This window comes from Kogia breviceps, chromosome 6 (genome assembly GCF_026419965.1).
Source record: "Kogia breviceps isolate mKogBre1 chromosome 6, mKogBre1 haplotype 1, whole genome shotgun sequence".
NCBI lineage: Eukaryota > Metazoa > Chordata > Mammalia > Artiodactyla > Physeteridae > Kogia > Kogia breviceps.
This window is the reverse complement of record NC_081315.1, coordinates 81,865,962-82,010,140: the sequence shown is the minus strand read 5'-3', so window position 1 is coordinate 82,010,140 and position 144,179 is coordinate 81,865,962. Positions and strand designations below refer to the sequence as shown.

At 37.5% G+C, this 144,179-nt stretch overlaps 2 protein-coding genes across 8 annotated transcripts; both read left to right on the top strand.

Annotated features, from left to right (window-relative positions):
- The first annotated feature begins 22,377 nt into the window (after positions 1–22,377).
- Positions 22,378–45,393, top strand: TMEM33 (transmembrane protein 33). 2 transcript variants are annotated; one of them, XM_059065847.2, is made up of 8 exons: positions 22,378–22,504; positions 22,673–22,744; positions 26,076–26,170; positions 26,734–26,921; positions 29,955–30,022; positions 30,661–30,794; positions 35,412–35,495; positions 39,661–45,393. In XM_059065847.2, exons 2-8 carry the CDS (start codon positions 22,700–22,702, stop codon positions 39,788–39,790), a joined length of 744 nt encoding a protein of 247 aa, XP_058921830.1. In that variant the 5' UTR covers positions 22,378–22,504; positions 22,673–22,699; the 3' UTR covers positions 39,791–45,393. The 2 variants fall into 2 exon arrangements, with proteins under 2 accessions (XP_058921830.1, XP_066892260.1); XM_067036159.1 differs by having other exon boundaries at positions 22,384–22,479.
- A 16,772-nt stretch (positions 45,394–62,165) lies between these two features.
- On the top strand, positions 62,166–137,823 carry SLC30A9 (solute carrier family 30 member 9). Of its 6 annotated transcripts, XM_067036154.1 has the most exons (20): positions 62,192–62,434; positions 73,197–73,349; positions 74,091–74,125; positions 74,352–74,404; positions 86,719–86,781; positions 89,208–89,307; positions 90,979–91,071; positions 91,441–91,523; positions 99,062–99,120; positions 102,401–102,468; positions 104,766–104,868; positions 113,307–113,362; positions 115,706–115,841; positions 117,499–117,538; positions 118,695–118,766; positions 119,360–119,467; positions 122,186–122,351; positions 127,019–127,148; positions 128,988–129,101; positions 136,348–137,823. In XM_067036154.1, exons 4-20 carry the CDS (start codon positions 74,383–74,385, stop codon positions 136,390–136,392), a joined length of 1,458 nt encoding a protein of 485 aa, XP_066892255.1. In that variant the 5' UTR covers positions 62,192–62,434; positions 73,197–73,349; positions 74,091–74,125; positions 74,352–74,382; the 3' UTR covers positions 136,393–137,823. The 6 variants fall into 6 exon arrangements, with proteins under 6 accessions (XP_058921827.1, XP_066892251.1, XP_066892253.1 ...); XM_067036150.1 differs by lacking the exon at positions 74,352–74,404 and having other exon boundaries at positions 62,169–62,434; positions 74,091–74,114; XM_059065844.2 differs by lacking the exons at positions 74,091–74,125; positions 74,352–74,404 and having other exon boundaries at positions 62,166–62,434.
- The last annotated feature ends 6,356 nt before the right edge of the window (positions 137,824–144,179 follow it).

Genomic DNA, 144,179 nt, shown 5'->3' with positions numbered 1-144,179 from the left:
CTGGGACTTCCCTGGTAGCGTAGTGGTTAAGACTCTGTGCTCCCAATGCAGGGGGCCGGGGTTCACTCCCTGGTCAGGGAACTAGATCCCACATGCATGCTGCAACAAGGCACAACTAAGGACCCTCCCTGCTGCAACCAAGACCTGGTGCAACCAAGACCTGGTGCAACAAAATAAATAAATTTTTTTTGTTGTTTTGCGGTACGTGGGCCTCTCACTGTTGTGGTCTCTCTCGCTGCGAAGCACAGGCTCCGGACGCGCAGGCTCAGCGGCCATGGCTCAAGGGCCCAGCCACTCCGCAGCACGTGGGATCCTCCCGGACCGGGGCACAAACCCATGTCCCCTGCATCGGCAGGCAGACTCCCAACCACTGCACCACCAGGGAAGCCCAGTAAATAAATATTTTTTTAAAAGGGAATTCCCTGGCAGTCCAGTGTTTAGGACTCGGCCCTGTCATTGCCAGGGGAAGTAAGATCTCACAAGATGTGCGCCGTGACCAAAATAAATAAATAAAATGGATAAAAGGTCTTTTCATGTATAAGTGAGGTGTCCTTGGAGGACTTCCAGACAGAACTGGTGAACATATTAAAAACAAGAGTTTTAGGATACATGTGATACCTGTGCATAGAATAAAATTCTGGGACTATCTCTAGATAGGTTATGGTAGCTTTTTTTTTTTTTTTTTTCGGCCACTCCACGTGGCTCTCAAGATCTCAGTTCCCCAACCAGGGACTGAACCTGGGCCATGGCACTGAAAGCCCAGAATCCTAACCACTAGGCCACCAGGGAACTCCCTATGGTAGCTTTCAATAATTATTATTATTGCTTATCTATTATGCTGAAATTTTTGCAAACAAAATGTATCTCTTTTGTAGATTACTTTCAGAAACATGCTAATTGTTGTACATCTAAAAAGAAATGCATGGGTTTCTCCCAAAATATTAGGTAGTGCCGGTGGAAAACTGAACTGGGACATGTACCCAGAAATAGCAGTGTGTGGGAAGATCCAGACCAAAGACTTAGAATCTGCCCCTCATTTACAGAAGTGGAAACCATTGCCTTGTTAAGGCAATGCTCTCAGGTTTCAGCCTCCTGTGGCAGCTCAGCTAGAATACAGGGGCATTATTAGACTCAGGAGATACTGCTAAACCAGCTTGGGGCCAGAGTAAGCCAATATGATTGACTCTTCCCTAGCTTACTGTGGGACAAGGTGAGACTATGGATCACAGGAATTTATCCGTGGCATAACACGTAATAGTTATAGGTTTCCTTTTTCTTTAATAAAATTTCATTTTGCAGGAAGAGATGTTCTTATTAGTCTACAAGCTGTGCAAAACAATGGATTTCCCAGGTTTGGTTAACAGCCTAGAAGGGTAACCTGGAACCCTTGAAGTAGGGATGTCTTGGATTTAATTAACCATTTTCTGGTTTGTCCTCTCTCCCATGCATGCATTTGGCTTGTCTTTGGGCTTTTTGTTTTTTAAATTTATTTATTTTTGACTGCATTGGGTCTTTGTTGCTGCATGTGAGCTTTCTCTAGTTACGGTGAGCCAGAGCTACTCATCGTTGCAGTGCGTGGGCTTCTCATTGCGGTGGCTTCTCTTGTTGCGGAGCACAGGCTCTAGGAGTGTGGGCTTCAGTTGTTGTGGCATGCGGGCTCAGTAGTTGTAGCACATGGGCTCTAGAGCACAGGCTCAGTAGTTGTGTCACATGGGCTTAGTTGCTCCACGGCTTGTAGGATCTTCCCAGACCAGGGCTCGAACCTGTGTCCCCTGCATTGGCAGGCGGATTCTTAACCACTGAGCCACCAGGGAAGCCCTGTCTTTTGGGCTTTAATTCTTGCTCTTCTTTTACACATATTCCACACATTAGCCAATGAACTACCACTAGTTCCTGTGCATGCTCACAATATGCCCTCAGCCTGGAATGCCCACCTACCCAATCTCTGTAAGTTCAAATCTAAATATCTCTCAAGTGCTTGCTCAAATGTCGTCCATGAAATCCTCCCTGAGCTGTCATTCCTATGAAACTTCCAAAAGCACTCGATTGGTAATTTTTTATAGTGCATGTTCCTTTCTTATTTGCATTAGTTTCTGTATCACACATTGCCTACTAAAAACAAAGTTTAGCGTTTTTTGTTACCCCCTCAATACCTAATTCTGTAAATAGATTAGGTGCTCAACAAATAACCTTTAAGGCTCAAAGGCCTAAGTGTAAGAGCTAAAATTATAAAACTCTTAGAAAACATAGGGGGAAAGCTTCATGACATTGGATTTGGTAATGGTTTCTTAGATATGACATCAAAAGCACACGTAACAAAAAAAAAAAAAAAAAAAAAAAAAAAAAAAAAAAAAGCACACGTAACAAAAGAAAAAATAGATAAATTGGACTTCATTAAAATTAAAAACTTTTGTGCATCAAAGGATACTCTATCAACAGAGTGAAAATGCAACCCACTGAATGGGAGAAAAATGTTTGCAAATCATATATCTAATAAGAGATTAATATGTAGGGTATATAAAAAAAACTCTGACAACTCAAAAATAAAAAAATCAAACAACCGAATTTTAAAAATGGACAAAGAACTTATATATTAATTTGCCAGAGCTGCCATAACAAATACCACAGGCTAGGTAGCTTAAACAACAGAAATTTATTTTCTCACAGTGCTGGAGGCTGGAAGTCCAGGATCAAGGTGTCTGCAGTTTTGGTTTCTCCCAAGGCCTCTCTCTTTGGTTTGCAGATGGCACCTCCTCCCTGTGTTCTTTTCTCTGTGCACAAACATCCCTGATATCTACCTGGTGTCTTCAAATCTCCTCTTCTTATAAGGATACCAGTCAGATTGGATTAGGGCCCACTCTAATGGCTTCGTTTTAACTTAGTTACCTTTTTAAAGGTTCTATTTACAAATACAGTCACATTCTTAGGAGCTGAGGGTTAGGGTTTCGACATATGAATTTTTTTTTTTTGGTGGGGAGGACACACTTCAGGCCATAACAGACTTGACTAGACCTTTTCCAAAGAAGATATATAAATGGCCAATAAGCACATGAAAAGATGCTTGACACCACTAATCATTAAGAAAATGTAAATCAAAGCCAAAATGAGATACCACTTCACATCCGTTAGGATGTTTACTATTAAAAACAAAACAAAACAGAAAACAACAAGTGTTGGAAAGGATAGGGAGAAATTGGAACCCATATGCACTGCTGGTGGGAATGAAAAATGGTGCAGCCACTATTGAAAATAGTATGACATTTCCTCAAAAAATTAAAAATAGAATTACCGTATAATCCTACAATTTCATTTCCGGGTATATATCTGAAAGAATTAAAAGCAGGGACTCAAACAGATATTTGTACACCACTGTTCATGGTGGTGTCATTCACCATAGCCAAAGGATTGACACAACCCAAATGTCCACTGATGGGTGAATAGATAAAATGGGGTATATATGTACAATGCAATATATAGCCTTAAAAAGGAATGAAATTCTGATACATGCTACAATATGGATGAAACTTGAAGCATTATGCTAAATGAAACATACCAGATACAAAAGGACAAATAGTGTATTATTCCTTTTATTTTTTTAATTAATTTTGGGGGGGGAATCCATATTTTTTCATTGTTGTTTTACAATGTTGTATTAGTTTCTGCTGTACAGCAAAGTGAATCAGTTACACATATAAATATATCCACTCTTTTTTAGATTCCTTTCCCATTTAGGTGACCACAGAGCACTGAGTAGAGTTCCCTGTGCTATACAGTAGGTTCTCATTAGTTACCTATTTTATATATAGTAGTGTATATATGTCAGTCCCAATCTCCCAATTCATCTCACCCTCCTCCCCCTTGGTAACTATAAGTTTGTTTTCTACATCTCTGACTCTATTTCTGTTTTGCAAATAAGTTCATCTGTACCATTTCTCTAGATTCCACATATAAGCGATGTTATATGATATTTGTCTTTCTCTTTCTGACTTAATCACTCTGTATGACAATCTCTAGGTCCATCCGTGTCCCTGTAAATGGCATTATTTCATTCCTTTTTATTGCTGAGTAATATTCCATTGTAAATATGTACCGCATAGTCTTTATCCATTCCTCTGTCAATGGACATTTAGGTTGCTTCCATGTCCTGGCTATTGTAAATAGTGCTGCAATGAACATTGGGGTGCATGCATCTTTTCAAATTATGGTTTTATCTGGATATATGCCCTGGAGTGGGATTGCTAGATTATATGGTAGCTCTACTTTTAGTTTTTTAAGGAACCTCCATACTGTTCTACATAGTGGCTGTACCAATAGGATTCCTTTTATATAAGGTACATAGAATAGTCAAATTCATAGAGACAGAAAGAAGAATGATGGTTGCCAGTGGCTGAGGAGGAGTAATAGGGAGTTATTGTTTAGTGGGTACAGAGTTTCAGTTTGGGAAGGTGAAGAATTTCTGGAGATGGATGGTGGTAATGGTTACACAACAATGTGAATGTATTTAATGTCACTGAAATGTACACTTAAAAATGGTAAATTTGGGATTTCCCTGGTGGTACAGTGGTTAAGAATCTGCCTGCCAATGCAGGGGACATGGGGTCAAGCCCTGATCCGGGAAGATCCCACATGCCACAGAGCAACTAAGCCCGTGTGCCACAACTACTGAGCCTGAGCTCTAGAGGCTATGAGCCACAACTAATGAACCCACGTGCCACAACTACTGAAGCCCACACACCTAGAGCCTGTGCTCCTCAGCAAGAGAAGCCACTGCAACGAGAAGCCCGTGCACCACAACAAAGAGTAGCCACTGCTTGCTGCAACTAGAGAAAGCCCGTGCCCAGCAACAAAGACCGAACGCAGCCAAAAAAAATAGATAAATAAATAAATTTATTTTTTAAACATGGTAAATTTTATGTCATGTATATTTTACTATAGTAAAAAATTTTTTTTTGATTAGAGAGAATCATGAAGACAGGGCCTTGGATAGAGCCTCTCTGATTCACACCCCTCACCTTCAGGGGGAGTAAACTTGAGCAATCTTTAAAAACCAGGATTTATCTGGTTCATGAAAATTGCCAGGTGAGCATCTGTTGCCTTTGTTAACCCAGGATATTCTTCTAGAGAGCTAACTTGAATTCTTCACAAATAGTTTCGTTTATTTCCTCTTTCCTTTTCATTCTTTTCAAAAGGTATTTACTGAGGACCTCTCCTGTGTATGGCACTATTTGGGAGATACTGAGAAAGAATGGCAGTATAGATAGTAAATACACAGACTCTGGATTTAAATGCCAGTCTTGCCCCCCCCATTATCTAATGGGCACATTACTGTGGGTACCTCAGTTCCCACATCCATAAAATGGGCACAATAATACTACCTATTTCATAGGGTTTGTGCTGAATATCTTCTGTTTGTCCCTTCAGATCCACTCTCTACCTTTCTCTGCTCAGTTCTTAGCCCTGGGAAGCTGATTACATGAGCTGCATCAATGATCACCCTTGCTCTTTAGCTTCAATTTGGATTTGGGCAATGCGGATCCCTGGTAGGAGATCAGAGGGAGGTAGGAACAGAGTTGTTTTGTTTTGTTTTGTTTTGTTTTGTTTTTAATCCCTGGCTTTCTCCCTGTGGGGTTGCTGCAGAACGGCTGCCTTTGAGACCAAAGGTTATAGCTGCTGCGAAGACAGCCCTCTCCACGTGGCTTTCTTTTCCTGAGCTTCCATAAACGTTTCCTCCCTTTACAATGTCAAGTCTAAGAGTAGGAGTGGTCATGTTCATATTAACTAGCTACCACAGAGGACATGAGTGCCGAGAGGGGCAGTGCCTTTTGAGTAACTCAACACAGTGTTCTGATTCTTCATCATTAGCAGCCAGATCCCAGAGGGCATTGAATATGCCATAATAAATAGTTTGAAGACGACCCAGCCAGCCCTAGAATGAAAGCTTTAAGAGGACAGGGCCCTCATCTCTTTTATTAACTATCCTCTCTCCAATGTCTGGTACCTAGTTAGTGATCCTTCAATATTTAATGAATAAGTGAATGAATATTGAAAAAACAGCTCTGAATAAAATGGAAGGAACTAGTGCTTAAAACTGACTTCCATTTTATTTTTGTATTATATGCTCAGTGCCTACTTTTACAAGCTGCTCTCACTAAGCTTATGGTCAGTGATCAATATATGTCTATTGTTATACAATATGGGTAACAATGATACTGATGTCAAGGAGAAGGAGAATTTCTTATTGTCTTTAAAACTGTAGTTGAATTCATGGACAAATAGTCTAGTGATTGTCATTGAGTTTTAAAGGTTTTTTTATTTTTTGGCTGCATTGGGTCTTCGTTGCTGCACGGGGGCTTTCTCTAGTTGCGGTGAGTGGGGTCTACTCTTCATTGCGGTGTGTGGACTCCTCGTTGCGGTGGCTTCTCTTGTTGCAGAGCACGGGCTCTAGGTGCTCGGGCTTCAGTAGTTGTGACACACAGGCTTAGTAGTTATGGCTCAGAGCCTCTAGAGCGCAGGCTCAGTAGTTGTGGCGCCTGGGCTTAGTTGCTTCGCGGCATGTGGGATCTTCCCGACCAGGGCTCGAACCCATGTCCCCCGCATTGGCAGGCAGATTCTTAACCACTGTCCCACCAGGAAAGTCTCTGTTTGTTTGTTTTGTTTTTAAGGTTCTATTGCAGAATTTTTTCAATAAAAAAGATCTGAACTTTATATTTTGAAAATGTTAACTACAGAATTTTGTTCTTCTTATATGAACTATTTAATTACCAAGCAGTAATAAAAAATGAATAAATATCTTTTAAGCCACCATAACAGTCAAATCCCTATTATAGCCATAAAGATAACAAATATAACAATAGTACTTAAACTATGTACTGGTGAAATACTATGTAGCCAATAAAACTTAAGTAACAATGACATAGAATTGCTTATTGTATTATGTGAAAAGAGTAATATAAAAAAATTTTTATATGAGAAAGAGAAAATTTTTCTCTTACAATGTAAAAGAAAAGTCCAACAAACACTTAGGCATTAATAAAAGCTAATGGTTGTCTGGATGGTTGTACTGTAAATAACTTTTCCTCTTACTTTAAAATTTGTTTTCCAAATTTTCTAATATAAGCATATATTATTTTCATAATAAAAAATATTAAAGCATAGTAAGTCTATCATCTAAAATACAAATTATTTTCATTTCTAATGGAGAGAAGATATGCAAATTAAAAAGAAATAAAAATTATTCCTTTCGACTCTGATCAAAAGGATAAATACACTTAAATACCATTTAGAACACAAACTGACTTTTTCAGGTTTCTAACAAGCCTACAAATTCCATTATGTGATACTCATTTTACTATTATTATTATCATCATAATTTATTACTCATTTTTATTTTACTGAAATTTTGTTATAATCAAAGCACAGATGGGTAGTACAAGCTCCGGACGTGCAGGCTCAGCTGCCATGGCTCACGGGCCCAGCCGCTCCGCAGCACGTGGGATCTTCCCGGACCGGGGCACGAACCCGCGTCCCCTGCCTCGGCAGGCGGACTCTCAACCACTGCGCCACCAGGGAAGCCCAACAATCTTAATCTATAGAACTACTGTCCATTTCTGTGTCTAAGTAGCAAATGAAAAGGATTTGGATTGGTAATGTCAGCCTAAAACAATAAAACAGCCAGTTATTTGACCAGCAAAACAGGTTTATGCAAGAGCAGCAAAGAATTGTTATTTAGGACATGCAACTATGGTGAACTACATGCAAGCCCTTTAAAACAAACGAGCGTAAACTCATAGAAGGGGAAGTTAGGAGGAGCTGTTATAAACAAAAAGTACATTGCAGGAATTTGGGAGTTCGAGGTATAGTGGCCTTTCATTGGCTGAGTTGTGACAGTCCGTCACTGGATGAGCTCTTGCCAGGCAAGGAGAATATCTTTCTTCTTCTGGCTGATGGTGGTAAAGCAGTGTCACTTTCTGCTGGAGATGCGAAGTACATCTCTTCCTATTGGGATCAGTATTGATGTTGAGTGGTGTGTGCATGAGAGCTCCCCCTTCTGGCCTCCTGACTCCATTTTAGTGAGCTTTCCCTTTATTAATTTTCACACTAATAAGGATATGTCGAGTTTATTGTCTCATATTTTCCTTGTTTCTTCTAGACTACTGGAAATTTTTTTTTTTTTTTTTTTTTTTTTTTTTTTTTTTTTTGGTGGTACACGGGCCTGTCACTGTTGTGGCCTCTCCTGTTGCAGAGCACAGGCTCCAGACGCGCAGGCTCAGTGGCCATGGCTCACAGGCCCAGCCTCTCCACAGCATGTGGGATCTTCCCGGACCGGGGCACGAACCCGTGTCCCCTGCATCGGCAGGCAGACTCTCAACCACTGCACCACCAGGGAAGCCCAACTGGAAATTTTGATCTATTGGGATGTTGTGTTTCAATAGGTAGGGTAAAGTAAGTTACTCTGTCAGGATGAGTTTAGGTGCCTGAGATGAAAGAAAATACAGCTAGGGTAATTGCTACTCATCAGAACAGAGAACTCTCCGACATCCTTGTGAAGAGTAACTGGACTTTACGCTTTTACCCAGAAACGTTTAAATTTTTCATTTAATCTTAGCGAAACACTATTTGTTGGTCAATGACTAGAGGTAGGGTGATAGCTAATTGTCAGCTTTAAGATATGGATTTTAAAACTTCTGGGATCCAGCTAGAGTAATGAACAGATGATTTGAAACAATTCCCTTGAATTGACTGTTATACAAACGTGAGTTTCTTTCAGCATTAAAATAAATATGATCTTATTTTGTGCCTCAAAAAAACCAAAAAAACGTGAGTTTCACACGTGGGGGGAAGTAACCTGATCTTTGACTTTCAACCAGTAGGCAGTACAGTCCCAGCCAGGTCCATCTCCTGCCCATGTTGAAATTATAAGATAGAAGAGGTGGTGGATTTCCTCATTTTCTGAAGCCCTAGAACACATCTCTAGTGTGTATATATATGATCAGGCCACCCAAGATGGCTGTTCTCTTGCTCTCTGTCCATCCCCTGCTTAAACAATGCCTGCTTCACCCTACTCACCTGACTGACCTTCCTACGTACTTGCCCCAGGCCCCAGCTAAAGATTGTTCTAACTTTAGCCACCAAGATAGCATATCAAAGGGGTGGTGAGGGGCGTACCCCTCTGCTAGTTTCCCTGGTAACTGATGAGCCAACTTGATGTCAGCTCCCCCATAACTGGTAACCCCCAATCCTCTCCATGGTACCCACCTCCACCACCCCCCCGTCCCCACCTCCACCTTCCCGGAACAAACACTACTGCCAGGTCCTGCCCATCGTCCACGGTAGGGGTGTCGCTCCAGGACCTTACTTCAGATGTGTAAATTCCCCTGTCCATTAAACCACTGAAGTCTCTGTTGCTGACTATATGCTCTTCCTTCTGTCTTAAAGCTGGGCAAGTGCAGGGTTTCCGAGCCTGCGGGGTGTAGCCCAACATATATATATATATATATATATTTTTTTTTTTTTTTTTTTCTATCTCTAGTAGCTAAGTGTCTGATATATTTTCAAAACAAGGTAAAACTATGACATACTATAAATGTATAATATTTATAAAATAAGAAATTATCTGTAAACATATGTCAAAGATTTTCTGTAGCTCATTAAGTGATGAGACAACCGGGAAATTTCTTAAAAGTGGTTTAAAGGAGAAGTCAAATTTATATGGAGGAAAGAAATGTTGAATGAATTTACAAATGGAAGCAAAACTGGATTTTTCTACAGGAGTGGATGGGTAGAGAAGTCAATCCCATCTCCATTCAGGCAGAATCTTTTACATGTCTGAGGATGTGAAAGGCAGAATAGTGCTTGCCTCCCCCTACCTCCAAGATGTCCACATTCTCATCCTTAGAACCTGTAAATAGGTTAGGTTACATGGTAAAGGGGAATTAAGTTTGCAGATAGAATTAAGATGGCTAATCAGCTGACCTTAGTACAGAGAGAGTATCCTGGCTTATCCAGGTGAGCCCAGTGTAATCACAAGGGTCCTTAAAAGTGGAATAGGATAAGCAAAACAGTCAGTGGGTTCTGTTAACCACAGAAGGATGGTCAGAAAGATGCAACATTGCTGGCTTTGAAGATGGGAAAAGGGGTTCAAGAAGCCAGGAATGGAGTAGCCTGTAAAAGCTAGAAAAGGCAAGGAAATGAATTTCCCCCTACAGTCTCCAATAAAGGAAGAGAGTCCTGCAGATACCTTGATTTTAGCCCAGGGAGACCTGTGTGGGACTTCTGACCTCCAGAACTGTAAGATGGTAAATTTGTGCTATTTTAAGGCATCGAATTAGTGGTAATTTCTTTAAGTGGTAATAGAAAACTAAAATAATAAACACTGCTGATTAATTACAGAGATTAAAAATAGCTTAGTCAAGGACAAAGGCAGGTGCATGCTCGCACACACACACACACAAATTAAGACCTCACACTATAACTGCAGAGCTTATGGAGCTTACTTTGGGGCAGCAAGTAAAAGTAGGACTGTATTCCTAATGAGATGAGTGACTCAGCACTTAGCAATTGCAAAAATGCTCTATCCAACCACAGGATCATTAATCACTGATGGAAGCAGAAATGAGCAAATTGATGACTTGATGGTTCAGTAGAATTCCCCTTGAAAACTGGGAAGAGCCAAATCATCAATAACTCTGGAATCAATTCTTGCTCCATCAGCCAATTTCTAGCCAAGTGGAGTAATGGCCTCTTGGTAGCCAACTGCTTCAGCTACAGGGTTTGTGTTACAGCAGAATTTTCTTTCTTTCAATTAAAATAAGCTGGGTAAAACTTAGAACTTGACTCTCATCTTACGGAAACTCTTATCAAGTAGAAACTGATGGACAGGCACTGAAAAAAAAAGCAAAAATATAAAAAGCATGAGCTAAAAAAATGATGATTGAAGTGGAATTATTTTTTTTTTGCTTTCCTGGCATTCATACCTCATTCTTTTCATAGCAACACACTCAGAGTTTCAGATGAGGCTGATGCCACACATATTCCTCTTACTACTCCATTTAAACAAATGTGGGTGAATGACCAAAGCCTGGCCCTTCTGTATCACTGATTGGCTTAAGAATTTATAGAACCAGACTTGACCCACTGAGAATCAAGCTTGGACCATTATTTGAAAGTACCAGGCAAGAAGCACCTTCTATGGGCTGGTCTTGCTAACCGGGTGGAATGTGAATTGGAGTTAAGGGAGGATCAGCTTGACAATGAAGTCAACTCAGAGGTAAGCAGAAACCAGAACACAGATTCCTTTGATATCATTTGTACTCTTAGGTCCAGTCATGCCTGTTACAAGATCATTTAACTCTGGTCTCTTCGAAGTAGCCAATTATCAATATTTTGTCCCTTTTCCCCCTTAAGTCCATTTGGGCTTAATTTCTGTTACTTGCAATCAAGAGAGTCCTGACTAAGATGACCATGTAGATTTGGGAAGTTATCTCACTACTGTTAAAAGATAAACTGAGGTATATTAAAAATGTTAGAGTTTATTTCAGCAAAAATCAATTCTAATCCAGCACTGCCAAACCAGAAGTACTTAGAAGCTCCACTGACAGGAACTAGGGGAAAGACTTTTATAGAAGAAGGGCAGAAGCAAAGCAAGGAAACTATTTGATTGGCTACAGCTTAAATGTTTGCCTTATTTGGAAAAGCCTAGTTGGCTGTTTGCAATTGGTTGTCCCTAGGTTTTGATTTCTTAACCTTGAGGTATGAACAGGCTTAGGTTTTGGTTTGCTTAGCAGGCTGATAAGATATTAGAACCACCTTGGTCTAATGGCCTCCTTATTTAATTAACACTACCAAACAGATGAATCGAAGAAGAAAGTAAAGAAATACACTAGGAAAAAAAGACAAATTCCAATTGTAAAAAAACAAAAACAAAGAAGGGGGTTCAATATCATTCATACGTTAAACATAACACAAATCACAAAACTATTCACAACACTTCCCACAGAAGAGAAATGATAGATGTCATGGCATTCAATAGTCAACATTAACAGCGAAAGCTCTTACAGAACCAAATGTCTTGGCAAAGTGGTTTCAATTTCTCCCACTATGACCTCAGCATATTTTATGCTGTCCCTAAATTTCCTAAAACACTGTCCTGGGATCCATATCAGCATCTATAGTTTTGTTTGAAGTCTGGGGGAATGACACAGAAATGGAGAAAATACAGTCTGAGAGGCTTAAGCTCCAGGGAAAGACAATAGAAAAAGAAAATCTGTCACTAAAAGTGAGCACCATTTGTAAGAATGGTAGTTATCCCCTTATTTTTATCCATTCAAAAGAAATTATTTCTTCTTTGAAATCTTTCTAGAGCCTCCATTGTAGGCTGTACATGTAGATGTAGATCTGTGGTCCTTTTTAGTGTATTTTCAGCACATCTGAGAATGCAGAAGAGGCAAAGAGAATGAAATCAAAATAACTCAATTGTTAGAATAATATGATTAAGTTGATTCAGTCAGGAAAACAAAGTCAAACTATTAAAAAGAGTTTTGATGGGGAATATCATCTTTCATAAATCAGCAAGATTTGGAAAGCAACCTGGTTTGTGCCCCCTTTTCATTTATCTTAATTTAGCAGCTTCATGGAGACAGGCCTGGCAGTTTCTAGTTCGGCTTGGGGTCTAAGGTTGTGGGACAGATTGTTCCTCCATCCATCCCCCATGTATTCACTTAGTATTTTGATTCAGCTTTGAAAGGGAAAGGAAATTTTTCAACTCATAACAAAGGACTAGTATCAAAACATAATTTTAACATTTAAACATAAATTTTTAAAACTCCAAGAAATGATAATGGATAATAATAAAAGACAAACAACACAATAGAAAGAGAGGCAAAAGAAGAGAAAACCTGAATGGCCAATAAAGTTGTGAAAAGATGCTCAACCTCATTGCTACTTAGGAAAATGCAAATTAAAACAACAATATGCCATTTCATACACATAAGATTGGTGAGAACTAAAAATAACAAGTGTTGGCAGGGATTAGGGATATTCTTATACACTAAGTACAACCACTCAGAGGAGTAAATTTGCAATTATTTTTATATGCAAGGTTGAAGATACCTTATGGCTTACCCATTCCACTTCAAATATTTACTCTAGATAAACGCTCAGGCAAAGCTGTTCACTGCAGAATTGATTTTTAAAGGGGAAAAACTAAGTGTTCATCACTGAGATTAATTTTGGTAATTAATAAATACTATAGGATATAGTAATTATCACTAGAATAAGTAAACTAAGTCTAGGTGCACTAACGTGGATACATCTTAAGCAAAATGTTGACTGAAAAAAAGTAGGTTTCCAAGAGGATACATGAAGTATGGTACCATCTATTAAAAGTGTAGAAGGATACAAAACTGTACTGTGTTTTATTCTCCATGTACCTAGGTAATAAATACATTTGCAAGACAACTATAAAAACATGAACAGAGGGCTTCCCTGGTGGCGCAGTGGTTGAGAGTCCGCCTGCCGATGCAGGGGACACGGGTTCGTGCCCCGGTCCGGGAAGATCCCACATGTCGCGGAGTGGCTGGGCCCGTGAGCCATGGCCGCTGAGCCTGTGCGTCCCGAGCCTGCGCTCCGCAAAGGGAGAGGCCACAACAGTGAGAGGACCGTGTACCACAAAAAAAAAAAAAAACCATGAACAGAAAGAATATAGTATGTTCAGTGAAGAGGTAGCTCCAGATAGTTAGGATAATGGAATGGGGATGGGTTTCAACTGTATATGTATTGTTTTATAAAAAAGAAACAATATAAAGTAAATATGGCAAATGATTAACTTCTGTGACACATGTACCCCTGAGAGTACAAAAAGGTTTTCTAAAAGATATACCGGCACTGATACTTTTAATGGAATGGACCAAACCATAACTTCCATGTATTTGTTTTCCTAAAAGTTATCTTTCTAAGAACTTGTCACACCGGTTCTTTCTGACCTTTTCACATTTTGAAAGGCATCTTACTCAATCTTCTGAGTCTCAGTAGCTGTCAAATTTTCTAGAGCACTGAACAAAGGGACAATTTAAAATATCAGGTTAGATATTGAGAAAAAATTTGACTCAGTAACCACGTAAATAAATCCTTTTGCAATCTGGGTGACTTTTGCATGGGAGGAAAAAAATCTTTTCCCTCCACCCTTTCTAGTTTCATTGGCTGGGGTCCTATAAATTAGACAAAAAAGAGTAACAAGAAAAACAAACTGAAGTTTATTAACATGATTCATACACATGGGAGTAACTCAAAGGGGTGGTTAGAACTTGGGCTTATGTAGCATCTCAACAAAAGAGAAGTGACAAAATAAAGGAAAAGGACTTTTGAGTTTCTAGGGTGGCAAATTGTGGGAAGGCAAATATATAGGGGAACTAATGGAAAATAAGGGCTAGTTAGTAAAATTGGTTATGTACAATAGATTGCTTTGGTGCCATGTCTGGGCTGGTAGCTTTTGTCCTTCCTGGTAGAGAGAGGAGGGGGAAGAACTTTACACATTTATGTGCTGTTTTTAGGCAAAGGGAGGAGAGGGCAGAGAGCTTGTACCTACTGCTTCTCAATTGCATTCAGCTTAAAATAACCCTTAGAGCAAAGTGGCATATTCTGCTGCTGTTCACTTTCAATTACTTGTTTTCAATACCAGTGGAGGACCAAATTGAGTTGTCAGTTGATTGATCGTTATATACAATACCTGATAATAAATTACTGTATGATTTTTGGCATATTAAAACTCAGAAGTCATTATATTGCTATAACAAAATCCCTTCTGTTCTCTTCTAAACTTTTTTTTTTTTAATTTTTGGCTGCATTTGGTCTTCATCATTGCGCGCGCCTTCTCCAGTTGCGGCGAGTGGGGGCCACTCTTCGCTGCAGTGCACAGGCCTCCCATTGTGGTGACCCCTCCCGTTGTAAAGCATGGGCTCTAGTTGCACGGGCCTCAGTAGTTGTGGCGCATAGGCTCAGCACTCATGGCGCACCGGCTCAGTTGCTCCGCGGCATGTGGGATCTTCTGGGACCAGGACTCAAACCCATGTCCTCTGCATTGGCAGGTGGACTCTTAACAACTGTGCAACCAGGGAAGTCCCTTCTAAACTTTTTAATATGGAAAATCTGAACACAGAGATGAAATCAGAGAATAAGAATGAATACTCATATCTTCCACCTTGATTGAACAATTGTTAACATTTTCCTACATTTGTTTTTGTTCTATCCGTCAATCAATCTACCTAGTTTTTTTTTTTCTGAAAATTTTGAATACAAGTTGCAGACATCCAGAAACTTTACCTGTAAATCACACACCCCTCAAAAATAATTAACAATAATCACATAATGTCATCTAATATCCATTTCATAATCAAATGTCTATCATTGTCCCCAAATTTCTTTTATTGTTAGTTCCCAATCTAGAATCTAGACAATCAAACCACATACTTGGCTATTATGACTTTGTACATGCTTTTAATTTGGAATAACTCTCCCACCTTTTATAATGATACTTACTTTTAAAAAAAGTTTTATTGGAGTATAGTTGATTTACAATGTTGTGTTAGTTTCTGCTGTACAGCAAAGTGAATCGGTTACACATTATACATATATCTACTCTTTTTTAGATTCTTTTCCCATATAGGCCATTACAGAGTATTGAGTAGACCTCCCTGTGCTATACAGTAGATGCTTATCTATTTTATTTATAGTAGTCCGTATATGTCAATCCCAATCTCCCAATTTATCCCTCCCACTCTTTCCCCTCTGGTAACCATAAGTTTGTTTTCTACATCTGTGACTCGATTTCTGTTTTGTAAATAAGTTCATTTGTACCATTTTTTTAGATTCCACATATAAGCAATATCATATGATATTTGTCTTTCTCTGTCTGACTTACTTCACTCAATATGATAATCTCTAGGTCTATCCATGTTGCTGCAAATGGCATTATTTTGTTCTTTTTTATGGCTGAGTAATATTCCATTGTACCTATGTACCACATCTTCTTTATCCATTCCTCTGTTGATGGACATTTAGGTTGCTTCCTGATACTTTCTTTTGGAAGGGTCCAGGCCAGTTATTCTGTAGAAGGTACTTCATTTTGATTTTTGTCTCATGGTGTTGTTTAACTTGTTACTCTCTTTACATTTTCTGTAAACTGAAAGTTAGGTCTAGATGGGCTGTATTTGATTTGGAGTAGATAATCTGTCAAGAATTTCTTTAGAGAATGTTGAGAATATTATGTCACATCAGGAGACAGTGTCAAGATAACCCACTACATTCATGGTGCTAAATTTAATCTCTTGATTAAGGTTTAACTGCCATGTTGCTCCATGGAAAAGATTCAGTTTTTTTTTTAACTAAGGAAAATTCTAATACCTAAAGAAAATGGGAGGAGAGGGCTGAGGGAATGTTATAAACAAAGATACATAGTGGTATGTAGGACCCAGCTCATATTGTTTTGCAAAAGCTGACTGTCAAGTTCTAAGAACTAGTGAGCTGGTTGCTATGCACAGCTGTTATTAAAATTTTTTATTGTATACATTTACAATAAGTTATATTAAAAATAGATACTATTCAAAACTCAGTTCCTAATTATTTTTACTACATCACTATATATATACCATTATCAATGTTAGATATTTTATTTATTTCTATAGTATCTACACAATGGAAATATTATATAATGAGGTGTAATGCTCATCTCTTCCCAACTACATGTTCAGTGACACTATGTTGACAGTTTAAAATTGATCATGGTGGGAGCGTTTACACCATGGAAATATTAGCAAACACCATAAATCAGGGGTTGATTTATTGTTTTGTTAATAGTCTAGATTTAAAAGTGATGAAGAGAAAGTTAATAATATAGATTAAACTTAAAAGTGTGTTATGTGTGTAGCTGTTACATTGTGAATAGCATTAAAAAACTGAGTAAGCAGTCTTCCAATATTCAGAAACTATTATTCAAGTCAGCAAAGAAGCTGATCACATCATTGTTGAAAGAGTAAAGTTTCAATGTATGTCACTTTCATCTTACTGCTTAAAAAAATATCAAGCAACATTCATGGAACTACACTGGTTCATCAATTGCAACCATATGTTGCTATGTATACAAGAGTTCAGCAAAAATCAACAGTATTCTGTGAGAATCAATTGGCTATACGGAATTTACAATAGAAGACACTTATATTTTAGTATTTTTGTAATAAGACGATCCTTTAAATCAGTAAAACATATATATGGACGGAACTGTGTCCCTCCAAAATTCATATGTTGAAGCCCTAACCCATAATGTGACTATATTTGGAGATAGGATTTTTAGGAGGTAATTAAGGGTAAATGAGGTAAGGAGGGTGGACCCCTAGTTTGATGGGACAGGATGGCCTTATTAAAAAAGGAAGAGATCTCCCTCTCTCTCTGTTTCTCCCTCCCTCCCTCTCCCCCTCTCCTTACACATGCACCCACCTGGAAGGCCATGTGAGCACATAGTGAAAGGGCAGCCACCTACCAGTTAAGAGAAGAGGCCTCAGAATGAATCCTACCGGCCAGCACCTTGATGTCGGACTTATCAGAAATAAATTTCTGTAGTTTAAGCCACCCAGCCTGATGTTTTGTTATGGCAGATCAAGCTTAGAGACACACACATATATACACACACACACATACACATGCACTCCTGGTAGGTACACAAATAATTATAAGAAATGTTAGAGAGTGATAACAATAGGGATGGAATAGTATAGTTATACAGGTAGTTGTAGAAGTCCCAGTAGGGGATTATAGATAGGGAAACCTAGGGAACTTTGGGAGACCACTGTAAGTTAATAATCGTTCAAGAAACATTGTGGGGACTTGCCTGGTGGCACAGTGGTTAAGAATCCGCCTGCCATGACATAAATCACAGCAAGATCCTTTTTGACCCACCTCCTAGAGAAATGGAAATAAAAACAAAAATAAACAAATGGGACCTAATGAAACTTAAGAGCTTTTGCACAGCAAAGGAAACCATAAACAAGACGAAAAGACAACCCTCAGAATGGGAGAAAATATTTGCAAATGAAGCAACTGACAAAGGATTAATCTCCAAAATCTACAAGCAGCTCATGCAGCTCAATAACCAAAAAACAGGGGCTTCCCTGGTGGCACGATGGTTAAGAATCTGCCTGCCCAGGTTCGACCCCTGGTCCAGGAAGATCCCACATGCCGCGGGGCAACTAAGCCCATGCGCCACAACTACTGAACCTGCGCTCTAGAGCCCGCGAGCCACAACTACTGAGCCCACGTGCCACAACTACTGAATCCTGTGCGCCTATAGCCCGTGCTCCACAACAAAAGACACCGCAATGAGAGCCCGTGCACCGCAACGAAGAGTAGCCCCCACTCACCACAACTAGGGAAATCCCGCGTGCAGCAATGAATACCCAATGCAGCCAAAAATAAATTTTAAAAATTAAATTAAAAAATAATAATAAATAACAAAAAAACCAACAACCCAATCCAAAAATGGGCAGAGGACCTAAATAGACGTTTCTCCAAAGAACATATACAGATTGCCAACAAACACATGAACGAATGCTCAACATCATTAATCATTAAAGAAATGCAAATCAAAACTACAATGAGGGCTTCCCTGGTGGCGCAGTGGTTGAGAGTCCGCCTGCCGATGCAGGGGACGTGGGTTCGTGCCCCGGTCCAGGAGGATCCCACATGCTGCGGAACGGCTGGGCCCGTGAGCCATGGCCACTGAGCCTGCGCGTCCGGAGCCTGTGCTCCGCAATGGGAGAGGCCACAGCAGTGAGAGGCCCAAGTACTGAAAACAAACAAACAAACAAAAAAACTACAATGAGATATCATCTCACACTAGTCAGAATGGCCATCATCAAAAAATCTAGAAACAATAAATGCTGGAGAGGGTGTGGAGAAAAGGGAACACTCTTGCACTATTGGTGGGAATGTAAATTGATACAGCCACTATGGAGAACAGTATGGAGGTTCCTTAAAAAACTACAAATAGAACTACCATACGACCCAGCAATCCCACTACTGGGCACATACCCTGAGAAAACCATAATTCAAAAAGAGTCATGTACCACAATGTTCATTGCAGCTCTATTTACAATAGCCAGAACATGGAAGCAACCTAAATGTCCATCAACAGATGAATGGATAAAGAAGAAGTGGCACATATATACAATGGAATATTACTCAACCATAAAAAGAAAAGAAATTGAGTTACTTGTAGTGAGGTGGATGGACCTAGAGTCTGTCAAACAGAGTGAAGTAACTCAGAAAGAGAAAAACAAACACTGTATGCTAACACATATATATGGAATCTAAGGGGAAAAAAAAGGTCATGAAGAACCTAGGGGTAAGACGGGAATAAAGAAAGACCTGCTAAAGCATGGACTTGAGGATATGGGGAGGGGGAAGGGTAAGCTGTGACAAAGTGAGAGGGTGGCATGGACATATATACACTACCAAACGTAAAATAGATAGCTAGTGGGAAGCAGCCGCATAGCATAGGAAGATCAGCTAGGTGGTTTGTGACCACCTAGAGGGGTGGGATAGTGAGGGTGGGAGGGAGTGAGACGCAAGAGGGAGGAGAGATGGCAACATATGTATATGTATAACTGATTCACTTTGTTATAAAGCAGAAACTAACACACCATTGTAAAGCAATTATACTCCAATAAAGATGTTAAAAAAAAAAAAAAGAATCCGCCTGCCAATGCAGGGGACAGGGGTTCGAGCCCTGATCTGGGAAGATCCCACATGCCGCGGAGCAACTAAGCCTGTGCGCTACAACTACTGAGCCCATGTGCCACAACTACTGAAGCCCATGTGCCTAGAGCTCATGCTCCACAACAGGATAGGCCACTGCAATGAGAAGCCCACGCACCACAATGAAGAGTGGCCCCCGCTCGCTACAGCTAGAGAAAGCCCGTGCACAACAACAAAGACCCAATGCTGACAAAAATAAATAAATAAAATAAATTTTTTTTTTTTAAAAAGAAAGAAACGTTGTGGAACGAAGCAGGCTTGCTTAAATATAAAGCAGGAGATATGCCCCAGGTCATTAAGTGAAAGAAAAATGTTACCACCCTTCTGCTGATTTGAATAAATTCTTATGACAGTCCTAGTTTGACCTCATAGGGTCAGACACTCTCCTGCTCCATAAGAAGGAGGAACTACTGATGTAAACCTGACGGCTACTCGAAGAATGAGGAAGAAGGGGATCTTTTTTTCCTCCTCCACTTTCCTTTCATTATAAAAATGTAGCCCACTTAATCCTTGGGGCAGAGCCCCCTCGCCTACCTGCTTGCATCTCTCACAAACGTCCTATATTAATAAAGCTACTTCTTGCCTATTACTTTGCCTCTCGATGAATTCCTTCTGCGCTGAGACACAAAGAACATGAGCCTCAGTAAGTCCAGACATGAGTTGACTGATTCCAATTAAAAATCTGTGGGTTCAAGTCCCATTCTGGGTTTAGGCTGTGTTCCAGTCCCGGCACATGGGTTCAAGTCCCAATCAGAGGTGAACGGTTTTAATAAGTGCTATAAAAATATGAAGTAAATGATATGTGAGGAGTGCAGAAGACGTGGCATTTTACCTTAGATGGGTAATCCATGCTGAAGATCCTGAGGACTTGAACTTGGGCAGTGGCCTTAGAAAAACAGAAGTCTACTGTAGTTTCTTTTTTTAAAAAAATATTTATTTATTTATCTTTGGCTGCATCGGGTCTTTGCTGCTGTGCACGGGCTTTCTCTAGTTGCGGCGAGCAGGGGCTACTCTTCACTGCGGTCTGTGGGCTTCTAATTGCGGTGGCTTCTCTTGTTGCTGAGCACGGGCTTTAGGCGCGCAAGCTTCAGTAGTTGCGGCACACAGGCTCAGTAGTTGTGGCTCGTGGGCTCTAGAGCGCAGGTTCAATAGTTGTGGTGCACGGGCTTAATTGCTCCGTGGCATGTGGTATGTGGTATCTTCTCAGACCAGGGCTTGAACCCATGTCCCCTGCATTGGCAGGCAGATTCTTAACCACTGCGCCACCCGGGAAGCCCCTACTGTGATTTCAAGATGGCAACATTTGACTTGTCAGCTACAGCAGACTAGCTCCTAAACTACTCATGGCTACTGGTGAAAATCTACACATCTAAGAGAAGTCAGAATATTACAGAGTCATGGTTTTCAAGTGCAATACCAGCTGCCTATATATCTCTAGTCAGCTTCCTCCCCCCAAACCCCTCAGATTTTATTCTCAGTGTCCTGCTCTTCTAAGTCTTCCTTCTCTACAGCTCTTCTCTAGGTCTCAAGAGATGACCTTCCTTCTCCAGCCATATCTAGTCAGTCACCAAATCTTGGATGGCCTCTCCAAGTCATCTTTCTTCTTCGCTTAACCCATAACACTGCCTGGTTCAGAATCCCATCACTTCTCTGCTATATATATGCAATGGCCTCCCTATTAAGCACCAGGCTTTTGATTTGCCTCTCTGATCATCCTCTTTTCCTGTTTCCAGAGTGATCTTTTTATGTCTCACAATGTCACACTTCTTAAAATTGTACCATGGTTCTCTGGATTTCGGGTCAAGTCTAGATCCTCTCTTTAGCACACCTGCTGGCCTCTCTAACCCACATCTTGCACAATGCACATCCTCCCCCGAACACACACACACACACACACACACACACACACACACACACCTCCCACGCCCATCCCTGCCTCCACTGGCATGTTCATTGTGGTTATATTGAACAAGTTCTCTGTCCTGTTGCTTCACGTGCTTTCTGTTGCCGTCTGCAATCCCCACCCCCATGTAGCTACCTTCTCCTTGAACTACCTCAAAACCTAGGGCCAGAATTAGATTTTCCAGGAACCCTTCCCAGACCCCTCTGATTAGGGCCTCCTGTGATTAACTCGGCCCCTCCGCATAGGACACAAGCAGTGTGCCGTGATTTCACGCAGTCTGTGTCACAACCATCTTTTTATCCTCCTTGCCAAGTATGGAGCCTGTCACACAGCAGGCCTCAGGAAGTGCTTGCTGAAAGAACTAATGTTAGAAATATCACCACAGGGCCTCTTGAGCCCCTGGAACAAAACAGCAAAGAAGACATTTCTGAGGCTTCTATATCAGGGAGTAGAGAGCCTTCGTGGTTTGCCATTGGGCAAGGAGGACAATCTTTGAGCTGTGACGATGAGACAAAAGCTGCTTGGCCAGCCCCGCTTCTTAGCTTACAGAGCAACTGGCGTGCACGACACGGGAAGCCGAAGCCAGAAAAACGACACTTCCCATCATGCCTCAGGGCACCGCTACGGGTTTCCCCTCTGCGTCACCGCCTCTTCCCTACGGAAGTGAAGGGAGCACTTCCGGGTTCGGCAATAACCTGGAGCCGGCGGCCTTAGCTCGGCCTCGTTGGGCCTTGTTCCGAAGTTCAGCCTTCGCTCCGCTCTTTCTAGAAACCCAGGTTTGCTCTTGGCGGTGCCGGACAGGTATTTCCCGGCCGCTGCGGGTACCCGCGGGAGAGTCCGCTGCACTGAAGCGGCGAGTCGTCTGCTCTGTGGAGGCTCGGAAGCTCCCTCCGGGAGCAGGAAAGCCAGTTCCTGGAGTCGCGGCCCCGGTGCTGACCTTCCATCGCTCTTTTCCCTTTCCGATTGCAGCGTCCCAGACGCGTGTGTGAGACCCCCATGGCGGATACGGCCCCGAACGGCCCCCAGGGGGCGGGTGCAGTGGTAAGTGAGCAGGCAGGGCCGTGTGGCTTGATCTGCAAGTTAGGAAGGAGCCGGAAGTGTTGGAAGTCGGGTCCGAGGCGTTGCAGAGGCTCCTTGCTTTCAGGACTGGGATTACTGGTGCGGGTGGGGGTGGGGAGAGGGCCGATCGTGAGCGAAGACGTTAGAGGGAGCTACAGGTTTCTGTTTCTGAAGTGACACCGGGGCGGCCTGGAGCAGGTGGCCCTTATCTGCATGCCCACCTGTATGCCGCGGAGATTAGGCCTTCTTGCTTCTTCCCACCCCTCGGTCCCTGTCCTGTGTCCTAGGGTTGAAGATGCCACCTGAGATCGAGGCGTGATACACGCCTTGTTCCGCACACGCGTGTTGGCCCAGAACCGTTCTGCCCGTTTTTAAGCAGAAAGGGGAGCGGTCGTTTTCTTTTCCTTTCGTCGTTTTATGAAGAGAAATGTTATTATGCTTTTGTAACTTTTTTATTTTTAAGATGCAGGTCTGCTGCTTACTAGTTTCTTGTACCAGAAGCATAATTGTCCTCTAATTTTAAACACTAAGTATGTGAACTGAGCCGAGTGACGTTTTTCTTTTCAAACATTTGCAACGTCTCTTTATATGCTCACTTTTTCTTTTTTTCTTCCCTTAATTTTGCTGAACCATTTGAGAGTTGCTTACATCATGATCATTAACCCATAAGTGCTTCAGTATTCTTCTACGTGACCACAGTGCAGTTATCACAGCAATTTTTGCAGTTAAATTTGGGAAATTTAACGTTGATACGTGTTATCAACCAAATACACAATTTATATTCAGATTTCCTCAATTGTCCTTTAAAGCTGCTTCCTCCTTATCCAGACTCATTCAGAAAGTGTGCATTGCGTTTCCTGGCCTTTGGTCCCTTTTAGTCTGGAACAGTTCCCTTGTCCTCCCCCTCCCATTTTTGTCTTTCGAGAGTTGAGACCTGTTGTTTTGCAGAACGCTTCTCAAATTGGAGTTGTCTGATTCCTGCCCCCCCCACACACACAGATGACTGGATTCAGGTTACACATTTTGGTAGGATTATTAAATAAGTGATATTCCGTTCTTCTCAGGGCATTATATATATATCAGGAAACATTTTATGTTGATATATCTCATCATTGGAGATAAGTTTGATCGTTTGGTTAAGGTGGTGTCCACCAGAGTCTCTATTGTAAAGATAACTTGTTTCCCTTTGTAAATAAAAGTGTTCTATGTCATGATACTTTAAGATTGTGTGAATAATTTTTGACCTCAATAGTTTTTTCACCCAAAGATACATTATATTTTTTGCCTGAATTATTTGTAACATGGTCAGTCAATTCACTCTTAAAATGTAAACCAAAACACTTTTTTAAACTCTTTTTTAATTGTGTAGTAAAATGCACATGCATAAAAGTGTACAAGATGAAATGCACAGTTCAGTGATTTATCACCAAATGAACACTGTAAACAAATAGGTTTTAAAGAAAATGTTCTAAAATTAAATTTCAAACTATCATGTAGAATCTGAATATTTGTAGAGAAATTGAGCACTATAAGCATTGACTACTGGTGATCATTTAAATTTAGAAGAGTAACAGTAGTAGGATTGGGTAGAATAAAGTAGAGGCATATACCTGAAATTACCTGCATACTGTTAGAAAGAATGCAATAAAGTTAAATAAAAAGCATCCTTGAATTTTAAAAGATACTTGCATTTTTCCCCAAAGCTTTTTTTATATCTTCTTTCAAATGATAAATAAGTCAGATTGCTTTGAGCAGTGTTTTAGACTCCTGGTTAAGACCTATTAGTGAGATTTGAAATCCTTTTCATGGAAACACTGTTTATAAAACATTAAATAGAATACAAAATACCAAAATTTATCATACATAGTAAAGATAAATATTGTTTTTGTGAGATTGTTTATTTTATATACTCACATATGTCTGTATTGGGTCTTGATGTAAAAATTGTTTGTGTAGGTTCTATCAAAAAATGTAAAAGCCACTTTAGAATTTGACACAATACAGTTTGAATGAGAAAACCAATTTTAAGTTTTGCATTCATGATGATGGAGACATCTGTTGGCAAAATGAAGCAAAAGAAAAGATAGAATGAGGAAAAAATGGAGAAGAAAGTGATGTATAGAAGTTTAATCCAGGGCCGCAGAAATCAGGCTAAGGCTTGTCAGGGAGCTTCAAGAGGATGAAGAAAGTCATAAAATCGGAGGTGTGAATAATGGGACAATGTCAGGTGCCATTAATACCTGAAAGCCATATTTTGAGCCCCTACAGTATGCCAGGCCTTTGTGTGTACGTTGGCAAATCATCCAGAGGCTAAGTGACTATTAACCACGGTTTTACATTTCTTCTTTGTAAGGTTGATTTAGTCCAAACTGGCTTTGTGTGATGCCTTTTTACTCAGACCTGAGACTTCCCTGTTTGAATTTGAGATTTTTTTCTAAGAATAGGCATTATGGTTCTCTTGAGAGCAATTAGTTCTTATTTAATGTTCTTTTAAAGTAGGTGAAGCCAGTATTACAAGTGTTGAAGGAATAGACAATTGTAGTTAAATTTTTCTTGCGTAATTAGTCTTTTTTTTTTTAATGTCAACTGGTTTCTTTCTATTTAAGTACTTCCTATGCTTTCCATATCAAAACTATAAGGAGGGGACTTCCCTGGTGGCAGTGGTTCAGAATCTGCCTGCCAGTGCAGGGGACACAGGTTCGAGCCCTGGTCCGGGAAAATCCCACATGCTGCGGAGCAAATAAGCTGGTGCACCACAACTACTGAACCTGCGCTCTAGAGCCCGCGAGCCACAACTCCTGAGCCCGAGTGCCACAACTACTGAAGCCCGCATGCCTAGAGCCCATGCTTCGCAGCAAAGAAGCCACCGCAAACAAACAAACTTGTTTTTAAAAAAAAAAAAAACTGTAGGGAGTTTGGCATTGTTACTGAGCATATACATGAAACAGTTGTCCTAAGAGTTTACACTTAATGATCTTAAAAAATCAATTGCTACAGGGGCATTGAGACTTTTTTTTTTTTTGCGGTACGCGGGCCTCTCACTGTTGTGGCTTCTCCCGTTGCGGAGCGCAGGCTCCGGATGCGCAGGCTCAGCGGCCATGGCTCACGGGCCCAGCCTCTCCGCGGCATGTGGGATCTTCCCGGGCCGGGGCACGAACCCGTATCCCCTGCATCGGCAAAGTGGACTCTCAACCACTGCGCCACCAGGGAAGCCCTGAGACATTTTGAATAGGAATAAAACTACATAATATTCATCCTTAAAAACATAATTTGCAAGCTTAATTTACAACAGTATTTTTCTTTTTACATTCAGCAATTCTTGATGGCCAATAAACTGGACACGGCAATGTGGCTTTCTCGCTTGTTCACAGTTTACTGCTCTGCTTTGTTTGTTCTGCCTCTTCTTGGGTATGTATTATACATGTTTCTGCCTTTGGTATTCACTTGTTCACTTTTTCTGGAATACCTTTTAGGCGTCACACTTGTTAAACTGCAAGGGGTTCAAGGACAAATAAAACACAGGTCTCATCCTTAAGGCACTAGTATTCTAGTAATACCAACTGGAGGTATATTTTATATCATGTGCTTTGTGAAAAGTAACATCACATTGAAAATTGAGAGAAAATGGATGTGGGGATGAGATAAGTTCGTGTATTTTTTTGCATTTTTGATTGTTAAAAGGAAGAATGACTGCTTTATAAAATTCAGTTGGGTATTGTACATCAACTATGCTTCAATAGAAATAAATAAATAAAAATTCAGTTGGATATATATATATATATATATATATATATATATATATATATATAAAGTGATGCTTCTAAAAAGATATAGTAGGGTCAAGCAATTTTTTTTTTCTATTGACAAGTAATAGATTTAGGTATTGTGCAATTATGATGCAATTCACAAAGGAGGAAAAGACAGGGTAGTTGTTTATGTCTCCTGGTAACCTCTCCCCTGGTAATTTGCAGGTTGCATGAAGCAGCAAGCTTTTACCAACGTGCTTTGCTGGCAAATGCTCTGACTAGTGCTCTGAGGCTGCACCAAAGATTACCACACTTCCAGTTAAGCAGAGCATTCCTGGCCCAGGCTTTGTTAGAGGACAGCTGCCACTACCTGTTGTATTCACTCATCTTTGTCAATTCCTACCCTGTTACAAGTATCCTTTTGTACCTTTTTGACAGTGAAATTGCCTACTGAGTGTATAGGAGATCTCTTCTTATTTTTTTGCTACAGGAAGGATTCAGCAGTGAGGGTGGTCCTTGAAGCCTGGGTTGGTTGGTTTGTTGGCGCTTCATTTGAATGAAGATACATTAAGTGTAAGAATTTCTGACTCTGAAATGTCAAGTCCAAATTTTGAAGAGCTGATTGGGAATTTTAAACTTTGTCTCCTTGATCTTGCCTCTTGTAAGCTTCTTTATTAGCAATGGATATTTTAAAATTCAGATTCAAAGCACAAGCCTATGGAGTACTTATTTTAATATATGTTTCCTTCGTTTAATTCACTCATTCTTTGGGAAAATGCCCAGATGCCTTGCCTTAAGAAAAGAGGAATCCTCAGCTCTTTCTTTCAACTCCCAGTGAGCTAGAAACAAATGGAAATTAATCCAGAAATAACTTACTTAAGCTGAGAATGGGATAATTAATCAGTAAAATAAATAGAAATTAGTATTTGCTATGGATAGAGTAGAATATAAGGACACATGGATACTCTCTGGAGCCAATCGGTTGTCCACCCCCCACCCCTCCCCCCTCATGAATCATCCCTCAGGGAAGTATTCTGTACTTTCAGAAGTACTGTTCTTAAGTGTTCTTGAATATTTATGATACAACTGTACATAATGGAAAGCACAATAAAATATATCTCTAACAGTAAATACTGCCTATTTAAGATAATATTTTCTATGTTTATGAAGTATCAAATTTTAAATAGATTGTTTATAAGTTTTAAGGAAAAGAGAATAGGAGGAAATTGACATTTTTTTGAGCACCTATTTTGCCAGTATATACAGACTTGACATACTTGATCCTTGCAACACTGAAAAAAATGGTGAGCATTATACTATTGATAAGGCTACTGAGGCTCAAAGAGTTTAAAGTAACTTGCCTGGCATCACATTGGCAAGTGAGTAGTAATGTAGGTAAAACTCACTAGGTAATTGTTGTACTACAACTGTAAATGATAAGCACATTTGTTTGGCATATCATCGGGTTGACCTGCTTTTGTCAGCCACATTCATTGAGGTCCTTTATAATCACCAATATTAAAATTCTTGCTTTTCTGAAATATAATGGGAAATTATATAGAGGTTCATATTTCTGCCCTTACTAGCTTAAAATTTCTTTGAAAAGAAAAACAAATGATAGAAGCTGTTTTCTAGATAATTAATGTAGAGCAAATTGAATACATCAGTACTGACCTCTGGGACAGTTTTATTGAGTGAATCCTGAGACGGTGCCAAATGATTCATGACAGTGAAGACAACCTCTTTGCCTTTTCTATCCAATTAATTATTTGCTAGGCCATCTCTAGGGAATGTTAGAGTTAGGATTTAATGTTCTTTAAATTCTTATGGGGGGGGAGTATGCAATGGGAATAGCATAAACTATTAATTGGCAAGAAATACTAATCTGATTGCTAAAGTAGTTGGGTATTATGTTAATAAAGGTGATCCCAAAGTCATGTTCTGATCTTTGCTCTTAGAAAGGTGTTGTATTGTCCTTTTTCTATTGTACACTCTTCACCCCATGTGTTTTCTAAATAGTTTAAACGTAACAGTGAATGCTAAGGTTATGAATCTCTTATCAAGGATTTGTGAACTGTAGAATGTTAGAGATGTAAGACTCATTAGAAATCCCTAGGTTTGATCACTGCAAATTCATATGACAGAAGATGGAGCTTGGCCTAGGGAAATGAAGTTAGTGTCAGAGCCAGGAGTGAAACCCAGATATCTTGACTCTGAATTAAGGATTCTGTTAAAAGTGTAAAACTGTGTGTGTGTGTGTGTGTGTGTGTGTGTGTGTGTGTGTGTGTGTGTGTGTGTATGATCTCAGGAAATTGGCATTTTACTTAAATTTTATGAGTGGCACAGAAGAATTAGTGAGGATATTAATCGGAGAACATTTATATTAGAGAGTTAGGATTCTTATAATATTTGGCTATAGGTCAGTGTTTTACTAGCTACCTGGAACTTAGGAACCTTTGGGTCTTAAATGATGAGTTATGGTTATAATGAATTTTATACTCAGGTTATGCTGTAGTGGTCATTTCCCTCACACCAAGCTTTCATTTGGTGTAGAAAAATATAATGGTTTATTTCTTAGAAATTGCTACTAATTTTAGGGCAAGTATTTTTGCCCTTCATAATTAACTGTCTATATCATTTCATGGAAATAACTTGGGCAAGTGGGGTTTTTTTGTTATCAACCTAGCAGAAATTGGTGTAAAGTCTTTTGAGCAATTTCCATTTTTCAAAAAGCTGAATGAAAATTGTATATTTTATCTATGACATAAAGCCAAACAGTGAAACTCAAATATAAGGATTCTTTGCTCACGTCTGTAATTAAACTGATGAGACTCTCAATTGACTATATGCAAAACCAAATATACACTGTCTTTTTTATTTGTACAGAATGAGAACACATTAACTGTAAAAGCTTGATTGGAACAGTATCTCAAAATAATGGGGCCCTTGTAGGAAAGAAAGAATTAAGGATCTTTAGTTGAGGAAAATTTGAGAACTACTCTTTAAACCATTTACTCTATACTCTTTCCTAAGCAACTGAGTTGATGAAAGCAGTACAAAAGACTATTTTGGTATTTGAAGGCTAAGTTATTCTGTCCAGGATGACCATTGTAGGGTTAAAAGCTATATTACTTAACGCTTTGAGTTGGCCTAGATTTCAACTTGATTTAGCCAATGTTCGCAATATTTTATTCAATAGGAATAGATGAAAAAGCTTTTTTCACTATTCATAAAAAGAGCTATGAGGTTTAAAAAATGAAAGTTGACTTTCTTATTTACAGATTTAAAAAACCTTCATTTTATAAGGTGTATCAGTAGACCAAAAGCCATCACCGAACTCATTTTAGCAGATGCCATTTTAGATCTGTATATTTGAACATAATACATAGCCTGTGTTGCAAAGTGCTTGATGAATTTTTAATGTTTTCCTTAATTATTTTCTTCAGTGAGTATTTTCCCAGTCTTGTTATTTTCTTTACTTCATGCTGCCACATACACGAAAAAGGTCCTTGATGTAAGTAAAATTGTGCTGGCTTTGTTTTCTGTTTTTGACTCCTGGATTTACAGATAGTTGATACAAATTTGAGTTTTAAGACATTTGGGCATTTGTCACAAAAAGGTCCTATATTCTGTACAAGCTTGCTCTAAATTCGTGATTTGAAAGCTTTGGTATATTTTACTATTTAAGTTTCAATAAAATAGTACATTTTGTAGATAAGGGGTTGTATTTAAGTTCTTGGATCACAACAGTAATTGGACTCTGTAATTTCTACCTTTAATCAACTAAGGAGTCACAGATACTTTAACTGTATTTCTGGGTAGCCAGGTTTTGTTATGGTTGGAGAGAAATAACCACCACTTTTCTTAAAATAATCTAATCTTTCTTAAGGAAGATAAAGTGTCTATGAATGAAAAGGACTTTTATTGAACTTGTTTCTCTATTTAACTCTACAAATGTAGAAAATACAATAAAGCAGGAACATATGTTAACTTTTGTCCCTAAATAATTTGTAAATTTTTATATCATCATTTTCAAATAATTGTCTTTTGGTTGTATTGTGTATTGGATATGCAATTTATCTAAAGAAAGAAAATAATTGAGTGATCGAAAATGCTTTTGTTATTTCTAATGTTTGTTTTCTTATGTTTTAGGCAAAGGGTTCAAATAGTTTACCTCTGCTGAGATCTCTTTTGGATAAATTAAGCGCTAATCAACAGAATATTCTGAAATTCATTGCTTGTAATGAAATATTCTTGATGCCTGCTACAGTTTTTATGCTTTTTAGGTAAGAATAAAAATATATTTATTTTAGGAGGCTGGTGTCTAAGTGAACATAATAAACATCAACTCAAATTTTATCTTGCTTACATCTATTGAAGTACGTACTGAGATTCAGAGCTTAGATGGATCTTAGCAATCATCTTTTCACATGATAGTAGAGAACCTGAGAGTATAGTAAACTCCTGAGTTTACTGTGATAAACCTAGGCATTTGTCTTCTTTATTATTCCTTGTGATTTATCATTTAACATTTTGAAAATTAATTTCAGAATAACTACTTTTGAAAGAATCTTAGGAAGGCTAGTTTAGTCCATTCTAACATTATTGAGATGATTTTTCCCATACTAGAGAAAAATCTGAAAAATAAAGGTCTGGTATTATTAGTTGCTCACTGCCACCTCCGTAGTTTGTTTGTATGTTAATTATAGAAGGAATGCATGAATAAAGAAAGCCTTCCTTTTAAAAATAGAACATTAGGATAGTATTGACCTCTCTATCTGTATTCTTACATTTAAGTTTTAAAACCACATTTCTGCCCAGATTATTGCTTTTTCAATTTTCAGTTTCTCAAGTAATAGGACATTACAAATAAAAGCTAAAATACCATTTGACTGTGAATCCTAGTTAGATTCTGTCCTTTCCTTCCCAGAGCTAAGGAGTTTGATATGGGTACATGTCTGTAGTTCTTTTAAAGTACTTACACAGATGGAGAGAAAATATATATTATTATTTTATGCGTGCGGGGCTTTGTTTAGTTTTTTGGGGTTTTTAAAATAAATTTATTTTATTTGTGGCTGTATTGGGTCTTTGTTGCTGCGCGTGGGCTTTCTCTAGTTGAGATGAGTGGGGACCACTCTGTTGCGGTGTGCTGGCTTCTCATTACGGTGGCTTCTTTTGTTGCAGAGCATGGGCTCTAGGTGTGCAGGCTTCAGTAGTTGCAGCACGTGGGCTCAGTAGTTGTGGCACAGAGGCTTAGTTGCTCCGTGGCATGTGGGATCTTCCTGGACCAGGGCTCATACCCATGTCCCCTGCATTGGCAGGTGGATTCTTAAGCACTGTGCCACCTGGGAAGTCCCTTTGTTTAGTTTTTATTTTACATCAAAGGCATCAATTGTCTGCATCTTGCTTTTTTCGTTCATACAGTATGTTTTCGTGACCTATTTATATGACATTCATATTTCTGGTTTGTTTCATTTAATGGCTGTATAGTGTTCCATCATATTATTATGCTATATTTTATTACCCATTCCCCTGTTGATGGCCATTTGTTTCCAAATTTTTACTTTTCCACATGTTGATGCAGTAAACATTTTTTTTACCTGTCTGCTTATACTTTTGTGCGAGTCTGTACTTTTGCTGAGTCTAAGCTAGGTGCATTTTATATTTAATAGACCATACCAAATTGTCCTCTAATAGGTCTGTATTACCTGTTTTCCATAATTTCATTAATTTGTAACAAACTTGTTTTTGTCTATGAAATATTTCATTTTAATGTTCATTGCCTTGGTTAACTAGTAAGGTTTTTATATACCTGACAGTTATTCCTTTCTTTAGCAGTCTTTCTTTAAGCTGGTAATAGAGTTTTCTAGATTTCCTCATAAATGCATCTGTGCCATTCTTATAAGTAATACCTTCCTCTGAAAACTCCAGGATCACCACATGTTGCTTAAGTTGTGGGGGTCCAAACTAGATAATATAATCTAAATAGGGTCCTGGAATGAATGATACAATGGGAAGACTTCTTATTGGGTGTTTGGGAGCTGGATTCTGGTTAATTTGACCACTAACTTAGCCTTTTGAGCCTTGATTTTCTACACTTAAAAAATTAGTAGTAGTTGAAATAAGTAATTGCCAAAACTCCTTCTAGTTGTAACATACCATGAATGTTGGGTATAGAATTTGATGTAACTGTATTTGTCGATTATTCCACTCTGAAATTTTCACCCTAGACGTTAGTTCATCTCTTTTTTGTGATCCTGATCATACACCTAAACATTTTAATTGGTAAAAGGAACCTTTTGCCCTCTTACTTTCTTCCTCATTTTTCTGTTTCTTCGGTCATCTGGTCTTGAGTCACATGAGGTTCTGTGATTTGGTCATACACTTAAACTGATCATACACTTAAACATTTTAATTGGTAAAAGGAACCTTTTGCCCTCTTGCTCATTTTTCTGTTTCTTGGGTCATGGGGTCTTGAGTCACACGAGGTTCTGTAATTTGTTTCATGTACTTGGGTGAAAGTTAAAATGTAGCTACCAAAACTAACTCTTTATGTGGAGGTAATTGGTGACTATATCTGAAACCTCCAGATTCTGGTTAATAAAATAATTTGTTCTCCTTTTAGGTAAGCTTAAGAGAATTATAATGAAATGCTGAGATGCCAGGCACACTTAAACAAAAATCTCATTTTTGGGACTTCACTGGTGGCTCAGTGGTTAAGACTCTGCCTGCCAATGCAGGGGACACGGGTTCGATCCCTGGTGTGGGAAGATCCCACGTGCCACGGAGCAACTAAGCTGGTGCGCCACAGCTACTGAGCCTGCACTCTAGAGCCCGTGAGCCACAACTTAAAAGCCCACGCACCACAACCAAGAGTAGCCCTCTCTCACCGCAACTAGAGAAAGCCCGTGCACAGCAGTGAAGACCCAACACAGCCCCCACGCCCCAAAAAAAAGCCTCATTTTTGGAACTGTAGTGAATTTTTTGTTGGAGCACCAAGTTTTGACTATATTGGAATATTAAGTCAATTGTGCTACTTAATCTTTTATTTAAACACTTATTATGTACAAGTTGATTTTAATTTTTAAGATTGTAAAGGAAATGAGAATTTACCAAAAATATTTAAATAGGGGAATCACTTTGTTATTTTAAAAAATTAAAATTAAGTAATAAAGTTTTATTCAATCCCTAATAAGAAAAACTATTCATGTTTCAAGTGTCACTTGACCACAACACAAACTGTAAAATTAAAAACAATTTTAAGTCATTATTCCTTAAATGCTACGCTTCATGGTAGAAGCACAGTCTGATATTAGAAGGCTTTATTAAGTTAAACTTGTAGCAGTAATGCATAAAGCTCTGTATTTAAAAGTGAACATTCTATGAGTTTTCTTATACATGTAGTGTATGAGTTTATCTTACATATACACACACGTGCAAAGACAAGTAAAAGGATGATCGTTGTAGTTTTATTCATTAGTAGAGCGCTTGTTACATAATAGTGCATGCATAAGATGGAATATTTGAAGCTGTGAAAAGAATGAGGTAATTTATGTGTTGTGATAGGGGATTATCTCCAAGATATAATAAGTTTAAAAGTGGTTGAGAACTGTGTAGGGTATTCCCCATTTATATTTTGGGGTGTGTGTGTTTAAAGACATGTGTATTTCTTTCTGCCTCAGTTTCTTCATCTTTAAAATCAGAATGATAATACCCCTTCCCTCCTAGAGTTAAATGGATTCAGTGCATTACAAAATGAGCACTGTGTGTTTGTCATTATATACACTTGTTTATGTAAATTTCTGGAAGGATGTATTAGAGACTGCTATGACTTTGAGGAAGGAACTAACTTGGCTGATGGAAAATTTGTTTTTCATTGAATATTCTTTTCTACTTAGGTTTTCTGTAATATGTGAATTTCTCAATTTAAAGAGTAAAAGTTTTATATGATTTATTGGGGAGGGTGGATATTACATTTAGTTATAAGTTTGTAATCGTGTAAATTTTTATTATGACAGTAATATCACACAGTTTAGGGAAAAAAAAGGCCGAAAAAGGGAATTCCCTGGCGGTCCAGTGGTTGGGACTCCACGCTTCCACTGCAGGGGCCCGGGTTTGATCCCTGGTTGGGGAATTAAGATCCCGCAAGCTGCATGGTGCAGCCAAAAAAAAATGGGGGTGGGGGGTGAGGGGTGGGACTAAAAAAAGTTAACCTAAAAAACAAACCATATTTAGCATCTTAATGCATTTATTCCCCCAAAAAAGTTTTAAAATATAGTTGTAGTAATATGTATAGCTTTATGTTCTGCTTTCTTCAGAGTTACTGTGTAGTTTTCATAGTCAAGATTTTAAGTAGTTGCATACCAGGTCCGTCAAACGTATGATTTACTTAGCCCTGTTACCTAACTATCCATGTTAGTTTGTTGCTGCATTTTATCTGTAGTTATTTTAGTGAATATCTTAAGATAGTTTTTCCTAGGAAAGTATTCCAGACTTAGAATTTCATAAACATATATATGACTCTTGAGGTATTGTTATTGTTTTATAAACCAAGAAAAATAAATAGTGTAGGCTATGTAAATTTACTAGTGACGCTGTGTGGTTTTATTAGTTTTCTTATATAAAATAAATTACTTTTCATTTTAAAACTTTATTATCAGTTATTAGTGGTAATTGTTGAAGCATTTATTTAATATTTGCTGGTTTATTTAAAAGCTTTTAAAAATTTTTAAAAAGTAATACCTACATGAATATATGAATAAATTGGATTTAGATATGATAGATATTACTGTGACCATTTGATGAAGACACACACATTCTCCAATTAAATTGTCTTTAAATTTTGAGAGTATACATATGAATTGATGATGTGTATTTATTGCCCTTGTATTTGTTTATTTCAGTGGTCAAGGAAGTTTGCTCCAGCCTTTTATATACTATAGATTCCTTACTCTTCGATACTCCTCTCGAAGAAATCCATATTGTCGGTAAGCTGGTGATTAGTTTAAACCGGTTTTATTTATTGAGTATTGTGAAATACAGTATTTGTAACTTTTAAGAGTTGTTTAACTTTTATGTTAGAATTTAGAAGCAAGCAATGTTTTTGTGCATTTAAGTTCTAGGCCTTAGAACTACCTAGGATTGATGAGGTGGTTGTACTTCTTTTCAGACACTAAGACTAGACTTTTCTTGACCACTTCTAAAACAGTGCTAAAGCTTAAGGAGTTTTAAAATGTGTAGGACATAAGTCCCACTCTCAAGGCAGTTTCCTAGTTGAAGAAACAAAAAACGCATGTCAAATAAGAAGAAAAGAAGCAGTAGTTTAGGATATGGTATTCACGTGTCAACCTATGATGAATTGTCATGTTTATTCTACTATATCAGTACTATAGTCCACAACAGGGGAGAGATCATTGAGCCAGAAGAGAGAAGAGTCCAGGAAAGTTTCACAAAATAGAGATTTTAATTTGTTCTAGAAGGATTAAAGCCTTTGAATAGACAGAATAAGGAAAAGCATTTTAGTTAGGAAAACAGAACAAGTTCAGAGGCAAGAAGATAAAAGCAGAGTTTAAGGGGCATTGAGTAGACCTTTTTGACTATTAGAGAAATTCTGAATGGTGAGTGGTTGGAGCAAAGATTTAAAAGGTATATTGGAGCCATATCATAAAACTTCTTGAGTTTCAGGGTAAGAAGTTTGGAACTTACTTTTTGGATGTATAGGAATGATGGTTTTGACATGATCATAATAGTTTTCTGATAGCCTTGTGCAGAATTGTTTGGAGTGGAAAAATGAAGCAGAAATATTTTAGTAAATTATCATAATATTGAGGAACAGAGGCTTAAATTAATTATAATAAATTATGCCTTCTGATCTCAAAAATTAGAAGAAAACAAAAATGAATAGCTGTTTTTTTTTTCTTTTTAAAAAATATATATTTATTTATTTATTTTGGCGGGCTTTTCATCGTGGTGGCTTCTCTTGCGGAGCACGGGTTCTAGGCATGCAGGCTCAGTAGTTGTGGCTCACAGGCTCTAGAGCGCATACTCAGTAGTTGTGGCACATGGGCTTAGTTGCTCTGCGGCATGTGGGATCTTCCCGGACCAGGGCTCAAATCCATGTCCCCTGCACTGGCAGGCAGATTCTTAATCACTGTGCCACCAGATAAGCCCCTGAATAGTTGTTTTTAATAGCTTCTTAAATATGTTACTCAGATACTAATGTTAACATAGTTTTTGTTTTCACATTTAAAATAAATTCATCATGTAGTAGAATTCAGCCAGAAATCCAATGAGTGTGTTAGCATGATCTCTATTATATTTTCACAAGCAAAGTAAAAACTGAATTTGAATGCTGGTCCATCATTTGCCAGGTTTATGACTTCAGGCAAGTTACTTAAATTTTAATTTCTTCACTGACAGAGAGAAAAACCTTCTGGATGTGAAATGAAGTAGTGTTTTTAAAAGTGCTTAGATTCTATTAGGTTCTTAATAAATAGTTTATTTTCCTTTTTTTAATGCTTCTGATTCTCCTTTGAAGGGGTTTTTATGCTCTCACAGACAATGTCTTTTTCACAGTACTTCCTAAAATAGAGCTTATTTTCTTTAGACATAGGTTCTTAATGAGTTCCTAGTCAAAAATAAACCTTTAATTTTACTTGATTCCATGAGTTTTTCCCTTTTTCTTTCTGGTTCTTGTATTCATTTTAGACATTATATTCTGGTTCCCTACCCTGGCATCCAGTTTTCATCAGTAGATTTGTTTTTCTCTGCTTCTTTATATCCTCTTCTTCTCTACTCCTGTTTTCTCCACATATCCTTAAATCATATCATCACCTATAAAAATGTAGAAGTGTTCAGTGGAATAGAAAAGAAAGGATGGCAGTGCTATAAGATAACACAAATATGTGCTAATAAACATCTCTCATTAGTACACGTTTTAATCAAAACAGTGGAAAGGTAATGGAAAATATTTGGGCTTATAAATATTGATAAGCAGGCTATAAAACTACATTTTCTCCACTATACTTTTTTTTTATTAAGGGTTATGAGACAGTCTATATAGCCAGTTTGTACGATGTTCACTTATCACGATATTTATTCTCAAGTTAGTGGTATGAATCCTTTGTTCATGTCTAGTGTAGATTGTGCAGAGCTGTGCTAATAGAACAGCCACTAGCCACATTTGACCATTTAAATTTAAATTAATTAAAATTCATAAAATTTAAAACTCATTTCCTGAGTCAACACTAACCATATTGTTAAGCGCTCAGAAGCCATGCATGGCTGATGGCCGCCGCATTGGACAAACAGATAGACATTTTCATCACCACTAAAAGTGCTGTTGTTTATGCCAGGAATAGAACCATGAGTACAAGAATGAGGCGTGCCTCATCAGTAACCTGAAGGGGTTTAACTAGAGTGTTTTCAGTATGCCCTCTAACTTGATTCATTAGCCTCATTTATTCCGAAGACAGTGATTGTGTGTTGATGATATAACAAGCTTAATGTGGGATTGAAATACCTGCTTTCTATGGACTTAGAGCTGAGTGAATTAGATAGCTACATAAGTCAGTATGATGATGAAGCTGCTGTGAAGGCACACAGTGCAGAGGGAGACAGATGAGAATTCACAGAGGAGGTGGTGATAGAAGGCCAAGCCTTTTGAAGTCTGAGTTCTGGCATGTGGGTGCCTGAATGCGCTTGGCATGCCAGTAGTTGTCACTTGAGTTGAGGAAGTAGTGAAGATCTGTGCCCAGAAAGGGAGATCATGTGGAAGGGTTTGGACTTTATTCTAAGGTAGGAAGAGCATTTGAAGTTTGTAATGTGGAGGGGTTGAGAACACGATAAGGTCTGATTTAGAAATACTATTCCAGAAGATGGATTTCAGGCTCACCAAAAGGACAAAAAGACCAGTTTGGAAACTGTTAGAGAAGTCCAGAGCCTGAACTAATTCAATGGTAAAAAAGGGGTAAATTTGAAATCTGTTTAGGAGGGTTGGAACTTGGGGCTTAGGGAAGAAGAATAAGATAAAGAAGACCTCCAGGTTTCTGGCCTGGGAACCTTGGAGAGTCATGAGTAATGCGGCTGTCACAAAGATAGGAGATACAAGAGGAAGGTCAGGTTTTTAGATAAATGTGCATCTTTCCAAATTTCCTTCCTGTTTTTGTGTGAGAGTGTATTAACATCCTTTTAAAAAACAGATTATTGCCTTCTCCTAACCATAAAAATAACACAGAGCATACAAAAAGGTAGAAGTCGTGTCTCTTTATGTAGGATGAGTCAGCACATAAAAATTATGAACAGCCAGAATTATCCTTGATGATTCTTTAAAGCACTTATAAATTACAATACAGTATACATGATTTTGTGTCTACTAACCTGTACAATATGTGTGATGTGTGTGTGATTACAGTATGTAATAAAGAGTACTTCGTAGGCAAGTGGCACAGTTAAGGCAAAGTCGTGATCCACAACGTGCCTGGGCTCAAAACAGGCAGCGTAACATGGGCATCATGGCAGAGAGTGGTAGGAGATGAAGCAGGAAATTCAACTGAGACCAGATTGCAGAAGGCATGGGATGTTGAGGAGGTGGGATTTAGTCTGAAGGCAAACAAGAGCTTATTTGATCAATGGAATGATCCAGTTAGGAGGTAACGTTTATTGAGCATCTTCTGTGTTGTCTCATTTAAACTTCACTATGACTTCAATAAGTACATAGATAGCCCCATTTTTCAGATGAGGAAAGCTCTAAGAGGCAGTATGTTCTTTTAAGGAAATAGTAGGTGGGATTGCTCATATTATATAATTTTTACTTTCTTGGTCTCTTTTTTAGAACTAGTTGAATTTGCCTAAGTCAGATATGAAAATTATGTGACTCAACTGTGAAGAAGATACAGATCATCCCTAATCTCAGCCCTCAGAGAGAGCCATTTATTAAATGCTTTTGTTAAATGATTTTTTTCCCCAAAAAAGGAAACAGGTGTTGGTTTGGGGAATTTTATTTTGTATGTTCCCTACAGTGCATCCTGGTTACTTCTTTTACTTCTTCAAATTCTTTAATGGCTGTGGGAAAGTCCTTCATTAGCATTTGCTCTTGCATTACGTTGCTTTTTCATTGGGGGGTTCCTGAAAGAAAACTATTTTATGTTGCAGGACCTTGTTTAATGAACTGAGGATTGTTGTTGAACATCTAATAATGAAACCTGCTTGCCCACTGTTTGTGAGAAGACTTTGTCTCCAGAGCATTGCCTTTATAAGCAGACTGGCACCAACAGTTGCATAGTTTAACATCCAGCTAAGTTATATATAATATAAATAAGCATTGTTAGCTGCTGGTACTTCTGCTATGGATGGTTAATTCCAGGTGTAAAACTGACCTCAATGCAATTTACATAATTTACATAAATGCATCTCGAAAGAAAAATGATCATTTTCCTGGCATGTTAAATCAAGCCTTTTAAACACTTTCTGAGAAACTTTATTGTAATGTATTGTTAATAGTTAGGGAAGTTTGAATCTTGTGATAAATGTATCAGTTCTTTAGATGCTGCTGTGCCTTTATCATGAAGTACATTTATTTCTCTGGTAAAAATAGCTCTAAGATTTGTTTTCATCTAATTGGTAACCTGAATTTATATCTGGCATGAGTTCATTATAGTAACATTAACATGTAAATTCAGTATATTTTGAGAGAGTATTCTTTTGCCATTCAGTAATTTTAGTTGATGATTTTAACACAAACACTTCCCACTGTATTTAATTTCAGATTGCTTTTAAATTGATTTTGTGCTGCTTTGTTAGGACAGATTTATTTTGGATGTACCATTATAATAGGAATTCTACATGTATCTTATACTATGACCTTCCAAAATTTTATTTTCATAATTACTTCTGTGGCTTTGAATATTTTTTTTAAAAAGGCCCAACTGAAAGCTTGTTAACCAATTGGGTAAATATTTGTGGTCACCTAAGCGTTTTACATCAGAGAGCAATACAGTAGTCGGACAGTTTTCCTTTCACAGACCCATTGAGTAACATTTCCCAAATAGGTAATCCTTCTTTTAGAAATGTGGACACATAGGTTTTAGTATTACTGTAGTTTATACAGTTACTTAGATCAGATTCTTGACTGCCTGTTTTCTCGGTTTCTTAGGCTTGATTTTCATAGACAGTTGCAGCAATTCAGATGCCTTTGAAAGGAATGTAACTGAAGATTGAGCGCATGACTAAACTTTGTATCTGTTCTGAAATAATAACGAAGATTATACATACTTACCCATCAAATCTGACTTAAAAGGTTAAATAGAAAGGTTTATAGGAAAGGTTATTGCCTGGGAATGGAGCCAGGGGAAGAGTTGTGGGGGAAATAGTGCACATTTTGGTGGTGTGACGCACAGCTGCATTTGGGGGGATTGGATGTATTATGCAACTGTGATTTGAGTTGTATAATATGTTAAATGTGTTCGTTGAGCTTCCATTGATTCCTTTTTAAAATTCATTCTGATCTTTATTGTTGCATGATTGGAAATGTTTAAAACCTTGCAAAATGTAAATACAGAGTAATGTAATGGTTTTTCGTGACCAGTTTTCTTCTATGTGCATGTAACTTGGATTTTTCCAGTATACTCAGTGACTTATCAGTAACATCAGTTTTCTTTTTATTCAACTTTTTGATCTATAGAAATGTGATACCTACTTGATAGCTCAACTGTCACTAGCTATTTTTGTAATTCTGTAATATTTATCTACTAAGTTAGAGAAGCCTCGTAATATACAGTTGATTGTAGGGGTGGGGCAGTCTTACTATCACTATGTATCACTATCTGATGGTTTTAAAAACTAAATTTTCTAGAGCAATAAAGTAATTATAAGGTTAAGTAAACAATATATTATTGGGCTTCCCTGGTGCCACAGTGGTTGAGAGTCCGCCTGCCGATGCAGGGGACACGGGTTCGTGCCTCGGTCCGGGAAGATCCCACATGCCGCAGAGCAGCTGGGCCCGTGAGCCATGGCCGCTGAGCCTGCGCGTCCGGAGCCTGTGCTCCGCAACGGGAGAGGCCACAGCAGTGAGAGGCCCGCGTACCGCAAAAACAAAAACAAAAACAAAAACAAAATATTATTGATTTCTAATGACGTTTTTAAAAATTTGAATTGTATCAAGAAATTTTGGCAGCTGAAGGCATACTTTTAAGTTACTAGTTGTTTTTGTTTGCTTTTACAATTTTTTTAAATCTTGAGATAATCTTAGTTTTGTAGAAGAGTTGTAAAAAATAGTAGAGTTCCTGTATACCCTTTACTCAGCTTCTCCTTGTGTTAACAGCTTCCATAACTATACAACATTTATCAAAACTAAGAAATTAACCCTGGAGCAATGCTATTAACTATTAAGGTACAGAACTTATTTACATTTCACCAGTTTTTCCTTTTATTAATTTTCTTTTTGTGTGCTCTGTTTCTACCATGATATTTCTTTGAATGATCTATAAGTATGCCTGTTTTTAGTTTTTCCTCTTTATGTTGAAAATTACTATTGGTCAAAAGGATTTTCCTAAAGGAAATAATTCATGTTTAACAAAAAGAATTTAACATTAATACTATTACAATTTAAAACCCTCTGTGCTTCAAAAATCAATGCTTTTATCACATAATGGAGTTATATTTCTGATATGCTCATGTTCTTTAAAGGAAGGCTTGATTTATAAACAAAATACTCCTAAACTCATGAAAAAATAAATCTTACAATTTGAGCATTACTAGATGTTTAGTTAGCATGAATATGTAGTTAGGAATTTTGCAGTATGAATACATAGAACTAGCTAATTTGACATCTGAAATTATAGGATAACTTGCATATCTATCAAATTAAAAATTAAGGAAATAGAGTATATAGAATGAATGTACTAGGAGAAGTTATAGGTGCATAGCTGAATTTATTTTTACTTACAGGTTTAAAAAAAAGTTGATTTAACATCCAGAATATCTAATTCTTTAGGAAGTGGTATAGTGCTGCTGTTCTTCTAGTACTTTTAGATATTAAAACCTTCTTGGACAGGTGGAACAAAATTTACTTTATTTCTAACAGAGATTCTATATTCCATTTGTATACTTGAGTCCTCATGAATTTTAACTATTTAACATCAGTCTAAAGAGAAATTTCATAAATAACAATTTGTATTTAAATTTTCTTGGGGTAAAATTCACGAAGGTAGATGCTCCTAGAAGAAGTAAGCAAGAAAGAAAGCTAACCTTTTTTTAAAACAAAATTGAATTTAGTTATTTAGGAACCTCCCTTACAGGGAAAATCAAGGCATGCTTAACATTAAACCAGAAGTTGTGAAGGATTTATGGTCTGTTGTATAACTAAGAATTGTAAAGCTATCAGAATACTTCTTTTCCTCCTAAAAATCAGGATCAAAAATCAGTTTAGGTTTGTGAGTTTAGGACATGAATATTATTCATCCGAAAAAGGAAAATAAGTGTGTATATAATGCTACAAGCAGAACTGAGAGTTTTTGTTTTTTTTTTAGTTTGAGATAAGAATGAAATTAATTTTGAGGGATTGTGGTAAAGATCCTTATCTAATGCTAAGGAATCTGTTTTAATTAATACAGTGCTGAAGCTCCCATCCACCCATCTACCCAAATCCCCTTTTGATCTGCTAGCCTCAATGCTGTCACCCAATTTGAGACTGATTTTTATTCTGTAATGAAAACCTCAAGGGAGAAAGTAACCACAGTTATGTTTATGAGCAGTAGGTGGCACTCTTTCCTCAAGAAGTCCTCAGCTGTTTTACATGGCGTTGTTGGAAGGTTAAATGCCACTAAATCCTGAGTCAGCATAAAACTAAGGACCTGAATTCCATGACTCTTTAATACGTAATTATTCAATATTCAGTAAATATTTCGTATTTACTATGAGTACATTTTTAAAATATTGAAATGTTCAAAAGCTGGAAGAAGTACCCTTTTAATATCTGCTTTATAGGTTAATAGTAGAATAGGCCACAGTTATTGGTGTTATTCAGATCATGGTCTCTCTGCGTTTTTGTTTTTGTTTTTGTTTTCATAAGTGCCTAAATTACCTAAACACATCAATTATAAAATTGCTCTTTCTCCTTCATTTCAGGTATGTAGAAAAATGGTACTTAAAATTTGTTCATGGTCATTTTGTAGGTGTACAAGGTGTAACTAGTTCCATCTCTTAAAATTTAGACTTTTCACAATAATACAAAAGCATATTGAAATTTTTGGATATTAAGAAAGGTACCTAGATTTGTAAGTTCAGTTTGAATTGCAGAGACAACTATTGATAGTTTCACTTATCATCTTGTTGGAATTTCTCTAGAGTTAAGAGAATTCTACAGAGGATATATGATAGTGTAGCTCAACAGATAATATACCAAAGGCATATATGTTTTATAAATCCAGAAGTTATTTCCAGAGATTGTTGTAATGAGCAGGCCTGTTATAATATTCTGGGTGGAAAGTTGTGACTGGATCTGATATTAAGGATAAGAAAGGAGCTATTAAAAGTTTGGGAGGTCTCCTGGTAGTAATTACTCTATGACATGTTTATCTTCAGAGGTGGTATTTGGGAGGGTTCTTAGAAAGGAACACATGCCTGTGTGAGGGGATTAACTGTAGAGTAGTCTGTCTCCTGTTGTGCAGCGCAAATAGGAAAACTGACCTGCACTGAATTTGAGTTGATGTTGACAAAAGATAAAGTACAGTATTTTTTTAGTCTAAAACAGATTCTTTTTCTTAGAAAATGATAGAGAAAAATTATTATGGGTATCTTTGCTGGAATCTAAAAATTAGCTCACATTCCAGAAGAAGGAAAGGCCCAAGAATCATTTCACTTTTTCCATCATAGTTTTCCAGAGCTACTTTTTTGATATGCTCAGTACTTTTAAACTAACCATTTTTTTTTTCTTGGTTCATGACAGTTTAGTTCCAACTAAAGACTATTTTCTTTTGTAACTTTAAAATAAGACAAATGCTTTTGATACGAATTTTTGCTTGCGTATGTATCTGTAAGTTGAGACCAAATGGGCAAAGTCTTGGGCAGATCACATTTGTGATGTGTATGTATTGGAACAAATGTAAAAGGGTCACAAGGATTAGAAAGAGAGTCATAAAAAACTGCTTGATATATAAATGCATTACTTCTGGTGCTCTATATAATGGGATATATTGAACTAAAAAATTTGTATAATCAGTATGTCAGCATTTCTTAGTAACTTCTTTTGAATCCATTTTTAATATCTAATATTATAAAGGTTGGGGAGTTACATACTCTTCAGGCCAATACTATCCAGACTGTATAAATTTATAAAAATAAATTGAAAAATTCATCATTCCCCTATATTCAAGATCAAAGCGCATAAATGCTAATGTAGGGCTCAGAGGGGACATAATATTGCTCCTGAATATTTGAGAAAATGTGAACTCCTTTCAAGAAAATCTAATAAACATAATAATCCTAGCCTGCTGACACTAAGGAAAAAGGACCTCATTCACTCTTTCTTTTATGCAGTGATTTACTGGTCCCTACTGATTCTCAAATTGAATCACTGTACTAAATTATCTGTGCTGGTACCTGTGAAAGTAAGCCCTGGGATCCATATTTGTTTTGTGTTCTGCTTAAATCAGCAAGAATGATAAATTTGATGGTGTGAAATTGGAAGTGTCAAGGGCTTTCTTTGGTGATTGAGCAAAATAATGTCTCCATTTGTAATTTATTGTGACCCTTTTTCACTGTATGTGCTTTGTATATCTAGTATTTATTTCAATACAAATTAAATTGTTGTTCCTTCATCTGTATTGTTATATCTAAGATTTTATTGATGTAAAAATCAAATTGCATAATAAAAAAATTTTCTCTGGATTTAAGCTGATTTGAAAATGTTATGTTGCAGAAAAACATTTACAGTTAGAATTTAGCTTTCCATTGCTCTTCCTTGCCTTACTGTTAGAATAAGGTGAATTTGAACTTTTGTTTGTCTTCAGCTCATCACAAACAATAGAACTGGTGTAATTTTGTGATCTAGTATGAAACTGGAAAAAAAAAATGTGGTCTAAGGTGAAACTGGAAAGAAAAGGAAAATTATAGTGCATCTCTCAGCTGTTCGCTTGCTTGCTCTCCTGTACTTCTTTGTCTAGTGAAATTTACAGCCTAGTGGATGAGTTATTTGTAAGCCTAAAATGATTCACAATATACAGTATATTCAGAGTCATAAATCAACACAGGATAACATAGAGGAATATATTTCCCTTCCAGATGTTTAGATTTAGCAGATATTTTGTGTGGCAATTTTAATAACTGGTACTAAGCAAAACACTGAACAAGCGAGTTAAATCCTTGTCCACTTACAGATTGTAGTGTAAGAGGCATTATGGAAATCAGTTGTATAAAGGCAATTTTGAGAGGTGAATAAATATTGAATTTGTAAATGAGTTGTCCGTGTAAGGGGAAAAGTGTTTGATAGCTCAATAAATTGAGTGTTAGGAGAATTGATTTCCTAAAGATTCAGTGGTATAGGCTCTTAGGAACATATACATTGTTAATTCATAATGCTCTTTCCCTGAGCATATGGGAATATTTGAAGCTGTTTAGGAAATAATTCTGAGCTTTGGGGAGGGAAAGGTCATCTCATTCCCCAAGCCTGGTTGAATGGAGTGACTCCTCAAAGAAGTGGTCAGCCATTGCTTATCGGGGAAGGAGAGGGAAAGCAGAAACAAAGGAGGAGCAGTCAAGAAACAATGGTGCAGCTGTGGAGCAGGGTCCTGTGGAGCATATTCCTTAAGGAATATGACAATATCTTTGAGTGCTGTAGGAACTATGGCCCCCACTTGGGTGGAGAATGGTAACTTAAGACTGAGCACAAGATTCCCTGAACACGGCTCTGTTACCTCACCATCTACCAATCAGAAGAAAGTGCACAGAGGAAGTCAGATCCCTCTTCTGCAAATGATTCTCCCTTTAAAAACTTTCATAGTCGGGCTTCCCTGGTGGCGCAGTGGTTGGGAGTCCGCCTGCCGATGTAGGGGACACGGGTTCGTGCCCCGGTCCGGGAAGATCCCACATGCCGCGGAGCGGCTGGGCCCGTGAGCCATGGCCGCTGAGCCTGCACGTCCGGACCCTGTGCTCCGCGACGGGAGAGTCCACCACAGTGAGAGGCCCGCGTGACGCAAAAAAAAAAAACACCAACAACTTTCATAGTCAAGCAGAATCTTCAAAGTTGATTTTTGGACACCAGTCCGTCTTCTCCTCAGAGTGCTTCCTGAATAAAGCAACTTTTCCTTTCTAACCAACACTCTCATCTTTTGAGTATTGGCATTCCAGCGGCGAGCTGCAGAACCTGAGTTCGGTAACAACACCACCTTCCTCCTGGGAGAAGAAGCTGGAGATTGAGTTCATAATTGATCATGCCTATATAATGATGCCTCCATGAAAATCCCTGAACTGTGGGCTTTGGAGAGCTGCCAGATTGGTGAACAGACTCATGTGCTGGGAGGGTGGTGCAACCCAAATCCATGGGGACAGAACCTCCTACACTTGGAACCCTTCTGGACTTGCATGATGTCTCTTCATCTAGCTCTTCATCCATATCCTGTATTATATGATAAACCAGTAAACACATTTCCCTGAGTTCTGTGAGGTGTTCTAGCAAAGTATCAAAACCTGAGGTGGTGATTATAGGAATGCTGATTTATAGCCAGCCAGTCAGAAGAGTAGGTAGGTGACAACCTGGGACTTGCAATTGGCATCTGAAGTGGGGGCAGCACCATGAGCCTGAGCCCGTAACTTGTGGGATCAGATGGATAGTGTCAGACTGAACCGAACTGTAGGACACCCAGTTGGTGTCTGCAGAATATCGCAGCATTGCTTGGTGTAGGAAAACCCACACATCTGGCATGTTAAATATTATGAGTGTGAGTAAAGGAAGAAACAGTGTTTGTTTTCCTTTCAGTGGACATGGTTAAGTAGTGGCATAGGTAAATAACATATCCAGAGTAGAATATGAAAGAATGAGGAGGTGCTGTGATGTACTGATGTGGAAAAATCTTTAAGATATAAGATTAAGAGAGAAGCGGATGTGTAGTTGTATGTCTGTGTATAGATTTGTTGGCTACCTTGGGGACTAAGGTGAGGGTAATTTCATTATGTACCATTTTATAAATCATGAATTTTCCATCATGCATTATACTACTGATGTATACATTATAGGCAAATAAAATTTAATAAAAATAATATAAACATTAATTTTTAAAAAGTTGTCAGCCAAGATCCCTGAGAGTTATCAGTCGAAACAGGCAATTTGTCAACAAAGGTTTGGTTTTTTTCAAACTTCTTATGGTGAGTTTTGAACATACATAAAAATAGAATAGTATGATGAGCCTCCATATTATTATCACCCAGCCCTCATTAAATCCTCCACCATGGCTACCCCAGTCTACTTTCACCTCTATTTACTTTTTCTTCTAGTTTAAATAATTCACATTATTCTATACCACTAAGTAAAAATTACATTGTGTTTCTAAAAGATAAGGATCCTTTTTAAGATCAGTATTAAAAAATTAACAGTAATTAACATAGGTCTTTTAGACTGGGTGTCTAGAAGTGATTGACTAACAGTAACGCTCTGACATGAAAAAGGCTTAACACAATTTTATAACAATAAGCATAACATGAGGGAAAGGGAAAATTCTAGTGTTTTTCAGTAAAAGGAAGACTTTTTCCCCTGTTGCTGCCCTCAGAGAAAGACACAGAAACCACCACCCTTTAGGGAAAGGTAGGGAAGATTTTGCCTTCCCACTTCACTTTCTCCCTCCTAAAGGAGATAGTGTATGCAAGGATTTTTTCCTTGAAAACACGGAGAGTGTGGGACTTTGGCAGTCTTACTGGAAACAGAGAGGGGTTAGGTCAGTCAGTGCTTTAAAGGAAGGGAGTGCTGTTAACCAAAGATGGAGATAAATAACATTAGAACCATTGTTCTTATTAAATTGCGTTTAAAACTATAGATATTTCCAAATAATTAAGTAGTGGAATTCAGGTCAATTTATTCCCAATTTTTAAAAAATGATAGCCTTTTAAAAGAAAACAGTTTATAGTATTTTTTTCATTTAAATTATTTAAATTTGGAGTTCTACAATTATTTATTCCTAGACTTCCAAGAGTAATAGGCCATTTCATTTAAGTAACAAACTACAAACCCTCAAGACAAAGAAATGAAACTTGCAGTGATCCAGAATAAAATGGGTATCTTTTTTGTCATTAACTCATAAAAAATACAGTTGTATATGCAGGTTTCTCTGATCTGAAATAATGGTCCTTGATACTGTGAATTATCAGGTCCATGTTTTACAGTTCCATTTAGTAATATACAAAGTATATAGTTCATCTTTTGAGGTATTTACAAATTAACTTTTACCTCTTTGAAAGGCTAAACTTCCCTTTAGGGCTTACTGTATTATTAGACTTATTTTGAACTGAAGTTTTTAATATGAACTTTATATTTTCCTTTCCTGAGGATGATCCTCAATTTCAAAATAAAAGCAGAACATTTCTTACAAAAATATTGGAACAGTTTTTAGAAAAATATTTTAATTTGGGCTCTGATATTTTTAGTTATATGGATATATTGCTGGGAATAAAATATTCTTTCAAAGTGAGTAATTAAACATTTACCCTTATAATTAGAACCTACCAGAGGACATTTTTTCTTTCTTTTTTTTTTTCTTAATAGAAAGAATATTAACTTACTGTGGTAAAAATCGAAGAATCTGTAAGGTTTATTACAACTCCATTTGAGCTTGTATGTTCATTTTACTCGCTCTAACGTGGTTTTGTGCAGCTATAATTAACTATACATATTTATATAGGACTGATATGCTTTTTAAAATATTTATTTGTTTATTTATTTATTTGGCTGCGCTGGGTCTTAGTTGCAGCATGCGAGATCTTTGTTGTGGCATGCAAGATCTTCACTGCCGCATACAGGCTGTTAGCTGCAGTGTGCGGGATCTAGTTCCCTGACCAGGGATCAAACCCTGGCCCCTTGCGTTGGGAGCATGGAAGCTTAACCACTGGACTACCAGGGAAGTCCCTGAAATGCTTTTGATAACATCCATATCTTTTAACCTTTCTATAATAAAATGCACAAGCAACTTTGAAGTTAGTTTATAAAATCATTCCTACTCTATTTTCTATATACTGGTAGTTATCAGATTCTCAAATTTTAAAACGTTAGAATCTTATTTTAATTACAGTACAAGCAAAGTGCCCCTTGGTGGCAAGTTTTTGGAAAAAATAATTCTGTTGGCTCTCATTTTGCCTGTAATAAAAAGCCATGGGCAAGGGGTGAAGGGAGAGAGACATTGCTTGACTCTTGATTTTATTTCCAGTGGTTTTTACATTAAACACCCAATCAAGGATATAAAGGCCTTCTTACTAGTGATTTCTACCTTTTAATGTTAAAAAAAGTTTGTAGACATTTTCATTGATTAATAATCACTATTAGTTTCCAAGGTGCCTAAGTGAGCTAATGAATTTTTCCATTATATTTATGAAACAAGTAGACTTTTTATCTGTTTTATGACTGAGAAACCGAATTTCCACAGACAGGTCAGCAGGAATTCCTGACTGATAATTTGTGAAGGAAATCATTAGAGCCCTCATTCAGCCCACGTTCACTGAGTGAATGCGCATTTTTATAGTCTAAGTAACAATCTTACGACAGCTTATGGATGTTCTTTGGGATACCATCATAATTTGGTATCATAAAATTAGTTCTTTCTTTTTTAAAATTTTGTAGAATAGGGACTTCCCTGGTGGTCCAGTGGGTAAGATTCTGCGCTCCCAATGCAGGGGGCCCATTCAGGGAACTAGATCCCGCATGCATGCTGCAACTAAAGAGTCCACATGCCACAATTAAGAAGTCAGCATGCTGCAACTAAAGATCCTGCATGCTCCAACGAAACCCAGCACAGCCAAAGTAAATACATATATATTTTTAAATAAAACAAAAATTTATAGAATAAATGATTTGATACTTAGAAGATGCCTGCATACATGGACTGTTTGTCCAACCTTAAGGAGGTCATCTTGGACATTCTTACGTGTCTTCAAAGTTTTGAGCAAGGATAAGAGGAGGTAGATGCTCTTCTTCTATAAGTGAACTGTTTTTGGTTGTCATAGGATTCTCTTATAAATGGATCGCCTAACTACCATGCCAAGAAAAAAGTATTGCATATTAATTACACCAAATACCCATTTTTTTAATTTAATTTAATTATTTTTATTTTTATTTTTATTTTTTTGCGGTATGTGGGCCTCTCACTGCTGTGGCCTCTCCCGTTGCGGAGCACAGGCTCCGGACGCGCAGGCCTAGCGGCCATGGCTCACGGGCTTAGTTGCTCCGCGGCATGTGGGATCTTCCCGGACCAGGGCACGAACCCGTGTCCCCTGCATCGGCAGGCGGATTCTCAACCACTGTGCCACCAGGGAAGCCCCCCATTTTTTTTAAACCTTGAAATAATACATTATCACTCACAGACATCAGTAGGACTTAACACTGGTTAGTTATTTTAGTGTCATTTCCGTATAATCTTTTAGTTAACACTGTGTAGCCCATCTCCTATATATTCACTGTTTATTCTTATTTCCCCACACAGGAAGTGTAAATTTAGGGCACAAATGTTATGAATACTGGCTTGTGGTTATGAATTCTTAGTGAAGATTTTTCTTCCCTCCACCTGGCACCAAAGTAGAAGAAGGCAATTTTCCTAGCTGTCTCTAGACTTCAAATGCAGTTGTTTGTTATGCAAACTTCTGTTAGATTCCCCTCCTTGGGTGGGGCCTCTTCTTTACCTCCTGCCTTCAGTGTCCTGTTCTGGCTCCCACCCCTTACCCTGAGTTTACCAAGAGCTGGAATAGATTACCTGTGTGTATTCACTCATTCTGAAAATTCTTTAGAATTTTGCCATTTTGGGGTTGCTTTTAAGGTGTGTGTGGGGGGGGATTTTTTTTCCCGTTTAACATGATTTTTTTTAGGTTAACTTGAGAACTAGTCAGCATTAACAAGAGAAAAATGAAAAAAAAGGTTCCTTTGGTAGTGTTTCATTCTGAAAAATCTGAAGGACCCAAAGCCTCCTTCCCAGATAGATGGAAACTAAAGGCTCCTTTATTGCCAGTCCAAGATAATGGGAGGCAGGAGATAGCGAAAGATTTGGAAGAAGGGATGAATAGAGAGGGAAAGTGATGGTGGAGCGGTAGAATCTGTGCTATGATAGGATAAAAGACTCCATGGGAAAAGTAAATAAAGGCTTTGCCACATACTCTGGGCTCTTTTTTTAATTCAGGATGTCTCTGGTTTTCTTTTTGGTGATGGATTCAGGTGACATACTAGCTCACATGTTAAAACATAATGAAGGAGTTAAAATACATACAACAAGGGCTTTCCTGGTGGCGTAGTGGTTGAGAGTCCGCCTGCCGTGCAGGGGACACGGGTTCGTGCCCCGGTCTTGGAGGATCCCACATGCTGCGGAGCGGCTGGGCCCGTGAGCCATGGCCACTGAGCCTGCGCGTCTGGAGCCTGTGCTCTGCAATGGGAGAGGCCACAACAGTGAGAGGCCCGCGTACCGCAAAAAAAAAAATAAATAAATAAAAAATAAAAATAAAAAAAAATACATACAACATCAGAAGTAATGTCAAAAAGTCCACACACGGTGGTTCCAATCTTTACAGACATTCTTTTCATTTCCTTGGGCCTCAGTTTCCTCATTTGTATAATATGGCCAGTAGAGAATTATTTTGAGGATTGTTTGAGGTGAACATATTTGTACCCTGTGAAGTTTTGTACAAATAGCTACATTTTATATTATGCTTGTCATTTTACCTTAGGAGATTCTGGGACTCCTGGAATTTAAAGAACTTCCTTCAAAATCCTACTTGATGAGTCAGTGTTGATTAAAATTTATGTTGCCATGTTTTAAGTCAGCACCTTTCAGGGCAAAAGAGAAACTCTGGACCCTTTAAGAGAATGTTGTTCTTTTTACCTTATTAAAGTACAAAGCCTTATGTTGACAGGTGGATTTTTTTTTAAACTCTTACAATTCCAGGGACATAAAAGTTTATGCAAGGGACAGAAAGCAAAAGTGCTATTACTTGGCAAAGTCAGATCAGCCTCTGTAATTACAAGAGTTCTCTCCAGAAGTACTTCTTCAAAATCAGTAAATGATTGAAAGTCCTCTCCAAAACATGCTTTATAAATGATCCCAAATGAATTCTTAAAAAGGATGGAAAAATAGTCTAAGAAATGCTCCAAACTAAATTTATCTGTTAATGTGCAGAGAATGATGCCCAGAATTACAATTCTATTGTCTTTAGATATGGGTATGACCTGAGACACATAGGAAGTAGCAGAGATAAGATCACTGGAAAGCAGTAGAGCACGGCCAGGATCTAGGGCTCTGAGATCGGACAGACCTGGTTTCAGTCACTTCTTAGCTGTGTGATCTCTGTTTCTCCTGTAAAATGGGGATAATAATATCCTATCCATTGTGAAATGATAAAATGAGCTCAAGCATATAGAATGTTTAGCATAGTGCTTCACATAAAGGGCTCAAAACATTTTGGCTGTCATCATCGTCATCTATAATTTAGGACAATTCTGTGGAGTGCGATATTGAATAAATTGAATAGTTGTTAACATAATTTCCCACTTATTTATATCCCAAATAGTCAGAAAATAACTATAATTATTTTCCAGGTACTGTTTAGTAATAATTGATGTTTGTAACAATGACCTCATCCCATTTTCTCCCCTACCCAGGTACTGTAAAATTTTGAATTGTCACTAAATTTTGGAGATTACATGATATTGTGATATAATGGTAAGAGAACAGAATAAAGCTCAGAACCCAGGTTTCAGTACTAACTACTTCATACAGATCTATGACCTTGGGTAATCCATTTAACCACTTTCCACATATGTTCCTCTTTTGAAGAACAGAGAGTAATATAGGATCCAGATCACTAATGTATGTATGACAGGACTGGGTTTTCTTCCCTACCACTTCCTTCCATTTTTCTAGAATGTTGAATTCTAAAGCCTACATTAATAGAGGGTTAAGGTTTTTTTGTTTTTTGTGTTTTTGTTGTTAGTTTATTTTCCCAAATAAAGTTCATCATTTTTTTTTTCTTCTGTAGAAGAGTGTTTTTAAAATGTTACCTAAGGCAGTGAAGGAGAACAAGTATCAGTGCAATGAGGAAAGATCTAATTGCAATAGATATTTTATCTGGGAATCAGACCCCCGTGAGGACTACCCCCCCACCTCAAGCATACTGAAGTTTTGAAACCTGTTCACTATCAAAAGCAGAACCGCTTGGAGCAGAGAAAGATTGACAACGTCCTTTGAAGGCAAGACCCAGGAAAAACTGGAGCTGAGACTTTAAGGAAAGAGTGAATGTATCAATAGGACTAAGAGAGACTTTCCTGGTGGTGCAGTGGTTAAGAATCCGCCTGCCATTGGCCCGCGTACCGCAAAAAAAAAAGAATCCGCCTGCCAATGCAGGGGACTCGGTTTCGAGCCCTCGTCTGGGAAGATCCCACATGTCACGGAGCAACTGAGCCCATGCACCACAACTACTGAGTCTGTGCTGTAGAGCCCGCAAGCCACAACTACTGAGCCCGCATGCCGCAGCTACTGAAGGCCGCGCACCTAGAGCCCGTGCTCCGCAACAAGAGAAGCCACCACCATGAGAAGCCCGCATACCGCAACTAAAAGTAGCCCCCACTCGCCGCAACTACAGGAAAGCCCGCGTGCAGCAACAAAGACCCAACACAGCCAAGAGACTGAGTGTGTGTATGGAGCGGCACTGTCCAATAGGAATATAATGCAAGGCACACATGCAAGCCACATACATAATTTAAAATGTTCTAGTAGTGGGGAATTCCATGGTGGTCCAGTGGCTGAGACTTCCTGCTCCCAATGCAGGGGGCCTGGGTTCGATCCCTGGTCAGGGAACTAGATCCCACATACATGCCACAACTAAAGATCCTGCATGCCGCAATGAAGATCCCGCATGCCACAACTAAGACAGGGTGCAGCCTAAATAAATAAATATTTTAAAAATAATAATAATAAAAATAAAATGTTCTAGTAGCATATTAAAACAGTAAAAAGCAGGTGAAATTAATTTTTATAATATGTTTTATTTAACCCACTCTAAAACATTATCAACAGTTATTAATTATTAATAATTTTACATTCTTTTTTTCATATTAAGCCTTCAGTATATATTTTATTCTTACAGCACATCTCAGTTCAGACTAGCCATATATCAAAGGCTAACTCTCCACATATGACTGCTGGTTAGTGTATTCAACAACACAGATATGGAAGGTATGAAGGAGATTGTCAAAGATTCTCTGGTGACCTTGGTGTTACCACATGCTGTTGTTCCCCCAGAGTCTGGGACTAAGACTCCATGGCTGTGAATGGAGCTTAGGGGCAAGTTGAACAGATTAAAACATTCCACTGGCTTGTGTACTTGTGGACTTTGTGTTGTTCGTATTGCATGGCCTGAAAATGAAGCTGCGACTGAACATCCTTTAGGATTTTGTGTGTATATTAAATTGACCGACATTAAGACTGCTTTATTATAGAGTAAACCACCTTTCTCTTCCATTATATGGTGTATTAGTCTGCTCAGGATGCCATAACAAAATATCACAAACTAGGTGACTTAAACAACAGAAATTTATTTTCTCACAGTTCTGCAGGCTGGGAATTCCAAGGTCAAGGTGCCAGCAAAGTAGGTTTCATTCTGAGGCCTCTTGGTAGCCACCATCTCACTGTATGGTCAGGTGGCCTTTCTTTGATGTGTGTACTTGGAGGGAGAGAGAGAAGGATATTTCTCTCTTCCTCCTCTTATAAAGCCACCTACTGGCTTAGGGCCCTACCCTTATGACCTCATTTAACCTTAATTCCCTCCTAAAGGTCCTGTCTCCAAATACGGTCACATTGGGGGTAGGACTTTAACATAAAAATTTGAACAAAATCCACCCCAGTTAGTTAAACAGAAAAGGATTTTTTTGAAAGGATATTGGACAGCTAACGGCATTTTTTTAAAAGGAGGGGAGACTCAGGCTTGGAAGCTCTATAACCAGGAATGACACAGCTTCCTACTTCAGTTTCCATAGACACAGGTCGTCACTATTGCTGGGACACGCCCCTGGACTTCTGTCCCTACTGCCTCTGAATTTGTGTATTTGTGCCTCACATCTCTTCCCTCGTCAAAACGTTCCATGAGATGCCATGCTTTTCCCATTATTTTCTTGCAAATTGAGGCCTCTCACAGATTTCTGATGGTTGGTTGGAGCCTCTGTCACATCTGTGGGCCCTAGCTGGAAAGGAGCCTGGGAAAGCAAGTGCCAGCCTTCCACCTTGGGGGGTGGGGGTGGGTAAACCCACAAGGTGGGAGATTCTCCAGATATTTGAAGTGTGTTCAAAATACGCTGGGCATGGGGCTTCCCTGGTGGCGCAGTGGTTGAGAATCCGCCTGCCGATGCAGGAGACACGGGTTCGTGCCCTGGTCCGGGAAGATCCCACATGCCGCGGAGTGGCTGGGCCCGTGAGCCATGGCCGCTGAGCCTGCGTGTCCAGAGCCTGTGCTCCGCAATGGGAGAGGCCACAACAGTGAGAGGCCCGCGTACCGCAAAAAAAAAAAAAAAAAAAAATGCTGGGCAGCCACAAAATATAAATGTCCTTCACTGGCACTGAGTTCTATCATTCGAAAAAAAATTCCAGGTCAAGAGGCCTAAATTTAGTTTAAAAAACTTTGTTTAATCCAGAATTTTTCTGGATTTCCAATAGCAACTGTTAAACAATCGGTCTGCTTTCAAATTTACTTTTCTTTATTCCTGACCTTGCTTCTAAGCTTTATCAGTTGCATATTTTCTCATTTGACATGCTGGTAAATAACAGCCAAAACCCATTGCCTCGGTTTCATCATGGACTTGTATTCCTTGGCTGGGGGGGTGGAGTTAGTAAACAACGTGATGCTTCACTTATGGAAAAGGAATAAGAGTTTTTTTATCAAAAAAATAGCAGGGGTGTAAGATATTGGGCCATCTCATAGCGTCTTGCCTATCACCATAAAATCCACAGTATTCAGCAGCAAGGTCGGTGAGCAGCCTATTGCCCAGTTCAAATAGTATATTAGTTCTGTGACTAGCTTTGACACCACATAACCACTTTTTCGATAACCTTTAATTTTTCTATCCTTTTCTCTCTTTTTTTGAAAGCAGGAAGTAGGTATTAGATATTTAAGTTTAGAATTCACTGTCATTTCTGCACAATTCAGTTGCTGAAATAACATGTAGCAGATGCTACAGTGAAAGTTAATGAATAATTACTTTTTGTACTATAGCCTCTGACTGTAACATCTGTCACAACCATGTGGGTTTAGTAATTAGTCTTTTGACACTTTCTCAATGTTTTTTTGGCGGAGCCGAGCCCCATGCGGGATCTTAGTTCCCGGACCGGGGATGGAACCGGCAACCCCTGCCGTGAAAGCACGGAGTCTTAACCACTGGACTGCCAAGGAAGTCCTCTAAAATGTTTTTAGCTTTAAAAAAGAAAAACACATTTTTAAAAAAATGTTTTGCTGCAGTCTTTAAATTTTGCTTTTGTTTGTTTAATTCTTTTCTATTTATTTAATTCTTCCATTTGTCCTAATTCTTTAGAAAGTGTAGTGGCTCTTTATGGTCTACTTCTGTTTAAGTATAAAGAGGAATGTGAAATTCTTCAATTGATTTTTTTCTTATTGTAAATAAGCCACAGCCAGGGTCAAGCTTATTTACCATTTCTTGGGCACAGTTTAGGCTTCAACTCTCAAGGGCATATTTTCAGCTTGTTACAAGCCATGCTTTGGCTTCCCTTCTTCAAAGTCGGCTCTTTCTTCACCAGGAAACAGGGCAGGGACAGGATTCTTTTCTTCCCATTTCAGTTTCTCTATAACTGCTATGTCCAGAAATTAATATGGCATAGCCAAAATTAATACCAGAATTGACTCAATCCCATCTCTTTTTAAAAAATAGGCTAAAAATAAAGGCCCGGATATTTTTAGAAAGATCAAATAATCAGTGTCAAATTTCACAGAAATCTGATATATATAGATTGATGTCATGCAAAAGTATTTCCAGCAAGCTACTGAAAGACAAAAGAACAAATGCTGGAGGTGTTAGGAGATAGTGAAGTTGATGGGAACAAAGCAGCTGTAATGAAGCAGGTCCACGCTGCTGAAATGTTTGGAGGATGGGTTCACAAGAGGCTGAGAATAAAACAGAGCAAGAATCTAGTACTGTGTATCTTTTTACCTTCACATCCCCACTTGCATAGATATTGGAGGCAAGAACATGAGTATTCCCTATTCCTCTATCCCTAATTCCCACCAGTGATGCTGAGATGGGGAAGTGGCTTCAGACGTGGACAGAGCTGGTGGATGGGAAAACCTGTCAGTATCAAGATGCATATGTGAGGATTTAGGAGTTAAAAAAAAATACACAGGGCCTTCCCTGGTGGCGCAGTGGTTAAGAATCCGCCTGCCAACGCGGGGGACCGGGGTTTGAGCCCTGGTCTGGGAAGATCCCAGGTGCCGTGGAGCAACTGGGCCCGTGAGCCACAACTACTGAGCCCACGTGCCACAACTACTGAAGCCTGCGCACCTAGAGTCCGTGCTCTGCAACAAGAGAAGCCACCGCAATGAGAAACCCACGCACCGCAACGAAGAGTAGCCCCCGCTCGCCACAACTAGAGAAAGCCCGCGCGCGGCAACAAAGACCCAACACAGCCAAAAATAAATAAATTAAAATAAAGAAATTAAAATAAAGAAAAAGGACATCTTTATAGAAAAAAAAATACACGCACATTTAGTAGAAGCTGGTGGGCATTGCCTTTAATGTGTAATTTCGAATTGTGACTCAGAAGCAGAGTTTTTCAACAGCAGCTCTGTTGACATTTCGAGGAGTCTAATTCTTTGCTGAGACAGGCTACCCTGCTTATTGTAGGATGTTTAGCAGCATCTTTGACCTCTACCCACTAGATGCTAGTATTTACCAGTTGTGACACCCAAAATGTCTCTAGACATTGCCAAAAGTTGCCACTGGTTGAGAATGACTGCTGCAAAGCCAGCATGATGTGGTTAGGTGGGAGAACACAGGACTGAGCTGGGGCGGGCAGGCTGGTAAGGCTGGAGGGGCAGAATTGTGAAAGATGGGAAGAGGTGGTGGATGAGGAAATTGAGTGGAATGCTGGGCATGGAGCAAGTAGTTTTCTAAAAGAGAGGGAAAATATCCTAGAGTCTGAGAGAGCCTTTTAGGAATGTAACCAAAAGTCATGTGACATTTAAGGGGAAAGCCTGCTTGCTCTTCTGATGGTGGGGTCAGGAGGTCAAGAAGGCTAAAGGGCAATACCTTAAGTATTGCCTAACTGTGGTAAGGTTGCTGTCCCCTTTCTGTAGGTCAGTGTGGCTTATCTTGCTCACTGTCAGTGAGGATGAATGGGGAGCCCAACAGGCCCCACTGAGGAGAAACTCTATCCCAAGAGCCCCCTATTCTTTGGTAGCTCCTTGCAAGACTTGCTGTATCTGTCAGCTCACTCCCAGCTGGCAGGGGTGAGCTACATTCATCTGAAACATACATACCTCTTGCCCCATGTTGTGTTCCATGGCAAGTCTGCAGGCCTCAATCTCATTTACCCTCGGCGATTCCAACTCTGAGGTCTGTAGGATCAGATGGGATCCATAGTCTACATATCACAGAAATTCTCTCTAGTCGCTGTACCATCTCTCTTCAATGCTCAAAAGTTTCCTCCAAATTCATAGCACTGGGACAGGTCAGTAAGCTTGGTGGCTAAGCAAACATCCAAATGGCGATGGAGATATGTCTCCTCTTCTTGAAGACACCCAAGAAGACATCTTATTCTTGCATGGAAGTGGCAAAGAGTGAACCTAAGTTTAATGGTAGTGGAGTACTCTATGGTTATTTCACAAATAATTGAGAAAAAAAAACCCACAAGTACCTTCATAGAATAATGCTGGGGGGAAACCCATAAACCTCTGTCCCTCCACCACCTTCACTGAAGTGTATAACACAGATTTGGAGTCGGAGGGCCTGAGTCTGACTCCAGGTTCTAGCGCATCCTTGCTGAGTGATCTTGGGAAAATCAATCACCTTTTCTGAAAAATGGAGATGAAAGTTAGCAAACTGGTCAGAAACTATGTCAATTCCACATTTTACTTCCTGTGCTTCGGCAGGAGAGGTTTGCCTATACACGCAACGTGTGTCTGTGCAGACCCCCACTGCTTCTGACCTTGGTTGTATAGCAGGCAATGACACCCTTGGTGTGGTCATTTTCTTTTTGAAGTGTTCAGATAGGCAAACTCCCTCCTTTCTCAACTTCACAGGGAAAAACATCATGACACCAACAAATATATCTGCATTCAAAATTAAATTTTGTGTTCTTGGTAAGCTTCAGGATAAAGCCACTGACTTTATCTTGTAATGGATTATCTAAGTTTTCCAGATAAACAGTTAAGTTGGTCTCATGATCAGAATCATTATTTTCCCAACACTATAGACAGGATGAAACCAAGGAATAGTCAGCTCAACTATATAAGCTGTAAGATGTGGAATTTCTGTAAGATGTGGAACTTCTTCAGAGTTAATGGAAAATGTTGCAGGAGTTGTGGTTAATGATAATAATCAAATGACACTTCCCATTTTCCTACTTCTATGTCCATCTATCTGACTTAGTATTCCCTATATTTAGGCATCTACTTATATCAAAAATTCTCATGAAACAGACAAATTAATATCATGTTGCTCACACAAATAAATGGGATATAAAATCTGGGGAAATGCTCTCTCTTGACCTACTGTTCAGAAAACAGCAAAAGACCTTATATTTTCTTCCAAAGGACAAAACCCACTGGCTTAGAAAGTAAGGTTTGGTAGTTAAGAGAGACATGTGCCTTAGTTTCCTCATCTATAACTTGCTAAGGTGTTATGAATGAGATAATGCAAATAGAGGGTGTGGCAATCAGTAAATGATCAATATTGCTACTACTACTATCACTATTTGAAATTATGTGTTTATTTTTATTTTTTTATTTTTTTTGTCCATTAACTTATTAGTTTATTAACCTTAGATTTATTACTCTTTGGTCAAGCTATGTTTTTTTAATTTTTTTAATTTTTTAATTTTTTATTTTTTTCTTTTTCTTTTTCTTTTTTTTAAACATCTTTATTGGAGTATAACTGTTTTACAGTAGTGTGTTAGCTTTTCCTTTACAACAAAGTGAATCAGTTATACATATACATATTTTCCCATATCTCTTCCCTCTTGCATCACCCTCTCTCCCACCCTCCCTATCCCACCCCTCTAGGTGGTCACAAAGCACAGAGGTGATCTCCCTATGCTATGCGGCAGCTTCCCACTAGCTATCTAATTTACATTTGATAGTGTATATATGTCCCTGCCACTCTCTCACTTCATCACAGCTTACCCTTCCCCCTCCCCATATCCTCAAGTCCATGCTCTAGTATGTCTGTGTTTTATTCCTGTCCTACCACTAATCTCTTCATGACATTTTTTTCCCTTAGAGTCCATATATATGTGTTAGCAAATGTTTGCTGGGCCCACAGAGACAACAGGACAGAAAGGAATTTTATTTTGTGGTACGCGGGCCTCTCACTGTTGTGGCCTCTCCCGTTTCGGAGCACAGGCTCAGCGGCCACGGCTCACGGGCCCAGCCGCTCTGCGGCATGTGGGATCCCCCCGGACCAGGGCACGAACCCGCGTCCCCTGCATCAGCAGGCGGACTCTCAACCACAGCGCCACCAGGGAAGCCCCAGAAACCCATTTTGGGGTGGCAAATTTTGCTCCCTTAAAATAGCTAGGGTGGTCAAGGCAGGCCTCATTCCAGTTTGAGCTAAGACCTGAATGAGCATGTCAGATAAACAACACAGTTAATGCTTGGTGAATATTGTTCTCGTCTCTTACTCCCTGGGGCCAAACTGACTCCTATTTGCATGTCTGCACATCTGCTTTTCCCCAGACAAATCCTGAACGTATAAGTCTTAGTACTGTATATTACAGACAGGAATCCGAGGTTCAGACGTTACTAGGGCAAGTTAACTGATTCTGTGGGTACTTGCCTTCACGGTAATGGCTACACAACGCTGTTGTGATGTACTGTGTTCCAGGTTCCGAGGGCACTGAGGACAAATTAGCCTAATTAGGTTTGGGATTTTCCAGAAAGGCTCTGGACAGGGAGAGGCTCAGAAGGCCACCGTCCTTCCTTCCCACCTTACCTCCCATTTCCAAAACCATGGCCCAGGATCTGGGACCAGAAAAAAGAAAAATAGGCAGAGCCCTCAACGGCTGTCACTTCTGCCAAGGCTTTCCTGCCGGTTAAGAAGCAAACAATTAACTTGTAGATATCCAAGCAAGGTGCAAACGCAGTAGCGCGTTAAAACAAGGGGAACACGCCAAACTTTCTGCGCAGCCACGCCCTACCAAGCTCTTCCGGGGCAAGGTCTCGCGATTCGCGCCCCGCGCGTACGTCATTTCTGCTGCCTCCGGGGCCAGGTCATTAAATAATGTTACCATTTCCGAGTTCACTAAGGCCGCCTGCGGCGGCGCAGGCGTCCGTGTTCGGTAGTGTCCGGTCTATGGAGTCAGTTGGTTTCGGCGGCGGCGCGGAGGTAGCAGGCGGTGTCCGAGTGGGGGCCTTTGCCCCGCCAGGATGTTACCGGGCTTGGCCGCCGCCGCCGCGGCCCACAGATGTAGCTGGTCCTCCCTGTGCCGGATTCGTCTGCGCTGCAGGGCGGCAGCCTGCGGCTCCAGCGACCTCCAAGGTGAGTATCTTGCGCCGCCCTCTGACTCCGCGCAAGCCGGACTGGAAGACAAGGCCGGGCTCGGCACCGGGCCCCTCGCCTCGGGAGTATGCCGCCTTGCCCTTTCCCAACCCCAGAACCTTCTTGTCGGGCCTCCGCCTTTGCAGTTCAGCCTGCCCAGCCGGCGGGGGCCCCTACAGGCCTCCCTGATCCTGGTCTCGCCTATGGTCTTAGCACGGCCCCCGCGGGCATTTGGGGCAATTCTTGGTCCGGGTCGCATCCATGAAATGGACCACTTCGTTTCAGATAAAACGTTACGTGAGCATCGCAGTGCCCGGCGGTGACCACCCGCCTCCCCCCGCAGGCTGTGCGAAATTGCTGACTCCACAAAGTTCCAGGGTCTTTTGAGCTCACCGCCTTACTTTTTTTGAGCACTTTGACCGAATAGATTTTCTTACCTTGTTCCTTTTCTCGTACTCCCAACCTGTGTTACTAAGTTTTCTAAGGAGGAAAATTGGGGGTTGCTACGCAACATTTACGAGTCATCCTGAGCCCAGTTCAGTTGAACAATCTTTTTGGTGAAAAAGTGTCTGCTGGAGCTGTAACCCAGAAAAAAGTGGTTGTCGGGAGGTTTTATCCCTCTTTTTCAATTGTCTTTCCGGACTCAAATTTAAATAGACAGTTTACAAAATAATCTTGAACTTGGCATGCCATAGGTTGCTTGACACTTGCGAACTGTTAGGAACAATGAGGTAAGAGACAGAACCAAATCCACCCCTAATCTAATCCCCCAGAGTCTTGGGGATGAAAAGAGTATTTACAGAAACACTTGACCCAAAACTTATGTTTGAAAAAACTTGTAGCATGTTTGTGACCTTGCAGTAGATGTTGGAAGTCGTAGTCATTCAAGTTTATAAGTAACATAAGCTAAAATAATGCCTATGCTGTGCAATTATTTTAGAATATGGTCCTATCATTTATTTGCAATAAGTATAAAAACTGGCTCTTAAAATTTCGGAAGGGTTAATTTTAACAGCACTGTTCTTGGGGCCTTTTGGTAGTGATAAAAACGTGTAACTGTGGAGTTTTCCTATAATGGAAATGTACCTGATTCTCTTGTGAACAAAATGATTCATCTGGTTGTACTGTACTCCAGAATCCCCAATTAAACTTTCTGGCCTAGTTGCTTTTATTGACCAAGCAGTTTCGGCATTTTGCACTTAAATTACGTGGAGTGGCTGTTGAATTTAGTCTAAACTGCCCTTTAAGAGTGGGTAGAAAGAAGTTGAAATAGTGTAATTTGTTTTTGTTTTTTTCTAAAATTTATTTATTTATTTATGTCTGTGTTGGGTCTTCGTTTCTGTGCGCAGGCTTTCTCTAGTTGCAGAGAGCGGGGGCTACTCTTCATTGCGGTGCTGGGGATTCTCATTGTCATGGCTTCTTTTGTTGTGGAGCACAGGCTCTACACGCGCAGGCTCAGTAGTTGTGGCTCACGGGCTTAGTTGCTCCGCAGCATGTGGGATCTTCCCAGACCAGGGCTCGAACCCATGTCCTCTGCATTGGCAGGCAGATTCTTAAACACTGCGCCCGCAGGGAAGCCCGAAATAGTGTAATTTGTAATCCATTATTCTCTGTCGCTGTCAAGTCGAAAATTATGTGTTTTTTGTCTCATCCCTCTGTGAACTACAGATAATAATCACCTATCTCACCAGTCAGAATGACTGCAAAGTTGTTTGCAATGTTTATTACCAAAAAATTAAAATGTGTTTTCATGCTTAAAAACAGTAGATGTAAAAAATAACCTTGTTTGTGCAAATTTAGTTTCAGAAATTCTGAAACAGTTTTTAAAAGGGCAACCATAATTATGAAAAAGCTTAAAAAATTTATTTAGAAAAAGAGTACTAATTTAGAAAAAGTACTAAGTACTCTTTAGTACTTAGTCCTAAAGAGTACTAAGAGTACTAACTAAAAAGAGTACTAAGTTGGCTGCATGTAAAAATATATTTGCAGAACTTTTGGGGAAAAATAAATATTTTTCTTTGTCAAGAAATAAAGTATAGTTTATGCTTCTAAAACTGCTGGGTGGCTGGGAAAAACTTATAAAGAATAAGTTGAGGAGGAAATCTTGAAGGAAACAACTGCTTCATTTGCATACTTAAAAATGAGAAATGTCTGTGGGTCAAACTAACATTGAAAACATTTAAAGGCAAAAAAGAAGACAATATTCTGGAGCAGCTCTGTCCAAAAGAAATATAATGTGAACCATGTCTGTAATTTTGATTTGTCTGATACCCATATTTTAAAAAGTAAAAACAAATGAAATTAATTTTATTAATATATTTCATCCAGGGCTTCCCTGGTGGCGCAGTGGTTGAGAATCCGCCTGCCGATGCAGGGGACACGGGTTCGTGCTCCGGTCTGGGAGGATCCCACATGCCGTGGAGCGGCTGGGCCCGTGAGCCATGGCCGCTGAGCCTGCGCGTCCAGAGCCTGTGCTCCGCAACGGGAGAGGCCACAACAGTGAGGCCCGCATACCACACACACACACACTATATATATATAGATATATAATATATATAAAAAATATATATATAATATATATATTTCATTCAGTATATTCAAAATAGTTTAACACGTAATCAATATAAAAATTATTGAGATATTTTACATTATTTTTTCTTACCGTCTCTGAAATCCAGTTTCACTTAACAGCACATCTTAGTTCAGACTCCACATTTCAAGTGCTCAGTAAACAGTGACTACTGTATTGCACAGTGCACTTATAAAGTTAGTATCCCTAATTTATAAAGAATTTTTACAAACCAGCGTACATTCCAGTAGAAAAATGGGCAAAGGAAATGAATGCTTTCATAAAGCCATTCGAGTAGCCAATAAAAATGCAAAAATGTCCCATACTTACTAATAAGCATAGAAATATAAGTCTAAAGGATTTACTAATTGTCTCATATTAGCTAAGTTTTTCATAGTGATTCTTCATGTTGAGGGTGCAGGAAAGCAGGAACTCTCTTATTGATTGGGACATACAGTTAGTTGAACAGTGTTTTGGAGGTCAGTTATTCTTTATATTAAAAATAACTTTAGGGGGCTTCCCTGGTGGCGCAGTGGTTGAGAATCCGCCTGCCGATGCAGGGGACACTCGTTCGTGCCCCGGTCCGGGAAGATCCCACATGCTGCGGAGCACCTGGGCCCGTGAGCCATGAACGGTGAGCCTGCGCGTCCGGAGCCTGTGCTCCGCAACGGGAGAGGCCACAACAGTGGCCCGCGTTCCACAAAAACAAAAAAAACCTTTAGGACTTCCCTGGTGGTTCAGTGGTTAAGAATCCGCCTGCCAATGCAGCAGACAAGGGGTTAGAGCCCTGTGTGGGAAGATCCCACATGCCACAGAGCAACTAAGCCCCGTGTGCCACAACTACTGAGCCTGCGCTCTAGAGCCGGCGAGCCACAACTACTGAAGCCCTGGTGCCTAGAGCCCATGCTCTGCAACAAGAAGCCTCTGCAGTGAAAAGCCATGCACCGCAACGAAGAGTAGCTCCCACTCGCCGCAACTAGAGAAAGCCCGCGTGCAGCAATGAAGACCCAACGCAGCCAAAAGATAAATAAGTAATAAATAAAGAAAACCTTACTTTAAAAAAAAGAACTTTAAAGGTATATGCCTTCTCACCCAACAATTCATTTAAAGGGATTTGCTTTCAAGAAATAATCAGATACTTATTAAAGTCTGTGCACAAGTTTATTATTAATAATAGTAAATAGGTAACATTTACAGTTATGAAGAGTTGGAAACGTTATGGTACAATTATTTTATTTTATTTTTTATAAATTTATTTTTGGCTGTGTTGGGTCTTCGTTGCTGTGTGCAGGCTTTCTCTGGTTGTGGTGAGCGGGGGCTACTCTTCGTTGTGGTGAGCTGGCTTCTCATTGCAGTGGCTTCTCTTGTGGAGCACGGGCTCTAGGCACACGGGCTCAGTAGTTGCGGCTCACAGGCTCTAGAGCACAGGCTCAGTAGTTGTGGCGCAAGGGCTTAGTTGCTGGGCTTAGTTGCTCCACGGCTCCAGACCAGGGCTCGAACCCGTGTCCCCTGCATTGGCAGGCGGATGCTTAACCACTGCGCCACCAGGGAAGCCCTGGTACAGTTATTAAGGGTTGGTGATAGATGCAAACATTTTTTTTAAAATCATAATTTAGAAGAATATTTAGTGACATGGGAAAATGCTCTTGAAACTAGAAAAAATGTAGTAAGAATATATACTATGATGTTACCAGTGACTTTCTCTAGAAAATTTTTTAAAATTAACTTTAGTGTTTTTCAAATGATCTACACAAACATATACTTTTAAATAATAAAAATATTACTTAGTTTCTCTAGTAAATATGCCCTTTTTAAAAAAAGTTCTTTTGGCTTTGCATAAGCACTTATTTTATTTTTTCATGTATTTATGTCTTGCCTCATTTGACAGTGATTTGAGATGGGAGGACGCTCCTTTAAGGACTGCATGCCAAATCAACAGATACGTGCTTTTGCTTAAGTCCGAGATTAATAAAAGTATAGTTTTTAAATAAAAATATAGAAATTCACCTTTGTATTTTTTTTATTTCTGTCTGCAGTCTGCTAGTATTACCGTACGAAAACTTGAGTGGGAATTTAACCCCTTAAATAACTAATAGGAACATTGACAATTATAAAAGACCATTTGGGCAGGCTGACAGCATGATTCTGTGTAGTTCAGGTTAATACTAGGGTTACCTGTAAAATGAGGTTAACTATGGTATGTGCTTCATAGGGTTTTTGTGAGTGAGGATCATTCAGGAAAGAGGTACCAGGCATTGTAGTTGCTGGTGGTGCAGTACTGAACAAGACAGACACAGTTTCCACCTTTTTTGGAAATGAGGAATGAGAAAACATATCTAAATGCTATAAAGGAAATAAGCAGAGTGATGGGCTAGAAGGTAGCCAGCAGGGGCCATTTCATTATGCTCGCCTGGGACTCCAGCTGTTCTGAGGAGGTGGAAACTGAGCCAAGGCATTAAAAATGAAAATGAGCAAGCCAGGTGAACATCTGGGGCAAAGAGCAATCCAGACAGAGCAAATAGAAACCCTAGAGACTAGACTTGTATTCAGGAGCAGGAGGAAACTTGCTGTGGCTGGAGTGTGGTTGGAAGGGGAGGGGTGTGTGAAATGAGATTTGGGAGATATCATAGCCTTTTGGGTTGTAGGTTTAAAAAAAAAGGAAGTGTTTTAAAAATATTCTGACTACTGTGTAGAGAATGGATTGGAAAGGGAGGAGTGTAAATAAGGAGATCACTGGGGGCTATTAATTAGAGTTACCTACGCAAACAAGATTGTGGTTGGGCCATGGTAGTTAGCAGTGGAGATGGAGAGATGCAGATGGCTTTGAGGTATGTTTTGGGATATAAATTATAGTGTGATAATACAGGTAAAGCATTTAGTACAGTGGCACTTGGCAAATCCTTAATGTATTTGATATTTTTTTTTCTGCTTTTCCTAAGCGAATATTTACAAGAATTAAGCAAGGCAGTAGAGTTGGTGTGCCAAGAAGCAGTGCAGGAAGTTGTATATTCTTTACATACTCAAAAAAAAAAAAAAAAAAAAAGGATTCCCTATTGCTTACTCTGTTCTGGTGAAAAATCACATCAGCAATAGTTCTGAAGGTTGAGCCACCTGGCCTAGGTCACACTTTTGCTTGCCAGATGATTAGACATAAGAGGGATTTTCCTGCATTTTTTATTAGCTGAAAGCATAAAAGTAAACTAAAGATAGTCAGTGTGTTACTATTAGCAGTATAATATTTGAAGTAATTTAACAATGGATGTATTTTTAATTTAAAATTTTAGGCATTGGGGGGAAAATACAGAAAAGTATAAGGTATAGAGTAAAAATTATGCATAATCCAGATATTTCACCAGTAGCATTTTTGAATAGTTAAAATCAAGCTGTATTATTTTGTCTCCTGCTTTTTTTTTTTTTTTTTTTGCGGTACGTGGGCCTCTCACTGTTGTGGCCTCTCCTGTTGCGGAGCGCAGGCTCCGGACGCGCAGGCTCAGCGGCCATGGCTCACGGGCCTAGCCGCTCCACGGCATGTGGGATTCTCCCGGACCGGGGCACGAACCCGTGTCCCCTGCATCGGCAGGCGGACTCTCAACCACTGCGCCACCAGGGAGGCCCTCTCCTGCTTTTTTTAATGCAACATCATGATTCAGTTATACACACACACACGTACATTCTTTTTCAGAATGTATATTTTTCAGAATATATATATATATTCTTTTTTAGATTCTTTTCCATGGTAGGTTATTACAAGGTGTTGAATATAGTTCCCTGTGCTATACAGTAGGTCCTTGTTGTTTGTTTTATATATAGTAGTGTATATATGTTAATCTCAAGGCCCTAATTTATCCCTCCCCTCTTTTCCCCTTTGGTAACCATAAGTATGTTTTCTATATCTGTGAGTCTGTTTCTGTTTTGTAAATACGTTTATATGTGTCATTTTTTAGATTCCACATTTAAGTGATATATTTGTCTTTCTCTGTCTTAGTATGATAATCTCTAGGTCCATCCATCTGCAATGGTCTCTCTTTTTTTGTTTTTTTTAAAAAATATTTATTTATTTGGCTGTGCTGGGTATTAGTTGTGTGCTGCAGGGTCTTCATTGCTGCCTGTGGAATCTTTAGTTGTGGCATGTGGGATCTAGTACCCTGACCAGGGGTCGAATCTGGGCCCCCTGCATTGGGAGCACAGTCTTAACCACTGGACCACCAAGGAAGTCCCTGCAGTAGTCTCTTAAGAAAAGAGACTGGGCTTCCCTGGTGGCTCAGTGGTTGAGAGTCCGCCTGCCAATGCAGGGGACACGGGTTCGTGCCCCGGTCCGGGAGGATCCCACATGCCGTGGAGCGGCTGGGCCCGTGAGCCATGGCCGCTGAGCCTGTGCGTCCGGAGCCTGTGCTCCACAACGGGAGAGGCCACAAGAGGCCCCCGTACTGCAAAAAAAAAAAAAAAAAAAAGTGGAGAGAGGACAAAGGGTGATCAGTAACAATGTTATTAGGATTTGCAGAGGCAGTAACAGTAAAATAAAAGCAGAGAAGAGTGATTGTTTCCACTAGACTGATAAGATACCAGTAGCTCTGCAGTCTCCATGAACAGCCTTGTATATGCAGCAAGGAGAAGTTCCCTGTCCAGGCCCATAGAGTAGTGAGCACCAAACTAAATACTAATCTGTACCATAACATAGCTTATTTTAGAAGTCACCTTGAAGAAAGGGTATGGTGGTTAATTTTTTTTACTGTCTTTCAGCCTCCTCGAATTAATTAACAAATTCAGTAATTTATTCAACAAATAGTTGAGTTTCTACTGCTATATGTTAGGTATTCTGTTTGTTTTATTGAATCAAATGTGGTCCTGTGTATTTTTTAGAATATAAAATGTTAAAGGTAGAAACACATTCTGCAGTTTCTGTGTAATTTTCAATCTTGTATTCATGGCAAATGTGTACTTTTAAAGCTGATACCTAAAATTCTACTAAAGTTAAAAATTAATTACTTTTTGAAACGGGGAGCAAGGAAGCTATCAAGATTACTAAGATAGTGTCAAAGGACACAGGAGTTGGGAATTCCCTGGCGGTCCAGTGGTTAGGACTCTGCGCTTTCACTGTTGAAGTTAAGGGTTCGATCCCTGGTCAGGGAACTAAGATCCCACAAGCCCTGTGGAGAGGCCAAAAATGAAAAGGGCACAGGAGTCAATTTGAAGAGACCCTTACTGGCCCAACACGGGATGGACAGTTTGGACATAAATCAGGATAATGACTAAAATGGATTGATATACATCAAATAATGTTTAAATCTATAGAATCATAATGATACATACACATGCAAATTATTGTGTCACTATTGCAGGATGGTAGGTAGTGAACTCATTATTTTGAGAACTGGTAAATAGGGAAAAAATTAAACAGTCAGCCTGACTTTCCTATATGAACTATATTGCTGGATAACCAAATACATGAAGGGAATTTTCTCTTTGTAGAAGTATTCTGACTAAAAAAAGTGATAAAACTATAATATCACCATTTTGTAACCACTTAAGGAATAAATGATTCTAGGCATTGAACAACAGCAGACAGTATCACAAATAGAGATAACCAATTATGTGGCTCCTGGTTAAAGAACACATCACCACTTATCAAGTAGTGTTGTCCTAATAAAAAGGAACCTGAATTTGGATAAAGCCTTTATATCCATCGATTTATAGAACACATAGAAGTACAGGTTAAACAACACCATGGGAATTAAATTAGTAAAATTCAGACTGGAAAACAACCAGGACAAAAATTTAGTATGAACAGCTGGTTTCTTCAATATAAAAATTGCTCTAAAACACATATCCTGTAGAAAAGAGACTTAAAAGACTTCTCAGTCAATTGCAGTATGTAGACCAAATTAGAATCTGTTCACATACACAAAAATTATGACTTGTAACAGTGGAAATTGAGGATATTTGATGATATTAAGGATTATTTTTAACTTGCAGTGGTGGTATGGCTGTTTTAAAAAGTTCTTATCTCTTAGAATGCATACTGAAATATATATGAATGAAATTATTTTATGTCTGAGATTTACATGAAATTAATATGTAGGTGGGGAGATGCAGGTGCAGGCAGAGGTGAAACAGGGTTGGCCATGAGTTGATAATTGTTGAAGTAATGAGTATGTGTACGTTTATTGTACTGTTTTTTTCTACCTTTGCATATATTTGAAATTTTCTGTAATATGTTTTAAAAATTAAGGAGAACCTTGAAAAAGATCTAGGATCAAGTCACGAAGACATTGTTCTCTTCTGAGGAAGGATTTTTAGACTGTAGTAATCCCTCTTTAAACACCTTAGCACAGTCTGTATAGAAGTGTTTCATCAGTGGGTAAAAAAAATGTTGGTGTCATAGTGTTTTTGTTAGGTAATAATCACAAAAGATATTTTCAATAGGGCTGACAAGTGGGAACACCAGTGGCTGTGGTGAAGAAGATGCTTTCCTAGAGGGTGGGTTTCTTAGGAGAATTTGCTTTAACCCTTTCTTCACTAATTTTGCTGGTAGGCTACATATTTTAACATGCAAGAAGATACATTATTATATTCACTTTACTCAGCCTTTAATAAGTAGAGGCAAATGATCAAAAAAACATACTGGGGGATTTCCCTGGTGGTGCAGTAGTTAAGAATCTGCCTGCCAATCAGGGGACACGGGTTTGATCCCTGGTCCTGGAAGATCCCACATGCCGTGGAGCAAGTAAGCCTGTGCACCGCAATTACTGAGCCTGCGCTCTAGAGCCTGCTGAGCTCATGTGCCACAACTACTGAAGCCCACATGCCTAGAGCTCGTGCTTCTCAACAAGAGAAGCCACCACAATGAAAAGCCCATGCACTGCAACAAAGAGTAGCCCCTGCTCGCCGCAACTAGAGAAAGCCTGCATGCAGCAAGGAAGACCCAACACAGCCAAAAATAAATAAATAAATTTATTAATTAAAAACAACAACAAAAAAAACATAGTCGGCCTTCAACAAATATTTGCCAAATAAATGAAGGAGTAAGTTGGCATCAGAAAGTTTTTGAAGAAAACAAGTTCTAAGTCTGAAATTTGAGTGAATACTTATGCTGCCTTATGTCCTTCATGCTTTTCAGATTATCTTCAGTGTTCACAATAATTGTTGTTCCTGATGAATTCTCTGAGCCATTAAAAATTTTATTTTTCTTGATTTTGGAAGGCAATCTACACATGCACATACATGAATTAACATTTTGGGAAGATCATTATTAAGCAGTTAGAAAAGTTTCAACTCTTAAGTGCTTAACCCTCCACTCTTGGAGAAACTTGACTGTTTCTAATGATATAATTTCATTATTTCACCTAAAACTTTAGAAAATATATAAATTATACCTAAACAAGATTTTTGAGTTTTAAGTACTCAGCGTAAAAAAATAAAAGCAAGAGGGTCACATGAAAGTAGAGACAGATAGATTTACTTTTCTACCACTTTGATGCAAATGTGGAATATATTTTCCTTCTGTATTTCAGCCCTCTTGAAGCTCACAGTCAACCCAGATGCAACAGCTAAAGTGCTTTGTAATTAGTCTTCTATTCCTCCCTCAATTAGAATTCCCATATACTGAGAAATCTCACCAAATGTTGATCTAATTATCTGATTTTAAAACATCAGTGACAGTATGAATGACTGATTAATATAATTCACATATTGATTGTGAAATAAAAGATGACTCAATCTCCAGCTAGCTGAAGGAAGATGCAGGGTCACTTTGAGTAGGACACCCTCCTGACCTTCCCCCTCTCAGAGTTCTTATTCTGAAAAGTACATTATGCCATTTATTTTTTTATCATGCAACCAGCATACAAAATAAAGAATATCTTTTAAATGCCAGAGACCTTTCAGAACAGCTGAATAATACAAATATTTTGATTTTATATAATTTTAAAAGTTTCCATATAAATAAATTTGCAAATTAGGGGGAAAAAGGAATATTTTCTTTTCCTTTACAAAATATAGACCCTGTATACCTAGGGCTCAATGAAACACCTCCAATGGAAAGGGTGGCTTAGCATTGTGCATTTGGATATTTAACAGGATGAAAGTTTTACTGTTATTCTGTAAAATTATTCTCTTATCATAGGAAGTATGTTTTATTGGGTATAAATCCTTATTATTAGTTTGTTTGAAATTAAAAAAAATTTCTTCTTTTAGAATGGCAGAATTTAGTGACATTTGGAAGCTTTTCAAATATTGTTCCCTGTTGCACACTGAATCAAGTAAAGTTGTATTCCACAAATGTTCAGAAAGGAGGACAGGGATCACAAACTCACAAAATGGAAAAAGTACCATCATTTGATGAAGCAGGTATGTACAAATCTTTTAAAATAGTATTTTTCTGTATACTGGGATAGTTTGCGTAAGATTATTTGTTCCTTGAATGTTTGATAGAACTTACATGTAAAACCATCTGGACTAGTGTTTTCTTGGTGAGGAGTCATTAAACTGCTAATTTAATTTCTTTTAATTTTTCTATTTCTTTTTGACTCAATTTTGGTAAGTTGTCTTTTTCTAGGAATTTATCCACTTCAACTAAATTTTTAATTTATTGACATAAAGTTCATGGTACTCTCTGTATACTTTTAGCAGCATATGTAGTTATACCCTTTTTTCCATTCCTAGTGGTGTTTGTCTTTTTTTCTTGATTAATTTTGCCAAATCTTTGTCTATTTTATTATTTTTCTAAGTAATTTTTTTTACTTTGAATCTTTATATCATATGTTTGTCTCTTATTTCATTAATTTCTACTCTTACCTTAAATATATTCTTCTGCTTCCTTTGTATTTACTCTGTTATTCATTTTTTAACTATTATATCAGTTAGCTACTTTGCTCATTAATTTTGAACCTTTCTTCTTTTCTAAAGTAGGAATTTAAGCCATAGTAACTCTGATGGTAGATTTGACATTCTTTCTTTTAGTTTTAACTAAAATTTTGCATTATGTGTTTTGAAGCTATGTTGTTAGATGCATACACATGTAGAATTGTTACATAACACTGATGAATTAGACCTTTTATTGTTATGTAACAACTCTTTTTTTTTTTTTAGTGACATCTCCACCAGATTTCATTGGTATTTGCCTGGTATAATTTTTCCTGTCCTTTGGCTTTAACCTTTTTTGGTACTAATTTGATAATCTTTGTCTTTTAACAGAAAGTTTAGTCTGTTTACATTTACTGTAATCATCGATATGTTTGGACATATTTCTGCCATTGTATCATGTGCTTCCCTGTGCATTTTTTTAATTCCTTTTTTGCCTTCTAAAAACTTTTTTTTCTCATTCCATTATCCCCTCTCCCTGATACACAGAAACAACACACACTTGGGAGTTATATACTTTATGTCTGTACTAAAGTCTAAAGGTAATTGAAAAGTTTACTTTCCTTCTAAAAAAATACAAAGAACTTAGAATGTTTTAACTCTGGTCACCCCCCTCCTAACTTACATGTGATTTGTTTGCTAGTATTTTGTGTCTATTCTGCTCTTTTTTCCTTCTATAAAATAAACATTGCTGTTTGTTTAAATTTATCTAAAATTTTTGTTAACCATCTTATTTCTCTGCTCTTTCTGTCTGATGTAGAATACATCTTATAGAAATTCCTTTAGGTGAGGATCTTTCATGGTAAAGGCACATTTTAATATCTTATTCCATTGTCTTTTGGCTTTCACTGTTGCTGTTGAGAAGTCAGATATTATGCCTTTGTTTATGTCTTTTCTGTTTGTCTGCTTTTTAAATTTGATTAACTTTATTTTGAAAGTCTTTTTTTTTTTTTTTTTTTTTTTGCGGTACACGGGCGCCTCACTGTTGTGGCCTCTCCCGTTGCGGAACGCAGGCTCAGCAGCCATGGCTCACGGGCCCAGCCGCTCTGCAGCATGTGGGATCTTCCTGGACCGGGGCACGAACCCGTCCATGTCCCCTGCATCAGCAGGCGGATTCTCAACCACTGCGTCACCAGGGAAGGCCTGAAAGTCTTCTTCTTTGGTGTAAACTGCAGTTTTACTATGAAGTGACTAGGTGTGTATTTCTTTGTATTTATCCTGCCTGAGATTTGTTGGGCTTCCTGGATCTGAGAATTGGCATTTTTCTGTCAATACAATTCTGGAATTTTACAATTCTCTGTCACTGTCCCTTGAAGTATTACCCCCTCTCATTTCTCTTTTATCTCCTTTTGGAACTCTAGTTAGAAATATTTTGGATCTTCTTGCTTTATTTTCCATGTCTCTAAACCTCTCTGACATACTTTGTATTTCTTTATCTTTCTGTCCTGGATCCTGGATTATTTCCTTAGGTCTACCTACTTCACTGATTCCCTCTTTAGTTGCCTCTAATCTGCTGGTTGGTACATCTGTTGGGTTTTTAATTTTAATGATTATATTTTTCTAGAAATTATTTCTATTTTTCATCTTGCTTGGTTGGTCTCTTGTTCCTTGCTTATGTTTTCAGACTTCTCTATTATTAGGCATATTAAACATAGCTATTTTATAATCTGTGACTGAAAATTCTGCTATCTGAAATCTTTTGGTTCTTACTGTATTATCTTTTTACTCCATTTCTTGCTCTCATTCATGATACCCTATCTGTTTTTAAACTGAGAAGTGTTCATTTTCCATGTAGTTTTATATCTTGGAACTGTTTGATGTCTCTGATTGAGGATGTGTTCCTGCATAGTGAGTTTGCGTTTGCCTCTGTTAGCTGCTGGGGACACAACTTGGGACCACATTAAATTAAAGTCAGCTTAAGATTTTTGGACCACATTGGTAGCATGAATTCAGACTATAAACTTGTGTGAACTCCCTTATCCTTAGGATTTTCAGGGGAGTTTTTTTCTTCTCCACTATGTGACACCAGAGTAAGTGCAGGCTTGCTTCCTTGCTATCCCCTTCTCTGTGTGTTTTTTCTAGGTCACAGTAATGCCAAGTGTCTAGCTTTTTTTCTGGGTATCTCCTGTTAGACTCTCCATCTTTAGCAGAACCTAGTTTTATTCTTTGTTCTCCCATGCCCCTTGCAGTTGTGAAAGTAGAAGCTCAAAGAATGTAAGTTTCAACAGAAATCATCAGGGAAAAAACTGGCTTTGGTCTGCTCTCTTATTCTACAGAGGTCCTGCTTTCCTTTCATTTTTGCCCTCTTCACATCATTTTGCTAGTTTAGCAATGCATTTGAAAAGGTTTTTTTTCTAGTCTGCAGTTCAGCATTAAAAAGAAGTCCTTTATTTATTCATTTATTCATTAGTTTATTCAAGGAGTATTTATTGAGCACTTTTTATATGGCAACAAATGAGAATGACTCTCTGAGTTTATATTCTCCTTATTACTAAAATAGAAAATTAAGCAAAAAAAAGTATAGTAAGTACTGTGATAGAAGAAATACTCTGTGCTGGAGGGACACCTAACTGAGTCTTGAGTGGTTGAGGAAGGTTTCCATAGGAAATGATGTCTAATTAGTGACCTGAAAGTAGGCATTGGTGTGATGAATGGTGGAGAAAAAAGGTAACACTGCAAGTAACTTACTGTGACTAGACTAGTGAGTAGAGGACCTCCTGGTGGGATTGGTAGTTTTGAAAGTACAAGGGATGAAACTCAGGAGGTAAACAGTAGTCAGATTAGGGTTTTGTTAAGGAGTTTGGGCTGTTTTGTAGGCAGTGGGAATCTCTTGGAGTATATTAAGTAGAGGAAGTACTTAATCAGATTTAAGATTTTAGAAAGATAACTAGATGCAGACTGGAAAACAGATTGCAAAGAAGGGAGACTGGAAACAGTAATACAAATGAGGCTGTAGTCTAGGTTAATGTCAATGATTTTTTTAAGGGAGTAGGTGAACGCAAGAGATTCAGGAGCTGAGTAATTAAGACCCGGTGATTGAATTTGGGGGACTGAAAGAGTGAGGGTTAAGTAAAGGACAGTGCATGGTTACTGGATTGGATTGGGTGATTGTGTCAGTGATTTCATTGATTTCTAAAATTAGGGGACTTCTCTGGTGGCGCAGTGGTTAAGAATCTGCCTGCCAATGCAGGGGACGTGGGTTTGATCCCTGGTCTGGGAAGATCCCACATGCCACAGGGCAACTAAACCTGTGAACCACAACTACTGAGCCTGTGTTCTAGAGCCTGTTAGCCACAACTACTGAGCCGGTGTACTGCAACTACTGAAGCCCGTGCTCCGCAACAAGAGAAGCCACTGCGATGAGAAGCCCGCGCACCACAACAAAGAGTAGCCCCTGCTCGCCTCAACTAGAGAAAGCCCGCGCGCAGCAACGAAGACCCAACACAACCAAAAGTAAATAAATAAAATAATTAATCTATAAAAAATTAAAATTAGGAATACCAAAGCTGGAGTATATATTAATGAGAAGGTGAGGATTCAGTCTTGGACATCTGAATCATAGGTGCCTCTGGGGCATCTTAGCAGATGACTAGTAGGCAGTTGATTATACTACTTTTCTACTGTGAGACATGATCTCTTGGCTGGATTACTGCAGTAGCCTCTCCTGGGGCTCCTTGCTACCACTCTTATTTTCTCATTATATTTCAGCCAAACCAGTCTCCTTTTGGTTCTTAGAAAATACCAAACTTATTCTTGTTTTAGGGTGTTTGCTCTATTTGCTTTTTCTTTCCAAGATGCCCTTCTTCATATGGCTGACCCTTTTGGTCATTTACATCTTTTTTAAAAAATATAAATTTATTTATTTTTTAATTTATTTTATTTTTGGCTGTGTTGGGTCTTTGTTGCTGCACACGGGCTTTCTCTGGTTGTGGTGAGTGGGGGCTACTCTTCGTTGTGGTGCACGGGCTCTAGGCTCACAGCTTCAGTAGTTGCAGCATGCAGACTCAGTAGTTGTGGCTTGTGGGCTCTAGAGCACAGGCTCAGTAGTTGTGGCACACACGCTTAGTTGCTCTGCGGCATGTGGGATCTTCCTGGACCAGGGCTCGAACCCATGTCCCCTGCATTGGCAGGCGAATTCTTAACCACTGCTCCATCAGGGAAGTCCTGGTCATTTACATCTCAAATGACATGTCAGCTGTGCATACCCAGTCAGTCTTTAATATTACATTCATTTTAATGCTCTGTGCTAGCACTTATTACTGACTGATATTTTCAGTATCTGCTTTATTTTTCCCCCCATTTCCAAGCCTCGTGATAGCAGGAACTTCAGTGCCTAGAACAGTGGTGTGCCCATAGTAGGGGTTTAATATTTTGTAAGTAAGTAAATGCATAGAGTTCTAACCTGGGGATAGAGATTTAGGAGTTATTAGCTACACCCAGGTGGTAACTGAAGTCATGAGTGTGTTTGAGACAGTATAGAGAGAGAGTTTAGATTTGGGAGATAAGAGCTAGTACAAAATCCCCAGTGAGTAAGGGACAAGTGGAAGAGGAGGAGCTTGCAAAGAATACTTGAGGAGGTGCAGTCTGGAGAGGTAAAAGAAAAGCCAAGGAGAGTATGGTGTTAGGAGAAGAGAGTATTTGAAGAAGAATAAACATTTCAAGACTGTCTTTCCTATAGATGGATGTCTTTCACAGGGAAGATTTTACAGATTCCTTGGGAAACCTGTGTTTATGTTTATAATGCCTGTTTTTCATCCTTTTCCCTAAGCCTCATCTTCTCTTGGGCTTACTATGCAGTTTTAGCCAGTCTCTTCTCTTTTCCTTGTGGTGATGGAGAACTGCTGGGGTAAATATTGATTGAGAGTTTGATATTAGAGGATGAAGGAATGGAGAGTGTCATGAGTCCCTAAGTTTCAGAAATAAGCATATTTATTAGAACATTGAAATGAGAGAAGAAACAGATGATGAAATAATATAATTAAAGGTAAAACATGTTATAATGCTCTTCTGAGGTGAACATCGACTCAGGCAAAAATATTTAATGTTGGTTCCACTATACAGAAGGCTTGAAATTGAAGTCTGTGACTAGGTTTCTTTTTTCTCTGCTGACTGAAATTAAGATATTAGTTTATTTTATTATATTAGGAGTACATTGTTTATTGATGGTTTTATTTTGGGCTCAAGTTTTCAGAATTTGCTTAGGCTAAATTAGACCTTGTTAACCATCAGATAGACAGCAAGTAATTGCTTGATTGAAAGATAATTTGTATATTTAAGAGTTTGAGATTGACTTCTGAATAATTCAGATCACATGATAAAGTCAGAAACAGCTCATTAAGAAGCAGAGACTTGCTAAGGAATCCTTAAGTTTTTATAAGGAGCATTCAGATGTTTTAAATTTTAGTAAAATCAGTTTTAATTTTGCTAATGACAGCAGATGTGTGGCAAACAGCCAGGGCTTGAGCTTAAAACAAATTTCTAGAGATATTCATGGATAGAATGTCTGGTTACTTATTGAAATCATAAGGATTCTACTCCAGTGATCCAGTGTAAGTTTATTAAGATGGTGGTGTACAAAGAAAGTATTCATACATATGTTTGAGCCATTTACTAGCATTTCTTGTTTGTGATTCTTTTTTGCTGCAGTGGGTGGCTTGTGGGATCTCAGTTTCCCAACCAGGGATTGAACCTGGGCCATGTCAGTGAAAGCTCAGAATCCTAACCACTAGACTACCAGGAACCTCCCTGTGATTTGTAACACTATATAATTAGTAATGTCTAGACAGTTTGTGGTGAGAAGAATATCCAGAAGTATCAGTTTTAGAGCAACTTATTTTATGTGATTTGTTTGAATGACTTTGATCTTTGTAGAAAGGAGGTTGTCTGTGAAACTTAAGACAGTAGATTTCAGTTGTTCAAACACTAGGTGAGTGTTGAAAGCTTATTATTCTACCACCCTGTCCCTTCACTTTTCTCTACCCAGGGCTCTATTCCCCAAAACAAAATTTTAAAGTAATTGATATATAGATTCTATAGATAAAGATGCTTTAGAATTAGTTTGCTGTGTAGGTAGACAAAAATAAAATATCAGTTATTTAACTGATCAATGTCAAATGTTATAAGCCATAGTTATTAATTAATTAAATAGAAGTGTTTTTAAGCCTTTTTCTTTTAACTAATACGCCATCATAACCTACTTAGGATCTGATGAATAGTTAAAATAAAGCCTTTTGGGATTTTTTGTACGTTTTAGTTATCAAAACATACTATGTTGGAAGCAACCTAAGTGTCCATCGACAGATGAATGGATAAAGAAGATGTGGCACATATATATAATGGAATATTACTCAACCATAGAAAGAAACGAAATTGAGTTATCTGTAGTGAGGTGGATGGACCTAGAATCTGTCATACAGAGTGAAGTAAGTCAGAAAGAGAAAAACAAATACTGTATGTTAACACACATATATGGAATCTGAAAAAAAATGGTTTTAATGAACCTAGGGGCAGGACAGGAATAGAGACACAGACGTAGAGAATGGACTTGAGGACACGGGGAGGGGGAACAGTAAGCTGGGACGAAGTGAAAGAGTAGCATTTACGTATATACAGTATCACATGTAAAATAGCTAGCTATTGGGAAGCAGCTGCATAGCACAGGGAGATCAGCTCGGTGCTCTGTGACCACCTAGAGGGGTGGGATAGGGAGGGTGGGAGGGAGACGCAAAAGGGAGGGGATATGGGGATATAAGTATACATATAGCTGATTCACTTTGTTATACAGCAGAAACTAACACACATTGTGAAGCAATCATACTCCAATAAAGATGTTTAAAAAAAAAAGAAAAAAAAGTACCATGTTAAGTCATTTCCCCAGTGGCTTTTGCTGAAAAGTAATTAAGAGATATACTAAAAATTACGTGTAAGATTTTTTTGCTTTTATTTCAGAGAGTTTTGCCTTTGTTAATGCCTATTCTGTTGATATTTAATTCATACATAAGAGCATTAAAAGAAGGGAAATCAGTGGATAGGGAGAAATTCTGATCAAGATAGCAATAGCATTGTTGAATGGATGCTCTGAGGTAACTGTTCTGCTTCTCACTTACTGGAGTGATAGACAAAATATACAAAGAGAAAATGAAGGAGTAGCTGGACTCAAAAAAAGGTATGTTATGTCCAAGAAGTGGAACAGAACATGCCAGGCTCTGTGTTTGTAAGCAGGCACTGGCAGCCAGGTTTGGCTGAGTTTGGCTCATTTGGGGTAATGGATATATAAGTGCTCCATGCATACCCGGGTATTGGAGTCAGACTCGCTGCATGAACTTAGCCACCCACCCTCAAACAGGAGGCTGAAGCTAGCCTCTTCCATTTGTTACCTGAAGTTCTGTCTTGTAGGAGGCTGTTGGGTAGGGAGGCAAGAGGAAGAATGTGAACTGAAACCTGCTGTTTGCTGGCTTGGAGACTGAACTGAGGGGTTGGAATTTAAAACTGGCAGTGTGAGGTCTGGTTCAGGACAGAAGAGTCAGATTGAGTTCTGGGCACTAGATCATGAGGAGGAGAGTGAAAGGATATATCCTATTCAGAATAACTTTGCAAATTCTAAAATTTAAAAGTGCACGAAGGATCATATTGCAATATATAAATGAATAGAATCAATATGTTATATACCTTAAACTTACAAAACATTATATGTCAATTATATCTCAATAAATCCTAATGCTAAGAAAGCCAGCAAAATCAATAATCAAATATGAATTAACTCCAGATGATGTTAAAATAACAGCCTGAATTGCTTTATTTATTTATTTTAATTAATTTATTTATTTTTGGCTGTGTTGGGTCTTTGTTGCTGTGTGCGGGCTTTCTCTAGTTGCGGCGAGAGGGGGCTACTCTTCATTGCGGTGCCTGGGCTTCTTATTGTGGTGGCTTCTCTTGTTGCGGAGCCAGGGGCTCTAGGTGCACGGGTGCTGCCAGCCGCGGCGGGTCCTCAAAGTGTAGCAACAATCGACGAGAGGGGGTAGGGAACTGAACGCACCAAGGTATGGGATCAGAAGGGCACAAGCAACTGATGGTTGCAAGGCAAATTTAATAACGAAGCATAGCCATATATATATGACTATGTAGGGACTTTGCATAGTCAATGTAAAGTAGAAACTTCGCATAACCTTTGTTCTGTGGAACTAAGCAGGTTTACAGTCTCTCGGCTTAGTCACCACCTTATCTGCATTATCTGGTTTACCATCTCTCGGCTTAATCGCCACCTTATCTGCATTATCTGCATCAGCGAATCTATCTCTATCGCTTGTTCCACAAAGGCACCAAGTTCCCCTCCAGGATTGCATTTCCTAGCTTTAGGGAACAACCAGGGACTCCCATTAACTGAGCAGGTCCCTGGGGCGATCTGGCCAAAGGCCATCTCCTTTTTTACATTCATACCATAAAGTCCAGGATGCATACCAAGGAGAGTACAGTCTGGGCCCTGAGGCTTATGAGGGTCTTAATGGCGCCTTCCTCAGAGGGCAGTGCTCGCCACACACGGGCTTTAGTAGTTGTGGCTCGCGAGCTCAGTAGTTGTGGCGCACAGGCTTAGTTGCTCCATGGCATATGGGATCTTCCCGGACCAGGGCTCAAACCCATGTTCCCTGCATCGGCAGGCGGATTCTTAACCACTGCACCACCAGGGAAGTCCCCTGAATTGCTTTAAATAAGTTTAATATCCTCAAAAGAATAAATGAAGTACTCATATTTTGGAACACAGACTGGTAGAAATAAAAGCAGAGCAAGGAAATCTGGGAAAGAGCCAACTATAGAGCTTACAAATGAAAGTGTAATCACTAAAGTAAGAATTTAATAGATTAAGTAGCCATAGTCTAGTAGAGAATTAGTAAATTGAAATTCACCCTGAATGAGCATAGGAAAGCAAAAAGATTTTCCATGAAAATGAAAAAGCTTTAAAAAGGCATGAAGCTCTAGCCTATATTTAATAGGCATTTCAGAGAGAGAGAGAGAATAGAGAAATGGTGGAGAAATTATATATAAAGAGATAATAGATGAGAATTTTTCAGAATTTGAGAAAAACAAGGATCTTCAGATCAAAAATACACTTTTAGTACTAAACAGGGTAAATGAAAAGAAACCCATAGATTTCAAAACTGAAACAAGAAACAACCCAACTTAAAAGTTTCCAAAGAGAAAATCAGCCTGCTATCAGTACAATTGCTTCTTTCTTGAGGTAGACTTTTTATCTGCAACAATATGCAGAAAATAAGGGAAGAGTGATTTGGAGTAATAGCCATGAAAGGGTAAGAGGAAAAAATAAATGTTACCCTAGAATTTTATACTTGTCTAAATAATCATTCTAGAGTGAAGGCAAAATAAAAACACTTCACATATATAAAGATGACTATCATTTACTATACTAACCTACCCACATTAAAAAAAACTATTCAAATATGTATTTCTGTAAGATGCAGAGTAAACTCAGGGAAAGAAGCGTTGAGATATAAAATGGACAGTGAAAAGCAAGAAGTGGATACAATGTGTTGGAAAGTTAATTATTGATGGTAAAAATAATAAACATTTTATATTAAATGCTAAAATTTTAGTCAAGGGTAATAAGATAGAAGAAGTTTTCAGTGGTTAAAGGTTGTTTTCTTGTTCAGAGGAAGGTAGAGATGGGGAATAACTTAACAGATGGTTAGAAAGATTTGTAGGAAAGTATGTATGTTAAATTTCTAAATGGAATCATGAAAACAGTAGAACTATAATCTTATAAATTTGAAACCAGCATGGGCGTGGGGTGAGAGGAGGATATAGAAAACTTTATAAATCTTAACAGATAGGCAGGAAAGGCAAAAGAAAAATAAAAGCAAAGGAAAAAAAGGATGGTAAACCGAAGTCAGACAATAAGGTGGCAGAAGTCTAAATCAGGTAACCAAGTAGTCAGGTTTCATGGTGTTGCCTATCATTTATATATACTCATATTCTAAATATGTAGAAATGGTTCATTTCCATTTATTTCATCATTTCCACTTCTATATAAAATAAAATCAATATTTCCTTGATTCCATTCTCTTTTCCAGCTCTTACTGAAAGTCCAGATATTGCTTTCACTTCCTCATCTGCCATTCTCACCTCAACCTGTTGCTCCATCCCTACTCTTCCTGCTGAAACTGCTGTTGTCAGAAGGTTGCCAGTGATCTTCATGTTGCTGATCCAGTTTTCACTTCTATCCTCTTTTTCCAAAAATACACAAATATCTACTTGTAAATCAATTATTATTTTAAACATAGAGGTAGTGTAGGAAAGTGGTTAAGAGAGGAGACTAATCGAAATGACTTGGGACTGTGCTTCCATGTTTAAAATACTAGCTGTGTGATTGAGGGAAGTTCCAAAACTTCCTAAATAAGATGAAGATAATAATAGTACTTACCTCAGAGCAGTTTTTTGAGGATTAAATGAAATAATGCATGTAAAACACATAGTGTACTGTATGTGGCACATGGTAAATACTTAGTAAATGTTAGCTATTGTTAATAAGCTCCAAAATGTTATATTATTGAATGAAGATATAATAAGAGAAAAGGTTTGAGGGTGAGATTTTTTATTACAAAATATTTGATACATATAGAAGAATACATGCTATGTATATGTAAGTTAGAAAGCATCAACGCCTGGGAATTTACCACCTAAACTAAGAACGTTGCATTCTTTTTTTTTAAAAACTTTTTATTTTATTTATTTATTGTTTATTTGGCTTGTTGGGTCTTCGTCATTGCATGCGGGCTTTCTCTAGTTGTGGCGAGCAGGAGCTACTCTTCATTGTGGTACACGGGCTTCTCATTGCGGTGACTTCTCTTGTTGTGGAGCACGGGCTCTAGGCGCCTGGGCTTCAGTAGTTGTGGCTTGTGGGCTCTAGAGCGCAGGCTCAGTAGTTGTGGTGCACGGGTTTAGTTGCTTCGCGGCTTGTGGGATCTTCCCGGACCAGGACTCGAACCCGTGTCCCCTGCATTGGCAGGCGGATTCTTAACCACTGTGCCACCAAGGAAGCCTGAACCTTGCATTCTTGATCACGTTCTTGTGATCCTTAATTCTTCTCACAGTCCCTTCACCCTATGTATCCATGTGAGTATCCTGAATTTTGTGTTTCAATCTCTTGATTTAAAAAAAAGAAAAAACAAGGAATAGACTTAGACACTTGTATATATCCCTAATTGTTTAGCTTATTTTTGTACTTTATTGTGATAGTTTATTGTATGTATTCTTTTGTGATTTACTTTTTTCATTAAAATTGTTTGCTATGATTTATCTTCATGGTGTATGTGTCTAGTTCATTAATTTTTATGGAGATAATTATAGCATGTACTTTTGGGGGCTGTTGTGTGAATTGAGTTGATGCATGTACAGTGCTTAGGATAGTGCTTGCTCAAAGAAAGATAGCCATTATGTTTATTCTTCTTCACTGCTGTATGAATTTTTTTTTTAATTGGAGTGTAGTTGCTTTACACTGCTGTGTCAGTTTCTGCTGTGTAGCAAAGTGAATCAGCCATACATATACATATATCCCCTCTTTTTTGGGTTTCTTTCCCATTTAGGTCACCACAGAGCACCGAGTAGAGTTCCCTGTGCTGTACAGTAGGCTCTCATTAGTTACCTATTTTATACATAGTAGTGTATATATGTCAATCCCAATCTCCCAATTCATCCCCCAACCCCCATGAAATGTTGTTGTATGAATATAACATGGTTTGTTTATCTGTTCTCATGCTTATGGACATTTGGGTTGTTTCCAGTTTGAAACAACAGAACGCGGTACTGCTTTGAACGAATGTTCATATACCTCTCTCCTTGTACCCTTGTACAAGTTTCTATCTGCCAAGTATATTGACCTAGAAGTAGAATGCTAGGTAATAGGTTATGCTTGTGTTCAACTTTATTAGATAATGCCAGCTTGTTTACCAAGGTAATTGTGCCTGTTTATATTTCTACCAGCAGTGTATGAGTTCCCATTGCTCCATACGCTTACCAACATTAGGTATTATCATAGTTTTTTATTTTTTGTAATCTGATGGCTGTAAAACAGCATCTTGTGATTTCACTTGGATTCTGTTAATAATGAGGCTGTCATCTCTTCATATGTTTATTGGTTATTTGTATTTCCTTTCCTGTGCAAGCTTGTTCTTGTCTTCTGCCCTTATTTTTTCTAATGGGTTGTCTTTTTGTTAATAGATCTGGAGGGATTCTTAAATATTCTTGATAGTTATCCTTTGTTGATTATATTTGCTGGATATATCTTCTCCTATTTAAGTCATTAATTTACCTGGAATTGGTTGTTTATGGTGTGAGGTAGATTCCAGTTTTCTTTCATTAAATTTTTTGGAGGGGAGGGAGTTGTACAGTTGTTCCAATAACCACTTAATCGTCATCCTTTCTTCATTGAATAGTATCTATAGAACAATTTTGGGTGGTCGTGCCCTTGTTTTAAAGCGATGCATCTAAATTTTCACCATTGAATGCAATGTTTGTTATAGGTTTGCTTTACCCTTTAAGGAAATTCCTTTTTGTCCTAATTTTCTTAAAAAGCTTTGAAACTTGCATGGGTGCTGAATTTTATTAAATGCTCTTTGTGTAGCTCCTGAAATGATTCTATAGTTTTTCTCCTTCAATCTGTTAATGAGGGGAATTAATAGCTTTTCTAATGTTTAATTACTCTTTCATCCCTATAATAAATCCAACTTGGTCTGTGATAATATTATCTTTTTTATACATTGCCAGATTGTCAGCTAATATTAATTAAGTTTATAGGTTTATATGAAAACAACTGCTTAATATAACTTTTTAAAAATGAACTTTACAGCAGAGAATATTGGTGCAGAACTGAAAGCTCCACTTATTAAGCAAGAACCTCTCCAAGTAAGAGGTAAGTATATTTTATTCTATTTTTTATTATAATGGTGTTTTGAATTAAATATATAAAGTTAGTTTATATAGAGCTCTTTATAGGTATGAGGGTATATTCATTTTTCTTTAAATATATTGACCATAAGGATTTATTCTATTTAAAAACTAATTTTCTACTGAAGTTTACTTTGCATTTTAGTCATAAATTTTATGGAAATTCTTTTTTCAAAAGCCCAAAGAAAGGAGTAATGGCAAATAAAAATCATCAATTGCTTTATCATTTTTAGAAAAGTAATGTGATTAATAAAGAACAAGAGGCCAACACCTACAGCTTGTTCAAATCCAGGTAGAGTTTGGACATTCTTGTCTGATTTCCTTTTCTGGGAGTGATTGAGTGATGAAGGAATTCTTGTTTGCAGCTCTCTTCTTTATAATGTGCTATGGCTCCCATCTCCAAAGTAGCATGTTTCATGGCGGTACTAATTCTGTGATTAGGAGCACCATGGCTTTGGCATCAGACAAAAGTGGATTCAATTTGTAACTTCAGGACATACTAGCTCTATGGCTTTGGGCAGTTTATTTCTCTGAGCCTTAGTTTCCTCCCTGTAAGATCGTGCTAAAAATGGGTCTTCTTTTCTAGGATAACTTTGGAGATGATAGTGTACGGTCACAATTAAGAATACTTAATGTTGTCTTATCATCAGTAATCTGGGCTAGGACAGGCCAACAGGGATTTCTAGCTACTTTGTAGAAATTATTAAAAAGTAATGTAAAAAAAAAACCCTAATCTTTTTGAAGAGCGATGTAATTCTCCTCTGTGATCCAGAGAAGTTTATTTGTATTTAGAATTTTAGGATTTTTAGAGTAATGTAGTTTAGAGAAACTCATGCAAAAAGAAACCTGAACTTCTTTATATACTTTTTTTCAAGTAAGGTTTTGGTTTTTATATTGAACTTTATTTTTGAAATGTTCTTGTTAACTATTATTTGTGCATTTGATTTTAATAGTTCGTGTGTTATTTTAAGATTCTTTTTTTTTTTTTTTTTTTGTGGTACGCGGGCCTCTCACTGCTGTGGCCCCTCCCATTGCGGAGGCTCCGGACGCTCAGGCTCAGTGGCCACGGCTCACTGGCCCAGCCGCTCCGCGGCACGTGGGATCCTCCCAGACCGGGGCACGAACCCGTGTCCCCTGCATCGGCAGGCGGACTCTCAACCACTGCGCCACCAGGGAAGCCCTTAAGATTCTTTTTACCTACTGTAGTGATGGATAATTTTAGTCTTAATTTATTCGTTCAACTTGTAAGTACAATAGAAAACTCAGTAGTTACTAGACATTAGAATAGAATATGAAATGACTAGGTGACAGTTTTCAGAGATTTGCTTATGTTATTTATCTGTGTTTTGTGACCAAAAGTCTCACTTTATAAAAAGGAACAGACCGAGCTTCCCTGGTGGCGCAGTGGTTGGGAGTCCGCCTGCCGATGCAGGGGACGCGGGTTCGTGCCCCGGTCCGGGAAGATCCCACATGCCGCGGAGCGGCTGGGCCCGTGAGCCATGGCCGCTGAGCCTGCGCATCCGGAGCCTGTGCTCGGCAATGGGAGAGGCCACAACAGTGAGAGGCCCGCATACCGCAAAAAAAAAAAGAACAGACCAATGTTGACTGTAATTTTTAATTCATAGACTATAATTGATGCCACATTTGTATTTTATTTTATTATTGATGTCTCTGGCTTTTTTATGAACAGGTTGATACTTGATAATAGGAAAAATTTAGGAGGCAGTATGTTACCTATAGTCTATAATTAACTTCCTAAAATTTTTAACTGATAAAAATGTTCCTTATAGTTACTTCATCTTTGTTACATTATGTGAAATTGCCTAATGACTTCCAGACTTTTTTGACTGCAACCCACTTAAGAAATAGTAATGATCTAGTATATATATAGATTATTATATGTAACTGAAACAAAAATTTTCACAAAATGTACTTATTCTTCATTATGTGCAGTACTCTTTGATTACTTTCTATTTTCATTTTTTATGAAATGCTGGTTTCACCAGTGTTTGTAAAACACCAAACCAGCGTCTAATTTTTTATTGAAACTTCAGTTCATTTTCATTTAGACCCTAAGTAATTTAAATTGTACTAGTACGATTTAAACAGACCAGTAGTACCTATACAAGGTATCCTTTAGACAAAGGGTTGATATTTTGTCATCAGTTACTGATGAACTGTGGAGATAAAGCTGGGTGGTTACAAGTGTAATTCTGTCCTATTCTGTACTTGGAGTAAACTTTTATTTTTCTGACGCCATTCAGTGCATCAGGAAAAACAGTTTTCTATGGAATTCATTAGTGAATCCACTTAGAACTCAGCATATGTTCATCTTCACATGTGACTTCCAATGTGCATATTTAGTATGTTTTCCTATATTTTTGGTTTTAGTCAAAGCAGTCCTTAAAAAGAGGGAATATGGACCAAAGTACACTCAGAATAATTTCATCACTGGAGTCAGAGCAATGAATGAGTTCTGCCTCAAATCCAGGTACAGTAATTTTTTTTAAATGGGGTAGTTTGCTCTATCTAATCTAAATAACCAGTTATTTCCTAGAATTTGTTACCTGCTAACATCCATGTGGAAACTTTACCATGGCTCCTTCCTAAATTGAAGAAGTATTTTTATTCAGTTCAAAAAAAGTTACAATTTTTAGCTTACTAAACTGAAGGCTGCACCAGCATGAGCAGTTCCAATGTTTCTTGGCTCCTTTAACTCAGAAAGGTAGGTTCTTCAATATCTTTTGTGTCACACAAGAACCTTAGGAGTTTTATTGTTATGTTAATATGTAGCAAAATTATCAATAAGATTATTTGCATATTTGTATAACTTTAAAATTTTGGGGTTTTTTTGTAAAGCAATTTTCTTATGTTTATGTTCACACTCCAGCTGTGATTCATGTTGAGTATAAATTATTTTCCTTCTTTCTGGTATCTTGTTATTAATTTTCTTATAATTAAAGAGATTTAGTGAGGTATTTTACACAACTTTAAACTTTTCCCCCTCTTTTGTGTGTTTACCTAGAAAAAACATATTTATGTGGAAGATTTCTTGGCAATTTCGACATCAGATCTAGCCTCCCCCACCCCACCCTCAGCCCATGGTCATATCGTCTGTGGTATAATATCAAGAAATAAGGATTCCTGTAATCAGTTTTATAACTTCCATAACTATTGAAACAACAACCAATTATAATAATGATATAAAACTATATTCTGTTTCACATACAACAATTTTGTGAGTTAAGTAGGTTAGGTATTGCTATCTCTACATTATAGGCCAGGGAACATTAATAAAGAGTGATGACGTAGCTTATTTAGTGAGTCAGTGACAGAGAGGGAACCAGAATATATATCTTCTGTTACTTGGTCCAGACTTTTTTTATTGATGTGTGATAGTTGAACTTATTTTATTTTATTTTTACTTTTTATTTATTTAGTTTTTGACTGCGCCACGCAGCTTGCAGGATTTTATCCCTGACCAGGAATTGAATCCAGGCCATGGCAGTGAGAGCCTGGAATCCTAACCATTAAGCCACCAGGAAACACCCTAGATTTTTATTTATAGGTCTTTTCGTTGCTATTACAAACTTCCTTAGGAAGACCAATGATCAAATTTAGTATGACTATTTAGCAGTGACTTGATGAATGTATAAACCTTTCAGAATTTAAGAGAAAGGAAAATAATTAAATAACATGAAATTGACACTTATTCTTTATACCTTGGTATGTATGAATGATATTACCACTTAGTATTAATCTGGATATAAACAAATGACTGTAAATTTTAAATTTGAATTCTTAAGTAGAGGGATAATACTCTAATCCATGTTCTTTCCACTTTTCACTTTCTTTCTTCATACATCAGACGTTGCAATGGTGTGTCCCAAGCAGATAAAATACAAGCACTAATAAAGGAATTGACTCTACATATTATGTTATGGTATCTATATTGAGCATCAAGAATAATTCTTAGTGTTTCAACTGTCTCTAAGTCACTTTTGTGTACAAAATGTCATGTTTAAATTGCTTTTTACAGGCTATACAGATTTAGCTATTAAAATGAGGATCAGTGTAGTGGCTTTTATCTGCCCTTAATCCTTTTAAGTACATGAACCATATGAACCTTGTCTGAATAAATTCAACATGTTTCTTTCTTCAGTGATCTAGAACAACTTCGAAAAATCAGACGACGAAGTCCTCATGAAGATACCGAGTCCTTTACTGTATACTTGAGATCAGATGTGGAGGCAAAGTAAGAACATAGTTCTTTTAGAATAAAAATACAAGCTGAATTTGGGATTAATAAAAATGTATTTTAGACAGACTCAGAATTTTTAAAATGACATGTTTTAAAAGCAGAATATTTTTACATTTCTAAATTTATCTGAGAGTTACTAGTATGTACTAGTTAGCAAATTTAGTCAAAATTTATGAGAAAATTTGCTGTTGAATTTACTCTTATTGTTTAGATTTAATTTAGAAAAATTTAAGTGCTGTATATTTTTCCTAAATGATCTTATGCTTTGTTGTTAAATTCTCATATAGTTTTAGATATCTAGGTTTAAATATGATTATAATAAAGTCATTAAAATTGTCATTGTTGGTGGTCGTGTGTACACAGATCTTTGGAAGTTTGGGGAAGCCCTGAAGCTCTTGCCAGAGAGAAAAAACTTCGTAAGGAAGCAGAGATAGAATATAGAGAAAGTAAGTATATTAAATTTACAGCTGAGTTAACTGAAAAGCAACTTGTAAGTAAGTAAGACCTGTGCCTATAATAACTATGCCCTCCCTAGTGGTTGCCCACCTCTTGGCTTTGGCTTTGTTGCTTCTAGCAAATACCAGTTTTCATTTTGGGATTCAATTACTTTATAAAAACAGTATTATTTGTTTTCTCCTCTATAGCTTTTTAAAGATCATGAGAGCAAGCAAAGCTAGTTTGTGGTGTCTGTAAGATATATGAATATTAAAACTTAGGGTCTGATTTGAAGATTGTACCTGTTTAAAGGTAAATCCTAGTTTCTAAGGGATTTTGGCCTCTCAGAAAAAGCAAACAACTGTTGAGCATCTTTATATTCACAAATATGCTAAGGAGAGCTGCACTTAAATCCACAGGAATGAAATGTTTAGTTTCTTTTTTAAAAATTTGTTTCTCAGTGAGGTAACATTGGTTTATAACATATATTTCATGTGTACAACATTATATTTCTACTTCTGTTTACCCTACAGTGTGGTCAACACCAAAAATTTAGTTTCCGTCTGTTACTGTACAGTTGATCCATTTACCCATTTCACCCTCAAGTAACCACTACTGTTTTCTGTATCTACATTTTTGGTTTGCTTTGGATTGTTCATTTATTTCATTTGTTTGTTTTTTATATTCCACATGAGTGAAATCATATGGCATTTATATCTCTCCATCTGACTTGTCTCACTTAGCAGATGGCAAGAGTTCACCTTTTTTATGACTGAGTAGTATTCCATTGAGTAAAAATACCACACCTTTATCCATTCATCTGTTGTTGGGCGCTTAGGTTGTTTCCATATCTTGGCTGTTGAAAATAATGCTGCAATGAACACAGAGGTGCGTATATCTTTTCTAATTAGTGTTTTCATATTCTTTGGGTTAAATACCCAGAAACGGGATAGCTGGATCATATGGTAATTTTATTCTTAATTTTTTTAGGAATCTCCACACTGTTTTCCTTAGTAGGCTGCACTAATTTGCATTCCCATCAACAGTGCATATGGTTTTCTTTTTCTCCACATCCTCACCAACACTTGTTTTTTCTTGCCTTTTTGATACTAGCCATTTGAACATGCGTGAGGTGATGTCTTGTTGTGTTTTGATTTGTATTTCCCTAATAGTGACGTTGAACATCTTTTCATATTCTGTTGGCCATCTATATGAAAAAATGTCTTTGGAAAAATGCCTATTCAGCTCCCCTGCATTTTTTAATTGGTTTTTTGTTGATGTTTAATTGGGTTGTCTATATTTTTTGAATATTAACCCCTTATCAGATATTTCATTTCTTTTCCCATTCATTAGGTTGGTTGTCTTTTCATTTTGTTGATGGTTTTTTTTTTTTTTACTGTGCAGGAGCTTTTTAGTTTGATGTAGTCCTGTTTGTTTATTTTTGCTTTTGTTTCCTTTACCTGAGGAGATATAACTAGAAAGATAGAGTGAAGACCAATGTCAGAGTGTACTGCTTATGTTTTCTTCTAGGAGTTTTATGGTTTCAAGCCTTACATTGAGGTCTTTAATCCATTTTGTGTTGATTTTTGTTTAGGGTGTGAGATAATGGCCTAGTTTCATCTTTTTGCATGTAGCTGTCCCATTGTCCCAATTTTCCCAACGAGTTGAAGAGACTGTCCTTCCATTGTATGATATTTGCTCCTTTGTCATAAATTAATTGTCCATATATGTGTGGGTTTCTTTCTGGGCTCTAAATTCTGTTCCACTGATGTATATCTCTGTTCTTCTGCCAATACCATGCTGTTTTGATCACTATGGCTTTGTAATTTAGTTTGAAATCAGGGCACGTGATACCTCCAGCTTTATTCTTTTCTCTCAGTATTACTTTGGCTATTTGGGGTCTTTTGTGGTTTCATAAAACTTTTAGAATTTTTTGGTTCTATTTCTGTGAAAAATGTCCTTGGGGTTTTGATAGGGATGTGTTGAGTCTGTAGCTGAAATGTATTTTTTATTTAATTGGGGTATAGTTGTTTTATAATGTTGTGTTTGTTTCTACTGTACAGCAAAGTGGAGTTCCCTGTGCTATACAGCAGGTTCTCATTAGTTATTTTATACATATTAGTGTATATATGTCAATCCCAATCTGCGAATTCATCCCATCCCTCCTTTCCCCTCTAGGTGTCCATACATTTGTTCTCTATGTGTGTCTCTATTTCTGCCTTGCAAACAGGTTCATCTGTACCATTTTTCTAGATTCTACATATATGCATTCATATACAATATTTGTTTTTCTCTTTCTGACTTACTTCATTCTGTATGACAGCCTCTAGGTCCATTCACATCTCTACAAATGACCCAGTTTTGTTCCTTTTTATGGCTGAGTAATATTCCATTGTATATATGTACCATATCTTCTTTATCCATTCGTCTGTCAGTGGGCATTTAGGTTGTTTCCATGACCTGGCTATTGTAAATAATGCTGCAATGAACATTGGGGTGCATGTGTCTTTTTTTTTTTTTTTTTTAATAAATTTATTTATTTTATTTGTTTTTGGCTCCTTTGGGTCTTGGTTGTGGTGCACAGGCTTCTCACTGCAGTGGCTTCTCTTGTTGTCGAGCATGGGCTCTAGGCACATGGGGTCAGTAGTTGTGGCTTGCGGGCTCTAGAGCACAGGCTCAATAGTTGTGGCACACGGGCTTAGTTGCTCCATGGCATGTGGGATCTTCCCGGACCAGGACTTGAACCTGTGTCCCCTGCATTGGCAGGTGGATTCTTTTTTTTTTCTTGCAGTACGCGGGCCTCTCACTGTTGTGGCCTCTCCCTTTGTGGAGCACAGGCTCCGAACACGCAGGCTCAGCGGCCATGGCTCACAGACCCAGCCGCTCCGCAGCATGTGGGATCTTCCCAGACGGGGGCACGAACCCGCGTCCCCTACATCTGCAGGCGGATTCTCAACCACTGTGCCACCAGGGAAGCACCCTGGCAGGCGAATTCTTAACCACTGCGCCACCAGGGAAGCCTGCATGTGTCTTTGAGTTATGGTTTTCTCTGGTTACATGCCCAGGAGTTGGATTGCTGGGTCATATGGTAATTCTATTTTTAGTTTTTTAAGGAACCTCCATACTGTTCTTCATAGCAGTTGTATCAATTTACATTCCTACCAGCAGTGCAAGAGGGTTCCCTTTTCTCCGCACCCTCTCCTGTGGCTGAAATGTTTACTTATTATTATTATTATTTTTTGGCTGTAGTGCACGGCTTGTGGGATCTTAGTTCCCTGACCAGGGACTGAACCCATCCCCTCTGTAGTGGAAGTGCAGAGTCCAAACCACTGGACCACCAGGGAATTCCATGAAATGTTTACTTTTTTTTTTTTTTTTTTGCGGTATGCGGGCCTCTCACTGTTGCGGCCTCTCCCATTGCGGAGCACAGGCTGCGGACGCGCAGGCTCAGCGGCCATGGCCCACGGGCCCAGCCGCTCCGCGGCATGTGGGATCCTCCCGGACCAGGGCACGAACCCGTGTCTCCTGCATCGGCAGGCGGATTCTCAACCACTGCGCCACCAGGGAAGCCCGAAATGTTTACTTTTGATGAAAGAAATACATGTGGGGGTCAGGGAGCCCCAGAATTGTGGTATCACTATTCAGTTAATGGCTTCCATTGGGTTTCTTTATAGGCAATACAGGTGCTAATATAGGTTATGATGAAATCTTCAAGTAGGGCATAATCCATTGGGGAATTAGATACTTGTACTATACAGTTCTGTTACTCTGTGGAACTGAACGGTAATGTGGCAGGATTAAAGTAGAAATAGAGGGCTTCCCTGGTGGCGCAGTGGTTGAGAGTCTGCCTGCCGATGCAGGGGACACGGGTTCGTTCCCCGGTCCGGGAAGATCCCACATGCCGCGGAGTGGCTGGGCCCGTGAGCCGTGGCCGCTGAGCCTGCGCGTCCGGAGCCTGTGCTCCGCAATGGGAGAGGCCACAACAGTGAGAGGCCTGCGTACCACAAAAAATAAATAAATAAATAAAGTAGAAATAGACATGCTAGTATTTGCAAAAATTAGACTTTTTTTTTTTTTTGGTCAGGCTTTATTTAGGAGGATTCTGCCTTCTTTAACTATATTTCTAAGTTCTGCATAGGACCAAGGCTTAAAGGTGACAATATTTCCTTCTCCTCATGAGTTGGTGAAATTTCTAGGTGGAAATTGTGAGACAGTTGTGGCCAGTAGCACAGGAAGAAAAGGGGTTGGGAGAGTTTTTTGAATGTGTGGGTGTTCAGTGTCAAGAGGGACAGCAGTGGGTAGGAAGGAGATCGGGAAGCACGTGAAGAAGACATGCAAGGAAGGAAAGAACAAAGTAGGCAAAGTCGTGGTGCTCAACTTCACTTTGGCCAGTGGAAACATCTCAAATTGGCTCCGAAGTCCTTTTGTCATAATCCAGTTACTGTTGTAGCATCATTGCTTTTAGGTACAATAAGATGTTTCAGGTTTATTTAGTATATTTCCTGCCCCAGATTGGGAATCAGCTATTTCTGATAGGAGACCCTTTCCTTTTAATAGGAAATAAAATTGAGAGACCTGTGGGCATTAGGGATACTCATTCTTAACAGGTTGGTGTATTTTTAAGGTCTTTTCAGTGGACAGAGCTGGGAAATACTTTTTGTTTCTTAAGAAAAAATACGTAGGTTATTCTGATAAACACTGTTTCTTTTCTTTTTGTACCTCTTACACTGAAATCTTATTTCTTAATTCATTCACATAATTAATTACATTTTTGGTTTGTTCTTATATGTGTATATACACATATAGAGAGAATACAGTGTAGTTTCAAACTAACAGGATTGATATTGCTATCAAGGTGTTTTAAGATTTCTGATTTTCTTTTTGTCATTATTATATATCCCACTAGAGATATATAGTCAAATGTCTATGCTTTAAAGTCACTTTTAATTTCTCATTGTATGGATAAACCATCTAACAGATGTAAAATTAGCTTCATTTGTTTCATTTTGCTTTAGATTTTGAGAAATTATTTTTATTTTATAATTTTGTAAAATGTTTACACGATCCCAAAGTGACCTTTACCAGACAAAACACTTCAGAGAAGTTTAGCTCCCATCCGTCTTCTCTACCCTACTCCCTCTCTCTAACATAGGTAACTGTTTAAAAAATTAGTTTGGGGGCTTCCCTGGTGGCGCAGTGGTTGAGAGTCCGCCTGCCAATGCAGGGGACACAGGTTCGTGCCCCGGTCTGGGAAGATCCCACGTGCCGCAGAGTGGCTAGGTAGGCCTGTGAGCCATGGCTGCTGAGCCTGGGCATCCGGAGCCTGTGCTCTGCAATGGGAGAGGCCACAACAGTGAGAGGCCCACGTACCGCAAAAAAAAAAATTAGTTTGGGGTCTTTCCTGGTGGCTCAGTGGTTAAGAATCCACCTGCCAATGCAGGGGACACAGGTTCGAGTCCTGGTCCGGGAAGTTCCCACGTGCCACAGAGCAACTAAGCCCATGCACCACAGCTACTGAGCCTGCACCCTAGAGCCGCGAGCCACAGCTACTGAAGCCTGCCCGTCTATAGTGCGTGATCCACAACAAGAGAAGCCACCGCAGTGAGAAGCCTGTGCACCACAACCAAGAGTAACCCACGTTCACTGCAACTAGAAAGCCCATGCACATCAACAAAGACCCAACAAAGCCAAAAATAAATAAAATAAAATAAATTAATTTTTAAAAATTTAGTTTTGGGGTTATTTTTTCCATTTAAAAAATGCAATAAAATAGCATAATACTGGTAATTTAGACTCCCCTTTTCATAAATAAAGCATACTGTGCATACTTTCTGTACTTGCTTTTTTTTTTTTTTTTTTTTTTTTAACCTTGATAATATGTCCTGGAGTATATTCCATAGCAGGAAATAGAGACATTTCTTCGTTTCTTTTATAATACTCCATTTTGGGGGGTCCAGTTTATTCAGATATTTCCTCCTAGGTCATTTCCAGTATTTTGCTAGTAAAATAATGATACCATGAATAGCCTTGTTCATATATTAAGGGAGATATTTAAAGTACAGAATTTGAGAAAGCACGGTAATAGAAAAATATTTTTTCCTGTATTTTTAAATTTTGAGCTAACAATGAAGAATTGGTTCTTGTATTTTTTAGTTAATACTGAGAAGGGAATCTTAGCAAACTGCCTTTATCTCATTGCAAAAATACAACATAAAATTTATCATTTTAACTGTTTTTGTGTGTACAGTTCAGAAGTGCTAAGTATATTCACATTGTTATGAAACATTTCCAGAAAATGTTCTTCTGGAACCTTTTTCATCTTGCAAAACAAACTATACATGTTAAACAATTCCCTTCTCCCTCTCCCTCAAGCCCCTAGTAACTACTATTCTTTTTTCTGCTTCTGTGAATTTGACTACTGTAGATACCTCACATAAATGGAATCATACAGTATTTGTCTTTTTGACTAAGTTATTTCACTTAGCATAATGTCCTCAAGGTTCATCCATGTGACAGGATTTCCTTACTCATAAAGTCGAAATCATATTCCATTGTATGCATATACCACATTTTGTTTATCCATTTATTTGTCCATGGATGTTTTGGTTGCTTTCACTTCTTGCCCACTGTGAATGGTGCTGCTGTGAATTTGGGTGTGAAAATACCTCTTTGAGACTGTGCTTTCATTTTTTTTGCGTATATACCCAGAAGTGGGATTGCTAGTTATGGTAGTTTTTAATTGTTTTGAGGAACCTCCATGTTTTCCATGGCAGTTGCAATATTTTATAATTCTACCAACATACTAAAGATTTCCAATTTCTCTACATCCTTGCCTATACTTGGTACTGTTATTATTATTTTTTTGGCTGTGCTGTGTGGCATGCGGGATCTTTTTTTTTTTTTTGTGGTATGCGGGCCTCTCACTGTTGTGGCCTCTCCCATTGTGGAGCACAGGCTCCGGACGCACAGGCTCAGCAGCCACCGCTCACGGGCCCAGCTGCTCCGCAGCATGTGGGATCTTCCCGGACCGGGGCACGAACCCATGTCCCCTGCATCGGCAGGTGGACTCTCAACCACTACGCTACCCCGGAAGCCCGGCGTGCGGGATCTTAGTTCCCTGACCAGTGATCAAACCTGTGCTCCCTGCATTGGGGGTGTTGAGTCTTAACCACTGGACCACTAGGGAAGTCCCTATACCTGTTATTTTCTGTTTTTTTTTTTTTTTTTTTTTTTTTTGATAGTAGCCATTCTGATGGATGTGAAGTGATACCTCATTGTGGTTTTGATTTGCATTTCTCTGATGATTAGTGATACGAGCATCTTTTCATATGCCTGTTGGCCATCTGTATATCATCTTTGGAGAAAAGTATTCAAATCCTTTGCCTATTTTTTAGTCAAGTTGCAAATTCACATTTCTTCTAATAACATATTTTTGTTGGTAGCTAGTAGAAGATGATTTAACATAGTCTTAGAATAATTGTGTTAATCTAAAATGTGACTGATAAGCATATGTATGACCTAAATGTATTGTGTAATTCTTTTCTTATAGGGCTATTTAGAAACCAAAAAATATTGAGAGAATATAGAGAGTTTCTGGGAAATACCAAGGTAAGATATCTTTCTGTTAATGTTATGTGTGTATATGTTGCACAGAAAATCCTAGTATCAGTCCATGGTGAAAATCTAGTATGTCTGTGATCCTGTACCAAAATTTTCTTAAGTAGACTGTAATTTACTGAATTACAGTCTCTTTGCTTCTGTTTTTCTTAAAATTAAAAAAATTGGGACATAAGTTCTCTTTAAATTCTTAACTGTTGTACACATAAGCATATAGCTGTAGATGATTTATTTTGTTAGATTTTTAGCAAGATTTAGTTCTTTTATATGCCTTTAATTTCCTTTATTCTTTTTCCTTCTACTCTTAACCTTGTTTAACATTCAAAGTGCTAATCCTCTGCTTGTACCCAAGAAGCTCAGCCCTTAGAGGAGAAAATTGCACAGCCATTTTGATGATTTTTTTTCTTTATTATATGAGTGTACAAAATCAATGGACACTCAATATTTGTCAGTCTTACTAAACTTCCATAGTATGTTCACTCTCCCATTCTGTGAGATACTTATTGCATACCTTTTCCTCTCTTCCCAAACTTCCTGCAGACTCACTTTCCCTCTTCAGCTGATGACCTTGTTTTATATTTCATTGAAAAAATAGATCTAATCTGATAGAAGTAACTTATCTTTCCATTAGCAGATTTACTACCTTATTGACAAGTGTGCCAGAATAACTCTGTTTTCCTTCCTATCAGAAGGAAATTAATATTGGGACCAGTATAGAAAATTTACCTTTACTGTCCCACTTCTTTATTTTATTTTTTTTAAACTAGATTGCCTGTTTATTATTAAAGGATATATAGTTCAGGAACAGCCATATAGAAGAGGTGCAGGAGGCAAGGCATGTGGGAAGGGGCTCAGAACTTCCATGCTCTCTGGGCAGCCACTCTCCCTGAATCTCCACACATTCACCAAACCCCCTCCTTTCAGGGTTTTATGGAGGCTTCATTACATAAGCTTGGCTGATTAAACCACTGGCCATTGGAGGCTGAACTCAATCTCCAGCCTCTTTCCTAGCACTGGAGGTTGGAAAGTTATAACCCTCTAATTACATGGTTGGCTCCTCTGGTGACCAGCCCCAAATCTTACTTTCTTTTTCTTTTTTTTTTTTTTAAACTAACTTTTATAGGAGTATAGTTGCTTTATAGTGTTGTGTTAGTTTCTGCTGTACAGCAAAGTGAATCAGCTATATGTAGACATATATCCCCTTTTTTGGATTTCCTTCTCATTTAGGTCACCACAGAGCACTGAGTAGAGTTCTCTGTGCTATACAGTAGGTTCTCACTAGTTATCTATTGATATTTTATACATAGTAATGTATATATGTCAATCACAATCTTCCAATTCATCCCACCCCCCTTCCCTGCTTGGTGTCCATACGTTTGTTCCCTACATCTGTGTCTCTATTTTTGCTTTACAAATAAGTTCATCTGTATCATTTTCCTAGATTCCACGTATAAGCGATACTATACAATATTTGTTTTTCTCTTTCTGACTTACTTCACCCTGTATGACAGTCTCTGGGCTCATCCACATCTCTGCAAATGGCACGATTTCATTCCTTTTTGTGGCTGAGTAGTATTCCATTCTATATATATACCATATCTTCTTTATCCATTCCTCTGTTGATAGATGTTTAGGTTGCTTCCATGTGCTGGCTATTGTAAATAGTGCTGCAGTGAATATTGGGGTGCATATATCTTTTTGAATTATGGTTGTCTCTGGGTTTATGCCCAGGAGTGGGATTGCTGGGTATATGGTAGTTCTATTTTTAATGTTTTAACAATTTTTATTTATTTATTTATTTATGTCTGCATTGGGTCCTTGTTGCTGTGCATGGGCTTTCTTTAGTTTCGGGGGCTACTCTTTGTTTTGGTGCATGGGCTTCTCATTGTAGTGGCTTCTCGTTGTGGAGCACAGGCAATGTGCGTGCTTCAGTAGTTGTGGCATGTGGGGTCAGTAGTTGTGGTTCGTGGGCTCAGTAGTTGTGGCTCGTGGGCTCTAGAGCACAGGCTCGGTAGTTGTGCATGGGCTTAGTTGCTCCGCGGCATGTGGGATCTTCCCAGATCAGGACTTGAACCCTTGTCCCCTGAATTGGCAGGCAGATTCTTAACCACTGTGCAAACAGGGAAGTCACCAGCCTTGTTTTTGTTCATTCTTCACATGAAACTTACTTCTGTTTCAGAATCTTTGAGTGTGTTATATACTCTGCCTAAACCATTTTCTTCCAGATTTTTCATGGTTGCCTCCTTCTCATCATTGAACTTCTTTCCCTCACTATTCTAACTAAAATAACCCTCTCCATCATACCCCCCCAACACTATTCTCTTAGTCTCTGTTTTAGTTTCTTTATTATATTTATCACTATCAGATATGCTGGACTTAGATCTCTATCTTCCTATACTAAGCAGTGAGATCTATGAAGGCAGGGACTCTTGTTTTCTGTTGTGCCCCAGCATCTAGACCTGTGCCAGGCATATAGTACTTGTACAATAAATATTTCTTGAGTAAATTACATAAGGCAGAATATATGACGTGCTTCAATAGAAAAGTAAAGTACAATAATAAATGTGTAGCAGTGTGGGGGACCAAGGAAGGCTTTACATAGAAAGGTGACACTTGGCCAGATATACAAGAAGGTGAGTAAAGCTTGCCTAGGTTGCAGTGGAAGATGATAGCATTCCAAGGAGAGGAAAGAGCAGGAGAAGAAACACAGAAAATATAAATTCAAGGAATAGCAGAAGAACATTTGACTGAAGAAAAATATTTTCCCTGAATATGTTCTTGTTTGATTTTCTTTTGTTTTGGTGTGTTTTGAAATTAAACACATTGTTATCACTTGATGTCCTTGGTCTTTAGAGAACAGTCATGAGGTAAATTAGAGCAACAAACTTGTTGGCTTTGGCTGTTCCTTGTACTATAAGTTAAGAAGTTGCTCAAGAAATGGGAAAATTTTAGAGTATTTCAGTGCAGTACATTTTTATCACTTCTGGTTTTTATGTAACCAACTCAGAATTTTTCCTGAAGTAGGCAGGAAATGAATTACAAGGAAATAAACAATTAAGGTTCTGCAAAAGGACCCACATGTGCTTTCAATTTCCATCTTCTCACATCTTAAACAGGAAATTCTAGAGAAAAAGAATTAAATAAGTAAATCTAGTTGTTTAGAGGCATTGATAAAGGAGGTATTTTCTGGTGTGTCAAAAGTCACTTATTAGCATCATAATGCTTCTCTGGGAAATGTTAGAGATTTTTTGTTTTTGTTTTTGTCTTATAGCCACGCTCTAGAACGACATCAGTTTTTTTTAAGGGGCCAGGAAAGGTGGTGATGGTTGCCATTTGCATGTAAGTACTGAAGTATAAGCCTTTTAAAATAGAAATATTTTTAATGTATATATCCTTGAATGTATAAATTTATTACTTGGTATCTAGATAAAGATAAAGGTGCTATCTGAAAATTTTTCTCTCATTTACACTGGCATTTATAGAAGTCTTTTTTAAAAAGTTGAATTGGCCAAAGTTATTTTTAGAGTAACTAAAGCAACCTGGGTTATAACTACTGAAGAGTACCTGCACTTTTATTTTTCTCCCACTTATACTTGGTAGAGCATAATTAATGCTTTTGCCTCTTTCTTCTTCTTTTTTTTTTAACTTTTTATTTTATATTGGAGTATAGGCAGTTAACAATGTTGTGATAGTTTCAGGTGCAAGCAGAGTGACTCAGCCACACATATACATGTATCCATTCTCCCCCAAACTCCCCTCCCATCCAGGCTGCCACATAACACTGAGCAGAGTTCCCTGTGCTATACAGTAGGTTATTCATCTTAAATATAGCAGTGTGTACTCCTCTTTCTTCTTGATTCCTATTAATTTGCCTACCTTTTATCTATTTTACTGAATAATCCAATTTAGGATGTTTGAGCATTAATTCCATAATTCATTAGTTCTTTTATTTCTAAAATACATATGTTACATGTGTCAGGAATTTTGATATGGTCTGGAAATGTAAAGGCAAAATACATAATTCTTATCTTCAAGGATTGGAGGGACACTAGACTAGAATAAGTCATTTGTAATAATACAGAAAAGATAGTGGTAGTAGGGATGGAGAGTCATGGTTAGTTTCAAAAAGTATTTAGGTGGTCTGGTTAGCCATGGTGCCCAGGTTTCTGGTTTGGACAATTGGATAGGTACTGCACCATCAATGAGAGAAGGAACGCTGGAAGGGAGGGGGCAGGGTGGGAGTAAAGGAAATAATGAGTTCCTTTTTGAGTTTGAGTTATTTATAGGGCACCCAAGGGGAGTTGGTCAGCAGAATTAATTCTGTTCATTAATAAAACAGGATTAACAATGAAAGCTTTTTACATTGGAGGAATGTATGTAATGTATATAAACTGCTTAGCATACTACCTGTTACATAATGTGTACTTAATAATTATTATTGTTAGTATATATATGGCTCTGAAGCTCAGGAGGGAGATCTGGATTAGAGATATAGAATCAAGAGTTATTAGTATATAGATGATAATTAAAGCCATAGGAGTAGTTAAGATCACCTGGAGAATGTGTATGTAGTGTATGAGGAAGGAAAAGCTCTTCAGAAAAAACCTTGAAGAATGCTAACATTTAAGAAACGGGTAGAAGAAAAAGAGCCTGCAGAAGAGACTGAGGAAGAGTAAAGAGAAAGGTAGGAAGAAAACCAGGAGTATTGTGGAAATCAAGGAAGACAGTGTTTTCAGAAAATAGTGGCAAATGATTCTGTGAGATTAAGGAAAATATTAAAATGTTTTCAGGAATTTAATAGCAAGAAACAGTTGATATTTGATAAAAACAATCCTATGAGATGTTAGCGGCAGAAGCCACTGAGTGGATTAAAGACTGAGTGCAAAGTGTAGAAAACTAAGACAGCAAGAGTGGATATAATTCTTTCAAGAAATTATTTGAAATGGGGGAGAGGAGAAAAGGGTAGCTGGAAGGGGATGTACAGTTTCCTCATTTATAAAATGAGGATGTAGTAACTACTACAATGTTAGCATTTGTATAATAGAGTTATAATAAAACATGGTAAGTGACTATAGTATATAGTGCCTGAGGTAAATTATACTAGTTATTACTGTTGGAATCTGAGCACAGCTGGCTTCCTCAGAGCTAACCATGTTTATTTTAGCATGTATGGCCTTCTCGTATGACACAGACTATTATGTCTAGTTTTGTCTTCACCTCTGGCATCTGCCTAATTAAATAAACCGACCTTCACCAATGTCTTTCCTTTGACCCTGGCCTACTGAACAATACCAAGTGCACATAAGACACATAATTTCCTTTCTGATTCCATTTTGTTCATATGTAGAACACCCTCTTTTCTCATCTTCTCAAAACGTACTTAAGTAATTTGCTGGCACGTATCATGCCTCTTTCATTTAAATATTTAATGAAACCATAATCTATATTCTTCAAATTTGTACTCCTGTTGCCTGAAACATAGTAAATCTTAAAGGCTAGGGATTCATTCTAATTTAATTTGAACAGAATCTTGTGTGTGTGTGTGTGTGTGTGTGTGTGTGTGTATAAATTAAGTAAGCTTTTGATGGGAATTTTTATTTAAACCTATGCTAAGTTGTTTTCTCTTTCTCTCCTAGCAATGGATTAAACTGTTTCTTCAAATTTCTTGCCTGGATTTATACGGGTTCAGCAAGTATGTTCTCAGAAGCTATACACTCTTTATCTGATACTTGTAATCAGGTGAGGGGTAAAAGCTTCTTTCTTATTAAAGTAATATTTTTTTTGAGGCTTTAGTCTAAAAGTTGACATATTTAAAAACGGAATGATTCCTATAGTTGGGTTGTAGAAGAAAGTGAAAGTTGTTTTACTTTTGAATGATGACGTACATAGAAATATGACATAGTATTTGAAAGCAGGTTAGTACACTTTAAAAACTTTTAATAATCAAATATGAAGTGTAAGATTATCAGTCACAGAGGCTATTGTAGAAGAGATTCTTATATTATGTAGAAATTTGGTTTGTGAATATTAGTTTTTATAACCGTAAGAGCCGGTGGATTTAAGTGTTTTGAATAAAGATATAAAATAGTCACATGTGATTGATGAATTATAATGATTTTCACCTTAGACTAGTATTTTTAATTTTTTAATTTTTTTATTTTTATTTTTTTTGCGGTACGCGGGCCTCTCACTGTTGTGGCCTCTCCCATTGTGGAGCACAGGCTCCGGACGCGCAGGCTCAGCGGCCAGGGCTCACAGGCCCAGCCGCTCCGCAGCACGTGGGATCTTCCCGGACCGGGGCACGAACCCGCATCCCCTGCATCGGCAGGCGGACTCTCAACCACTGCGCCACCAGGGAAGCTCTTGATTTTGAATACTACAAATCTAAGCCTTTTTAAAGAACACAACATTTCTACTTGTATATCATTTCACATTTTAAAGAATGTGGCCTGTTAAGGAGAAAACCTTTTTAGTATTTATTTATTTATTTATTTATACTCCTGTTATGTAAGAACAGATTTGGGAGAACTTACAATAAAAGACACAGGTATAATAAGAATATTTAAGACAAAGTTAAAAATAATAATAAAATGGTAAGAAGCAGGGAGAACAATCTTAATAAAATTAAACCTGAGAACTCATGTAACTGTCAAATGGATTAAAACGTTTTGTAAAAGTAAGGAAAGAATACAGACATTTGCTATTAGTACTAACAATCATTCTCTTGAATTAAATTTTTATACTCAGTAAATATTTAAAACTACTATTATATAATATTTTGCCTGCTGAGTCAGGGGAGAGCAGGGTGAGAGAGATATGACACACAGTACCTATTTTGTTGAAAGCTTATGTGAACATAAGAAAATTAAAATGTGAAAATATTTGTACATTTGGCCAAGGAGATATGTACATATTATTAATTTTAGTATTAGTTGTTATTTAAAACATTGTAGACAATTTTTTAAAATTAATTTATTTTATCTTTGGCTGCATTGGGTCTTTGTTGCTGCCCATGGGCTTTCTCTAGTTACGGAGAGCAGGGGCTACTCTTCGCTGCAGTGCACAGGCTTCTCATTTGTAGTGGCTTCTCTTTTGGCACTAGGTACGCAGGCTTCATTAGTTGTGGCAGATGGGCTTAGTTGCTCTGTGGCATGTGGGATCTTTCTGGACCAGGGCTTGTACCCGTGTCCCCTGCATTGGCAGGTGGATTCTTAACCACTGTGCCACCAGGGAAGCCCTGAATACAATTTTTAAGTGTCTGTACTCTGAAATACTATTTAAGGATTTAAAAGCATGTGGTAGATAGCTATATACTGATCTGGAGTAATAACCATGATATGAATAAAAATATCAAGTTGCAAAACATTATGTATATAACTTATGTTTCTAGCCACGATGGACTAATGGGGATTGGACTTAGTCTTTTGCTATAAACAGCTAAAAAACTAGACAAAATATATTAAACAATATTTTCAAACATTGGACAATAGCAATGTAAGACCATGATCCCTAAGGAAGGGGAACAGGTGAATTGAACTTTGTGATTTCTCTGGTGTTTTGCTTGGAGGCACATTTGGGATAGCGGAGCAGGGTGGGAGACCCATCATTGAGTTGAGAAGGTAGAAATTAGGGTTAATGAGTCTGAAGTGGCTAGAAATCACAAAGCTACAGAAGTCTACATAGGGTTTTCCTTGAGTGGAACCTTTGCTGAGTGTTAGATTACACATGTGTAGGATAAAGCTCCATGAGACCAGGCAAAGAACCATCAGGGAGCGATAAGCTGAGTGATTCCCAGAGTTCACAATGGGCTTGGATTAATTAAGTTCTGACGTTCTGAGATAGAGAGTCCTGATTGATTACCTAGGCCAATAGAAGGCTCAGACCTTAGTAGTAGGGCTAAATTATCTTAGTTGTAAAGACTATTCTGGAACAGGGGTCCCCAACCCCCAGGCTGCGGACCAGTACTGATCCGTGGCCTGTTAGGAAGCGGGCCGCACAGCAGGAGGTGAACAGCGAGCTAGCAAAGCTGCATCTGCCGCTTCCCATCGCTCGCATCACCGCCTGAACCATCCCCATCCCACCCCTCACCGCCCTGTCTGTGGAAAAATTGTCTTGCACGAAACTGGTCCCTGCTGCCAAAACGGTTGGCAACTGCTGTTCTAGAACCTTTCTAACAAAGCTCTAAGGGATCACACTGATTTACAAGTAACTTAATTACCTGTGAGAACAAAACCCCACATGCTATTATAAGGAAGGCAAAATCCAGACACACAGTATAACATTCACAATGTCAGCATCTAATAAAACAATTATTAGACAACTGTGAAGCAGAAAGTCTGACTCACAACCAGGAGAAAAATTAGTCAATAGAAAGACTCAATTGACATATGATAGAATTACCGGAAAGGGTTAAGTGGTTATTATAACTACGTTCATGTATTGAAAAGAAAATATAAACATCATGAAAAGAGAAATGGAAGATACAAAGAAGAATCAAATGGAACTTTTAGAGCTGAAAAATATATCTGATGTGAAAACTCCACTATGTAGAATTAACAGCAGATTAGACGTCATGGAAAAAACGATCAGTGAACTCAAATATATGGCAGTAGAAAACATTCATACTAAAACTAGAGTGAAAAGAGACTAAAAACGATGAAGGGAGCCTTAGACCTGGACATTATCAAGAGAATTCTATCCAACGTTTAACAAAGAAATAATACCAGTAGTACACAGACTTTCAAATATAGAGTAGAAGGAAACACTTTTCAACTCTTCTAGTAAGACTATACCTGATACCAAAACCTTAAAGTTCTTCCAAGAAAAAAAATACAAACCAGTATCGCTCGTGAACATAGATGCAAAAATCCTTAAGATATAATCACATTGAATCTAGCAGTACACAAAAATGATAATACATCATAATCAAGTGAGTATTATTCCAAGAAGCAAGGTTAGTTTAACATTCAAAATCAATAGAAGGTTATTATACAAAAGTCAGTTGCAGGGGCTTCCCTTGTAGCACAGTGGTTAAGAATCCGCCTGCCGGGCTTCCTTGGTGGCGCAGTGGTTGAGAGTGCGCCTGGTGATGCAGGGGACATGGGTTCGTGTCCCGGTCTGGGAAGATCCCACATGCCGTGGAGCGCCTGGGCCCGTGAGCCATGGCTGCTGAGCCTGTGCATCCGGAGCCTGTGCTCCGCAACGGGAGAGGCTACAACAGTGAGTGGCCCGCATACTGCAAAAAAAAAAAAAAAAAAAAGAATCCGCCTGCCAATGCAGGAGACACAAGTTTGAGCCCTGGTCCAGGAAGATCCCACATGCTGCGGAGCAACTAAGCCCTTGAGCCACAACTACTGAGCCTGCGCTCTAGAGCCCACGAGCCACAGCTGCTGAGGCCCGCGCGCCTAGAGCCTATGCTCTGCAACAAGAGAAGCCACCATGATGAGAAGCCGGTGCTCCGCAACAAAGAGTAGCCCCCGGTTGCCGCAACTAGAGAAAGCCACTCACAGCAACAAAGACCCAACACAGCCAAAAATAAGTAAATAAATAAATTTATTTTTTTAAAAAATCAATTGCATTTCTACTATCAGGAAACAAATGGAGAGTGAAATTTTAAATAAATTCCATTTATGATATTAAATACTTAGGAGTAAATTTAACAAAAAATGTGTAAGACTTTAACACTGAAATATTAAAATGTAACTATGGGAAATTAAAGATGACCTAAGGAAGTGGAGAGAGATACCATGATCATGGATTTGATAACTGCGTTAATATGTCAAATTTCCCTATATTAATCTATAGATTTCATATAATCCAGCAGATTCTTTTGTAGAAATTGACAAACTGATTAAATTCTAAAATTTATATGGGGGGACTTTCCTGGCGGTCCAGTGGTTAAGACTCCACTCTTCCACTGCAGAGGGTATGGGTTTGATCCCTGGTTGGGGAACTAAAATCCCACATGCCACATGGCGTGGCCAAAAAAATAATAATAATAATAAAATAAAATTTATATGGAAATATAAAGAACCTGGAATATTCAAAGCAATCTAAAAAAAATGAAAGAAATTTGGAGGACTTTAAGACTTATTTCAGAGCACAGTAATTAAGACAGTGCGGTATTGGCACAAGGACTGACAGACCAGTGGAACAGAATTAGAGAGTCCAGCAACAGACCCTCAGTTACATAGTCAGTTGATTTTTGACCAAGGCACCAAAGCAATTCAGTGAAGAAAAGAAACTCTTCAGCAAACCGTATGGGAAAGATTGGATATCCATATGGATAAAAAAACAAAGGACCTTGATTCCCACTCATGCCGTGTACAAATTTAAGGTGGGTCATAGACCCAAACGTACAAGCTAAAACTATGAAAATACTAGAAAGAAACCTAGGAGAATATCTTCTAAGCCTTTGGGTAGGCAGAGATTTCTTAAACAGAACACAGAAACAAAACCATAAAATAAATTTACAAATTAAACTTCATCAAAATTAAATACTCTTGCTTATTAAAGGACACTTTTTTTTGGTTGCATTGGGGCTTTGTTGCTGCACATGGGCTTTCTCCAGTTGCAGCGATCAGGGACTACTCTTCATAGCGGTGCACAGGCTTCTCATTGCAGTGGCTTCTCATTGCGGAGCACAGGCTCTAGGTGTGCAGGCTTCAGTAGTTGCAGCATGCGGGCTCAGTTGTTGCGGCACGCAGGCCCTAGAGCGCGTGGGCTTCAGTAGTTGCAGTGCATGGGCCCAGTAGTTGTGGCACATGGGCTTAGTTGCTCCGCGGCATGTGGGATCTTCCCAGACCAGGGATTGAACCTGTGTCCCCTGCATTGGCAGGTAGACTCCTATTTATTTATTTAATTAGTTTATTTATGGCTGTGTTGGGTCTTTGTTGCTGCATGCGGTCTTTCTTTAGTTGTGGCGAGCGGGTGCTACTCTTCGTCGTCGTGCTGGGGCTTCTCATTGCACTGGCTTCTCTTGTTGTGGAGCACGGGCTCTAAGCACGTGGGCTTCAGTAGTTGTGGCACCCGGGTTCAGTAGTTGTGGCTTGCAGGCTCTAGAGCGCAGGCTCTAGTAGTTGTGGCGCATGGGCTTAGTTGCTCCGCGGCATGTGGGATCTTCTCAGACCAGGGCTAGAACCTGTGTCCCCTGCATTGGCAGATGGATTCTTAACCACTGCGCCACCAGGGAAGTCCCTGAAGAATACTTTTAAGGCAATAAATAAGCAAGCTGCTCATAGGGAGAAAATATTCACAAAGCATATAATCTGACAAAGGACTGGTATCCAGGATAAATAAAGAACTTGTATAACTCATTATTAGAAAGACAGTCCAATTTTTTTAAGAAGCTGAAGACTTAGAAAGGTACTTCACAATGATATCTGAATGTGGTTGATGGACACACAAAAAGGTGCTCAACACTGTTAATCATCAGGAAGTGTATATTGTAACCCCAACAAGACATCTCTATACATCCACTATTATGGCTAAAATTTAAGAGCCTAACAATCAAATATTGGTGAAGATGTAAAGCACCCAGACTTTTTAGACACTGCTGTTGGAGTATAAAATGTTAGAGCCACTCTTAAATTTGTCAGTTTCTTGTAAACATATGCCTACTGTTTGACTTAGCAATTCCACTCCTAAGTATTTACCCAAGAGTAATGGGAACAAATGTCCAGAAAGACTTGTATAAGAATGTTTCTAGCACCATAAAGGTGCTATAATGGGCAAAAAACTGGAATCAACCCAAATGTCCATCAACAGTGGGATAAACAAGTTGTTGTATAGTCATACAATAGAATATTATCTAGAAATAAAAAGAAATACTTATCCGTAAGTAGCATATATGCATCTCTAACAGTATGTTGAATAAAAGAAGGCAAATGCAAAAGAGTAGTTACTGTGTGATTCCATTTATATTAAGTTCTAGAATAGAACTTTGGCTTTAATCTTTGGGAGAGAACAGGATTAGTGATAGTCTATGATATCTTATTTTTATAAGAAGAACTAATAAATAATGGCCCATATTCAACTTATGGAACATTGGATATCTCACACTTCATTGCACAGCCAACCTGAATATTAAGTAGTTTAAAAATAATTGAACACTCATTGACTATTATGTAAACATTATAAACACAGATACATATATATATAGTGTGAATTGATAATGAATATTTCAGTTTTAATATACAGATTTTAAAATTATATGTTCTTAATTTACTCTCATTCTCTTAGTTTAATTCACTGAAAAGCCATCATCTGTGTTTTAGGTAGTTTTGACTCTTTTTTCCTTTGGAATCCAGTAGAAAAAAATTTGTAATATTCTGTGTATTTAGGATTGGATTTCTGATATGAAAACTTAAAAGTCAGTATATATTTGTTTTAGTCTTTTTTTTTTTTCTGTCCGCGCCGCAAGGCATGTATCGTAGTTCTCTGACCAGGGATCGAACCCGTGCCCCCTGCATTGGAAGTGTGGAGTCTTAACCCCTGGAACCGCCAGGGAAGTCCCTGAATGGACTAGCCATTTGCAAGGTGGTATAATCCCCATGTATTTTACAAGAGGGAATGTTTCTATAAATGCCTGGTAACCTACAGAGAAACTTCATCCATGAAGAATTTGGTAATCTTGAAGCCTTACCTATTTGATTATTTGATACAATACTGAAAAAAATGCAAAAACCCCAGCTTAGTCAAAAAAATCGCATAGGGTATTCACTCAGGCTTTGTATTTTTATTAAATAAATAATTCTAATAAGGTAATCTTTTTCAGATTTCTAAATTTACATCAAATTAAGAGCAAGGAGGCCTTCCCTGGTGGCGCAGTGGTTGAGAGTCCGCCTGCCAATGCAGGGGACACGGGTTCGTGCCCTGGTCCGGGAAGATCCCACATGCCGCGGAGCGGCTGGGCCCGTGAGCCATGGCCACTGAGCCTGCGCGTCGGGAGCCTGTGCTCCGCAACGGGAGAGGCCACAACAGTGAGAGGCCCGCATACTGCAAAAAACAAAAACAAAAACAAAAACAAAAGAGCAAGGATACTAAGTGCAAGCATAATATTGAGCGGTACCAGTGGATAACTTTTTAACAAAAGATACAATCAAAACAATAAACAAATAAAAGGAAGAAAAGATGAAAGCAAAGGAGGAAGGGAGGAGAGAAGGGTGATGAAGACCAGGATTAAAGACTTGCATTTTTGTTATATTTACTTTAGACATTTTTTCCCCTAGAGAAATAAAATTTTAGTTATAACTAGTCTGCCATCTTTATTTCTTCCTTCACACCCCAGATAGTCACTGCTATATGTACATTGATGTGTATACTTCATGTGCATGGTTTTGCAGTTTTACTAGAAATGTAAATGTATCATGTTCATATACAGTTTGTACTCACTTTTACTGTCTTTGGGACTTCCCTGGCTGTCCAGTGGTTGAGACTTTGCCTTCCAATGCAGGTGGTACAGGTTCAGTCCCTGGTCGGGAAACTAAGATCCCACATGCCTTGCAGCCAAAAAACCAAAACATAAAACAGAAGCAATATCATAACATATTCAATAAAGACTTAAAAAAAATGGTCCACATCAAAACAAAACAAAACAAAAAACTTCTACTGTCTTTTATTTGTTCAGCTATACAAGTTATTCTTCCTGTAAAAAATCAGATATTACAGACCACCCTAAACCTACTTCTCTCCTCAGAGGTATAGAGTTAAATGTGAGCTCTTTCAGACCTTTCCCTGTGCTTTACATTACATGTCATTTACAAAAACTACAAAACATAAGTTCTTTTGTATTGTACGTACCGTTCCTAAACTTGATTTTTTTCCCATCCACTGAATGGTATGTCTAGGAGCTTTCACCATGTCAATACAGAGAGCTCTATCCCCTTTTACACTGTTGTAGAAATAATTTATGGTTTCGTTATACCATGATTTATTTTGCCACTCCCCATTGAAGGAGTTTTAGGTTGCTTTCACATTTTACATCATTATTCAGTGTTGTTTTGAACCCCTTTCGGTTCATCTTTATTTCTCTATGGTAAGTACTGGAAACAAGAATTGCTGGGCTATTGGACATACACATGTTAAGTACTTCTTTGTCATTGTCTGGTTGTGCCCTCCAGACTGGCTTATTATGTTCCCTATCTTGCTAATGATTATTTACCTTCTTTTCTCCATAGGCCTTACTAGCATTGGGCATCAGTAAGTCTGTTCAAACACCAGATCCTACTCATCCGTAAGGACGTTGTCTTTATTTTGTTTTCATTTGTTTTGGCAGCAAGTAGTTGAATTATAGAAATCTCTTGCAGTTTATAGACCTGCAGTTTTGTGTTAAAGATTTGGTCATTTCATCTGCTGTTGTATCTAAAATGTAGGACCCAACCTCTGTGTCAAAGTAAATTCAAGATACAATTTGAAAATGAGGTTCAAATTATTTTTATGCTTTGTAACATAGCAAAGAGATCCTGTCCTCTTTGTATTTGATAGTTAATAACAAAGCACGTGTTTTGATCTTAGTTCTGTTTTATTTGGTCAAAGGAGATATATATATATTTCACATTTGGACTAATAGGCCACTCAATCTAAAATTTTAGTGATAATTTCTATTAAATTCATGCTTATTATATTTTAATCCCCCTGTTGTGATTTGGAAATAGGATTCTATTAATATTTCAAAATCACTTATTTGTAAAATGAGTATGCTCTTTAGGATATATTTTTTTGAATTATATTAGTTGTTTGATACAAAGACTTTTTTCTGTTGCTTCTACTAACATAACCAGGTAGAATTTTTGAATTCCACATGTATTATTTTTTTTTAACAAGCTTCAGTAGTAGAATTTGAGCAGTCGAATTTGCCTTAAGGCAAAAATAATAATAATACATGTGGAATAATATATGTTCCTTTATTTCCATAATAATAATACATGTTCCTTTATTTCCATAAAGGAACCTGCCTCTGTACTTTATATAAATGCCTTTCTTTACTTGAAAGCCAGGCACTCCTGTTTTCTTGTAAATAATAGCATATTATTGAATATCCTATAACTATCAGTAAGCTCGTACAAAGAACAGCTAGCTTTCTAGTCTGCTAATTATACATGATTATAGTATTTTACTATGTCAAGAAAAAATTTTTTTCCTGACCAGTTTTATATACCCAAAATTTAAAAACAGGGTAAAATTTAAAAGTTTTAGGTTGTAAAGATTTCTTAAGATATTTTCAACAATCTACTTTTGTGCTGCCCAGTAGAATTTTCTACAATAATAGAAATATTTATATCTATTCATTGTGATAGTCACTAGCTGCATGTGGCTGTTGAGCACTTGAAATGTGGCTAGTGCGACTAAAGAACTGTATTAAAATTTTATCTAGTTTTAATTAATTTAAATTTAAATAGTCTTATGTAGCTAGTGACTTAAATTGGACAGTGCAGATCTACATAGTTAAAAATTTTAATAAGAATCTCCAAATTCCTTGAAAACACATAAAATGAAAGTAATGCCATTTAATTTAGATCTTAATTTACCTTACCTTAAATAAATAAATAAATATATCTCCTTTTTTACTTTGGGGGGGAAACTTCAGAAGAATATAAATTGTTCTAAATCAAGCTGATAGAACACCATCACATCTATAAAGTGATAATTTCCTCTGACAAGATAACATATTTGCAAAAAGAATTCAAAAAGCAATTTTAATTCAGAACTCTTGTTTAAATTTGCATCTGCTAGAAGGGTGCCATAGTTTGGGTTTGGGAATAAATTTTCCAGAAAATATTTTTATTAATGAATGATTATTTTCCTCTTTTAGTATCCCATATTTTTAAATTTCTTATTACTCAGTATTTTATTGGTACATACAGTAATACAGAATAATGCACACATTGACCAAAAGACTTTAAAAAAACCCTGAGATTTAACAAAAAAAAATTACCATAAAAACACCCAGAAAACTGAAGCTCTTAGTCTTTTAATGATAGTAATTAGTGGCACTTCCCTGGCGGTCCAGTGGTTAAGACTCTGCACTTCCACTGCAGGGGGTGATCCCTGGTCTGGGAACTAAGGTCCCACATGCTGCTTGGTGCAGCCAAAAAAAAAAAAAGGTAGTAGTTACTGTGTGTTACACTATACAGAACCAGCAAAAAGTATCTAGCATCAAATTATAAGTAATATAAATTGTAGGAAATATAAATTATAGAAGACAAATATTCAATTAGAAGCTACATTACAAGGAAATATAAATGTTACCATCTTCATTAAACATCTGAATACATTTAAAAAATAAATGTTACCTGCATTTGTGTTACATAAGAGTAAAGTTGCTCTAGTAAATCAAAGCAAATTATATGAAAGAGGGATTAGAAAATACCTGAATTAAATCATATTCACTCTCTTTTTATATAGTTTCAAAGATCTTACAGTGTTTTCCACTTTATATATATTGATTTTCTGATTAGAGTTTGCACTTAACGTTTTACTTAAATATAAAATCATAACATCATGATGTTATAAGAAGTTTTTTTTTTCATTGACATTTGTATTTCTTGTAAACTATATTATCTTTTTTATTTTTCAGGTATGGATTTTCAAATATGCGCTATATTGCTTCACTAATTAGTGGTGTTGGTATTTTCATGATGGGTGCAGGATTATCTTGGTACCATGGAGTCATGGGATTGCTTAATCCTCAACCAATAGAATCTCTTCTATGGGTAATCTTCTCCCTTCCTCCCCCCTCAGTTTTGAAGTAATATGAAATAGTGATTAAATATAGTAGAATGCCTTTGTCATATTGATGTTAAAGAATGGGACTAAATATACCTTCTTGACTGTAATATAGGGTTATGTATCTGTAGTTGTGATTTTTAGAATGTGACTGGACATGACCTCTAAATCCATATGATTCAGTGATGTTGAGTAAGAGTATCTCTGTAGGCACAGTTGTTAAACACTTCGTTCGTCCTTGGTTAAAATTTTGGGCAATTCTGTTAATTTCTGCTGTTACTTTTGAAAAGCAAGAAGACCTCTATTCACTTTTAGTCCCAAGAATAAATGTCCTATCAGTAGTTAAAATAACTATTCCTTTGTAACAGTCATATGTTAGAATTTTATTTAAAGTTAAACCTCCTTTCCTTCATTCTGGTAGGAAGCCTACATTGAGAGAATGGGAGTGTGGTTCCCTTCTGTATTTTTTCACTTAAGGGTTTCTCCTCTTCTCTACTACTCCATAGGTTGCCTCTGGCAGCACTGAAGGTAGAGATAGGGGACAGAAAGGTACTACTTTACTGGCACCAACGTCATCTTGCACTGTTTTCCACTGGCCTTTGTAGATACTTAAAGCTGTCTTCTTTTCCTCTCATGGGAACTTCTTGGAGATTACTCTGTTTGGCAGCTCTGATTTTAGCTCCCTTGACAAGTGCAAATTGGGCATGTGGCACCCCCGTCAGCTTCTGTTTCTCACAGTGTAGTTCCAGACTATTTTTGCTGATGTTGCCAGTAAGATTCAGCAGAAAGAGCCTAGAATTGAGTTAGGAAAACCTGTATTCTAGTTCTTATTCTGATACCATTTTTGTTTACTCAAGCAAGCCACACAGCCTTGGAAATCTCAGTTTCCATAACAGAATTAGAAGAGTGTTGGACTGGGTTCAAAATTTTTAAACCTCTGTTTTAGGGATGCCTAGGGTTCTGAAAAGGTAATATTGAAAATTCTATAGATGTTTGATTTGAATTTCACTTAAAATTTTTAAAAATTTGTGTTAATTCTTTCTATATATCTTGGATTAAACCTATTCTTGGTATCTTTATCTAATTCAAGAGTGTCTGGGATTGTAAGTAAAGTGGTGTTATCTTCCTCCCCCAAATTGTTTACCTTTTATAACTGCTTATCTTTCTGAATGAGGACTGAGGAAGGATTCTCTTGGTGCTGGGGAAACAAACAAAATCGAAAGTTACTGGGTATGGTTGTGTATCTTACTGAATCTGGTATCCACAACCCTAGATTTCAAATACTTGTGTTCATTTTGAAGTTCAAATTTTTTTTTTTTTTTTTTTTTTACTAATTAAGTAATTCTTTTATATCATGAATTTAACTTTAGTCATGGTATAACATTCTACGCTGTTGGGGTGCGTGTATGTATTACTTTTTCAAGTATTAAAAAATGAGATGGCCATCAAATTTTTAACTTTTAATTGTTTCTTCTTATGAAGATACCATCTATCTCATTGTCCTCATTAGAGCTGTTTCCCATCAAAATTCTTATCTGGCTAGGATTTGAATTTATGTTTCCATCTTAAACATTAAGTTTATGCATGAACTGTTATAATTCTTTAGTGAGACACCAACTTATGCTTTATTTTTATATTTCCTAGGCATATTGTATTTTAGCAGGATCATTAGTATCTGAAGGAGGTATGTATTGTCACAGAATCTTTTTATTCTTAATTTAGTAATATATATTCAGCAGTCTATTTTTATAGATTGCTAAGTTCTCTTGATTAAAGAAAGCTGTGGAAATAGGAATATAAGTTTTATCTTCTTTGAGGGAAGAAATTCTTTATATAATGTACTATGGTTGTTCCTATAAGATGGGGAAAGTTTGAAAAAGCTTTTTATTTTGTTCTTGAATATCATATCATTTGAAATGGCGTATAAAAACATAACTTTATACTGAGGTTTTTCTTTTTTTGGAAAGTAAAAAACATTTTTATTTTTTTATACAGCAGGTTCTTACTAGTTATCTATTTTATACATATTAGTGTATATATGTCAATCCCAATCTCCCAATTCATCACACCACCACCCCACCCCCTGCTTCCCTGTTTTGGTGTCCATATGTTTGTTCTCTACATCTGTCTCTCTCTGTTTCTGCCTTGCAAACCTGTTCATCTGTACCGTTTTTCTAGATTCCACATGTATGCGTTAATAAACGATATTTTTCTGTTTCTGACTTAACTTCACTCTGTATGACAATCTCTAAGTCCATGGAGTATAAAAACGTAACTAACTATATACTGAGTTTTTAAAAAATCAGGTTTTAGTAACTTTTATCAGGGAGGACTGTCTTTTTGCAGTACAAATATTTTAATGTTTCTGAAAGTTTCAGCCATAGCAGTATTATGACAGAGAAGTGCTAATATCATGTACGAAACTGCCTAATTCACTGCTGTACTCATAGTATGTTTAATTCTAAAACATTGTCATTTTTTGTGCATCATCCTTTCATTTGGCAGTCTTATAAAATGGCGATAGCACCACCTGCCTCAAAAGGTTGGGAGGATCAAAGTGATTATGCTAGTGTGCTGCCTGCCAGCTAATAGCTGTCTAATAAATTAAGGCTGTTGTGGCATAAGGATACTTAAATTATTGTGGTTTAGAAATATGGGATTCATTATATCATAATGATTAGTTGGGGTCTTGATAATGACTGGTTTAATATAGAACTTTTCCTTCTTGACAGCCCTTAGCATTAAAGTGTTTTGCCTATTTATTTATCTTTTGAGATGCCATCTTTAAAGTTTGGAGGCATGAAGTTTCTTCCTTGCTGATATGAATGCTTTTCTTTCAGCAACACTTCTTGTTGCTGTAAATGAGCTTCGTAGGAGTGCTCGGGCCAAAGGAATGTCACTTTACAAGTATGGTATGTATTCTAGAAACCTAGGTGTGTTATTTCATCTTCTTTATTTCCTTAAAATTGCCTACTGCTGTTATTGCTTTGTTCTATATAGATGTGTACAAAATACATCTCAGTGTCTTCTCTATGTGGCTCTTACTTATATATCAGCTCTTTTTAAAAGAGAAATGTAGTATAACTTGAACAGCAGTACTTTATATTTGGATTTAACTTATGTGAACTATAGTATTTCTGTGTATGTTTATATAACTTGAGAAAGTAATTTGACTTTAAATATAAGTTATTGTTAACATTTAAACCAAGAAATTATATTTACATTGAACAGGGTTTTAAAAATCAGGATCTCATACATTTTTTTAATCTTAATTTTTTTTTTTTTTTTGGCTGCACTGCACGGCTTGAGGCATCTCAGTTCCCTGACTGGGGAATGAACCCTAGTCACAGCAGTGAAAGCCTGTACTCCTAACCACTAGGCCACTAGGGAACTCCTTCTTAATTTTAATTAAATTAAATTAATGGATACTTATTAAAATGTTATCTGATAGTATCAAATTAAGATTTCAAAAGTTTCTTTTCTTGTCTCTACCCCAATGACTAAGTAATGGAAAGTCGTGATCCTAGTACAAATGTTATATTATTGGAGGATACTGCAGCAGTGTTGGGAGTGACAATAGCAGCCACTTGTATGGGCCTTACTTCTATAACAGGTAAATATTTCTCAAATTACAGGTGCTTTATTTGTGCTACTAAAATAATTCTCTAATATGTGGGAATTTTCCTTTATATCATTGAATAATTTTAAACCAATAGATTGTTAAATGTGAATTTCATACTAACCATTTGTTTGTATAAGACAAATAAGATGGTAAAAGTGTTCAGATTTTTGAATTAGAAATTTCTCTTAGTTAGAAATAAAGAAGGCTGCTAATAGAGCATTTCTGTAATGCTCTAAGCCTTTCTAGCTGTGACTTAATAAGTTACACAACTACGCAGAGCTTTAAATTCTTTACCTATAAAGATATTAATAATATTTGTCCTAGTGACCTTACAGGTTTAAGATAATATATGAGAGAGAACTTTTTTTTTTTTTTTTTTTTTGTGGTACGCGGGCCTCTCACTGTTGTGGCCTCTCCCGTTGCGGGGCACAGGCTCCAGACGCGCAGGCTCAGTGGCCATGGCTCACGGGCCCAGCCGCTCCGCGGCATGTGGGATCTTCCTGGACCGGGGCACGAACCCGTATCCCCTGCATCGGCAGGCGGATTCTCAACCACTGCGCCACCAGAGAAGCCCTGAGAGAGAACTTTAATAAACTCTAAAGCTCAAAATAAATATACATTGTAGCTCTTGTCCGTTTGTCTTTTTCTACTATTAGTACCAATAATAACTGCTGTTGCTTTCCTGTTTCCTTGATTCTTTAGTTGCTTCCATCCTCATTTTGGTAGCTCGATAAATGTTTTGAAGGCCAATACAGCACAGGCAGATAAGAAGACAAAAACCATTTTATTTTTATTTTCTAAAACAAAGGAACCATTTAGTATGAAAAGACTCAATTTCTGAGGTTGGAATTCTCTTGAAATGGTACTACCATTCTTACCTGTTTGTCCTAGTGTATTTTAAATAATTTTAGGTGATGAGCTTTCACAGTTCTGCACTATTTCTTAAAATAGCCTGAAATATGAATAGGTCTTTCTTTTTTTTTTTTTTTTGCGTGGTACGCGGGCCTCACTGTTGTGGCCTCTCCTGTTGTGGAGCACAGGCTCCAGACACACAGGCTCAGCAGCCATGGCTCACGGGCCCAGCCGCTCCACTGCGTGTGGGATCCTCCTGGATGGGGGCACGAACCCACGTCCCCCGCATCGGCAGGCGGACTCTCAACCACTGTGCCACCAGGGAAGCCCAGTCTTTCTCATTTTGAATGTATATTTTAAGACTAAACCAGCATTCTCTGATATTCACTGTGATCCAAAATATTTCTAATTGTTTTGATCATTTTTCTGGTTGACCTTACCATTTTAGACATTATTTTAGACCTAAATTATTACTTAGCAAAATTTTAAGCTTAAGGAAAGTGTGACTTGATAGGTAAGTTGACTTTTAATAGATTCTTTTTTTTACACAGTATTATAAGCCAGTCAAATCAAGCTTATAAAAAGTTTTGTTTCAAGAAAGTTTCACATTAATTTTTATTTAATTATTTAAATTGTCATTTAAATTAAATAACATGCCAAGAAATAAATAAAATATTTTCCAGGTAATAATTCTGTGATTTCTGTAGGATTATTAATAGATGTATATTTTAAAATAAAAATAATTAATTAAATTTGGATTTCTAAAGAGCAATATTTGATTTTGAACTCTAATTACAAACTTGCTAGTGGATTATGTTTTACAAGTGGATATATTTTTACACTTTAGTAATACAAAATAAGTCATTCAGTTTTTAGTATTATATTTTGACTAAATGTTAATGAAACTAATGTAAATTGAGATTTTTTTAGTAAAACAAATGTATATTTTATCAAGCATTAAGAGAGTTAAATTTAATATTGACATTTGATCTTTGGAATAAAAAGACTTTCATTATAAAATCCTTGTGTGTAAAATTTATTATAAAGATTTAAAGTATAATATTTATTTATGTCTATTATATAAATATTAACCTATGCATTCATAGATAATAAATCAACTCATCTCATTGGTTCTGGAAGAGAATAAAGCCCTAATAACCTAAGGCAAACTTTAGAATCAGAATCATCTGGCAGGATTGGGAAGGCACAGAATGCTAGACCCACCCCCAACCCCCAGATTTCTGATGTAGAATGTCTTGAGCAAGGCCAGGAGAATTTGCATTACTACCATGTTCTTGAGTGATGCTGACGCTGCTGGTCAAAGGACTACACTTTGAGAACCACTGCTCTGAGGTAGCCATTAGAGGCAAGGAATTAACTTGCTTTTTTTAAAAAAAAAAAATCTAGAATGGTACTAGCTGGGTATCATTCTTGGTTGAATGAGATAAGAGTGCCTCATATAATTTTTTGTATGGCTTAGTTCTTTCACAGAATCTTTGTAAGAATAAGACAGAAAAATGGTTATTTCTTTTAGCTTTTGATTTTACAATTATTTTGTCAACTTGGGATAGGAAAAGTGCTACTGATACATCAAAAAGAAATGGACTCTTTATTATATTATTAGTATGTCTCTAATTTGAAAATGCTCTGAACCCTCACCCATGTGACCAGGTGCAAGAAACAGATCATAAGTAATTAAACTGCATAGGATAGTAAAACTGTTAGGAGAAAGTCATTAAAGGAATTAGAAATGAATTTCCAGTCCCTTGATTTACTGAGTCTGGTTCTTTGCTCACTAAAGCTCATTGAAATAATAGAAAATGTTAATTTACTGACTTCTTTTGTGCTTTTACTTAGGCAATCCACTGTATGACAGCCTAGGTTCTTTGGGTGTGGGCACCTTATTAGGTGTGGTCTCAGCATTCCTCATCTACACTAACACAGAAGCACTCTTAGGGCGATCCATCCAGCCAGAACAAGTACAACGGCTTACTGAACTCCTGGAGAACGACCCATCAGTAAGGTCAGCTTATTCCAGTGATGCTGTTAAGGTTTACAAAAACATATTAAGAAATAGAAATGCTTGTTTTGTAAATACTTCCAGAAGAGGTTTTGAATTCCTGGCCTTTAGAACTTTTTGATCTTATTACTTTGCAGCATTGCAACCTTACAAGAAAGCAAGTGAAAGCATATAAGAAACTCCCTAAGTTTCCTTTTAAATTCTGTATGTCTTTAATTTTTAGAATAAGGAACAGTTAGATGATGTAATGGGAACAGAAGTTTGCAAAGTATTTGCCTCTTTAATGTGGAACCACTTATATGAAACCTTCATATTTATATTTACCTTATATTTGTATTATAATTATAAATTGAATATATTAAACTTAAGATTTTTATTCATGGGGATATGATTACCAAATTGAATATAATTTATACTTTTTTTGAAAATAGACTTCTTGTTTTAGATTATATTAAATGTTTTTTCCATAAAATCTTTATCTTTAAATGATATAAAAATAAAGAATTGAAGAGTTAGGAGGTAATCAGAAGAGATGCAGAGTTCTAATAGGACTTCTTAGTGAACTTCTGCAGCAGTGTAGTTTCAGAATGAAGGGGAAGGATCAGTCCTTTAAAATCCTGCTTTTGGGGACTTCCCTGGCAGTCCAGTGGTTAAGACTTCACCCTGGTTGGGGAGCTAAAATCCCACATGCCTCGCAGCCAAAAAAACAAAACATAAAACAGAGCAGTATTGTAACAAATTCAATAAAGACTTTAAAAATGGTCCACGTCCAAAAAAAAAAAAAAAAAATCCTGATTTTCTACTATTTACCTACATATGCATATATTAAACTTTAAAATAAGAAGGTATTTTTCTTAATTAAAATCTTTAAGTTAAATCTCTTAAGAATGACCTCTAGGACTTCCCTGGTGGCACAGTGGTTAAGAATCCACCTGCCAATGCAGGGGACACGGGTTCGAGCCCTGGTCCGGGAAGATCCCACATGCCGTGGAGCAGCTAAGACCGTGAGCCACAACTACTGAGCCCACGTGCCACAACTACTGAAGCCCATGCGCCTAGAGCCCGTGCTCTGCAACAAGAGAAGCCACTGCAATGGGAAGCACATGCACTGCAATGAAGAGTAGCCCCTGCTCACAACTAGAGAAAGTCCGTGTTCAGCAAGGAAGACCCAACACAGCCAAAAATAAATAAATAAATAAATTAGTTAATTTTAAAAAAAAAGAATGACCTCTATATCTTCATCAGTAGAACAAATGAGTATGTGAGTAGTAGATTTATATTCTAAGCTCTATATGTTTACTCTAAAGAAGTAGTTACCTACCAGATTCAAGATTTGAAGTTGAGCATTTGTAGAATCAATATTAGGCTTAATAACTTAACGTGAGATACTCCATATTAATAGCCTTCCCTTGTGATATCTTTGTCTGATTTTGTTATCAAGGTAATACTGACCTTGTAGAATGAATTGGGAAATGTTTCCTCCTCTTCTGTTTTTTTAGAAGAGTTTATAAAGAATTGTTATTATTTCTTCTTTAAATGTTTGGTAGAATTCAGCAGTGATGCCATCTGGGCATGGGCTTTTCTGCATGGTTAGTTTTTTGATTACTCATTCTATCTCTTGTTATTAGTTTATTCAGATTATCTATTTCTTCTTGTGTCAGTTTCAGTAGTTTGTGTCTTTCTAGAAATTTGTCCATTACTTCTAAGTTATCTAATTTGTTGGTGTACAGCTGTTCCTAGTATTCCTTTGTAATCCTTTTTTTTCCTTTAGGTTTGGTACTAATGTCTCCTCTTTCATTTCTGATTCTGGTAATTTGAGTGTTCTTTCTTTTTTCTCTTGGTCAGTGCAGCTAAAGATTTGTCAATTTTCTTGGTCTTTTCAGAGAACTAGCTTTTGGTTTAATTGATTTTCTTTTTCTCTTCTTTGTTTCATGAGTTCCTGCTCTAATGTATTATTTCCTTCCTTCTGCTTGCTTTAGGTTTAGTTTGCTCTTTTTCCAGTGTCTTAAGATGGTAGGTTAAGTTTTTTATTTGATATCCATCTTCTTTTTTAATACAGGCTTTTACATTTATAAACATCCTTCTAAGCCCTGCTTTCACTGCATCCTATAAATTTTAGTATGTTGTGTCTTCATTTTCATTCACTTCAAAATATTTTCTTTTTTTTTAACATCTTTATTGGAGTCTAATTGCTTTACAATGGTGTGTTAATTTCTGCTTTACAACAAAGTGAATCAGTTATACATATACATATGTTCCCATATCTCTTCCCTCTTGTATCTCCCTCCCACCCTCCCTATCCCACCCCTCTAGGAGGTCACAAAAATATTTTCTAATTTCACTTTAGATTTCTTCTTTGGCCATTGGTTAATTAGGGGTGTGTTGTTTAATTCCACATATTTGTGAGTTTCTCAAATGTCTTTGTTACTTCTTATTTCATTCCATTGTGGTTGCCAAACATTCTTTTTATTATTTCTGTCATTTTAAATTTACTGAGGTTTGTTTTATGGCCTAGCATATGATCTATTTTGGATAATGTTCCATGTGTACTTGAGAATAATGTATATTCTTCTGTTGTATGGAGCATTGCGTCTGTTAGATTTTATAGTGCTCACGTTTTCTAGTTCCCTGTTGATCTTCTTGCCTAGTTGTTCTATCCATTATAGAAAGTAGGATGTTAAAGCCTCCTGCTGTTATTGTTGAATTGCCTATTTCTCCTTTAATTTCTATCAGTTTTTGCTTCGTGTATTTTGGTACCCATTTGCTAGGTATATGTGTGTTTATAATTTTGCATATATTATTTATAATTTAAGTCTAAAAAAAGAACTGTAAATGGAAAGACTCACTGTGACAAATATGAAATTTTCTGGAATAGTGATGATCTGTAGATTAAATTGTTGGAAAAAATAAATGTTAGTATTCCAGAAAGTTCATACAGTTTTTAAATCAGTGTATTAGTTTTCTATATTGCTCTGTGACAAATTACCCCAAAACTTTGTGATTTAAAACAACATTTATTACCTCGCAGCCTCTGTGGGTCAGGAATCTGGCCACGGTTTACTTAGGTTTCTACCTTAGGGTTTCTCATAGACTGCAATCAAGGTGTGGCTGGGACTATAGTCATCTCCTGGGGAAGGATCAGCTTCTAAGGTTTCTCATGTAATTATCAACAGGATTTAGTTCCTTGCCATGTGGGACTGTCCAACATGGTAGCTTGCTTAATCAAAGTATGCAGATTGAGAAGACAATAGATATTGAGTGTAAACATGATAAAAGTCACAGGTTCGTCATCTAATCTTGGAAATGACATCTCATCATTTTGCCATGTTCTGTTGGTTAGGAGCAAATCGCTAAGTCTAGCCCACAGTTGAAGGAGAAAGGATTGCACAAGGGCCTAAGCACAGGAGGGGGTCGGGGGCAGTCATTGGGAACCATGATAGAAGCTGACTATCACAGTTTTCTGTTTGCAGTTAGTTATGTGTAAGAACATAAGGAAGAAGTATATCAGAACATTTTTTTTAACTGGTAATTAAGTATTAGTCAAATCATGAGTATTTTAAATCTTTTGTTAAGACTGAGTTAGATATGCTTTTTTTTAATGAATAAATTATATAACCTCTTACCAATCTGGACAAGTTCTATTTCAATCTGGGCATACATAACTTTATAAAATCATAAATTCTTATTTTCATCTATACTTCTTTATTCATATAGATAAAGAATTTTAGATTCAATATTTAGTAACTTGCTTAAGATCTCTCAGAAATTAGAGTCAGATGTTTTAAGAGTACTTGGAGTCTCACTTAGGCTTGTTTTCCCGATAGGCTATATCTATGTCCTCAGAATTTAGAATGTTTATAATTTTCTTATGTATCCTCTAAAGAAAAGATACTATAATGATTACTCTAGAAACAAAGGAATTGCTCAGTAGTTTTCTGGAGAAAATTGATTCCTGAGGATTAGGGCAGGAGGTATGGAAAAGCAATTATGCTTGAGTGTCTGCTTCCTTTTCTGGAAGGCAGAATGGTATAATGGAAAGACCACTAGGTTTGAGTATCTACAGATCTGGGGGTGAGTCCTGGCTCTCCTGTTGCCTAGATGAATTACCTTAGGCAGGTCACTTACGCCCCTCTGGGATTGTTTTATCTGTAAAGATGCCATCTTAATCTACTTCATGAATGTCATTGATTAAATGCCTGCTGTGTAATTGGTAGCATATTAAACATTTTATATATGTTGGTTCATTATTCCCCACATCAGTCCCATTAGGTAGTTATTATTAACCTCATGCTAATGGAGTACTTCACAGAGTTGTATGAAGACTTTTAAAGAAGCTATTGAAAAAAGGAAAAAAGGATTATAAGATAAAATGACAACATTGTAGGAAAGCAATTTAGAGTTGATTTTTTAATCCACAAACTATGTAGTTCATATATATACAAATTACCATAAAATAGTATTTATTGTTTACACCTTCGTATGGCATTATGCAAAAAGAGCTAAATGAACATTTGTTTGGAAAATGGTAGGTGGTGCTTAATGGCGAACACTCTGAAAGCCATCTTAGTCCATTTGTCATCACTGGTAGTAAAAAACAAGAATTCTAGACTTTTTGCCATTAAAATGTATGTCTGTGTATATAAATTTGTATGTATTGTTATTGGTTGCAGGGCAATTCATGACGTTAAAGCCACAGATCTAGGATTAGGGAAAGTAAGATTTAAGGCAGAAGTAGATTTCGATGGACGAGTTGTTACGAGATCATATTTGGAAAAACAAGATTTTGACCAAATGCTACAAGTAAGTTAAAGTATTTATTGATTTCTTCTTATATAGCCAAGGGTTATAAAAATTACTTCCTAAGTAAATAAAATAAAACTTTTTCTTTTATAAGTCTTAAAAGTCACTTCAGGTTTCAGCTGGTTCAGAGGAGACAGTAGAAGAGGTAACTTATTATTAAAATGCTTGTTGTGTGCCAGGCATTTTATATATGTTACTTTATTTACTGTCAACAACCTGTGAAGTAAAGAAATAATATTTTCGTTTTTATGTATAGGCCAGTTGAGACAGAAAGATTAAGTAACTTGCCTAAAATTACAGAGCCATCATCTGGAATCAGATGTGAATTCAGATCTCTCTGACTCCAGAATCCATGCTTTTTTTATTGAGTACTTTAAAAGAAAATTTTTATAGGATAATATAATGAACAGAGCAGAGGCCACCACTTGCCTTTGTCGAATATTAACATTTTACTGTACTGTACTTGCTTAAGATCTTATAAAAAGAAAGAAATCATTACAAAAATATTACAGCCCTTGTTTCTCCTTATAGATCCCATTCTCTTTTCTCCATCCCCAGAACTCACAATTATCTTGAATTTAGTACCTGTCATTTCCCCTCAGTTTTTTATACTTTTCAACATATTTTTCTTAGCGTAATATGTAACATTTTAGATGTTTAAAAATTGGTATAAATTGTATCATATCATATGGTTTCCTCTATAATTTGCTAAACAGCATGTTTTTGAGATTCCTCCTCTGTGTTAATATATATACCTCTAATTAATTTACTTGCTATTTAATAGTCCATCTTACTAACTGCTTATCCAATCCCTACTCCATGGACAATTATATTGTTTCAAGTATTAAACTGTTGGAAACAGTGCCACAGTGGCATTCTTATACATGTTTCCTTGTTTGCATGTGCAAGAATTTCTTTAGGGCATTACAGAGCTAGATTTAAAGTATAGGTGGGCCGTTGGGTGAACATATCTTCAACTTCCTTAGATATTGGCAAATTGTCCTCCAAAGTGTGTCAGTTTAACTCCCACCATCATGTATCAAAGTTTCTTTTGCTTCACATTTTCTCTAGATTGTATTGACAGTTTTGAAATTTTTATCATTATGATAGATATGAAATAGTATCCTGTTGATTTAATTTATATTTCCCTGGTAGTAGTGAGGTTAATAAACATAGAAATTTATTGACCATTGGGATTTCCTGTACTTGATTCTTTGTTTGTTTAATTTCTGTTATTCTGACAGATTTATAAATGTTTTATTTTTAATATGCTGGATACTAATCCTTCATCAGTTGTGTATATGCAGATAACTTTCTAGTTTATAATTTATCATTCCACTTTGTTGTACAGAAGACTTAATGTAGTTTTTAATTTTATGTCAAATTTTTAATCTTTTTCTCTATGCTTTTTATTATCTTTCTTGAGGAACCCTTCTGTATCCCATTATCATAAAAATATTCTGTTTTTCTTCTAAAAATTTTAAGGTTTGTTATTTACCCTTAGGTTTTTGATCCACTTAGAATTACTTGTTTAATGGTCTGAGGTAGGGATTTAGTGCTTTTTTCCTATAAAAAAATAACTTCCCTAGCACTATTTATTGATTAGTCTGTTCTTTTCCCACTGATTTTGCAGTGCTACCTCTGTAGACTCTTGTACTCAGTTTTTTCTCAAATTGAGTTTTTTTTTGAAATATGTGGTCCATTGCCTATGGCTTGAAAGTTTTTCATTTTTCATTAAACTTAATGGTGTTGGTTATAATTTTTAAAAGAAATTATCAATGTACCACTGTGACTTTTTTAAGAATCTCTTTCATTTTTCTGCTATCGTTTTCTTTATAGGAAATTCAAGAAGTGAAGACTCCTGAAGAACTAGAGACCTTTATGCTTAAACATGGAGAAAATATTATTGATACTTTAGGAGCTGAAGTAGATAGACTTGAGAAGGAACTGAAAGTAAGATATATTCATAATAATAATATAATACAGTGTCAGCTACTTTTTGAGTACTTATCTGTGTCAGGCAGTATGCTAATTGCATCAGCTGTGTACTTTTATTTTCTCAGTAACCCCATGATGTATCAGTAGTTATGGGCGAGAAAATGATTGGGTTAGAGAAGTCGGTTCATATACTCAAGGTAGTATAGGACTTGGGATTTGAACCTTTGCTGTTCAATTTCAAATTCCATACTTTTAACCACTATTCTATACTGCTTGCTTAGTTTCTAAAATAATCAACTTTTTTTTCTTGTTCGTTTGTCTTTAAATAAGAAGAGTTTCTAACATTTCTAGAGAAAGGTAAAAGGGAATTTAGACTCTGTTCTAAAGTTAAAAAAGTGTGACCTTAAACATATACATACATTACTGCTTTAGCCCGTCTGACATTATTTTATATTTTCTGTTTGTTTCTGTTCAGTTGGAGATCATTACAACCTGTTGGTTTTTTACTGAAATATTACCTAACCAGACTGCCTTTAAAAAAGTGTCAGTGCTCTCAAATTGTCATTTATTGACATTTGAATTCTAATTGTTTGCAGTGAAGAAAACTTGTAAATGGTCTTTAACGTTTATAATTTGTTGAAGGCAGTGTATTTTCTTTAGCTGATGTTGATTTTTGTTTAGTTTTGTTAAAAATTGAAGAGAGGGGCTTCCCTGGTCGCACAGTGGTTGGGAGTCCGCCTGCCGATGCAGGGGACGCGGGTTCGTGCCCTGGTCCGGGAAGATCCCACATGCCGCAGAGCGGCTGGGCCCGTGAGCCATGGCCACTGAGCCTGCGTGTCCGGAGCCTGTGCTCCACAACGGGAGAGGCCACAACAGTGAGAGGCCCGCGTACCACCAAAAAAAAAAAAAAAATTGAAGAGAAAGACAAAAATTGAAGGGAAACATTTCTATCACTATTTTACTATCTTTTAGAATCTAGATATGTGATCAGATTAATAGAAGCACTTCAAAAAAGATGATTTTGTTAATGTTAATATTATTGTTCATGAGCTCATCCAGTCATGATTTTCAGAATTTCTAGATGAACAATTCTCAAATATTTTGATATTCGGATTCTTAAAAATTATTGAGGACTCAAAGAGGTTTTTTTTGGTTATATTTATTTATATTTACCAAATTATTAATTAAAATTAAGAAATTTTAAAATATTCATTTAGAAAACATAATGAACGTATTTCATGTCAATATAAATAACAGTTTGAAGGAAAGTAACTATAGTTTCCAAAATGAAATAAATAGGAGTGATATTGTTTTACATGTTTTACAAAAATCTAATACAGCTAGATTCCCATTTGTGCTTCTGCATTCAGTCTATTACCATACGTTATTTTGGTTGAAGAATATGAAGAAAAAGGAGGAGCCTTTTTAAGTATTCTTATAGTCTTTCTAGATACTTGTGATATTCTTTTAATATTACACCAAAACCTGACAACCGGTAACCTCTTAAAGCATAGTTGTGCTGTGAAATCTGAAACCATATCGATGAACTTTTCATATACTATTTGTGAAGTTAGGGGGCACAGTCCAGAAGACCACCTTCATTTCTAACGCCAGTTGCAAAGTTCAGGTGGTTCTTAAGACCACCCTCAGGTTTGATAATTCACTAGGAGGACCAACAGAACTCACTGGATGGTTTATTACAATGAAAGGATACAGATTAAAACTAGCCAGAGGAAGAGATGCGTAGGACAGATTTCCACACCTGGAGTTTCACTTGTCCTCTCCCCATGGAGTCATGGACGGTGTTATTTTCCTGACAGTGGTGTGTGACAGTTTGCTTGGAGTATTGCCAACCACAGAAGCTCAACCGAGCCTTGGTGTCCAGAAATGTTCTTGGGGCTCTGTAGTTGACTGCTTGAGTGGATGACCTTTCATGTCCAGCCCCTCTCAGGAAGAGCCGACACCTTTAGTTTCCACCCGCTTCTGGAGGTAGAGCAGATACTGTGTGGACAAAGATAAACAAAGACATAATTATCAGGCAGAATATTCCAAGGACCTAGAGATTACCTCCCAATAGCCAAGAGCAAAGAGCAAAGGCCAGCCCTCTCTTTGAGTATGATTAGCACTCTCCTATACACTATTATATTAAAATCTGTTGGTCTGTCTTTATACTCTGATTGAATCCTTTTTTTTTTTAACATCTTTATTGTCTGACTGAATCTTTTTAACCCATGCTTGATTCTTTAACATTATGAATTGGTCATTTGGAAAATACTGGCTCACTGAATTTATGCGCCATCATGCAAATGTTGATACATTTCTAAGTATTGGGAAGCTGTCAGGCTCATCGTGGTGGATATGAGTTTTTCAACATTCTAATTTTGACTTGAAAGCTTGCATTTTATTATTAGCAACAAATACGGTTGTTTTCCTTGAAGTAGTAGACTCATTTTGTTTATTTCTTAAGAAGATGCCTGCCAGATACCCAAATTTGAATAACCATAGTTTGTTAGTTATTCTTTCAAGTAAAAAGAGTGTTCAGATAAAAACCGTCTGATTGAGCTCATTCAAGCAATCACAGGGATGCTTTTCCTTGTGACAACATCAGACTTCAGCGTGAAGCACAACTTCCCATTTTGTCACCGAATATTTTTTTAGTGTATTCAAGGGTTGAGGTTTAATAAATCAGTACTTTTTACTACTTCATGAAGGACATTTTAAAGTGAAACTGGCTTAAAAAAAAAAAAAAAAAAACTGGGTGGCAGTAAAGGAACACAATGACTACCAGTAGGATTTGGTGCAAGTTGCCTTGAGTTGTGTGAAGGTGCCAGCAGTTTTATCCATGCCATCAGAGGAAATGTCAGCATAGTAAAAAAGACAAAAAACATCTTACTGTAATTATGAAAATAGTTTTGACCTCGGAGCTTCCCCCTGAAAATGTCTCAGTAACCCAGTAATCCTTGAAGCATGCTTTGAATACCATTGTTCTGAATAAAATGTGAGATGATTATCTTTTTGCAGGGTGATTGGAGAATGAATAAATGTTGCATTTCCATTCTATCTGTTTTTATTTCCCTGGCAAGGAAAATAATTGACTTTTAAAACTAACTATTTTGGCTTTACTCTTTAATAGAAACAGTGTCAGAAGCCTATTTAAGAATAATTAACAAGTTGGCCATTCTTAATTGTATTTACTCTTATCACAATCAGATATGCTTATTATTATTTTTTAAGCTAATTTTGTGCTTTAATTAGAAGCTATTAAATCATTAATAGACTGAATTATCTTGTGTTTTTGAATTATATAAGTCTTTCAAATCAAGAAGCCACATTTTGCCTACACTTTCAGGTGGAAACATCCCTAAGGTGGTAATAAGGTATAATTAATCTCAAGTGGAAAGAAAGTTCTTTATAGTTAGGGTACCAGACAAATAAGCTGATTTTCTTTTGAAAACAAAAACTTTGTACATTGGTATTTTCGCTCCTTTTTAGTATCTAAGCATAGTTGCCTTCTAAGTTTAAATTTTAATAATTATTACTTTGGAAGGTCACACTCAGTGATAAAATTCTGCAGCATTATAGCCATCTCTTTGAGTAAATGCCATTGACCTAAGTATTAGAACAGGTGATATTTTTGGCTTGAAGTCTGTAACTTACATAGTGCTATGTTAAGATGTTACAAATAATAGAGGCTAATTTATAAAGTCCCATATTATAATGTGAAATCCATCTTGTTCTTATTTTGAAATTGTTTGAATTGTTAACGTAGATTTTTGTTGTTGTTGTTCTACCTCTATATTCAATAAGTAGATAGACCCTTGTCCTATATCTCCATGAAGTTTTTTTGTTTGGGGGGAAATAAGTCTATAGGAAATTAATCAGTGGGAAGATGCCATAGCAAATTTCTAATAAATTCCAATTAAATGCTCTGCCCTTTACTATGTCTTTTGCATCTCTAATTATATCCTCCTATAGTATTTTCTTTACTTGAGTCTACAGCATTGTAAAATAAATTATGTAATTTGGTGTTTATCTCTGCATAATATGAGTGTTGGAAAAAAATCTGTGATGTGTAAAATATTCCAATTTGCATTGAACAGTGCCTGGGACATAATAGACCAATAAGTATTTGGTGAAAAAATGAATGAAAATTATAAGTTGGACACCAATTATTGATTTTCAGTTCTATTTAACAGTTATATATTCATGAATATATTAATGAATATATTAATTTCTACTATGCACATGATATCTTGTTATACACTAAACATTAAATTTTAAGAATATTAATCCTATTTCTTCTCTCATTCATTCAGCAAACACATTGTGTTTGTTTGCTTTGTAATGGACCACATACATTTTAGGAATTTGGTTAATTTTCTCTCTGAAAACTTGATTTTAAAAAGCAGAGTAAATTAACTTTTTAGTTTCTTTTTCTTAAGATCAGATTTTTATTAGTACACATTTGTTTTATAGTGCTTTTTAGATTGAATAATTTTAAACTTTCCATGAACAGCTAAATTTTTTCAATTCATATTGGGATGAGTAAGGGTTGACTGGAATGGGAAAATAAAATTCAATTTCATTTCTGTTTGAGGAAGTCTTTTTTATTCCATATTGAATTTAAGAAATTCTAGACAGAGGGAATACTTTAAGATAAAGAAAACATTGAGAACAAAAGTATCATCCACCACCCCCTTGTGGGGTCCCTGGTCACTCTTACCTTAGGACCCAAGAGAAAAGCACCCCTATGTACAGTTGACCAGGACTAGTTGTAAGAAAAATCCCAGTGCACGCCAAACAGAATGAGTGCTCTAGCTGGAGCTACACTCCAGTATTATACCAGGTTTTTGTCTTTATAATTAAATTCGTTTAATATGGATAATATGCAAATGTTCCTGGGATATTATTTTTTAAGCTAGGAATTATTAATCCTGACTGATTATTAGAATCACTTAGAAGAGCTTTTTTCCCCTTGTTGATTTATTTATACGGTTTTTATCAAATAATACACACAGTTTACAAAATCAGACAGAACTGAAAAGCTTATACAAAAGTGTCACCTGCCTCGCCTTCCTCAATCGTTCTACATTTTAGAGATAACCATTTTTAATACTTTTAGTATTTCTTTTATATTTACTGCCGTATTTCTACGTAAGAGTCTTACATTGCTCCTCCTGACTTATTTCCTCTTAGGTAGGTATAGATGTAGTTATTTTATAAGTCTCTTCTGTCCTACAGTCTCACAATATCATTATATTCACTTTATTAAACTTTTAATTCCCCCCCATTGTGTTAGATGTCCTTCCTTTATGTATCCATAGGGTAAAAATCCCCTGAAATCTTTACTTTGCTATGTAGTAGCAGACTATTAAAATCGCCTGACTTACCTGTATTTCCTCACTAGAGATAAGTTCATTCAAGGCAAGTGCTGTTTATTTCCTGTTCATTGTTGTATACTTCAGTGCTTGGTACAGTGTAGGCATATAATAAAGATATTTTTGGGGACTTCCCTGGTGGTCCATTGGCTAAGACTCTGCGCTCCCAATGCAGGGGGCCCAAGTTCGATCCCTGGTCAGGGAACTAGATCCCACATGCTGCAACTAAAGATTCCACATGTGGCAACACAGATCCCACGTGCTGCAAATAAGACCTGGAGCAGCCAAATAAAGAAATGTTTTTTAAAAAAATATGTTTTTCGTTGTCACTGAAATTCCTGAAGATTTTTCACAATCTGGCTTCCGCCTGTCTTTCCAACCTCATTGCTTTTTGCAGCTTCTGTGCTAACTATACCATACTGCTAGTGCATACTTTCCAGGCTCTCTTGACTTTGCTCATGCTATTTCTTTTGTCTAGTCCCTTTTCATCATCTATCTGGAAAATTCACCGAATTCAAACCTTGTTTAGATACGGTATCCTCCGTGAATTCTTTCTGGATCTCATGAGCAAAAGTGATAAATCTCATGTTTTTGTTTCCAGAGTTATTATTTAGTACATTAAAATAGTCAGGAGCCTTGGGGTCTGGAGTCAGGCCTGGAATCTGTCCTGGCTCCATCACTTACTAGCTGTGTGACTTTGGACAGGTTAGTTAATTTCTTTAACCTTCATTTTTCTCATATGTAAAATGGAAATAATTGAGTTATTATGAGGATTTTAAAACACACTTTCTGTGAAGCCCCTTACTTATTATTAGCATAGTACTTGACACAAGAGTAACTGCTCAATATATGTTAACTTGTTATTATTATTAGCTATAATGGGTTTTTTTGGCTGTTCCAGGTCTTAGTTGCAGCAGGCAGCCTCCTTAATTGCGGCTCACGGGTTCCTTAGTTGTGGCATGCAAACTCTTACTTGCATTGCAGCATGCGTGTGGGATCTAGTTCCCTGACCAGGGATCGAACCCAGGCCCCCTGCAGTGGGAGCGTGTAGTCTTAACTACTGGACCATCAGGGAAGTCCCTATCAGCTATAATGCTTTTGCTCGTAGAGGTTATTCATACACTTTTCTCTCTGGCTAAACTGAGTCCCTCAGAGTAAGGAGCAGAGTCTTATTTAATAATCATAACTCTACTTTCTAGCACACTGCTTAGATCAAGACTATATGGGAAAAAAAAAAGACTATATGGATTGTTACTAGAACATATAAAATAAGTTAATATCAATTTAGTCTTTCGATTATTATTATTGCTTTGCAGTGATTTTCACCACAAATGAGCATATTTCCAGTGCTTTGCAGTGCTTGGCACATACTAGATTCTTAATCCATTATTGTATTAATGAACAAAACTCAGGGAGGCTGGACTACTTACTATATATATATATATATATATATATATTTTTTTTTTTTTTTTTTTGCGGTACGCAGGCGTCTCACTGCACGGCCTCTCCCGTTGCGGAGCAGAGGTTCTGGATGCGCAGGCTCAGCAGCCATGGCTCACGGGCCCAGCCGCTCCGCGGCATGTGGGGTCCTCCCGGACCGGGGCACAAACCCGTGTCGCCTGCATTGGCAGGCGGACTCTCAACCACTGCGCCACCAGGGAAGCCCATATTATATATTTTATAGTGTATAATTGGTCTATTCATCTATTGATCTGATGTTTTTCCCTCTGTAAATATTTCTCTTGCTAGTATGCTACGATGAAATAGATTGACCAAATGTTTTCATTGGCTTTAGTGATCAGAAGGAATAAAAGGAAACAGAAAATTGTCTTTTGCTATTAATAATGTAGCGGTGATTTTTTTTTTTTTTTTTTCCCTTTCAGAAACGAAATCCTGAAGTTCGACATGTAGATCTGGAGATATTATAGACTTGATGGAATGAAGCACCTTGGAGGGAGCCTTGGAAACAAGTTTGCCAAGACTGCTTTCCCATACTGAAGGAGTCAATGCTATTCAGAAGCCATTTTTTTTTTTTTTTTTTTTTAAGATGGAGGAAATATTTATGTAAAGAGCAATTCAACAGTCCACAGAACTAAAACAACTTCTTACTTCTAAGAGACATATTACAAGTTGAATCAATTTGGAAATCATGTTTTTATGTTTCAGCAGGAAACATTTTGGTTACTTAAATTGTTCATAATTTCTCATTTTAGCCTGTCAGTGTGTATTGTACCTTGCAATCATGTTTCCTTTCTTCACATTGGTAAAAAATAAGCAGAATCTGTAAGATTATGATTTTTAATTTTGTTGCCAGTGAAGATTTCACTCCATCAAAACCTGTCAATCTTGAACATTCTGGCTAAATCTTTGTTTGCAGTTTTTAAAACAGTCACTCCATTTCAAAGTCTGTCTTTCCTCATAGAATGTAGAAATTATTTTAACGTACCTTGTGTTTTTTGCCCTGAGCACTAAGAGGAACACTTTCCTAACCTAGTTATCCATAAATGTTCATTCCACAAAGGGCTTTGATACTGAATTGAAGGAAGAGATTTCAGCACACTCTTTTAGGTCATGCTACTTGCCATTTTGTAAAATTTCTTTTCTCTTCTTTGCTTTTTTCCCTTATTTAGTTTAATTTTCCTAGTGGTAGGAAATGTAAAATAGCCCTAGATATGTTTCCATGGGCCAGTGTGATGACTGGTTTTTTGTTTTTGTTTTTTAACGGGCTTCAGTCCCATAATGTATATTTACTAGGAGATGATGCATTTATAAGCATTTTAACATTATGTAAAGTGGACTAGAAATATTTATAATTTCACAGAGAGGACAGCATTTTATTTTTAATTTATTTTAAAAGAGGCACTACTTGTGTAAATCTGAACTGTGGGATGGTTCTTGCTTTGAGAGATAGAGAAGTAAACCTCTTATGCGGAAACTTGTGGCCATGACTTTTGTATAATATCATAGACAGTAGTGTGTCTGTAACATGAGTTTCTTGCAGTTACAAATGGGCACTTAGCATAATGTATGATTATAACATTATGTGATAAGTAGCTTTCTAATGATCATAAGGTATCAAGATGAAAAAATATGCAATTCAGTAATTGAAAATCTAGTGCAAAACTACAGCTATGTCTCCATCAAAAGAATTCATATGCACTTTAAATTGTTCAGGTACCAGTGAGCATTGTCCATGTAAGAGTGGTAGCTGGGTGAATAATCTCTTTGCTGGATAAGTGAGTGCTTAAGGACCTAGGTCAGTGTCTAAAAACTTACTTAGATTGACGTTTATGAATTTTAGCAAGTTATAATCCTGGAAACAAAAAATAAACATTTGATTAAAGGGTTTGTAATAGTAATTTTTGGATTCAGAACTGTCATTTACTGGAAAATTGCGAAAATTTACATTGGTGTACACTTTTTACCACTACAAAACATTTTGTGTGCTGTACATTTTAAGTGAAATAACATTCCAATTTTATTTTTTAAGATATGAAATTGTTTTATACATATATATGTATATACACGCACACAATTCATTCTTATGGTTTCAAATTCTTCACTCCTTTTTTTTTTTTACTCCTACTTTTTAAAAAACTTTTTTATCCATTATAATTATACTTTCTGTGTCCCTCCTTCCCCTTTTCCCACCTGCCATTTTGTTTATTCCATGTCAGTGTGCCATGTGGGAAGGTACCAAATTATATCCAATTTCCTCCTAGTAAAATTACTCTAAAAATTTTCACATAGACAAAAATATTAACTCATTTAAGAAAAACCTCAAAAGCTGATGTGCAGTAGTTATTCCAAATGGTAGATTTTTTAAAGGACTCCCTGAAAGAGGCCAACTCCTGATATTTCTTTGGGTTTTCTAACCTTATTTTGATTGAAGTCATACCTATTCTTAAATAAAAATTGAAGGCTTATGTTTCTGTCCTTTCACTGCAGTTCTGTTCTGCACTGATACTTTAAAGTTTAAGTGAAGTTTGACATAAAGAAGTACAGCCTATCTAGGAATTTAATGTATGCCATCACTGGTCCCTTCCCCCCGCCCCCTTCCTTTTAACTACAGTCAGATTTGAATTTTGAAACCAGGGAATTTGGTCCCCTTTCTTTAAAAATAATATCTAGTTGTTCAGGTTTCTTATTTTTGTTTTTTTTCCAAATTAATACTTCTTACTTTATCTTACCCATATGCATAGTTTTTGAATATTTAAGCATATAAATCTTAATATTTTTAAGGAAAATAGCTTCTGTAGTAGAATAATTGCAAAAGTAATGTTGGACAGAGAAGAGGTCAGTCAAGGCCGTGACTCCTGTTTGTATTAAGCTGAAATCTGGAAACCAGCAAAGGTGAAGTATATTTGTTTTTGGCTCTGGCTGTAAGTAACAGGCCCCAAACTGGAAGCTGGCACATGTTTTAGACCATGGCAGCTGGGGGATGAGGGGTGGAGATCTCTTTTCAAGTGGACCATGTTGGTAGCCAGTAAGTAGTATTCAGTTCCAAAGAGCGAGATTACTTCCTGAACATAAACTGAGGAAACTGTAAGATAGAATCAGATTGGAAAATTTCCAGGTTTTTTGAAAAACAAAGTTAATATCTGCATACATCCTCCTACACACCAAATAACCCAGAACAACAAAAGGGCATTAGACTTGAATTTTGGGTATATGATTTTAGTGTTACCTTAATTATCCTGTACTTTGGATAATGGTTTTTGCTAAAATCATGCCATCTGAAGGAAGTGGCTTAAGTTTTAAATCTGATAACTTTGGGGTAGAATTCTAGGAACTACAGAAAATTGCACAGGCATTTGGAATTTATACTATTTTTCTTAGATTGCATTTGTCAAGCTTTGGCATTTCTTCTAAGTGTGATGACCCCCAATTTGCCAAACTGTCAGAAGTCAGTGAAGCAGAGTATTGAAGATAAAATGTTGATTCAAAGATTGTCCCCCCTAAATCCCTCATCCTGGTCTCTGAAATGGAAGTTTGGAAGGCATTTATATAGAAGATTGGTCTGGCAGCCTTTATATTTGCATTTAAGTTTACTAGCATACCTAATCTTGGTTTTATGGAAAAGAGAAAATTTTTGTTTCTATTACATTGTATTTCATCTGTCTGATTTTTATGGCAGGTTAAGATTTTCCTGGTCCATCATGGTGCATTTTTCCTTAATAAATGCTGTATGTAAATAAGAGTAGTTCACTTCTTAGTTTGGGATTTTCCCCGCTGATAAATGTTTGTTAAACATTTCTTTACCTCATGTGCTAACCTTTAAAAATCATGCCTTTGTTTTTGAACAGAATTTATTCCTTGAGTATGCTTGTTAGTTTGTGGGTGTACTCATTTTACAAAACCGAGATACAAAAACTCTTAATTGTTTTATGATCCACTTTAAGTATAGAGAGAACTATTATTAATATACCATTAGGATGTCATGTAGTTGGTAAAGTGCAAATTCAAAAAATTATATCCCTTAGTGACACATAGTATATATTACATTTTGACAAAATAAGATTATTTAAACATGTTAGTTGGATTATTTCTTTTGAGACTGTGTCGATATAGTATATTTAGAGGAAAAAATACAAAAATTAAAAATGCCAAAAGGTAGAACGTAGAGCCAGGCTGCAGTAGGATCCAGGTTGAATTCTATACTAATCCTGTAGGAATTGCAGCTGTGTGTTCTTTTTCACAAGAAACTAAACCAAAGTAATTATTCAAAGTAATTTGGTATTTTGAGAGGGCATATTTCCCACCCCAAAATAAAAATGTATTGAAAATAGAAGCACTGTAGTTTAGAATTTGTGTAGCAAAATACAGAATTGTGTCTGTGTCTCTGAGGGCTTGTAGAGGTTTTAAAATAGACTTAAAAGTTAAAAAAAAAATTGTATATAATAGCTATCAACAGGATAATTTGAACTGTTTATGCCAGGTACCATTTTATACGTACAAGCATTCCTCAGAAATACTGCAGGCTCGGTCCCAGACCACTGCAATAAAGCAAATATCAAAACAAAGCAAATCACACACATTTTTTGGTTTTCCAGTGCATATAAAAGTTATGTTTACACAATACTGTATGTAGTCTATTAAGTGTGTAATAGCATTATGCCTAAAAGCACAATGTACATACCTTAATTTAAAAGTACTTTATTGCTAAAAATGCTAACCATCATCTGGGCCTTTTGAGGGGCTTTTTGCTGATGGAGCATCTTGTCTCCATGTTGGTGGCTGTTGAAGGCTGGGGTCACTGCCAATTTCTTACGATAATGAAGTTTACCGCATCATGTGACTTCCTGTCGTGAACGGTTTCTCTGTAGTGTGCAATGCCATTGGATAGCGTTTTACCCACAGCAGAACTTTCAAAATTGGGGTCAATCCTCTCAAGCCCGGCCCTGCTTTATCAACTAAGTTTACATAGTATTATCAACCCTTTGTTGTCATTTCAATAATCTTCACAGCATTTTCACCAGGAGTCAATTCCATCTCGAGAAACCACTTTCTCTGCTCACTCATAAGCAACTTCTCATCTGTTAAAGTTTTACCATGAGACTGCAGCAATTCAGTCACACCTTTAGGCTCCACTTTGAATTCTAGTTTTCTTGCTGTTTCCACCACACCCGCAGTGACTGCCTCCACTGAAGTCTTGAATCCCTCGAAGTCATCTACGAGGGTTGAAATCAACTTCTTCCAAAGTGCTGTTAATATTGATAAGTTGTCTTCCCGTGAGCCACTAAAGTTCTTTTTTTTTCTTTATTTTTGGTTGCGTTGGGTCTTTGTTGCCGCACGTGGGTTTCTCTAGTTGTGGCGAGCAGGGGCTACTATTCGTTGAGGTGCATGGGCTTCTCATTGTGGTGGCTTCTCTTGTTGCAGAGCACGGGCTCTAGGTGCGTGCAGGCTTCAGTAGTTGCAGCACGCAGGCTCAGTAGTTGTGGCACATGGGCTTAGTTGCTCTGTGGCATGTGGGATCTTCCCGCGCCGGGGCTCAAACCCGTGTCCCCTGCATTGGCAGGTGGATTCTTAACCACTGCGCCACCAGGGAAGTCCAAACCACTCATGTTCTTAATGATATCTAGAATGGTAAATCCTTTCCAGAAGGTTTTCAATTGACTGTACTCAGATCCATCAGAGGAATCATTGTGGCTTTATGAAATGTATTTCTTAAGTAAGATTTGAAAATTGAAATTTCTCCTTGATTCATGGACTGCAGAATGGATATTAGCGGCATGAAAACATTAATCTCGTGATATATCTCCATCCGAACTCTTGGGTGACTAGGTGCATTGTCAATATGCAGTAATATTTTGCAAGGAACCTTTTTTTTTGAGCCATGGGTCTCAACAGTTGGTTTAAAATATTCAGTAAATCTTGTAAACAGATATGCTGTCATCTAGGGCTTTGTTCTTCCAGTTATAGACCATAAGCAGAGTAGATTGAGCCTAACTTTGAAGGACCCTAGGACTTTTGGAATGGTAAATGGGCATTGGCTTCCACTTAAAGTCATCAGCTGCGTTAGCCCCTGCATTAGCCCCTAACAAAAGAGTCAGTCTGTCCTTTGAAGCTTTTTTTTTTTTTTTAATTTATTTTGGCTGCGCTGGGTCTCAGTTGCGGCATGTGGGATCTTTGTTGCGGCATGAACCCGGGCCCCCTGCATTGGGAGCGTGGAGTCTTAACCGCTGGACCACCAGGGGGGGTCCCTCCTTTGAAGCTTTAAAGCCAGGCACTGACTTCTCTCTAGCTATGAAAGTCCTACATGGCATCTTAATGTAGCCACCTTCATTTATTATCTGAGCAAGATCTTCTGGATAACTTGCTGCAGCTTCTACATCAGCACTTGCTGCTTCACCTTGCAGTTTATGTTGTGGAAACGGCTTCCTACCTTAAACCTCATGAACTAGCCTCTGCTAGCTTCAGACTCTTCTGCAGCTGCCTCACCTCTCTCAGCCTTCACAGAACTGAAGAGAGTTAGGGCCTTGCTCTGGATTAGGCTTTGACTTAAGAGAATGTTGTGGCTTGTTTGTCTTCTATCCAGACCACTACAACTTTCTCCATATCATCCATAAGACCATTTTGCTTTCTTATCATTCATGTTTTCATTGGAGTACCACTTTTAATTTCCTTCAAGAGCTTTTCCTTTGCATCTACAACCTGGCTGTTCCGTCCAAGAGGCCTAGCTTTTATCCGGTTTTGGCTTTTGAGACACCTTCCTCACTAAGCTTAATCATTTCTAGCTTTTGATTTAAAGTGAGAGATGTGCACCTCTTCCTTTCACTTGAATGCTTGAGGCCATTGTAGGCTTGTTCACTGGCCTAATTTCTATACTGTTGTGTTGGCAGACAGGGAGGCCTGAGGGGTGCCAGATGGGGGAATGGCTGGTTAGAGCAGTCAGAACACACAACATTTATCCACTGTTTGCCATCTTACATGGGCACACCGTGCCTCGTGCCTCAAAACAGTTAAAACAGAAACCTCAAAGATCACTGATCACAGATCATCGTAACAAATATAATAATAATGAAAAAATCTGAGATACGCAAGAATTACCAAAATGACACAGAGACACAAAGTGAGTGAATGCTGTTGGAACAATGGTGCTGATAGACTTGCTCGGTGCAGGGTTGCCACAAACCCTCAATCTGTAAGAAACACAATATCTGGGCTTCCCTGGTGGCGCAGTGATTGAGGGGCCGCCTGCCGATGCAGGGGACGCGGGTTCGTGCCCCGGTCCGGGAAGATCCCACATGCCGCGGAGCGGCTGGGCCCGTGAGCCATGGCCGCTGAGCCTGCGCGTCCGGAGCCTGTGCTCCGCAACGGGAGAGGCCACAGCAGTGAGAGGCCCGCGCACCGCAAAAAAAAAACAAAGCAAAACACAGCATCTGTGAAGGCAATAAAGCAAAGCACAATAAAACAAGGTATGCCTGTTCTAACCCATTTAATCCTTACAAAGCGCCAGTGAAGAGGAGCTTACTGCCTGTGTTTTCCTCTAGGAGTTTTATGGTTTACTTACTTAATTTTTTGAAATTCGTCTGTGGTCCACTACATTCAGCTGAATTCCTCTTAAAGATTTACATTCCTAAAACTTAACTGTAGAATTAACTTTCTCCTTAATAAAGATAGTCATCACTGACTATTCTATCAGAAAAGAGTTTCCTTATCTTCATTAGTTATTTTCATTGGCATTGTAAATTTTGTTGTCTCTTCATAGGATCAGCTAGAGCTGTGTTTCTCAAATTTTAACCTGTATACAAATCACCTGGGAATCTTGTTAATATGCAGATTTTTTGATTCAGTATGTATCAATTAATTCTAAAGTAATTAATGCTAAAGCTACTGGCCCATAGACCACACTTTGACTATCAAAGGCTAAGATTATTTTCAGATGTTGTATATTAAGCCTGCTGGCACAGTAATATCTCATCTTTTGCAATAAATGTATTTCTAAAGACATTTGATAGTTACTGTGGTTGTAAAATTGAAACACTTTTTAAAGAGAGATCACTATGAATTCTCATAAAGAACGCATTCTTACATAATTAATTATTGGGAGTAAATCCTGAATTGTATCCAAAGTATGATCATAAAATAATGTCAACAGTATTTTTAATAAACATTAAAGCTTAACTAAGTGTTCCTTTAAAAATAATCCTTTGTGTAAGCTATTGCCTTAGTCTAACAATGCTGCCATCTTTAGGATATGTTTGGAACACCT

Bases quoted from the DNA above. Each gene is read 5' to 3' on its own strand.
- SLC30A9 (XM_067036150.1), top strand. From the start codon at position 62,323: ATGTTACCGGGCTTGGCCGCCGCCGCCGCGGCCCACAGATGTAGCTGG. The intron at 91,072-91,440 runs GTAAGAACATAG...GTGTGTACACAG, and splicing joins AGATCAGATGTGGAGGCAAA to ATCTTTGGAAGTTTGGGGAA. The intron at 122,352-127,018 runs GTCAGCTTATTC...TATTGGTTGCAG, and splicing joins GAGAACGACCCATCAGTAAG to GGCAATTCATGACGTTAAAG.
- TMEM33 (XM_059065847.2), top strand. From the start codon at position 22,700: ATGGCGGATACGGCCCCGAACGGCCCCCAGGGGGCGGGTGCAGTG. The intron at 22,745-26,075 runs GTAAGTGAGCAG...TTTTACATTCAG, and splicing joins CCCAGGGGGCGGGTGCAGTG to CAATTCTTGATGGCCAATAA. The intron at 26,922-29,954 runs GTATCCTTTTGT...TATTTTCTTCAG, and splicing joins CAATTCCTACCCTGTTACAA to TGAGTATTTTCCCAGTCTTG.